General features: G+C 37.1%; 2 protein-coding genes across 3 annotated transcripts; one reads left to right on the top strand and one right to left on the bottom strand.

Annotated features, from left to right (window-relative positions):
• Positions 1–17,072: 17,072 nt before the first annotated feature.
• Positions 17,073–46,673, bottom strand: plppr4a (phospholipid phosphatase related 4a). Its single transcript, XM_060888120.1, has 7 exons — positions 46,260–46,673; positions 36,439–36,624; positions 29,955–30,084; positions 29,238–29,433; positions 25,806–25,863; positions 23,036–23,209; positions 17,073–22,287 (listed from the first exon to the last, which is right to left on the bottom strand). The coding sequence occupies exons 1-7, from the start codon at positions 46,335–46,337 to the stop codon at positions 20,824–20,826; spliced, it is 2,286 nt and encodes a 761-aa protein (XP_060744103.1). The 5' UTR covers positions 46,338–46,673; the 3' UTR covers positions 17,073–20,823.
• Positions 46,674–51,636: 4,963 nt separating this feature from the next.
• Positions 51,637–79,690, top strand: plppr5a (phospholipid phosphatase related 5a). Of its 2 annotated transcripts, none has more exons than XM_060888217.1 (6): positions 51,637–52,128; positions 61,477–61,609; positions 63,928–64,178; positions 70,116–70,313; positions 74,118–74,240; positions 78,974–79,690. In XM_060888217.1, exons 1-6 carry the CDS (start codon positions 51,925–51,927, stop codon positions 79,001–79,003), a joined length of 939 nt encoding a protein of 312 aa, XP_060744200.1. In that variant the 5' UTR covers positions 51,637–51,924; the 3' UTR covers positions 79,004–79,690. The 2 variants fall into 2 exon arrangements, with proteins under 2 accessions (XP_060744200.1, XP_060744201.1); XM_060888218.1 differs by having other exon boundaries at positions 51,640–52,128; positions 70,137–70,313; positions 78,974–79,686.
• The last annotated feature ends 44,842 nt before the right edge of the window (positions 79,691–124,532 follow it).

Below are 124,532 nucleotides of genomic sequence, written 5' to 3' on the forward strand. Positions count from 1 at the left end.
AGAGGCCCAAAGCAGACTCTAGGAATAGACAGCAGGCCACCTGGACCCTCCCTACACCACTGAGACACTGACAACAGACAACAGGTGACATCATCAACATGACTTTATTTCCTGCACAAAATCGAACAAGCACAACTCAGTGCTACAGTATCAACAGTGACGCCTGTAGCACGTATAAGTCTCTTTCTTCTTTTTACTGATTTGTATACCAGAAATTACTTTAAAATTCACTCAAAATAGGAAATAAGCTTTCGAATAACAGATATTTCAGATATTGGACTTCGCTGTGACCTTGAACCTGTTGGAATCAATTGAAAAATCGAAACAGTTCATCTACTAGTAAAAAGTAGATGTGGTCTCATAAGAGGAACTCAGATGGACAGACAGATGGATTAACAAACTAAAAGCATATTACCTCCACCACCTTGAACTTCGCTTCATTATTGTCAGTTGTAGTCTGACATGTATATTACAAAATAAGGACTGATACCAATAAGGAACACAATGTGACTCCACATATCTGGTCCAGTTTCCTAGTCACAGCTATTTGCTGTGTGGAGGAAGTTTCCTCTAATCTGCATTAATCTGATCAACAGTGACTTAAGCACCAAATCTCTTTTGGCATCTGCTGCAGTATAACAACTGCAGAAACATACAGCTATTATTACAGTAATACACACAAGCATGGCTATAAACTCTAAAAATTACTGCCAGTGTTTTAGCACATACTCGTTGCTCTGATGTAATTAAAAAACACCAGTCATACGGTCTATTCATGCAAATTGGTGCAATAAAAACGGCCACACAACAATTAGGAGGAATTTCTACGTGTCTGTCCTTGCTGTAATTGTTAATATACTTTAATGCTGCAAATGCTAGTAGCAAAAAAAGTGTTTTAAAAAGTCTGAGAACCATTTAAATGATCTGCAAAACTTTAGTATCGTGCTTGGGATAATAGCAGGCAGAGAATAGGTCATAGTGTGTTGTGCACGGTTTCATAATTCATTACACAGTTAGACATTTTAAAACTAGAGTGAGAATGACTCTCACTTCAACACACGCATGTCATTCAATCCATCAGAACAGCTTCCAGGAACTTGCTGTGCACACTTTGTGGCATTAACAGATTAGTTAACACCCAGCAGTTAAACATGCAGGAAAAAAAAATCTCTGACCCCTTGCACAAAGGCTACCACATATTTGAACTCCTTCACTCCAGAAGATGCTTGAGAGAAATGTGTGCTACAACCAACAGACACCACAAAGGCTTCTTTCCACATGCTGATGTATGAACTCTCAACGGGAAACTGAACAAAGATAATATCCGATTAACCATGTTTTGTATACATGATGCAATCATTTTTACGTGCAATATTCTATCTGTGTAATATTCTCATCTCTGATTCTCTCTCTATCTTTGCATGATATTCACTTCCCAGTTATGTCTACATCCCTGTTTTGTGATCTCACTGTAATGTTTCCCTTCATGTCTTAATAAATGAATCAAATTCCTCATGAACTCTATTCGATTCAGTAAACAGTGAATCATTTTGAGATCACTTTCATACAGAAATTACATTTCTTGGTACTTTATACTAAATCATGATATTAATTCATGGATATGAAGCATGCACAGATTTATGTCATACAGTACACACGGTTACATCTTATAATGTAATGCAATGTCTATAACTACAACAATAGTTCATCAAAATCAAATACAGCATAATTTGATTAATTGTAGTTACTATTGAAGTATAATACTTTTGCTAGAAATGACAATCTGTGGTACTTTAGAGTAATAAATTAATAATTAAGATGCATGCATAGAATTAATTCTGACACACTTTAATTATCAGTGTTAATTAATTGAGTTAATAAACAATGATACTACTAATATAATGCTAAAAAATGTACGTATTAATGCTCAACTATATTTATGCGAAAATAATATAATAAATGAAATTTCGATTATACAAGAATTTTAACTCTGTAACAGAAAAAGCACACACACACACACACACACACACTCACACACACACACACACGGACACACACACAGACACACACACTTACCAGGTCTCCAAAAGGGGAAATTCTCAGAGGGTCACTACTGCTACTTTAACTGCGCGCGCGTGCTGTGGGCGGGGGAAATGCCGATGATTGACATCGCGCTGCACTAATCAGAGGAGAGCGTTTAATTATTCATCTTAACTATGTACATGCTACAATAATGCATCTATCATTTATAAGAGGAACTTTAAACAGGTTTAGTGTTAAAATCTTTCAGCAAAATGTCGAATTTAAATTTAAACTGCACAAACTTAAATATATATATATATATATATTAGATGTTAGATGTGATTACATGTGTTTAATTAATTAAACCTTATCAATTACACCAAATGACTAGAGTACATGGACAGAAATATGATTTCACACCGATTAATCTATGCTCTTGATGTTAGAGTAGCAATTGCACGGCGAAAGTTATGAATTTTAAGAATATTCAGACGTCCTTTAGAACAAAAGGCCTTCCTTTGATTCCATATTTGCTTTCTCTTCAGACCTGAGATATGATGTCATCAGGGACAATGTCCACGTTGTACTCTAAAATGAGATCATGCAGTCTTCATGTGCTTCAGTGGGGGAATAAACCCGTGTCACAGATCATCCTGACAGGTGGCAGCTCGCACACTCTGGTCAGGTGTCAGCCATTCCTGTAGTTATATTTACGGGGCCTATGAAAAACGAGTGTGCGTCAGAATGTTACATTCCTGCTGCAGTCTCTAATGAAAGAAGAGACGTAGCCTAGAAATTGGGCGGCGTTCGAAATTTCTCAGACATTTTAAAGGGCCAAAGTCAATAGGAACAGAGTTGAATGACAAAGTAGGTGGATGTTGTAGATCATCTTAAATAATTAAGATCATTGCACAAAGGGTGAACCATTCTACAGCACCTCTGGAGAAAAGATAGTTAAAGACTTTGACATTGAAAGCTTGGCGGTGATTGGATTTGAATTTACAACCATTCAATAAGTAGCCCAGAGCCTGAGCTGATTAGCTACGAATCCCAACTGGCTTGGTTTCCTGGAGTCTAAATACTTAATGAATATTCATGCTTCAGTCACACTAGAAACTTACAGTATCTGGTATAACATGTGTTTTATATATAACACAAGTGTAGCCAACATAGCAGTTAAAACAAAAAAAAAACTTATTTATCTACAGTATAATAAGCCTCTAATTGACCTTTTACCATTCACCTTCTTTGTAATATATTTAATAGTCAAGATGGGAACAATGATATTCTTAATATCTCTCATGCCTGCAGATGACTATAATGAGTGCTTTCACATGTTTGTATCAATTACACTGAAACACACACCATCAATGGTCAACACAAACTTGTTGACAATACAAGTTTACTAGACTGGAATTTGACACAGTGTTTAACTCACAGTATGTATACAAGTCACAAATACGTATACGTATCACAAATCATGGATTCAATTGCTCAAAAAGTACAGTATAATGAATGTAATTTTTACTGGTTTACTGGTAAAATATTGTTATTGATTCTACAGGAAAAAAAGTAATTGCAATTTTTTCTCATGATTGTTATTCTGACATTGCACTCCCTGAAGGTTATTTGTGGACACACACACACACACACACACACACACACACACACACACACACACACACACACACACACACACACACACACAACTGCTGTTAAAATAAGATTCTCTTTATGTACACCTGAACTTGCTGCCCTTTCAGGCCCAACTGTCACACATCCTGTTCTTTCTCATCAACCACATACATGGTGGTGATACAAGGGCCATAACATGATGCAAGGCCATATACAGTGATGGCTAAGGTCAGGGTAGGTATATTAAACAAACAGAATCATTTAAGATAACCTTGCTGACCAGCACCAGGCTAAACCAAATGCTTGTCTTGCTACTCAGGCTGTTGTGTTTATTTATGAGATTTAAGAGCATTAGGGCACATTTATGAATCAGTGTGATTTCAGAGAGAGAGCAAGAGAGAGAGAGAGAGAGAGAGAGAGAGAGAGAGAGAGAGAGAGAGAGAGAGGTTCAACACAGCAGTGTAATATTGACTGGATATATGATTCAGTGAGTGTTCTGCTATTTCTGTTAGCATGGCTTTATCATAGATCAGAGTTATTTTGTTAGTATCTATTATTGCTCTTGAATTATTTTTTTTTATTAGAATTCAATCCACACTTCTCCATTGCCAGGAATTATTGACTCTTCATAAAAAGTGTGATGTAGTCTTTTTCAAGCTAAAGTCTATAAGCAGTTCTTAGTTTTTCTCTCTGCCTTTCACTCTCTCACTGTAAAACATACGTCTGATTATACAAGCATATCTACTGTATCTATCTAAGGCAGATTTTATGGCTTCTTCTTTTGCCAGTAAGTGTGTTTGAGTTCTTTCGCAAATAATAAAGGACAATGAGCCCTAAACTGTTTATCTATTATCACAAATGGAAGCCATTAGAGAAAGAGATGAGGTTATTTGTCTATGCCTTTGCCTCATTATTATTCACTGAAAATCTTTTTGAATTTGTTCTTGCTCTTCATGGAGAGATAAAAGGATAGAATTAACCATGGATGTAGCAGGCTTCCGATTTTACAGATTTGTTTGTTATAAATACAGTATGTGAAGCAACTTTAGTATTTGTTCTTCTACGTGTACACAAGGACAGCTTTGCTTTTCAAGCTTGTTCATCAAATTTTTCAGATACCACAGTGCTGGACATGGTGACACATTCACAATGTGAGAAGTGACCTGGTGCCATCATGTGATCCCAAAGCATTATGATTTTGCTTACCGCATCTTCACACATTTAAACACAGACTGAAGCAACACAACTCCAAGGTAATGCTGTGCCCATGAGCCATACGATCTACTTCTGCAAATTCTGTGAGTCCATTTATCTAACAAAACCTCATAACATCTCACAAATGCTGACAGAATCCTGAAAGGCCTGAAGACAGGGTCATATATATTATGCTTTTTAAATAATTTTTAATTTTTTTATTTTTTTTACACAGTCGATTCTGCTGCTTAACTGCAGCTCTGTGTTGATGCAATGAGCATGGACACGGTGAGCTAGCAGCTTGTCATTAACTTGTCTCTGACTGACAGATTAATTGTGGCAGATGAATTTGAGGCCATGTGCACAAGCATCTCTGAGTGAGACTGTGAGACTGTGATTTTGTTTTGTTCATTATTTTGCTGCTGAACAGTTTGTAATAATGGAAATGTTCAATTTTAGTTTCAGGATGAAAGTACAGATGCATATATACCGTTACCGTTATGTACCGTTAAATATGAACAATATCATATGTCTTTTAAGGTAGTTTAGGCCTGTCTTAGCTTGCTATAAGGATTACTTTGTAGTTGTAAAGGTTTTGGGTTCTTTTATAGCACATATATAAATGGTTAAACGATAACCACCAGGACATGAGCTCTTGTTGATCTAGTTTAGTTAAAATGTACACAATAGAAAAGTTTAGATACAAATGTTCTTGATGTGTATTGAATGCGAGGCTGTGGAGATGTGTGATGTATCACTGACGTCAGAGGCACTGATTTCAGTCCAGGAGGCCTGGGGCCCATTCAGCGTTCCAGTTAATCAGTAAGCTTGTGTAGGCCACTAAAGGGAAATTGAAGGGAACTCACAACTGTGGGTGTGATGGTCAGGTGTCCACAAACATCTGGTCTTCTCTAATTATCAACTCGTTCTAGTGCTCCTTGTCACCTGGTTCTTTGTTATAAAAATTTCCTGTTTCTTATTAATTGATATTAATTTGGTTTTGCCTGTGAACTTCTCCCACTTTTGTTTTATTATATACTGTATATATGTACATACAGCTACCTTTATCTGACACTGTTCAACATTTCCTGTCTATTACATTTTAATTTCTCTTGGTGCCCCATATGAAACAGAAGAAACAAGAAACACATCTTAATGAATGAGGTTAAGTAATAATTAAGTAATGTTTCACCAAACATATTCTCTATATCTGAAACTGCTGCCGGAACACTGAGCTAAGTGTTTGCATTTAAGGATGCATGCAAACCGGGTGACAATGTGCAACCGGTAGCATTTTTGCTTCACTAATTCCCTGTTTTAATCCTGAACTTCTGTGTCTGATGTGTTAGGTCACTTGTGTAGTCTCTTTACATGCTCCCCTTGTGCTCTCCGGTTTCCTTTTTCATTGAAAAACATGCCAATATGTTGATCTGAATATAAAATGTTTAGGAGTGAGTGTGTGTGTGTGTGTGTGTGTGTGTGTGTGTGTGCAGTTACTAATGATGAGCATACCAGCTCTCAGATCGTAATGGGACTGTAATTAATGCTATATTATTTGTGGGGGAAAGTGGTTAGGCCTTAGATAATATGTGTTGTAATCTATGGACTATGTTTTGCCTAATTATATATTACCTACAATAAAATGTCAATTATTTCTCAATTGACTTACACCAATAAATTAACTATAAAAAAAAATTATAATTGTCAATGCAAGGTGTAACACAAAAAAATATAAATTAAATAATGTAAGAAAAAAAATCACAGAAAAAGGGGAAAAAAAAACACATAATAAAACCAAAATCAATCCAAAACAAAGAAAGAAACAACAACAAATTTGTATTCAACGCCAGAAGATGGCACTGCACCTCACCATGGCTGATGTAAAATCATTGTAGGGAGTGTAGACGAGCATTTCACCCATAAAGCACTCTGCCAACGTACTAAAGGACAATGAGCCCTAAATTGATTTCCTGTTTTAAAAAAATAGGAGCCATTAAAGATGGATGTTATTTGTCTCATGCTTTTTTCATGTGACGTTATTTGTCTCATGCTTTTGGCTCATCATTTAGAGGAGAAGTTACTGAAAATGTCTTTCTGAATGTTTTTGTTCCTCATGGTGAGAAAAAAGATCCATGCTTCACGTAGTGGGATGATCTGTTAGGATTGTTGTTTAGAATTGTGGCTCCAGATTTAGTGTTAATTACAAATGCCTTTGATTTAGCAGACATCCAGTCTATTTTGCTGTCATATGCAGTGAAGTTATTTCAACAAAACACCTACACATACTGTACATAAAAACACACATGTCTACTGATGCACAAACATGTACATGACATAACTGAGAAATAGTCATGCAGTCATCCATACACACACACACAAACACACACACACACACACACACACACACACACACACACACACACGCTGGAGTGAATGTGTTTAAGACATTAATCTAAAAGCATTAAATAATACCCAGATTAATATATGTGTGTTTAAAGCTCGATCTGCAGTAGACAAATCTGCAGTGCGCTCCGAGCCGTGCTGAGAATCGACTGAATGGTGCGATGCTTCAGTTGCTGCGGTGGCATGGTTGCCATGGTGAATTTCCATGTGCCCTCCTCAGTGTGTCAAGCAGCTAACTATGTACATGCTCGATGAAAAAGAAAGAAAAAAAAATAGCCACAAATGCTAGGGGGAAAAGGCTGATGGTAGAGGGCCATTCTTTTGTGCTTTTTATAAAAGCTTTCTCTTTCCACTCTCTAGCTGTTCCTACTGTATAAGCATTACAGAAAGCTTTGAGAGATTGGAAATAAATCATTGCTGAAATACAGGCATGAAATTGATTTCGAAGCAGATTTGGCCAGATTCAGCTCTATGCTGAAGAAAGAATAGCTCAGAGGTGTATGCATTAGTGTATGAAGTATCATATCAGAAATAAAGAAATTTTTTTTGTGTACTTTTCTTGAAGATCTCATCTATTGTTTGAATTCATTTTGAATTCATTGTCTTACTGATTATACATGAATATTGGTCTGTGACCTTTTGATGAGAACTAAACCCCCATAACCCCCATGGCCCAATAGTGGTTGAGGGAAAGAAACTGTAAGTTTGAAGCTCTTTTATTTATTTATTTATTTATTTGTTTGTTTGTTTATTTATTTATTTTCAGTTATCTAAACTTAGACTTTCATCTGACAAATAGAAAAATTTAATCAGTCTGTTTTTGCTGCCCAGCTGTCATATTCTCAGAAATGCCTATATTAAAACATATTGATTAATAAAAACCCATCTGGAGCACTTACATGGATCAGTGTGTTACTCTCATTTCCACAGTTGGGGTTTTTGAAGATTAATAGGCTCAGAAAATGTCTCCAGATTACTTGGAAAGGCAAAGAAATTAGTTCAATATTCAAAATCATTGATGATGTCATTATTTTAGTACTTAATTGAATTAAAATAGTTTTCTAACTACCTTATGGGGAGAATAGATCTTACTTTTCTTTAGCTGCTTGCATTAGTTAGCTAATGTTATCTGACTCTAACATTAACACTAATTACTTTCATTAGTTAGCTCATTTTATCTGGCTCTAACATGACAACTAGCGGTTTCCAATAGTTTGCTAACATTAGCTCAAGTCATGTCAAGTCAAGCAGCTTTAACTGTCATTTCAACCATATATAGCTGACGCTGTACATAGTGAAATGAACCAACGCTTCTCCAGGACCCTGGTGCTACATAAAACAACACATAGATATGTACACAACACATACCTGTACACATCTGGCCTTTACATTAACTTTAGATGTATGCTATAGCTATCTTATACCTGGGATCATAATAAACTTTAGTTGTTTTTTCCACTAGTAAGCTAACTTTTTTGGTTTTGATACCATTAGCTGCAATGACCTAGCAACAATACTGTATAAGCTGTTTCCATAAGATAACTAACTTTAAGTGCCCTTAACCGTACTTGTAGCTTTTGCCATTTGTTAACATTACCTAGATTGTGGTTAGCATTACTAAGGTTAGTGTCATCTGTCCCTGTGGCTCTACGAGTTTTGCAACGTTTTTCATAAACTTCTTTTTGCACATCCATTCTTTACATTCTCTGCAAATGTCACATTTGAAGTACGACAGCACATTTCCGATCACTGAAATTCACTGAGTCACTGGTTATTAATTTTATACACACACACACACACATACACACACACACACACACACACACACACACACACACACACACACTCCTCTGCTACTGTTAGGCTTTTCCTCATGGCTGTCACCCATGGGTGACTTAGCGCTGATTCAGAAGTGCAGTATTACATTCTCAGCAGTTACAATCCCACACATCTCAGTAGTCATTACTTTTGCCTTTCTGTTACACAACAACTGGTTGAGTATAGAACAGATAAATATCATACTACTAAAAAACCTTACATATAAACTATTAAGCCGTCTAGATTACACAAATGATCCTATCCTACAGATTACAGAGGCACTAGATCATTTTGTCAATTTCTGTACATTTAGATTAAATTTTTACCTGTTTTAGTGCAATGATGCCTGCTAACAGTTTTATTCCACAGCATTCATATTGGGGGTTGTGCATGATTGTACTGTTTTTCCAGTGTACAGATATGCTTGGTATTTGTTACTGAATGAGTATGTAGTGTGACATAATATGAAACCATTTTAATACTTTATTAAATCCGTTATTAGCAATGGGATGTATTTTGTAATAGTGTGGTCTTAATACTGCTTTATTTGCAATGCTTAACTTTCCAGTATGGACACTGCAATGTTTTCTGACATTTATATAAAAACTATTCATTTTCTTAAATAGCTTAATGTACAGCAGCATTGATGCACCATTTCTTTGGCACTACTTATTTCTCAGGTGTATCTATCAGTATAACTTACAGTACATACTGTATATTTTGTAACCTTGCCTAAATAATCAGCACAGCTCATTCTCTTTATTGAGTATATTCTATTTTATTTTTATTCTCTTATTTTTTGCCATTGTGCTGGTTTTCTTAATTCATTTGGAAGCTGTGACTTTTTAATGGCCGGCATCCAACATATACTAGCTTCAAATTGTGGCATTTGGCCCTGAGCTTTTTTTATATTGTAAGCAGATACATTTGTTTAAATTCAGTAGTCATATGGAACAGCATAACATTTTAAGAAGCATTATAAAAAGTTCCATGTCGTGCTGTGGCTATTCCCTGTTGACCAGCCTGTCACTTCTTCTGTGGTAGTGTTTTCAAGAACATATCACACTCTCCACAACACCTCGGCCACTTCACACAATCTCTTAAAGCATCACGCCAATCTCTGTCCCCCAGGAAAGCCACATGTGAGTGAATGTCCTCAGTCTAAGGAAGCAGCTTTTACTGTGAGAAATTTCCACAGATCTTCTTCCACATTGACATGGGACTTATATGCCATAGAAAGATAGCATCAATATTTCTCCTGCATAGAAACATGCCATAGTATAAAAACAAGGCGTTTATGCCATGTTGTAAGGCTGCTCTTTAGTGCATCATCACTTTCAAGGACAGCAATTTATCACATATAATAAAATGTAGAGAATAGGACTAGGAATGATAATAGATAATAATGATAATGAGAATAGGAATGATTTGATCATTATATGCAGAGCAAGATGAATAAAGAATATAATGATAATGAAAGCAAATGTCTGGGTAGCTGTTTAATTTTAAAATCATAATGACTGGGTAGCATCTACACTACATGGCCTAAGCTTTTTGGGCACCTAACATCACACCTATATGTTCCATTGCAGATTTAGTCCCCTTTACTGTTATAATAATGTCCAGTTTTTAAGGGAAGCTTCCCGCCAGATATTTTGGCATGGCTGTAGAGATTTGTGTTCATTCAGCCACAAGAGCATTAGTGGCAAGGAGGCCATGGGGTGCAGTCAATGTTCCAATTCATCCCAAAGATGTTCAGTAAAATTGAGGTCAGGATTCTGTGCAGGACAATAGAGTACTTCCACAACAACCTTCATGCATTACTGAATTGCATGACCATGCATTAAAATTTGTGTACAGGTTTGGGGATAGGTTTGGTCTTCTTGGTTCTAATAAAGGGAAATCTTAATACTATACTATACAAAGACTTTAGGGCACAAATAATTTGAAGAAGAGTCACATATGATTGTGATGGACAGGAGTCTTTTAGTCATTAAACAGATATATTGTACATTTCAAATACTGTAACCAAAATGACATAATTCCTCTACCTTACGCCAGCGTTAATTGTTTAGCCAAAGCATGTTTGTTGTCTAAGTTTAACTTACCAGCTTACAAGTCTACCTAAAAACTACCTTTGGACCTATTGACAAGATTGATAAAGTTAAGTACAAGTTCATTAGGGCATAAAAGTAAAGGCAAAATAAATGAAATAAACAAAACATATAACACTTTGCACTCATACTGCAGGGTGAGGTTGTATCTAGACAGAGATGAGGTCACTTGAACACCAGAAGGCATTAATTTTCTGTCTGAGCTAGAAAAACAACTAGACAAAATGAGTTGAATGAAGCTGAGTGATGATGACGGTCACTGCAGAACTGTTCTGTCTGTCCCTGAATGACAGAAGCAGATGCAGAGACTTCCTCCTGCCAGTCGCTATGGCATGTGGCGCCATAACTGGTGCCACATGCTGTAATAAAATCATACAGAACATTACAGAGACACTGCAAATATTATCTGAGCAGCATGTAGTGAACACATGAAGATGTCTGATCTATATAGCATCCTATTTCTTTGCGAATTTCTGCCAAACTATGACTATTTTGTTTTACAGCCATATACTACCACTACACTACATATACAACCACTATTAGTTAGCAAAAGTGAAGCTACATGGCATCTAATGTAGCAAAAAAAAAACACTTTGCATTTTGCATTGTACTAATCTCATGCACATAACATGTAGAGATTAAGAAGTCCTAGCACTAAGGGGTGAACTGTGGTGATGTCGATGGTATGATTTGATATCTTTTTTGGATGCCTGTGATTCATTTGATAAATCTTTTCCTTTTATGGTAAAAATTGTTTCCATGATCATTTTAAATTAAACGTTTATTATAGTACCACCTTGTGGTTGAATGACACAGCGTTTAGTTTGATTTCCTGTTAGCCGTGGTTACCGCCATATGTGTTTTAAAATATTCTGAAACCCATGCTCAATATCATATGATTCAATTTTGATCATTTTTCAATACATTTTCTTTCCATAGACAATTTTGAAGAATGATTTTCAGATTTGTTAAGCTTTATCATGATATTAACATTAAAAATCTTAAGTTCTATCACAGTATGAATGTGACGGTTTAGGGACTAACCTCCACTAAATCCCCTTTCTGGCTTTTCCAGTCTTTCCGCAACATTATTTTAGGAATAACTGAAAAGGGCCAGGACAGGGTGTTACTCTAAAGAAAGATGAGCTAGCAACATAGAAACTAGGTGACCGCTTAATATAGATGTCAGGTTGTGTTTAGTGTGGGTTCCTTTCAAAGCTATTTTAATGATTTTTCTTTCATTTTCTATGGTTCTGTATTCTTGAATAAGTGCTCAGGCATTAGGAGGACATGGAAACACTGAGTTCCTGAGTAGGGAAAATGAACAGGATCTTCTTTATGCTGTTAAAACTCCTGACACACTATCATTTTCTCACATTCATTAGAGGGCCACTAGCACTTTGCTCTCATCTAATGCTGCATGCTCATCAAACACAGAACATGGTAATTGGTGTAAGCTTGAATCAACAGCAGGAGGCTGCTAAAAGCGACTATGCTTTTTTACTTAGAGATGACAGATTGTCCATATCGTGAAGGACGCTCTTTGGAAATCGACATGTTCCCCTTTATTCGAGATGTTCAGAATTCAGAGGTGGTTCTTTTAAGGGTGCACAATGTGTGTGTGCTTATTGTGTAGTTTCTTCTTGAGAAAAAAAATAAAAAAACAGGAAGAATAGAGAAAAACATGGGTTGGAACCGGTCTCCTTCTAGCCAGAGACAGAGTTGCCATGGCAACCTCTGGCAAACTTACAGTACTTTGCCTCACAGATTTTGTGCCTTGCAGCAGATAAATAGGACGCTGTTTCCTGCAAAAGCTTCAGAATGATTATAAACCATGTTATTGTTCATATTCTGCTTTATTTTCAAGGGGATTGTCGAAATGTATCATTGCAAACATCAAATACAATAAGACAGTCATGACCACCTCTTGGTGTTATTTAATTTTTTCTGAGCATGATTACTGCCATGAGATTTTTCCCAGTACCAAACACTTCATTGTGCATAATGATTAAGTCATATGTTAATACTCCACAAGCAACAGGCCAAATGCTTATCTTTTACTTATCAGGTACTGTGCTGTACTTCTTCATCTTGGATGACTTCCCAGCTGCATTTAAACTAAAGCTTTGCAAAAAACATTATTTACACAATTTTTCCCTTGTGGCAAGTGAATATAGATCAACAAGGTGTTTGATGTTACAGGTTCTTTAATTCTATATTGAAATATTATATTACAATAGCTAATGGAGCTAACAAAAAAACTTAAACCAAAATATTTTGCGTAAACCTCAAATCTTCATACACTTGCATCAGCTTCACTCAATAATCTCAATTTCAAAAAAACTATTTTGTAAAACAGTTTCCATAATATTTATAAGCTATGCAATGAACTTTTGTTTATTTTTATTTTTAGAGTAGCTCACTGATGAACTAGCAAGCTAAGCTAGCAGAACTTCCTGCCTATAACTATAAAGCTTTATAGGACACTACGTGGGGAAAATATGCTGTGTATTAGCTGTTCCAAGCCATAAACCTGGCATGATTTCCTATGTTACATGTGAGCTTTGAACATAGCATGAAATACTAAACTTACTGTAGAATCTTGATTGTAGGCACTAGCATGAATGTGTTGCTGGGATTTAGAGGCTTAGAGAGCCCATCTGTGCTATTGCAGGGGTTTTGTTGAAAGGAGAGGAGTCCTGCTAACAAAGCTCTGAACCAGAACAGGAACTGACTTCTACCTCAGTCCTCCGTGAAAAAAAGACAAATGATAACTTTAAATCTGTAAGGAATGTTAACATCTTTGGCAGCCATTAGACACATCTGTTATTCTGTGACCACAAAAGTACAGTACGGTCACAAATTTCACAACCGAAAGAAACTCTGGAAAGAAAGATTTGGATACAGACTGATGGAGAAATTGAATTAACTCAATAATTATAATTATTGTCTCCACATAGTAATTTAGTGGACACTGAGCAGTTGAACCCCTAGACTGAATAACAATTCATAATTTCGGTGGTGCCAGCTAGTCAAATTCCTGGTAGCAGTATACATTGAAATGAATTTGGCTTAGATAATAATACTAGACTGTAATTTTGAAATCAATGTTAGTTAAATGGAGATGTGGTAGTTTTTAGAGTCTGCACCACTGACCATAAAGTATGGTCTTCAAATCCCAGATCTCTTCTGAGTCTTTTGTGTGTAATAACTTCAGAGAGCCTTTGTTTTAAAACCATCTCAAGCCCTAGCCTACCTGGAAATTAGGTTTGCATTTAATTGCGGAAAAAGTGTGACTGAGGCAGAACAATAAGACTGGTTTCGAAAAAAGGTCCTCAGTTTTTAAATAGTTAACAATTTGGTCCAGGCTTAGGATTTTATCTTAAAGCATACGTATCAAATCTGCTTTTTTCCAGTCTCAAAAGCAATTAAACTTTTCTAGATTTATTTAGCCACAATGAATAAAGTCCTATACCAGATAGACTTGCTATATGCTTGGTATGCTTGTATTGGGAGCTACTGTAATTTGCTATACATAAACAGCAAATATATGTGTTAAAATTGACCTCAATTGACAAACTAAAACTTATTATTCGAATGTAAGCATGCTGGAAAATAAAGAAAATTATTGCTCAGTAGAAATTACAGTGAAATTAATGTTATTTTGCTTGTCTTTCCTCTTTTTTCTTAAACAGTACCAGTTTCTCATTCTAACCGTCTTGTCTCCTTTCCCTTGCGGTATTCTCAATCTGCACACAATCCCTTTGGTCTTAAGGGAAACTGATTGAGCTGCAGCAAAAGAAAGTCCTTTCCTCTGAATTAGGTCGTCTCGCCGACCTACTTAAGACCCGTTGGCAGAATTCAGCAGCTTTAACTAGACCCAATTTCCCTGCACTTTCATGCTGTGCATTTAATCTGTGCGACCATTACAAAGCTCTGTCGTTACACATTCAGAGCACAGAAGCAGGCAAACAAAGACCCAAGTGGGTAAACAGGCATATTAAAGGCTTCATTTGTACCGCTGGCTAAATATGTGTCATTTGTTCTGGGCTTGATGGAGCAGGTCAGAAAGTGAAGGTGAACCTCAAAGTTGTATGGCTTCTCTGACTGTGAGGCATTCTCGTTTCACACTCTCACAGATGGACTGGTGGAAGAGCTGTGGAAGTATCTGGAGGAGTAAGACCAACTGTTCAGCAAATGTTCAGCCTGGGATTAAATGGTTTCCTCAGAATGAAGGCAATTACAGGGCAAATAAAATGCCAAGATGACATAATTCTAACACATTTCAACTCATCCTCAATATTTTGATTGGGAAGGATGAATAGTTTTAGAATGTTAAACATTAAACAAATAAGCTGTTATATTGGTTGACAACCACCATTCAACCAACCACTCTCAACATGTCTTCTCAACATGTGCTGTGGTGTTGCTCATCTCCTGGATTTGGTTTTAGGATGTCAGATTTTGCTTAGATTTAATTAGAAGCATTCTGCAAATCTAGGTACAACAAACCATATTTTCCAGACTCCATATAATTCACTCCTCAATACAAGTTGCACATCATAATCTTGAGGAAAAAGAGGAATAAAAAACTGTATATAGATTTTGTTGTATGAGTCATGTTATACTGCAGTGCTGATAAATTATTGAACCTGACTGCTTATAAGCAGCTCTGATAATAGCTTTAGTTGTAATTCAAATCACAGATTATATTTATGTGCTAGTTTCATGGCTTTAGTAACAGCGCATTCACATGGTTGTGGATAATAATCAGATGGAAGGAGTCTCTAGTGCCAATGTATTGTAAAAAGTCAATGACAAGACAGAGGACTTATTATTATTCTTATTATTCTTCTTCTTCTTCTTCTTCTTCTTCTTATTATTATTATTATTAATGTTGTTATTATTATTTAAATTAACACCCAAAATGCTAGCTGTTTAGGAGTGACTGTTAATAGCTGTTAATAGTGACTGTTAAAAGTATTAATACCCACTGAAGTTTTCCACATTTTGTCACGTTACAACCAACAAAAATTTATTTTATTGGTATTTTATGTTATAGACCAACACAAAGTGGCACATGATTGTGAAGTGGAAGGAAAATGATAAATGATGTGCAACATGTTTTATACTGCATATGGGACTTCTTATAACTTACTTTCAACAATGGCTTTCTTCTTGCCACTCTTCCATAAAGGCCAGATTTATGTATTGCATGACAAATAATTGTGCTGTGTAGAGATTCTCCCACCTGAGCTCTGGATCTCTGCAAGGTCTGCAGAGTTACCATAGGCCTCCTTCTCTGATTAATGTTCTCATTGCCTGTTAGAATGTTCATTTATGTTCTGATGAAAATTTGAGTACAAATCTTATTGTATCAGTTGCAGTTCAAAGCCATCTTTATGCTTATATTCAAGGCATTTTTATTTTTATTGTTATTCAAGGCATGTTTATTTTATTTTAATACTGACCATAAAATTGTACTTCGGAGATCCCTATTTTCTCCCCAATATTGTTAGTCTTTATTTCAATCTTGCTTTCATTATTTAGTAATGTTTCATTCTAAATCTTTAAAGTTTTTGCTTGTCTGAAAGTGTTGTAACACCTGTGGTGTTCTGATATTGTTGGTACCAACTAACATATTCCATATTCCTTCCGCATTAATAATTGTAACCGTTAGTCCATTACAATAGGCAGAAACTGTAACATAAAGGTCATTTTGCTATGTAAGTCATAGCACCTGATAAAACAACAACAGATCTAACAGTCTGGAAAATATGATCAATAAACTATCTTGCAAATTGTATTAAATGAAATCAATTCAACTTAACCTTGATACCAAACATTTATTTTAATATGTATAAGATATATCATCCCCAAATCAAAACACACTGCAAAGTTCAATTATCTGTCAGAAAAAAAAAAAACATTTCTCACACGTTTAACATTGTTATGTAAAAGAAAAAAATTAATTAATAAAAGAAATGTTTCTTTATGGCACAAAAATGTCCACCCTGTGATCTTTCTTTAAACAGATACTCATATGAAAGGTTAACACTTTGCAAATGAAACGTCTCTCTTCTAATTTACATCACCACATGAGCTCCCTCGAAGTTACAAATATCTATTTACAGAGGTACAAAGATCTAGTGGTTACTCAGCTGATTGAATAAAATGCATGGCAGAGCATAAAGGTACTGACCACCACCATTAAAAGGCATCATGTACAAAACCAGAACAAAAAACTGAAGTTACAGTACATACTGTATCAAATGACCATGCAGTTAAAAGATCCGGTTAAAGCCTTAGAATAGGGTACATTTAGACTGTACAGTAATGTATAAAATTTTAAAATTTATTAGCTCACTTCTGATTTTTATAATGTACACTCCACTGAAAAATTTGTATACTGTACACATATCCGTTATGTCTAATTCTGAATGAAAAAGCAAACAGCAACCAAAAAAATAAAATAAAATCCTAAGTTATATAAATTATCCTGTACATTAAATAAATCCATCTCTGCTGACCATGTTGCAGATACCAGGGATATTAATACATTGTTGTGTTTTTTCCTTCTTTTGTTCATTTTATAAATGTGTATATGGCAATGTTCAGGATTAGAAATATAGAAATGTAGAAATGCACAGTTTTAGAAGATTCTTCACAGATCAGGAACTCTTTCATTGTGCGATCTCACTGTGTCAGTCTCACCGTGACGTGCTTCTTAGTGATGCCTTCACTCTCCAATACTCCAACCAATTATGTGCACGTTAACTACACCCTATTGTCTGGATAGTAAATCTCCTCAAAATCAAAAGACACATGCTGCTAAATTCGATCTGGTTTAAAAAAGTCACTTTAATCAGGATGTATCTTGATTTTGACTTTCTCTATATAATAATGTAAAGGAAACTGTAAGGAATAAAACATGACAGGGTGACATGACATGACCTAAAGTGGACTAATTTTCTATAACAGCACATCCTGAAGTCTTTATTCTTCTTAAAGTACGACAATCTGCCAAATGTTACAATATTATTAATACAATATTTATTAATAGACTGCATGCTTTCTAACCATTTGAAGTTTTAAGCAATTGCTGTTGTTCTTTTCATCACTTATATTATAACAGCTATGAAGTCATTCTCTCACCAGCCTCTGCTTTCTGTAATGCATCTTGTCATGTTTTTATTTGTTAACATTTAAAAATCTGTTCATTATTAAGATTATATTTTGTGAGGAAGTACGGCCATGTCTGTGTCACGATTCCTTTATATTAGCTGTTACTATAGAAACAATAAAATATAAGAACGAGCATTAAAGAAATATCGCACGAGCAAGAATTCTGGTTGTATGTGTGAGGCACGGTCATGCTAAAATTCAGCACAATCTCACAATTGCGAGTGTGATATTGCTTTTACACAACAATTCTCTAAACAAGATTAATATTAACTGCTATTTCATACACAATATGACTAATGTAAATATTTCCTAAAATAGCCACAGCTAGATAGAGTGCAATGGGTTGCCATGCAACGCAAAGACTGACTGACAGCCCATAATAAGCATTTGTTTTAATGTAACAAACTAAATTTGGAATTTTTCCATAGCAAAAATAGACAGTGAGACAAACAGCAAGACAAAGAGATACGAAAAGCAAAATGTACCAGAGATGTTATTCTAAATATCAGCACACTTAGATATCATTTCTGTATAATCTGTTCATCAGATCAGTGGAGCGGACCAACTGTAGTATACCGCAAAGCTACAGTATATGATATGAATTATAAACGCAGCTACTTGTCAGAGCTGTGCTGTTATAGAAAATTAGCCACAGTTTCAGATTCAAGAATTCAACTGTGCTGTGGTATAAATTCAAATATAATATTTACTTACAAACAACACAGATGTTATAGGTAAAGTCTTAAGCTTTTAGTGATGCAGCTTTGTATGTTAAACTAAAGCATTTGCAACAATTTTGCCTTATCCCTCGTCTTAGACACAGAAAGAATCTGAAAGAGTTTTTGTTTGTCTGATCAGAGTTGATATTATCATGCTGATTTCAACTAGCAAAGATATGTTTTGTTCTTTTTTTCTCATTTTTCTCAAAATGCACTCGCTTGCATTTTTTTATGTGCTAAAGACTCTAGACGATAGGTAATATGATAGCGACAATCATATAGTTGAAAACTACCCTATCTACTGTAAAAGACTAACAAATGGCTAATGTTAAAGAAAATTTCAGAGAATATGGTAATTTCTCTGATAAAACACCATGTTTTAAACCAAAATCAGACCCGAAAAAAAACAAAACAAATCAAAATTTAATCCATTTAAAGGAGAATGTCTAAATGTGTCTAGGATGTCTGCTCATTATGCACCATATTGAGGAAACGTTGCACAATTATTGGAAAGTTACAATAATCACCATAAAAAAATCAATAACTTACTCTAAATTTCTCAGAGGCACTCTATGAAGAAAGATTATTAGCAAAATGTTCCTGCAGTGTGGAGAAACAAAAAAATCAGGTGTCAAAATCAACCAAAGAGTTTGAAATCACCAGTGGTTCTTCCAGAGTCTTTGTGAAGGTTGTTTGGAGTTTTATAAACACCCGTAGAGAGGCGGAGGAGGAGCAGCTTGGCAGGTGAGAAGCAGGGAAGAGGAAAAGGAATTCACAGGAACATCACTGTAAATATTTAGCCCATTAACCCGAAGCAAGAAAACAAAATTTTACATGTGTGCTCAACCTACAACTGAGTAACAAACCAAAATGAGGAACATAGAAAAAAAAATCAAACATTTAAATATGAATTGTATATAGTTACTGTGACTGAAAATTGAAAGTTAAAGTAAATAGTTGAGTATAATGTCATAGTGAGACATAGTCAGAACCTCATCTTTAGCACTTCAACAATTGTCTTAAGGCAAAACCTTCCTCAGTGCAGTCGAAATGCATTTACTGTATCTAGTCACTAAGTGAAAACAGAATGGCTAATACAGTGTGTATGATAGAATGAACCAACCCTCCATCATGCCATGTCCTAAAATTTGGCAAAAACACTATTGCCATGACTCAGTCACATATCAACTGGCCTAAAAGCAACGTGTAGGATAATTATTAGCCATTAGCAGAGATGAAGTAATAATGTGTTTCATTACAAACGATTACACTAGGAACAATATACCAGCACACTGGATAAGGTATGAAACTACATTTCAAAAACCACCCCATGTTGCCCTAAGAGACAACACAAATTATCTGTTACGCATAATCAAAGCTGAAAAACAAAACAAAACAAAAAACACTGGCTAGGTAATGAACATATGTGACAAAACGTTTCCTCACGTATAATAGTATCAGTTATTATAAAATGAAAAGTGGATTTCATTAAACCACAAAACCACCCTTGCGAAAGGGTTAGAAAAAATGAACTTGTGCTTTCTTCAATGTCACAGTACATCAAAAAAATTAAAAATACATAACGCCACCTTACAAAGTTGGAGGGAGCCAGTGCAGGTGAAAAGGAAATACTGTATATCCAGTGTGACTCCCATCTGTCCTTCCAGAGAACTGTGAGTCAGGTAAGAGAGCAAGGCCACTCTGGAACATAAAGAGGGAATGAGCTTGAAGGTTCACTCTTTGAAGGTCACAGTGGGAGGAGGTGTAGGGGATGATTTGAAAAAGTGTGGCAGGTTCCTGGCATTGTCTGGACTTGGGCCTCGGTCAGGCAGAAGGATGACGTTTTTACGGCGCAGGGTGGAGTCATGGCTGGAGGCAAGAGAAAGCGTTTCAGAGGCAGCCTCAGCTTCACTGCTCGATTCTACAGGTGTCACACGGATGGTGGTGATTGCCTGATGGTGTTGGTGTGGATGGTGAAAATGGTGGTGGTGGTGAAAGTGTGGATGATGAGGGTTGCTCATGTCAGGTACAGAGCCATCCTTAAGGGAATCACAGCTCTCTGAGTTGCGGTTGAGATCGTTAAGCTCAAAGCATTGGCGTATGCTGACACGTTCTGGTGGTGCTTTCCACCTCCAGGACCCACCGGCATCTAAATTGGGTTTGTTTTCCGGGTGGGCATCAACATGCACAATGCCTGTGCCAGGGTCCTGCTCTGTCAGTGCCTTGTACCTGATGGATCCTGTGCGGCTGACAGCACTGCCCTCACTCTTGGGGCTTCCGTGAATAATGCCCTGCTGTTTAGACATGGCAATCACTTGCATTATCCGTGGCTGACTGTTAGTCCTGCAGGGGGCGCTCTTCTCAGCCATCTTCATCCATTTTGACCTTGCATTCCCAACCATTCCTCCACCACCGTCACTTATTTCCTCGCCATCTTCCTGCAGAGATGAGCACGCATTTTCTTGTGTCTCCTCTGGAATGTGTACTAATTGTGACGAGCCTGGCCGTGACTGGATGGATACCCTGGCCCCACCACCACCACCGCCACCTCCACCATTGTGGTTAGCCAACGGCACAACACTGGCTGCCATCTTCATATACTGTCCAGGTGGCCCCTCCAGACCCATGGCAGTGGGTTCAGAGCTGCAGCGTACTTCCATGCCCCCCTCATGACCCTCACCTGCCTGCAATGAAAGCTTGCGGTTCTCGTTCTTGGTTTTCCATTGTGAAAGCAATTGCTTGGATCGTGTGGAATCCATTGAAGCATGGATAGCGGCGTGACGACGTGGCACCGGATCTTCTGCACCTATAGAGTGTGAACGAGGAAGAGTGTTGCTAAAGGTTACCATACTATCCTGGTACAGTTGGCTAGCTGCTGTGATACATTCCAGCTCAGTGCTGGCCCTCTTTAGGCTGAAGGAAGAGTCACGGTGAGGTCCTCTAAATAGGATGCTTTCCGAGCGAGCTGAAGTTGGACGCTCCCTTACGCTCAGACTCTTTGGCTGGAGCAGGCGTGGGGGCTCTGTGTTAAGGTTAGGAAGAGGACGCAGTGGCTCACGGAGGGCAGGAGGAGGCATGATCGGCTGAGGCTGGGGGGGAATCTGCATGGGTGGGGGCTGAGGACGTGAATGGGGACGCGGCCGCTGGCGAAGGGACGTGTCCTCACTGGGTTTAAAGTTACCCACTGCATACAGACCCTGAAGGAGAACCAATAAAGCAATATTAGCACTGTATTTGCAGTTCCAGTTCTTGGATCTTAACACATTCTATACTTTTCTATTCTATTTCTAAGTTTGCCTTCTGCACGAAAGTAAAAACTCTCTTTCATGAAAATATAATACGGACACCTATCTATAAATGTGGGACTATTCTTTATAAATTTCATAATTGAATGTCTTCTCTGCCCATATAAAGTCATTGAAGGGCTTGATGGGTCTAATCACAGGGATACTTGTAAGAGGGGTGTTAGGACTTCATGGATTATGTGCTTTTTAGTGAGTCACATCACAACCAATCCTTGCTGCAAAAGCAACAGAGGACAGAGAGCAGCACAGTATGGTCTTTTCATGAAGCATAAATGCATGCTATAAGATCAGCTTTACTCAAATCAGCATGTTGGCGATCACAGAACAGCTAAAGGACCGAAAAATAAGTGGAGGAGTGTGTGGGAGGATAGCAAAGAAGCAGCCACATGGGATTTACTTAGAGTCTATTTATAAGCCCATTAAACACAGCGTTGTTTTATCGCACTGCACCAAGGCTCCCTAGATAGTGAGAACATATGAAGCACCTCGGACCATTATAACACTAATCAAGGGCCTGCATGATAGAAGCTTTCATAGACATGTCCCTAGATTGTCCTTTAGCGTTACCGGAAATGCTATTATAAATAGCCATGGAATATACAGAAGAGTAGAAAAGGACATGTGATCCAGAGACACTCACCAGGTAGACAGCTATACTTCCTCCGATAAGGAAGCCACTGTAGACATCCATGGCATGGTTTTTGAACTGGATGATGCGAGTCAGACCACAGATGACTGCACACATAATGAAGGAAAAGACTAACAGGGGCTTGAGTAGCTTGGAGGAGTCAGTTAAGGTGGCGTTGAAGTACATCTGTGAAGGGGAAGCACATGGGAGATTTTTTGCATTTCAAGGAATAGAAAAAAGGCTCTATAGTGCTCCTAATAATGATATATAGGTCATATGCTTCATATTTTAACATTGTCATCATATATAGAAACAAATAAAATTAGCAGAAGACTGGATTGGATGGAGAAGAATTAGAAGTGGGAGAAAAGATTCTGTCATATGGTTAAAAATGCCAACACCAATAAAAAGCAAAAGCTTAATGTTGCCAATTCCTATGTGAACTACGTAAGTGCAAAGAGTAAGTTTTAATTTGAACTGAGCTAACTGCTATCAGATAGTTATTTAGCGCTCTAACAAACTGCTTTGATAACATCATTAAATGGGAGTTTCATGTTTTATTAAGCTTGCAAATCTTTTTTATGTATTCGCTTTTATTCCTCCTGTTAGCTTGGGGCAGAGGATTTTTTTTCATTTGTATCTTTATTTATAAGAAAAGTATTAATATGTGTTTATGCAGACCTTACATAGTTTAAATAAATGTTTTTATAGTCATCAGTCCTGGGTCAACAAATTGCTGAAAGTTCAACACTAACTATAATTTAAATTGCAATGTCTGCTAGTGCTGTCACAAGTACCATTCTTTAGTACAGAGGCTTTCGGGAGAGTAGACAAAAAAACATTTTTGAGCTAATTAACTGAAAGGACAAACGAGCCTAGAGGCCGTAGGTAGCAAAGTCAGCTTTTAATTTATTTAAATAAAAACAAACATGCCATAGCTGTCTAAAGGTATTCTCCTTATAGATCCAATCCTGACAGCCTTATCGTAGGGAGAAGTATAGCCTTCCCATCTCCTTATTAACGATGATCACTGACGTGTTCTCAAAACCTTTCTTATCTCCTTATGAGGTGTATAATGTGAATGGAAGTTCCAAAAGAACTGTCACTGTTTTGGTAACTCTGGTACTCAGAGTAACCAAAATCCCAGTTATTAATCTATTATGAAGAGCAGCAGTGTCAGACGTGATCATTACAGTATGATCTGTACAGGATGGTTTAAGGATCTGATTGAGATTGTGGAGCTAGGCCCAGATATTCTACAAAAGGACAGAATAAACAATAAACTCAGACCATGAACCATATTGTACTCGATTTAAGGCACTGATAAGGACTATGGCTCACCACACATTGGGACACTGATGACTCAACCTATAAAACAATCACGGTGTATATTTTATATACATTTGTTAGCTTTATCAAAAAAGTTTCAAACAGGATTGTCAGCAAGCTCGTGACTCTTGAAGTTTTATAAATCATTAAAAAAAGTTGTTCTTGTTATAAGTTTTAAGCTACTTACATTTTAGAGAAAGCTGAGAGTTTCCCAAAAAGATTACTGGATGTCGTTTCCAGTAAGGGAACATAGTGAACGTCGATGCTCCCTGGATGTGGGTAGATTTTGCGATTGAGAGAGACTGCACTTCAAATGGTCGACTCCCTGGTACCCTGGATACCTTTACTAGCGAGCTGATTGACATGCAGCCACTTTATTTATAATGTATAATTAACTAAAAAAAGTATAAAGTGAATAAGGTATGCTTTAACCATGCCATCCATCTTTAATCATCTTTACAAAAAAACTAATTTAAATGATAATTTATACAATCATGACTTATATATTTACATATTTGTAGGTGAAATATGCTCAATCCATTTGCATTTTGAGAAATAACACATACAAGAGGACATTAATATGTTGTTATATTTTTTGGTCCTGCCCAATAGAACATAGACTAAATGCAATGTGGTCCATTACATAAACTGAGTATGACACCCCTGATGTGAAGGGAATTGTTGAAATAAATTGGGAGAAAATTTGGTATACAAACAAGACAGTCAGTAGTTTACATAGTTACAGAGCACTGGACACTCATTACTTTCTTCTCGCATTTATTTAGACATTAATTTAAAGTGATTACTCATATTCATTTTCACTTTGTTACTTTTCAATTCTCCAGATGATGAAATGTTTGTGAGAGAGAATCATTACCAAATCTAAGTGTAGTTTGTGGATATAATGCTAGATTTTTTAGAATATTGAAGCTCCTTGCAACTTATAGTATTTATACATGAGATCAGTGTACGAAAGCCTGTCCTAGGAACCAAATATGGAAAATGTTGGTGTTGCGCAATGGCAGATAGCAGTTTATCAGTTCATACCTTCATGATTGTTTTATGCTCTGTGTTGTGCGTTTATGCCTTAATACCACACACACACACACATTCATAAAGCCATCAGATGATTGTTGCAGGTGACAACTCAAAGACTTTAATAAAGGCTACTGTATGAAGAATCTCTCCTCTACTGTCTGATTCTCTAACCGGAATCCTGTTCATATTTGGCCGCCTCAACCAGTTTAATCTAGAGGGATAGCATCACTCCCTCACAATCAGTGTCAGGCCAATACACTTGGGCAGCGAAAATATCCAATAAAGACTAAAATTAAATGAATCAAAACCAAAAAGGGATGTTTTCATAAAATGCATGGCATACAAACCATTTTACAATTTCACACCAGTGTACAATTTCACACGATTCGTCTGCGCAGTCAAGTGGAATACTTACTGAGACGTACACTGCAGCGAAGGCAGCCAAGGTAGCATGTTGCGATGGGAAAGACTTCCTGCAATTAAAAACACAGAGCCTTATATTAACAGATCTACAGGAAAGGATGTACCAGCATCCAGCCAATGCATCTTTTATCTACATACCTTTTATTCATCATTAATTTCATTGGCTAGAGTGAGGACAGTCTGCCTACAAGATGTCTGTACAAAACAAGCATAATTACGCCCAGCAATTGAGTGGAAAGGCTGTCGAGGACTGAATAGCAGAGCAGTGCAAATGGATGTGTGTGGGTGTTTTGGAGCTGGCGCTTCACAAGTGAAACAGGACTGAACTCTGTGTGGGTTTTTGAAGAAACCATGCTGCATGCTGACATTCACTATCTTCTCTCTATATTCCTACAAACAGACTACAGATTGAAGAATCTTTTACTAAATCCAGATCACGCTATGGTGTTATAGGGCAAGAATGCTTAATACATCATTATACATCATACAGTCATATGCAAAGTTTAGGAACCCCTGACAATTTCCATGATTTTCATTTATAAATATTTGGGTGTTTGGATCAGCAATTTCATTTCGATCCAACAAATAACTAAAGGACACAGTAATATTTCAGTAGTGAAATGAGGTTTATTGGATTAACAGAAAATGCGCAATAGGCCTCAGAACAAAATTAGACAGGTGCATAAATTTGGGCACCCCAAAAGAAAAATCACATCAATGTTTAGTAGAGCCTCCTTTATCAGAAATAACAGCCTCTAAATGCTTCCTATAACCTGTAATGAGTGTCTGGATTCTGGATGAATGTATTTTGGACCATTCCTCCAAAAAAAAATCTCCAGTTCAGTTAGGTTTGATGGTTGCCGAGCATGGACAGCCTGCTTCAAATCACCCCACAGATGTTTAATTATATTCAGGACTGTACTTGTTCCTTTGCATAAATGCCCAAGTAGATATTGAGCAGTGTTTTGGGTCTTTGTCTTGTTGAAATATCCAGCCCTGGCGTAACTTCAACTTTGTGACTGATTCCTCAAAATTATTCTCAAGAATCTGCTGATATTGAGTGGAATCCATGTGACCCTCAACTTTAACCAGATTCCCAGTACCGGCACTGGCCACACAGCCCCACAGCATGATGGAACCTCCACCAAATTTTACTGTGTTTAGAAAGTGTTTTTCTTGGAATGCTGTGTTCTTTTGCCACCATGCATAACGCCCCTTGTTATGACCAAATAACTCAATCTTTGTTTCATCACTCCACAGCACCTTATTTCAAAATGAAGCTGGCTTGTCCAAATGTGTGTTTGCATACCTCAAGCGACTCCGTTTGTGGCGTGTGTGCAGAAAAGCCTTTCTGTACAGCTTCTGATTCTCCCATACAGCTTTACCTAGTGCAAAGTGCGCTGAATTGTTGAACGATGCACAGTGACTCCATCTGCAGCAAGTTGATGTTGTAGGTCTTTGGAGGTGGTCTGTGGGCTGTTTTGGACCGTTCTCACCATCCTTCGCCTTTGCCTCTCCAATATTTTATGTGGCCTGCCACTTCTGGCCTTAACAAGAACTGTGCCTGTGGTCTTCCATTTCCTCACTATGTTCCTCACAGTGGACATTGATAACTTTTATCTCTGCGATAACTTTTTGTAGCCTTCCCCTAAACCATAATGTTGAACAATCTTTGAGAGTTGTTTTGAGGCCTCCATGTTGCCACTCTTCAGAGGAGAGTCAAAGAGAACAACAACTTGCAATTAGCCACCTTAAATACCTTTTCTCATGATTGGACCTGTCTATGAAGATCAAGGCTTAATAATAATAATAATAATATGTTTAATTTATATAGCGCCTTTCCCAAGCTCAAGGACACTTTACAAGGTAACATACATATACGTCGGACATTTGCCCAGGACGAAGGATCATACATATACATACATATACATATTCGTCGGACATTTGCCCAGGACAATGAATGAGCTCACCAAACCAATTGTGTATTCCAATTAATCAGTGCTAAGTAGTTACAGGTATTCAAATCAACAAAATGGCAAGGGTGCCCAAATTTATGCACCTGTCTAATTTTGTTTTGATGCATATTGCTCATTTTCTGTTAATCCAATAACAGAACATTTCACTGTTGAAATATTACTGTGTCCTTCAGATATTTGATAGATCAAAATGAAATTGCTGATCCAAACATCCAAATATTTATAAATGAAAATCATGGAAATTGTCAGGGGTTCCTAAACTTTTGCATACGACTGTATATATCAATTTAATTGATCCATCTTGTTAAAAAAATCACAAGCAATGTGCTTGTGCTATCAGTCACTGCTTTTGGAGTGGTTTTATCAAGCAAATAAAATTTCACACAAATTCTTTACATATGCTACCTAAGCATGTCCTACCTATCGGCAAAACCTGTAACTACGTCAAGTATGTGTGCCAAATACAACTTCAGATCATTTTTAGGTGTCTTGCAAATAGATCATAAATTCAGCTGTCTGTGGTATACACAAATAACACAATATGAATACAGTCTCTTGTCTTTGATTGCTTGATTCCTAATAATCCAGGTTCAACAAATTTTACAAATAGTTAATCACAATAGGCTATGGTATGTTTGTAAGGAGAAGAAGAAGCCTTTATTTGTTACCCATACACATTTCAGTGATTGTTTTTCCCAGCTTAAGAAATTGGGGTCAGTTACGTGGGGTCATATAGACAATGGTAGATTGGCAATACTGGGCCTTGAACCACCAACCTTCTGGTCAACAACCCAGAGAATTAACTGTCTGAGTAACCACTTCCCAGGTCGGCATGAGTGGTGGCCTAAGGGGTGGTCTAAGGGGTGGTTTAAGGGATGGTCAAAAGGTTTCCCATGTCTTGTCATGCTTTTTGCAATCAAATCTTCAGACTTGGCTATAGACTTTTTTATAAACACAATTTATTTATTTATATATTAGGCACATTATTTTAATATGTTCGTTCATTTAATTGTAGATTAGCTATCCTGATCCGAGCAACAATAAATGACCAGCTCACATCCGGAAGGACATGTAGAGTATTGCATGGACACTGCTGCTGGATCAGGCAAACGCAGTAAAGCTAACTGACTAACTAATTTTTTTCTTTGAGCTGATGCTCAGTTACTGTGACAGTCACACTTAAGTACGCAATCATATTATTCTCCAGACACTTCTATAATACTGAGCAGTTGCAAGATGCAAATCCCAAGTCCCAAATCCCAAGTCTGGGACAATCTTGCATTGAGTGTAAATGTTGAGTAAGATTCATTTTATGCTACAATAAAGGTTTTTAAGCAAAAGCTCAAAATAGGGTTACCAGAGAGGGATAATCTTGCTGTATTGGTCATTTTTAACCCTTGAGTTAATTCTCCTTGATTGCCTCAAGGACACTAAGTTGGCTTTCTAACCTGCCACTGTTGATGGCTGCTGAGTCCGAGCCTGAGCAGATGTCCTCCACGATAAAAGAGCCATCATCACAGGTGGTGTTGAGGATGGTGTAGTTGGGCTTACACACTGTCAGGAAGTAGGGAGCATGGTACCCTGTGGACAGCTGTATGATGTCTGTGATGAGGGCTGTGATGCACAGGCCAAAGATGTGAACACCTACACACACAATATATATTTTTAGTATATTCCTAGAGAAGGAAAATTATTAAGGAAGCGTCTGTCTGGAGAGTGTAGAATGGTGGCTGTCTTGAGCAGGATTAAAGCCACAAACTTAATTTTGTTACTTAATCAGTAAAAAATACACACTCCCTCTGGAAAGTGGAATCATTCAGCTTTATATAAACTCAAAGCTACACCCATATTTTCATAAACAGATTGATTTTATATCCATAAATACTTCATAACTGCCCAAAATGTCTGCATAAAAACACATCTACCATCTAAAACTATAAATGTATAAGCTACTGAAAGAATTACGATCCACATTCCGATTAAACCATATGTAAGGAACAGAAAAGCAACGCATGCATGCACCCAATTACACACTCAGCCACTGTAATTAATAACACACTGAGTTAAAATGTGGTAAATATTACATAAACTTTGTTACTTATCCTTGCTATCAGGAATGAATACAAACTGTGGGGTAAGAATGAGCATGAAAAATAAATGCTCACCCACAAATCTCACAGCTCGGCGAATGTAGGAATTAAAGTTACAGCCAGCGGCATTTATGTTGGCTTCGGTTTTTATGTTGATTCTTCTTTTGACCTGGAAGCAGTACAGGATGCCTTCACCGATCATAATCTGTGAAGAGAAATTTAGTCGTGATAAGACATTATATAATAATAATGCGAGTTGGTGTTGGATACGATGTTTGTTATCTGTAGTATTAGATACAGATTTTATGATCATAGAAGCATTTATTTGGTGGTTTTGGTAAATCAAAAAGACGTAAAAGCCCACAGTTGTTTTTGTCAAGTTAATAATTACAGCAATTAAATACTGTTCATAGTCAACAAAACTATTTATTTATTGTATTCTTGTAGAACTTTTGTCAGACAAGGAATATATTTAACTAAAAGATACTCAAAGTTTGCCTAAAGATGTTTAAATTACTTTACCAGATGCTTAAAAATGAAAATTGTGCCTGTTTTTGGAGATGCTCATGTTCAGCATTGAATTTCTTAAAGTCATGTCAAACTCCACTGTAGTGGCTAATGCCCCATATGACTCAACCGTTTTTCATACGGTTTTCTGTTTTTACCTAGCCTACTAATGGAATTTCTAAAAAACCCCCAAAAATGGTTTGTTGTTTCCACACAAATGAAAAATAAATGGTTATATCAAACCAATTTCTAATATCTGAGACTATCCAAAGTGCTTATTCAAGCAGCTAAAATTTGAAGGTCAACCACTAAAATTCTGTGTCAGGTTATCAACAGAGGGAAAAACACACATCACAAACTGAAAGCCAACAGAGTTCTAACTCATTTTAGATCAGACTCTTGACGATACAATAATTTATTTGTTCATACTGTTCCAAATGTCCAATAAGTCAGTTCCCATTCTGGTGGCACTATTGAACATCGGTTTTCTGGTAAAAAGAGTTAAAACCTTCATAGCTATTTCCTCACACAGAGAGCAACCTTTAAACAAGTTCTTGGATAGCGATGGGCTGTAGCAAAACAGCTATGTGTCCATGTGTCAGTGCAGTGCAGACAGGCTAATGACTGACAGGTATAAGAGTATGCTTTAACTCCCATAATAAACTTTATATAAACTTATACTTATATATATATATATATATATATATATATATATATATATATATATATATATATATATATATATATATATATAAGTATATAAGAAATTGCTATGTGAGAAAACCAATTGATGTGTTTTTTTGTTTCTAGCTAACAATCAAAATAAACAGCAAACCATTGACTAAGATTTGCTATTTCTTGCTATTTTTCTTTAATGTTTCGCTTTCTTATTAAATCAATGAATGTTCATGTCCTATTTACATTTGTTTTAAGGCTATCTTTAATAGCATCTGATTGTTGTCAAAAATGTGGTTGTCTAAGGTGGCTGCCCAATAACCTTACAGCATCCAGTTACATGGTGAACTTCTATTTCTAGACCAAAATGGTTCCTAAACCAAATCAGCTCTGTGAGATGTTACTGTGTGAAAAACTGTGTGATTTGAGGCAGCTATTTACAGAAAACGTACTTTAGCCTAGTAGCTCCGGTGCAGAAGTTGAGACTCACAAGCTATACATTACATTTTGTTGAAAATTGTTGGAATTGTGTGTGCTATTCTCTGAAACAACTAAAACAACTATTTATTTTATTTTCATGTGAGTTTAAATCCTGGGATTGTCTGAGAGCCACTGTTGACCCTTTCAACAAGAGATTTAAAGCTGAAAGTCTCAGCTATGTGATTAGATTTGATTCTATCTTATATGTCTTTCTAGTTCGCTTTAGATGAATGTGTATTTAAATAAAGACACAATTGTGTGCTTCTTTTATCTTGATATTTGCTTAAGCAAGGAAAGCATCTGTCGCACTGATCAAAAGAACAAAAGAACCAAGCAGAGCGAATGAGTGAAGACCCAAGAGAAAGATGTAGATGCAGCTCAGTATCAGATTTACACAGCCTGATCTTTTATGTAAAATGGCGAGACAGAGTACAATAGAAAGGAGGAGAGAGAATAGCAGACAGAGAGTCTGGATAGAGAGATGGAAGGAAGTAACATGTCAGTCTTGTGTCTACAGGATCTGTCATGGGTTAACCAGTGCACACACACACACACACACACACACACACACACACACTCGTCATATTCTGACTTTGAAAACAAATAAGACTCTCAATCCAAACCGTAATTCTTACTAAAGTGCTGCAAATGAACCATCTAAACACATTTCCATCGACTGATCAAGTGCATCACAGTTAAGGACACTACAGAAGCTTTAATCTGCTTTGAACTAAATTGGACATGTCTTGCATGAGACTAGAATCAATGAAAGAGAGTTAATGAGGATGATTTAAGCTGCTTGAGCTCTGAACCTCACCAGTTTGAACCCCAGGGTCTGAACATTAGCCAAGCTTCCACTGATTCCATGTGCATAATGTAAACAATCAAATGAAAATGTTTACATCTAGAACTCTTAACTCTTTGATTGTGCCTCTTGGGGATCTCTTAAAGGTTCTTTGTAGAACTCCCTAGAACTACCCTTGTCTATACAAAAACCCCTTGAAGAACCATTAAGAAACCCTCTGTGATAAGCTTTGTGAGATAAATGGTGCTAGTCGAATATTGTAGTTTTATCTCAATTCAGTTGACAGTACTGAACTAATCACTTGTATCTGTCTATTTTCTGTACCACTTCTCCCACTCACAGGAAACCTGGAGTTTATCCCAGAGGATTTGAGGGGGTGTTATCACACACACACACACACACACACACACACTTTAGAGATGCCAGTCAGCCTACAACACATGTATTTGGACGGGGAAGAAACTGGAGTATACAGAGGAAACACAAGAGGAGAACATGCAAACTCCACATGCAGGACGGAGACAGGAATCGAAACCCTAAGGCACGAGACAAATATGCAAACCACTGAACTCCCTGACCTCACCTCTTCTTATTTACCTGAATAATAGAGCAAGCTATTGCTTGAGCAAATTATCACAGCTATCTGATATCACGTCAAGGTCACAATGGATCTAATCAATGATTATGATGCAAAGATGCTGATGAGCTGGAGAAAACGATTTTCAGATTTAACCCCATAAATAATACACGATTATATGTGCAGCTGATAATATCCCTGAACTTCAAATCTCTATTCTATTTGTGTAAAAAAAAAAAAAAACACACACATAAATTTCAGGATAACACAATCCTAATAAAGTTTCAGTATAAATTTGCCAAATAATTTAAAAGCTGACTGGACCACATTCTTTTTATAAAAGAACCTATTCTAAAATAGGCACAGAAAGTACAATTTCTTTGCTCAATCTTGCTGCTCTAAACCCACAATTCTCTCCTGTGTGAACGTCTCAGCCACTAATTAACCCGCTCATTGAGTCAGAGGGGATTTCATGTTGAAGCAATTTATAATGAGCAAAAAACAAGGTGCTACTGTGTATTAGTGCATGATAATAACATCCAAATAGTGACCAAACAGATCCATCTTTCACTCTGTGCATAGCAAATGTGCATCCTGGGTAGGTGGTAGCCAAAATTGCATTGACAGCGGAGTGAGACACAGACACAGAGAGAGAGAGAGAGAGAGAGAGAGAGAGAGAATGTACCTGTCCCCTGAGGAGGAAAGTTTAACTGAAGATCCTGACTCACTGCTTTATGCTAAGGTGGAAGTATATGCTAATTTGACATTGAGATTTGCATATTAAAACAAGCAAACCTTGACACTGTGTGCAACTCTTCAAGAAAGATGACATTTTTTTTTAGCCACAGTTTGCATCACAGTTTGCAATAACTGCATTCCTTTGGCTAAGGTGTGCTACACTTACACGTTGCTTTAAACCCATGTGTCTCAGCCATGGTTTTAGAAACTTAAAGTAGTTTAACATACTTTAGATATATTAATCAGCTGATTAGTTGAATCGATGTAGGGTGGGGCACAGTAAATGTGCACAGTAGGGAGCAGAACAAAAAGCATTGCTTTGTACGAAGTCATATTTTAATAACTGTGCTATTTTATTTTGGAGTATTTATAATCAAGAACTCCTGCATCTTACATCTCATTAAGAAAGCTGGTCTTTTTCATTATCTGGTTATACATGTCGGATAAGCGGTAGAAAATGAGTGAGGACTCATATGAGTCAAGGACACACCTTGAATGGGACACCAATCCGTCTCATTTCAAGAAGCACATGCAATTTAAAACTCTTATTTAACCTACAGTAGGGGCAATTTTTCACACTTGGCCTCTCTTGAACACTTGAAGCCTCACCCAAGACTGAGGGATTATTGTTACTGAATTAATCTGAAGCAAGGCTCAACTGCAAAATCCTATATGTCACATTTGTATCAGCATTTGCAAGATTTTAGGCACTAGGTTAAATCTTTTAATTCAATTCAATTCAATTTTTCAATTCAAGTTTATTTGTATAGCGCTTTTTTACAATTGACATTGTCTGAAAGCAGCTTTACAGAACATAAACATAGAAAATAATATAAAGATTAATAGACTACAAAATTCAAGGTTAATATTAGATAGATTTAGTTCACAATATGTATGTATATATCCCCAATGAGTAAGTCTGAGGTGACTCAGGCAGCAGTGGCAAGGAAAAACTCCCTTAGATGGTAAGGAAGAAACCTTGAGAGGAACCAGACTCAAAGGGGAACCCATCCTCATCCTCATCCTCATCCTCAACACACTTTTACTGTTATTTACAATTACAATTATTTTCCTTTATTACCAACACCCAAATGCTGTAAATGTAACACCCGAACAGTGCTTTTTAGTTTCACAGCATAGAAATTGAGAAGGAATACTTGCAAATGAATAGCCATTCTTATGATTTTTTGCTATGCAGGTTGGCACAAGGTATGAATGTTTCATGATGAGCAGATATTTAACACTTGATGTGAAATATACCACAGTTGATGTGAAATAATGTGGTCTGAACCACAGTTTAGTCGAAGCCATCTCCAGTACACTGTTTTAAGAATGGAACAAGCGTCGGGTTCTCTGGACTGCTCTTGTGTTTGAAAACAGTGTTCACACTTCACCAAACACGCTAAGGACTCTACAAGCTCAAACAACCCCAAGTCTGTAAAAAAACCTCTGAATAGTCAGAGGGTTGAAGAAGTTTTTGGGAGATGGGAGAAAACTTTGGGTTTGTTTGCAAAGTATTTTTTTATTTTATTGTTCAATTTCTTAACAAGTATGGTTTTAAAACTGATATATGGCATCACAGATAAACTCTACTGCCATCATTGTTATCCAATTTGGTTCTGAAAAACATACTACAAAATTTAGAGTGTTGGACCTGAACTCTGGACAGCCCTGATATAGTTATCTGATGTGTAACTATATCAATCTGTCAAACAAAGAACTATTATTATAATAAGGATCTGCTGGAGATTCTAGCAGCTTCAATGCTACAACAGTGAGCTGATGCTATCACCTAGATGCCAGCACCTATCTGTTAAAACCTGCAGTAGAAGATGAAATGTAACTAACAGCGGGGAACTGGTCTCTGTCTGCTAAATCACACACACACTAAATCACTAAAGCCCAATCACACCAACGCTTTTCTAGTCATCTAAAGTTTCCATCCACCTCTCCGAGGCTTGTGCCTCACGTTCTAGATTTAAGATTCAATATTCAAGATGCCTTCATTACCATTTGCACAACAGGGGCATTGGAATTTTCAGTCAGACACACAGATTTAACCGCAAAGCAAAGAAAGCCGTATAAAAGTGCACAAGAAAGAACTGCACGTGGCAGATTGTAATAAATGTTGCACATGAGTGTAGAAACAAAGGGAGATGATAATATTGCACATAAATGCTGCTGTGTTTAAAAGTCCAAGCCATTCCAACGGATATCCAATTACATATTGATTTATTGAAATTTATTAGCTTTGACAATAATGTTGGAATAATGTTGGATGCAATGTTTTGCAATATGCAAAGGTAAAATCTCCCTCAGAACAGAGGAGTTATTTACATGTTCACATTCTATATACTAGAAGTTCATTGAACTCTAATTCACGATGAAGTGATAATTGTGGAGCCTGACATTAAAGAGCACAATGTTTATACAGTCCTGACACTCATCACCACCAACATGTAGAAGCAGTCTCACTGTCTCATTGTCTCACGTCATGTTTTAAAGTGAACTGTAGTGTAAGAAGGACTCACTTTAGGAAATCTATGCAATTGGTTTCTATTCTTCACGTGCAACAAGTCTATAACACACCCCACTACACTCATTACATAATAATGCTCCATTTTATTTCCCTCTTAACCTGGAGCGCTATATAGCATTGGAAGCAGAGCTACGTCTAAAAATGTGGAACTGTGAAGCACTGTACTGTTAGGTGTGTGTTCATATCTAGATCTGACCCATAGCTGTTTTTTTTATGTGTGTGAGATTCAGGGACTGACCGTGGCTGCAGGAATTACAAACGCCAGGCTGAAAAGCATGAGGAACGGTACGACCTCCTTGTTGGGATCGATGTAGGGCATGCTCAGGCTCCGGTCATTGCAGCTGTAGCCTGAGTGCACTGGCTTGAAAATGTCTGTCAGCTCCAAAAAGTACAGACTGACCACTGAGGAGGCCAGGATCGGGAGCTACATGTGGAGAGAAGGATGAGGGTTATTACATACAGTCAACTGCAAATAAAATAAAGATAATAACACTAATAAGATAGTAATGATAGTCATTAAAATGAATTGACTATATTTTATTATGCTATTGTGATATATAATTAATAATCAATAAAATCATGATAGGCATGTCTGAAGGTTTTGTAGATATTTATGTCTGATTCATCAATTTTTTATTCGCTGTCACCAATCCGTCACCAGGTTTTCATCGTCATGGACACAAGTTTATCATTTTTTCCATATCAATATATATTTATAACATTTCTTGGTGCTACAGAAAAGAACCCTGATATGAATCCATGTTGTTTCCTGTACAGCTGTATATACATTTTGAAAAGAAATGACAACTTTACATGTGAAAATCTCTTGAATATAATCAAATGTAGATAGTATTTCTTATTATAAGATTACAACATATATATTAATACATATAGAAGATTATTAATCCTATTTCTAGATCGTTTCATTCTAGATATAAAATCTTAAAATTAACAAAGAAATTGTGGAATTATCTGTCAATAAAACAATACTATTTTTAATCTAGTAAAAGATTTAATCTTATTTTACTTTTAGTGTCATTTTATAACAGGCATTACTAGATACATCTGACTACATTCATGATTTTTCCAGCCGTAACAATGTCACTTTCTGCAGTGTTTACAATTACAGCTGAAATTTGCTGAAGCTCCAAAAGATTGCTTTGTGAAATTCCTGCAAATTTCCACACGAGTCTTGCGGGTGACAAATCAACTCCTGCTGTGATCTTTTTATGTCTGAGAAGAGAGTGAAAGTCTCTTTTGAAACAAAGATATAGATCAGAAGCAATAAAAGTCCTTACAGGCAAAATATTTGAAAGAAAGTAAATCAACCAAGCACCAGGGCTGGACAGACAAACAGCATCTGATTAATATTATATTAAATTTATAAGAGACTCAATCATGACTAGCAAACCCTCATCTATGGATGATGGATAGATAGATAGATAGATAGATAGATAGATAGATAGATAGATAGATAGATAGATAGATAGATAGATAGATAGATTAATTAATACGTATATTGAAGTAAATAAATACAGAAATAAATAGCAATGGCAAAGAGTATGTGCTGTAGTTATAATAATAATAATAATAATAATAATAATAATAATAATAATAATAGTAATAATAATAATAATTATAATAATAATATAGAAATATATAATAATAGAAAACCTTTATTAAGTATATAAATATGTAATGTATGCTAGTCAGAATATAAAACAGTAGGCAGGATACATAAAGATAAATAAACTAGAATATATACTATGCATCTACAATAAAATAGCGCTACAACAGAATATATAGTATTGAATAGAGCTGCCAGATGATTATAGTTGGTATGACATCAGTGGCAGTATATAATAAATAATATGAAGACAACTGATCGGAAAAACCAATATAAATTTAGTAAGGTTTTCAAGACAAATCAATAAGCTTTTATTGTCATTTCAATCATATATAGCTGACGCAGTACATAGTGAAATGAAACAACGTTTCTCCAGGACCATGGTGCTATTGCTTCATAAAACAACAGAGCTAAGGACTAAAAATAAAGTTGTCCTTACTTCCACGTCCATAAAGTACATAGTGTGCAACTTAGTGCAAACAGTGCAGGAAAAGAGACAGTGCAGACAGTCGATACAGAATATTACAGGACATAAAATAGCGCCAATTAATGTGCAGTCTGTAAATGACCAGTGTGCAAATAAGAGGGTGCAAACAATAAGGGGATTCTTGTAAACATACGTAAATATACAGTAGCAACATTTGAAGGCAGTAATTGAACAGTCATGTGAAAAATCAGCATTGAATTGAAGTGAGTGTGCAAAACAGCATGTAAAGTGTTTATCTGAGCAGTGCTGGAAGCATATTGTATATGTTGTATAAGGAATATGATTTTTTTGGGCCACTACAAGCCACAAGAACAGTTTTAGCGTTCCTTGGTATCAGTTCTCAAGTCTCTGAAATTGTACTGGAGTAATAAACACCACAGCTGTTGTTGTGATGGTGCTGGTGATTATGGTGCTGATGAAAGTGGCACTCTTGCTCAAAAATCTATCACAGATGTTTAGTAGTGTATTTGAAGGTCATAGGAAATGATTCACTTTATTTTCATCCTCAGCAAACCATTCTGTGGGCCACAGTAAATTGGAGAGGAGTTGTCCTGCGGGACACAACTCCCATCAGGAAGATAAAGCTGATCAGTCAGAATTAGTTTGCCCGGCACAACTTAACTGAGCCAATTTAACAGTAACTGTAATTTTTAGATGTATGATTAGCTCAGAAAAATGGCTAACTCCATAATCTAGCCTGCCAAATTTGACCAATGACAACTCATTAGAGCTATTCATCTCAGCCAGCTGCCTATTCAACAAAGTATACAGTACATCCATAAATGAATCATTTTTATTTATTTTTAAGCTATTGTAATGTTTTCCCAACAAATTCTATTTGGCAACTGAAGTAGCCAAATATGTCTATGCAGGGGGGGCACGGTGGCTTAGAGGTTAGCATGTTCGCCTCACACCTCCAGGGTTGGGGGTTCGATTCCCTCCTCCACCTAGTGTGTGTGGAGTTTGCATGTTCTCCCCGTGCCTCTGGGGTTTCCTCCGGGTACTCCGGTTTCCTCCCCCGGTCCAAAGACATGCATGGTAGGTTGATTGGCATCTCTGGGAAATTATCCGTAGTGTGTGATTTTGTGAGTGAATGAGAGTGTGTGTGTGCCCTGCAATGGGTTGACACTCCGTCCAGGATGTATCCTGTCTTGATGCCCGATGACGCCTGAGATAGGCACAGGCTCCCCGTGACCCGAGGTAGTTCGGATAAGCGTTAGAAAATGAATGAATGAATGAATATCTAGGCAGAACTTCTCTTGGTTGCTTATTTAAAGAATTAACTGCATATTCCAGAGCAGTGTAAATAAGGACAATCTATAAATTGAAATAAAATTTAGAGCAACTATGAAACATGAACCCCATTTCAAGGTAGTTTCCACAGGTTTTGAAGGTCAGGCCAATCTAATTCTACTCATCATCAAACTCATCTCCTCTCACATTCTCATCTAAACTGTCAACAAGAAGTCTTATTTATAATTTATTTTTTTTTACAGATATCTTGTTTATTTTCTCCATCCGTGTTTTGCTTAGTGGCTCCAAACAGAATAGTTAACGAACTACACTGTGTTAAAAATCACTAGAGATTACCTTGATTTTCACACAATGATTTTGTTATGGTGCTTCACGGTAATCAAATTTCTAACTTTCTTAACTACAATATTATGGTAACTATGGTAACGATCCCTGACAGTTAATGTGGTACTTTGATTAACTATTACGTCAGTAATATTATAAGTAACTGTGAGTATTGTACATTCTAGTCCTCATTTTTATACTAGAATACTTAATGCTAAATACAATTTTGCTAATTTTACAGTATATTCTCCATTTATTATTAGAAAATATTAAATATAAATACATCTATTTCATTAACAAATTGTCTGAATAAACTTGTTAGTTTAAATATTGTTCCCTCATTATTTTAGCCTTTGACTCACATTCCTACTTCTCAATAATCATTACAAACACTAAGGCTGTAGGTGTCACCGATGCGGGGATAAAAACAGACCCAAATGCAGGACAGCAAAAAAATACATAGTTTATTAATAAAATAGACAAAACCAAACCAAACACGGACGAGACAAAACAAAAGACGACAAAAGACAAGGATTCCACGCTGCCCTAGGCAACGTGGCACGGCTAAATAGTAAAGACAATTAGACACATAAGGGGCAGGTGTGCTGAGGTGGGAAGGAATAGACAAGGGTGGGGCATTCACATGAACACAGAGCATAAACAAAAAGCACATGGCCAAAGTATGGTCTAGATCCTGACAGTAGGACTCGAGTCAAGTCTTGAGAGGTTTTCTGTATTCATTTGAATATGTCTCAGACTGACTGGCATTTGTATTTGGACTTCTTTTGGTCTTAGGCTTTGGGGTCCACACAAGTCTTGGTTTTATCAAGCACTGGCTCCCATGTGCCCAATAAAACTACTAGTGGTAACCAAATTATACACCTTTATCTAGTTCCAGACTGATTCTGCCAGAGTCTAGGTAATGATGGTTCCCATGATGATTTACATAGAGTATATGAAATTGGAGTAAAGGTTTGGGCTCAATAGTTTTTGATAGTTTTCGGTCACAATCTTGACTTAATCTTGACTTAATCACAGCCCTATGTTACACATAACCTACCCTACACCCTTCCCCAGGCTTTAATGCACCACATTTTAACCTACCCAAAACATTTACACCTTGCTTATGACCTAGCCCACACTCTACCCCAAGCCTTAATACTCCACATTTTTAACCTAAATACAAACAATCCATCCCTTAACACCTACCACTAAGTGACACCTGTCACATACAGTACAATTAATTCAACAAAAAACAGTTCCATATACTCCACAGTCTAATTTGTTAGATGAACATGAAGGACATAACGTATTGCATTCTGAAAAAGAAGGAGTAGGTGTATATAACATATACTGTGACAGCACTAAATAAATGTCAGAACAAACAGACCAAGTTGTCACCAAGTAACAGCATACAGTACACAAATTAGGACTGGCTGTAGAAGGTAACGTCAAGAAACCTCAGAGAAACTCAATCATAGATGTTATAAGATGAAATAAAATAAGATCACTACAAGAATAGAGGCACCGTTAAATGTTATCAATCACACCTTTAAAACAGAGATTGTGAGAGGGAAGGAAGGAGGAATAAAAATCTGTCACAAATTAATGGTACATTTCATTTCTAGTAGACCACTACTTCATTATGCTTTGCAACCCACTTAGATATATAAAGTGTGAAGAAAATTGAGTGAAGGAAATGGCTTTATATATATTATTGCTTCTAGACTGTGGAATGTTAGAAATTCACTCTATCCTCTCTAACCCTAGTGCTTCAAGAAATGTGTGTGATGAGAGATACACTCTTCTGACTGAGGTGAAGATGACGAACACAAGAAAAAACACTGCTAGACTGCAGGGATATGACATGATCACAACTGAGAGAATCTCGCTGCATCTGCAAAGCTAACAGCATTGTGGATGACCCCACATACACCCCTCACACACACTCTTCACCCTCCTGCCATCTGAAAAAAGGTACTGAAGCATTCGGGCCCTCACGACCAGACAGTTTTTGCTCTTTACACATGCTTTCTTGCACATTCAGTCAATTGGTGTTTTGCACAATTCATTACAATACCTCATATAACTGCTGCTATTATATTAAGTGTTCATTCCCATATTTTTTACTGTAGAATATACGGTACTGTATGTACACTGGTCAGCACTGCTTTTGTGTATGGTCTTGTAGTGTTTTGTATTGTTTGTTTGCACTGTCTTTTGTCTCGCACTGTTTGCACTAGGTTGCACAGATGTACTATATGTGGCTAGGACTAACTTACTTTAAGTCCTTATCTCTGTGTTGTTCTATGTAGCTCTGTTTGTGTTCTCTGTTGCACTCTGGTCCTGGAGAAACCTTTTCTCATTTCACTGTGTACTGTGTCACCTACACATGGTTGAAATAAAAGCTTCTTGAAGCACTTTTTTGGATTGAAGACCTTTAGTCAATGGGTGCAGCAGGTGCTTCATAAACATGGGGACTTAAGTGCAACACGTGCAACCTAGTGCAACAGTGTCAAGACAAAAAACAGTGCAAACAGACAACACGAACTGACACTGGTGTCCATGTACTTTGAAAAGTACAGTAGCGCTAAACACGTAAATAGCACCATTTTGAATCTGGAGGGGCCATTGAATGCTACTGCCATGCCGCCATCTTGGAGAGTTCAGAACTCACAAAATTCCAGTTAATAGTTCAACACAATAACAAGTAGGCTACCACAACCCTTGATGAATGAGGAACTAGACCGTGTATGGTGTCCAAGGTTTCCTTGTCTACTTTGGTACTTAAGCTACTAGGCTATTGTAGCAAAGGTAGATTATAGCTTCCAGGTTAGTGCTGTGTAAACTGCATATCTTAATCTTCAAACAGTCACCTGAAAATGCAACTGGGGAAACCCCAAAGCACACATTAATCAAACCCCCAACCCTGAAAGTGCAAGGCTAATGTGGTAACCACTAAGTATAAAAGTAAAAGATGAGATCTTTGGACTCCAACGGTGCAGTTTATTGACTATATTTAGTCTTAAGAAGGGAACTATACATTTTATTTTTGACTTAACTGTGTGGAAAAAATATAGATAGTTGGTGAAATACATATATTTCACCAACATCTAGCTTTTCAGGTACTGTATATATGCATGTGGCAAAATATAACTTAGAAATATTACATCAGTCAGTCAAGACCTGTGTCCTGTGTCTACCCCCATGCTGCAATAAAACGACCCATAAACCCTCTCATAATCATGATGATCTACCATGATGATCTATCAGACATCAGGCAGTAAATTCCATGTTTTATGATTTATCTTTATATCACTGTCCCATAAATCTCTGTATTTCTCCACTGCTTGCTCATGGCTCATATCCCAATACAGCATTCTCATGTGGCTGGTTCAACACCACTGTTTATAGACATGTATCAGATATGTTCCTGTTCACTGCCTGGATATAACATAAATAAAGCAAATTACATATAGGAACTAATCCTTGGTTGGTGTCTAAATGACTTGTGACCCTTTAGAGGACATTAACCACATAACTGCAGTCCTGTGTTACAGATACTGAGGATATTTCTCATGAGCTTTCTGTCCTACTTTCAGTCTTATGTGAACAAAGGGGGGAAAGACTGTGTAGAAAGAAGCCTTTTTTGCTTTATATAATGACACAAGGCCATGTTATTCCTGTTTAAAGGTTAATGCAAAGTGGTATCAATACATATAAAATTGTACACTTGCAGAATGAGTACAAATTTAGAGCTAATAAGCAAAAATATGGTGATAATTAAGAATAAAAATGCCTGATATTTAAAAACAAACAAACAAAAAAAAATACATACTTTGGGCTATGGTGTTACCGGGAAAATAATCAACAACAGCATTGTTATACAAAGAAGGCTTACTGTCATTACCACAGCATGTCCTGATTTGTTTTATACCTTTTACAACATGGAATTAATAATGAATGACATGCCACACATTATGATATATTTATGGTAATATGAAATATCTATCTAACAATATCTAATATCATAATGTTATGAAATATCTAAAAACTGAGATCTTATTCCTGGTATCACTTATAACAGCTATGAATACTCCTTCTCCCTCCTACCACTATTTTCTCTCTTCTGAAGGATGGCTACTGAGCAACCACAAAGTTTTGCCCTGAAGACTTTCCCAATCTGGGAAACACACTGACTGTTTGCTGACACTGGAGACTCCTTCCAAAAATGTTAGATAATCTTCTCCAATTCTTTCTCATTTTAGAAATAGTGCATTAATTAGACATGTGAATTGATGTACTAATGTCAGAGATGCTCCTTATAGAACATTAATTAACACCTTCTGAATAAAAAGAATGAACAATTTTACAACACTGTGGAATAAATTAAAATAATCCCCCTAGGATTTTGCAATCACAGACATTGAAGCAATCAAGCAAACTCCAGGATATTTGAAGGAGCTTGCAATTTTTCAAATTTACCACAGATTTTCTAAAGATTCGGGAGATGTTTAGTGTTATCATCAAAACACACATTCTGCCAAAGCCCTTTTCGATTTATGTGCATAAAACCTGAGTACAGCTATCATAGAAAGTAATAACATATGTGTCTTCACTAGCAATAGTTTAAAAGTAGAAGCTTGTGCTTAAATTTTCACCTATTTATTAAAAAACACCACAACATTTCTGCAAGTTGAAAAAAAGATGCTGCAAAATCAAGCATTTTTGGCTACGGCAAAAAAATAATCCTGGTGATACTGTATGCACTGTATCCTTCTACATTTTAAAGCAAATTAAACTGAAAAAAGTTTTAATCTGTTACATTAAAGTACGCAGTGGTGACCAGGGTTAATTCGATTTTATTGTATTTGAATTAACACTTACAGTTTTCCATTTCAGTAATAACAGTGTTCAATTTCTCAGGGATGTGGTAGCATAATGGTTAAGACATTGGCCTATTGGTTGGAGAGATGTGAGCTTCAATCTCAGCTCCAAGCTGCCACTGTTGGGCCCTTGAGCAAGGCCCTCAACCCTGGGTTTGAGACCCTCAAATTTGGGTCTGCCAAATGCAGAAATTTAATAATAAATACACTGTAGTTCATTTTCAGTTGGGAATGTACATATACAGTCTTGAAAAACAAAATAGATTTGAAAAATAAGTCTTCCTCTTAAACATCTTAATGGCTAAACGATCTCTTAAGGACCTGAATTGACAATTCAGTGGTTATAATTCCTTGTAGTGTTAAATTCTTTCTTAAAGTGTTAAGCCTATCTTGTAAGACTAGGCATGAAGTGGGGAAACACCCAAATCCCCAGCAGACGCCATGCACACACACATTCACACCTATGGGCAGTTTAGTATGACCAGTAGGTCTAGCTACATATTAACACCTTCAGGTTTGCATTCATATTTCATAGTGTAGACTCAACACCTAGCCTACAAATAAAGTCATGTGATGAGTTATCATATAATGTTGAATAGTTTATTAGAATTCTGAATAAATTCTGAATTGTGTTGAACTAACAGCTACAGGTTTTCCTATAAAATGTTGTCACTCAAAATGTGGAATTAACAGTCAGAGTGCTGGATTAACACAGTTATTGTGGTAATTAGATAATATTTACACACTTAAATAAAATGACATTTCACAATGGTGGATTAATTTCTACAGCAATTCCAATGGATGAAAAATAAATCTTAAAGCTTTAAGATAAATTGTTTAGTATTGAAGGAAACACCAAGAGGATTAAATTACACCTGTTGCTATAAAATAAACATCATTAAGCTGAATAAACACCATTTTCATTCATGTATCTTCTGCAAATTATTTATCCTTCTTGGGTTTGGGGAACATTCTGAGCCAATCCTGGGAACACAGTGTGCTTGGTACAGGAACACTGGATGGGAACTGCCTACATACTGGCTAGGTCTTGGGAGGTACAGTATGTAGAAACCAGGGAGCCCAGTGGAAGCCCACGCTGACACTGGGAGCACATGGCACAAACCAGTGCTCAAGATCGAACCAGGGACCTTGAAGCCCACCAATTAACACCAACTTGAGTTAACTTGAGTTCAACAGTATTACTTGTACATTTATGATTTCAAAATGATGTCTAGAGTAACTCATTTGCATTTAGTGAAGTAAATAAATGTAAACACAGTGATGAATTAAAACTTTATCGGGTTAAAATTAACCTTATGATGTTGAGGCAATACTTACAGTACAGGGTTCTCGTACACCTGACGCTATTGGATTAACACCTACAGCCTGATACACATGAATGCTGTAGGTGTGTTAATTCATCACTGGGTAGTGTAACAGTCCCTGCAGGGTGTAATGTGTCTCTGCTGGAGCTGTCTTACCTCCACAAAGTAGAAGCAGGGCAGCAGAGTGACGCTCTCTTTGCTCATGCTGGCTTTAAGTCTCTCTTTGGTCGACATGATGAAGTGCCGATTGTCTCCTGTGGGTATATTCGTTAATGTTGAAGAATGAAAACTCCCCCTTGGTATGGATCGGTGCGTGTTTAGTCCTTTTACAGTCACCCTTTAGTCCTGATTTAGTTGTCCATGCTCAGGGTGGGAATGAGAGGAAGCAGAGCCACTGCAACGCTGTGAACCCATGCAGCATCCTTTTCTAAGCGCTAACGATGCTCCACTCCGCAGCTCAGCGCACAGACATTGGAGAGACGCAGAGACGCTTCAGACTCCTCCACAGATCAGCGCCGAGTGGAGACGAGAGAAGAAGGTGACGTGCTGGAGTGACGTCAGAGGTGTGCTAAAAACCCACTTTCACGCCGTGTCTCTCTCTGTGTGTGTGTGAGCACGCTTTCCTGTGCCACTTGCGGGTGCCTATACACATGTGTGTGCATCCGTGTCTGATTTTGGATGGTGAATGTTTGCTCGTGCATGTGTGCGGGTGCTCGTTCTTTGGGGTGCTCGCACCCGCGTACCCAGGAGCGCTTGTGGATTGAGGTTGCATGTGTGCATTTTTTTTTTTCCGGGGGGGGGTGTAAGGTGCTTTCGGGCACGCGCATTTGGTTGCGTGCCTGGCTTTTTTAATTAATTACTGCACAAATGTCTCGTCTTCCAAGATAACCTGAGCATCTGTGCCAGTGCCACAGATGAACTTGGCTTTGGCGTCTGTGCCATTGATCAATGAATGCGTGTGAATACTGGCATCTCACGTGACTCTGTGCAAGCCATAAGGAGTTATTAAGCCCTCGTCATATGTGGTGGTGCAACTAGTAGTTGGCACTAAGGCACTGTCGAGTTAGAGACACCACAAAAAAATGAAAATAAAACAAAATAAAAATCACATCTGGCCAGTTGTGTACTGGTCTACACTTTGTGTCACCACCAGAGAAGCTGGTATTAAACTGGTAAAGTTTGCAGTACAAATTCCAAGTTATTGCTATTTACTTTCTTCTTAGTACCAGTCATACATTTTAAATGTAATTCAAGTGTTCTTGTTAATTCATGGTTCTCAGTCTAAAATATTGACATGGTTCTGTGTGGAGTTTTTGGAAAGGTTCCCAAAAACACACGTGGGTGGATTAGCAATGCTTCATTGTCCCTAATACTAAGCCGTAATATATATTTTTTTCCTTCTAGATGTCCTTCTAGATAAAAAATGTAAGCACTGTGCATTATCTGTTTACATGCTGTATACCAAGACACTTCTCTGTGGTAAAGACTTCACTGATTCACCTTCTTAGCCCAGGATGTTACCCCTAGCTGGTCTGTGCACAGCAGTTCATATATAATATGTACATTTAGTCCTAAATTTCTATTGTCCTGTGTGTTGCAGTAATCCTGCAGGTAACATGAAAAGAACATGTGTGTAGACTATAGAGGGCATGTCAGTAAAATGGACTTGACCTAATGTGACTTTATCTTCCCTCAAGTGAAATGTCAAATTCATTGTATCTACTATCTAATCGTTTATGAATGTGCACTGGCATGAATGACTGCAATGAACCGTTCAAAATAAATGTCAAGTTAATGATGAAAACGGTTAAATACACTATACTAAATGCCGAGTGTTCTTTGGATCTTTCCTGTGGATTTCTTTTTTTTTCCCAGATTGACATAGTTTTTACGTGAGCAATTGCGCCATCTTGTGGAAATTTGTCACTGTAACATCAAGAATATTATGCTTGAATCATGTAGCTACATTCATTCATTCATTCATTCATTCATTCATTCATTCATTCATTCATTCATTCATTTTCTACCGCTTATCCGAACTATCTCGGGTCACGGGGAGCCTGTGCCTATCTCAGGCGTCATCGGGCATCAAGGCAGGATACACCCTGGACGGAGTGCCAACCCATCGCAGGGCACACACACACTCATTCATTCACTCACGCAATCACACACTAGGGACAATTTTCCAGAGATGCCAATCAACCTACCATACATGTCTTTGGACCAGGGGAGGAAACCGGAGTACCCGGAGGAAACCCCCGAGGTACGGGGAGAACATGCAAACTCCACACACAAGGTGGAGGCGGGAATCGAACCCCAACCCTGGAGGTGTGAGGCAAACGTGCTAACCACTAAGCCACCGTGCCCCCCCATGTAGCTACAGTATTCAAAATATATTTCTAGAGATACAGATGTCAAAACGTAATGATGATAACACCATGGAATTCAAAGTTCAAGGTATGTATTTTAGATTTTGAGAGTCTGAATGAGAACTAAGAAAGCATGATAATTAATACATTAAAATGAAACATTTATAAATGTATATCCTGAAGTTTGATGCTAGACAAAGAAATGTGAATTAAAAAAAAAAAATATTGAAACCTACACCAATCTAGAACATTGAAAATGGGCATAAGAAGCACACAGCTGGTTGATAATAACACACACTAATATCAACTGTAAGACAAATCTCAGTGTCTCCAGCTTCACCAAGAACTCATTTGAAGTTACAAATATGCTCTTTATGTGGACAATTTTGTCAATAGTAAATAAACAGTAAAGAAAAAGCGTTTGACTAGCAATGTTATGGTACACTGTAATGGCAATACATCAAAACGTTTAGCTATTATTTACATACATTTTGGTTGTTTTTTTACATAACTCTCAGAGCCACAGTCTATATTTACACGTCACTTTACAAGTGTACCTTTAATGAAGACTGTTATTTATGTATTTAACAAGCAAGACAAAATAATTTGTGCCAGCATCTTCTTTGTGACATGGGCCCAGTTTTCATGTCAGCTTCTTTTCCACAGCAAGCGATTGCGTTGTCATTTAGCTGGAACTCAGACCATGACCAGTGACTGTGACTTAACTGGAGTGGCATGCATTAAAAGCTTACTGTTAAATACTGGAGCTGTGTTTCAAATCACAAATAGCTGTATAAAGAGTTTCAATAGTCTTACTTAAAAAAGAACCAAAAGACAAAATAAAAAAGTGATGATTTTGGAGTGATGAGTTTGACAGCACTCCACCACCACCATCCTCATTAAAAATTAGTGTTCATTTCTCTAGTACCATGCAGTGACTTGTACAATCACTGCCAAGGAACACTGAAATTCCTTGTTTGCATAAATAGTTAAAGCTTTGATTTGATTTTCTTGTTTTATTCTAAGCTTAGAATGTTAACATGATAAAAGAAATGGAAAGTGAAACAAATAGCCAGAGACGTTTCCTCTATGATTCTGGTAAATCCAATTGATGCCTGGTGTACAGTTAAAGTGCATTATAAAAATTAAAATGTATTGTTATTGAATCAGTTACCATGAGTCACAATCAGACTATCAGTCATCATCAGACACCATTATATACCATCATTCACCATTAATCAACATCAGTCACCATCAGACCATCAGTAACAATCAAACCAGCAGTCATTAGTCACCATCAGACCACCATGAGCTACCATCAGTAACAATCAGACTATCAATAATAGTCATCATCATTCACCATCAGTCACCAACAGATTATCAATCACCAAAAATTACCATCAGTCATCATCAGACCATCATTCCCTATGACCATCAATCACCAATAGTGGCCATTATTTACCACCCATAACCATCAGACTATTAATCACCAATAGTTACCATCAGTCATCATCAGATATCAGACCATCAGTCACCATCAGACTATCAATCACCAGTAGTCACCATCATTAACCATTAGACCATCAGTCACCATCAAACTATCAATCAACTATAGTCACCATCATTCACCATCAGTCATCATCAGACTATCAGTCACCAATAGTTACCATCATTCACTATCAGACTATCAATCAACTATAGTCACTATCATTCACCATCAGTCATCATCAGACTATCAGTCACCAATAGTTACCATCATTCACTATCAAACTATCAATCACCAATAGTTACCATCATTCACCATCAGACTATCAATCACCAATAGTTACCATCATTCACCATCAGACTATCAATTACCAATAGTCACTATCAGTTACCATGTCATCATCACACTATCATTCACAATCAGAGTATCATTCACCACCCATCACCATCAGCCCATCAGTCATCATTAGTAATTATTAGACCATTGCTGCCACACAAGAAGCAGCTAGTGCTACTTCTCCTACAGCATTTAAATTTTAGCTCTTGATCACCTTTTAGTTTTCCAATGTTCTTTAATCCTCCCCAATCGCTTTGAGGTCTAGGTAGAATGACTATAGGCCACCTAATTATAAACCACTTTTCTACTCCTGTTTGATTTAAAACAAAATTCAACAATGTTGAAAACTGGACGTTTTCACAGCACACTAGAGGGCAGAATATATGTTAATGTGTTCCTTTCCTTTACACAGCACTCATATAAGGCCGTGTTTAAAGGAAAGGAACATGATTCATAGTTAATATCAACACTTCACTGGACATAAGATGTTTTTTGATGAACATATGCTGAGTGCTATGGTTTTTCTGAAAATTTATGGAATGTTTTTAGTAAAACTATTCAGATTAGCAATATGAGATTTGTGACATTTTTATGGTCCAATAATGTTCCTTATTTACGGTTATCAGTTCTTTATTGTGTGTAACCGCAACAGAGTTTGGCCCAAACATTATGGACTTTATTACAATATTAAAGTGTAATGAAATTACATGAAATTACATGAAATTATTTCTATTGTGTACAATTTGGCTATGACCATGTTTTGACACGTAAACGATTTCTGGAGCTGTCCATGGTGCTGAACAACACCATAGTTTGTCCTGAAACTCATCAGTTCTACCGCAATGGCTTATGACCAAATGTAAACTGATTACAAGGTCTTGTGACCTGTACTGACCAAACGCATACAGTAGGATTAAAGGTTCCTTTAACAGAACACTCCTCTAACTTTCTTTAGTTCATGTGGTTGGAAAAAAAATCGAATTGCTCTAGTGTGGGTTAGACTATGCATTGTGGGTAATAAATCAAATGTTGCGAATATTATAGGCTACATTATATGAAACTTTATTGAAGCTCAGACTCGACTGAATGGACAGTTCCCTTTAGAGGGAGTTTATGGACAGTTCCCTTTAGAGGGAGTTTATGGACAGTTCCCTTCAGAGGGAGTTTATGGACAGTTCCCTTCAGAGGGAGTTTATGGACAGTTCCCTTTAGAGGGAGTTTATGGACAGTTCCCTTCAGAGGGAGTTTCTGCTTAAGGTGACACGAAAGTTTAACAGAAACTGAAATTGGACACATGGCCTAAAATCATCACTGTGTTTCTTTAAAGCGGCAGGTGATAAAATAAGAGTAAGAAAATCATCACTGTTGGAAAAAAGGAAAAATGCTGGAAACTTGTGTTTTGTGCACGAGAGCTGTGAGACACGCCTCCCAGCAGCACGCGGATCTGCGCTGTCGAGCTCTCCAGCTCATATCGCTCCAGTGTTTAAGCGAATCTGCACGCGGTTTTTATTAACATACAGACAAACGCGGGATTATATGGGATTTAAGAACGTATCATCGTAAGGAAACAGGCCACGGCTAGATCGGACTGTTTGGACTGATTTGACCTCCACGTCCTCTCTGCTGTACGATGCTTTACTTTCAGCTGGTCATCATGGCAGGGACAGTCATGCTGGCGTATTACTTTGAGTACACGGACACGTTCAACGTACACGTTCAGGGATTTTTCTGCCACGACAGCGCTTACACGAAGCCGTACCTCGGACCGGAAGAGTCGAGCGCGATTCCGCCGTTGCTCCTGTACGCGGTGGTGTCCGGTGTGCCCGCGCTGGTGGTGAGTGACCTGCACGCGCTTCTTCAACAGTTTAATGAACTGTTTAACCCTGTTCACCAAGTCTATCTAAGAACAGATAAGATCTCTCTCTCTCTCTCTCTCTCTCTCTCTCTCTCTCTCTCTCTCTCTCTCTCTATCTATCTATCTATCTGTCTGTCTGTCTGTCTGTCTAAATCACTCAGAACATTTTTGCACCTGATGATAATATCTTTTTTCCTATTGTCATAGTTTTTTTATATTCTTATAACACTTATGTTACTATAAAGTTTGAAATACAATATATATATATATATATATATATATATATATATAATATATTATATATATATATTATATATTTACCAAACATTTGTATACACCTGACCATCACACATATGTGCTTGTTGAACATCACATGCCCGATTTAATCCTGTAGCTCTTTGAGTTGTAATAACTTCCACACTTCTGGGAATGCTTTCCACTGGATTCATGGGTGTGTGGCTGTGAGGATTTGTGCACATACTTCCACACCAACTTTGGCAAAACGATGGCTTTATAACCTTCACTTTGTCATGCTGGATCAGGATTGAACCCCTTAGTTCCAGTGATGGGAAACTAATCCTACAGCATTCAAAGACATCCTATACAACTCTGTGCTTCCAACCTTGTGGCAACTCTGTTGGGATTGTGCTCATTGTGATCATTTTACAGGTGTTTCTGCAGGGTTTTATTGTTTATTATTGTACAGTCCTCTGTGAAATCTCTGTATATATGACATCCTTTATGAAGAAATAAAAGACTACAGAGTGCACTCTGCAAGTTGTAAAATGGAAAAACTAAAGAACAGAGAGTGAAAAAATGACCACGGGAAAAAGATGAATGTCTCTGTTAATGGAAGTCAAGCTCAAATACACAACATTTATTTTGTAAGTGTAAACCGGAACTAAAATGAACAAAATAGCCTAAAGCTATATTTAGCAAATCTATGCTCTATGCTCTTTAAAATATATTACATTCACAGCTTTTGGCAGACACCTTTGTCCAGAGCTACTAAACATTAAGGGTCTTCAGGGTCAAATGCCTTGCTCAAGAACCCAGTGGTGGCAGTTTTATGGTCCTGGGATTTAAATTCATAACCCTACAATCAGTAGGCTAACCTATTAACCACTGAGCTACTACTCTAGCTTTGGAAGTGAAAACTAACACTGAAGTTTATTCTATATGGCTGATACTTTTAAGCACCATAGAGGAGATTCAGTGTTTAGCTTTGGTAGGGAGTAAAGCTTATTCTCAATCTCTTCAGCATGGACTACAGAGCTGACCTTTGTTCTCTCTAAAAGGTCACATGACAACATATGCATACTGTCTATTTAATTCTAAACTCTTGGATACAGTGAGTCATTCAAAATAATGTTTGAATGCCACATGCAATAATTTTTTTTTGCACATTAAACAAACTCTCTAATTCACTACATCATTCTTTTTCTTATTGACTCACTCAATGTTCCTTTAGCCAGCTGTTCTTTTCTTTCTTTTTTTTTTTTTTAAGGCCATATTAACCCTTGCTACTAAGGATTTAGCATTATATCATTATAGTCCGCAATAAGTTACTGTAGTATTGTACGGTGTGATGTGAAACTTTTCATATAAGACCTCATCCTAAAGTGTTTTTACAACATTTCCAAAGATGATACATTTCTATTTATTAATCAATGACCTGTTATTTTATGATTTATAATCACATTTAGTATTGCGGAATATCTGCAAAACAAATGATTTCCTGTTATTGTTTAAGTTCTAGCAGTTATAAAAGAGTTCATCCATCATCAGGTTTTTTCCCCTTAAGATTCTACTTGTCACTGCAACTGTTCTTGTCCTAAAAAATGTCACAGGCAGTAAATTCTGTTTTAATTTATAATTGTTGCAGTGACATAATACTGCATTGTTATAAAGTTTTAATTATAAAAACAATCAAGTTTTAGAACAAGTACATTAATATAATCCTAGAAACATTTGAATTACAACAAGACCTACTGTCACAATTGTTTAATTCACACCTTCAGATTTGAGAATGCTATAGCACTGTGGCTAAAAAGCTATGTATTAAAATGTTAATATTTTTCTAATTAAATAATGTAAATCTAAAATTCATTTTTCCATTTCCAGTTTGTAATTCCTTCCATGTCCTCCACACCGAAGCTGTAGAAAGCAGTGTGGAAGGCTTTCCAGATGCAGTAGGCGGAGGATGCAGGAGACAAATGGAGCTTAACATCTGTCATACTCTGTGTCCTTTTTCTACTACTATTGCCAGTAATGAAAGGTATAATTTTGATAAATGTGTAGGTGTAGGTATAGTCACCTAATACAAACTTGTATAGAGCCTGACATATTTGCTCAGCCTTGTTGAAAATGACTCTGTGTTAATGTGAAGGCCATAGCAGCGAACACTTCAGCGATTGTCACTGTCAGCCATTTGTCAGGTTTTTCCCCATAGACCCAAGTGTGAAAAGCCAAAAGAAGTAAAGAGTCTGATGTGGTGTTTTTGCATGCGCTCTGGTAGACAGGTAAGGTCAGCTATCACTAGCTGTCTCTCTGCTTATTTATACTGCTTGATGGATACAGCATTAATCCTTCGGTGTTGACTCGGCGATGGACCGGCTATGTGGCAAGATTGATGACTTCTTGGGAATTTGCAATGGCGCCCAAATCAATGTCTCATAGTTTCCAATGAGAACAGATGAGTCTGAAAAGTTAGACAATTGCCATCTTTCAGAAGCAAGATTTCTTTTTATTTCTCATTTGGCCACCAGCACACAGTCGATGCCACATTAGCCACTGTTCAATACTACATTAAGTCAGCATGTCCACCATAGGAGCAGTCAGATTCATTAGAACTTAAAGCTGCCAGCAATGGAATTATTGGTGCACTTAATTTCAAACTGAAAATATGACAGAAGCAAATTTTTATTATTTATTAAATTACAGGTTATTAAAAAATATTTTCAAAGCTAGACAACCTTATAAACAAAATTTGCTGAATTATATTTTACTTTTTTAAGATCATCTAGGTGTAAAAAAGCCAAATTCTTTATTCATCAAGACAAAAAAAAAATATGTTTTTAAAGGCACCGTCCATCTAAAATCCAACATGAAGGAAAGTATCCATATACAACATTAGATACAACATAAGTGGAACATTATAGAATACAGAATAAACTTGAACATGACAATTAAACAAATTTAGCTTGTCGTAAAAGACTTATTATTCCATATTGATTCCTGTAACCTCATATTCAAGGCTTTTTACCTCTACATAAGTTCATATTCATAAATAGCATTGTGAAGTCACGTACTAGGTAGAAGAGTAAGGATCAAGCTTAACTCTAACATTTAAGCAATTTGGTCAAACACTGCAAGGGCATCGAAAAAAATCAGCAAAGAAATTGTGACCCAGTGAAGAATTAGCTAAATGGTACCTGGCGAAAACAGGAAAAAACATGTTAATCTCAGATACCTCTGAACATAACAAGACCGCAATGAGAGACGGAAAACCACATGCTTATGTACAGTAAACAAAACAGGAAGTGAACAACTCTGGAGAAGGTGACCTCTGCTGGTGTGTGTGTGTGTGTGTGTGTGTGTGTGTGTGTGTGTGTGTGTGTGTGTGTGTGTGTGTGTGTATGTGGGGGCGGCGGCAGGGGGTTGGGGGTTGGGGGGTGGCGAGGGGTGCACATCTCTTCGGCTGTTATGAAATATCTAAGACCTTGCACTATAACGCACAAATGAAATTGAATTGGGTTGCTCTGCTCTGTATCTGTAATTTTGTTAAATCAGTAAAATTCACACACTATTGTTTAGAAGACCAATGAAGAAAAGGTCAGAGGGATGACTGTATGCTTAGACAGAAATGATTATGTATATCATTTTATTTACTTTATTATTAAAAGCTACAAAATGAATCTTTTTAGCACATGCATAATATGAATATATATATATGAAATACTGACCAATAATAACGTGCAATATTTTATTGTGTTTTATAGGAGATTAATTTAAACCCAAACACACTCTGTGCCCTGTGCTGTCATTATTTAATTTTAACAATAGCATTATAGCTGTAGCCATCTGCGTTAGTTAAAGGTACAAAACATTACATATATTAGAAATGACATGCTGTTATGTTGCTTTAGAGCTACTTTATCTGTGTCCTGAGTCCAAGCTTATTAGAAAAACATCATGTTTACTATATGCTACCTTTGAAAGAGGATATACTGTAAGTGGACCTGACACTGGGGTGTAGATGGATTTGTCCTTTGACTCATACAGGCTGACCTTTTCTACAGCACTTAACTGCTGGTAGCTTATCCAGAACTCCCACAGATTTTATATTAGTCACTTCTGATGTACCTTTCTGACCCTGTGTATCTAAATATGATCTGTGTAACAACACAGTGATGATTAAAAGCACAATTATGTCAGTGTGGGCTTCTTATCATATACCTGTTCTCTATCTGCTCAGGTAGACATATTTTTTTATCTTGCTTATTTAACAAGCAAAATCTATCTATTTTTGTTTATATTAGCTTCACAGTAGGCTTTAGCATTCGTGCTTTGCCTTTAGATATCAGCTTGACTAGCCATAATAATGTTTTTAACTGCTTGGGAAGTTGGCATTTTTTGAATTCAAACTGATATTTAGTGGCATCTAGCTGAGCATTTGAGGGTTAAGGGCCTTTCTCAGGGACCCAGGAGTCTGCAGCTTGGTAGCCGTGGGATTTGAACTCACAACCTTCCAATCAGTAGTCCAACACTGGCTACCACTTTCTTTCACATTTAACATTTAGCACAGCTTTCCAAAGCAGTGTGATGCACAAGAAAGAGTGAAGATTTGGCCTTAGGGTTTTTTCATGAGAGAGAGAGAGAGAGAGAGAGAGAGAGAGAGAGAGAGAGAGAGATTGAAAAAAAATGTTTAATTTAAAGGCAAGAGCAGAGCTGATTTGGGCTCATGCTTGCATTTTCTATATTAAAATAATATTGAGAGCACCAGTTCCTTTTTTTACAATTTCCCCCATTAACTGCAAATGTAGTTGGTCATCCAAGGCATGCTTGAATTTTTAGTTTTGCTAATGAAGCTACCAATTATGTGAAACTTATAGCCTCCAGTTTAGCATAAAAGTCATTTAAAAGTAATATAACCACATAGTTTACTGTAGGCTTTATTCTAGGTTGGAGTGTGGATAGGCTTTTACTATTTTTTACTTTACTATTTAAGAATTTGGAGCGTGAGTTGTGCCAAACTATCAGAACTGTTCAGGGAGTGTGACAGAAACACAATATGAACAATGAACCTGCATGAACATCACATGACAAAATGTTTCTAGAAATAAAATTATCGATTAAAAAAACTTTCTATGGATTTTACAAGTCAAGTCAAGTCATGTCAAGAAGCTTTTATTGTCATTTCAACCATATATAGCTGACACAGTACACAGTGACATGAAACATTCTTGCAGGACAATGGTGTGACATAAAATGACATAAAGTACATAAAACAACACAGACATAAGGACAAGTCCTAGCCGCATTAACTGCAATGTGTGCAACCTAGTGCAAACAGACAATACAAATCACTACAAGACAAATACACAAAATAGTGCTGACCAGTGTGCAGACTGTACATTATAAACTACGTTGTGTAAAACTAGAGAAACTGTAAACAGAGTAAAGGGTTCAAGTAAACATACACATACTTATGTTAAAGCAGCAGTTTGATGAGAGGTTGTCTGGTTGTGAAGGCCTGAATGCCTCGGTACCCTTTTCCAGACAACAGGAGGGTGTGTGAGGGGTGTGTGGGGTCATCTACTGTACAATGCTGTTGGCTTTGCGGATGCAGCGAGTGGTGGAAATGGTCATGATGGATGGAAGAGAGATTCAGGTGATCTTCTCAGCTGTCTTCACTATCTGCTGCAGGGTCTTACCCGGGATGTGGTAGCTCAGTGGTGGGATGTGGTAGCTCAGTGGTTAAGGTGTTCGGCTACTGATCGGAAGGTCGTGGGTTCGAACCCACGACACGACGGTCGTGTTGCTCAGTTGTAAGTCACTCTGGATAAGGGTGTCTGCTAAATGCTGTAAATGTAAATGTATGTAAATGTCTTGCGGTCTGAGAAGGAATGCTCTCGATGGTCCATCTATAAAACATGATCAGGATGGGTGGAGGAAGGTGTGCTTTCCCAGCCTTTGTAGAAAGGAGAGTCGCTGCCGGGCTTTCTTATGGTTAGAGCTAACATTGAGTGACCAGGTGAAGTTCTCCACCAGATGAACACCAAGGAATTTGGTGCTCTTAATGATCTCCTCGGAAGATCCATCTATGTTCTGCGGAAAATTATCACTCTATGATCTCATGAAGTCAGCAACAATCTCTTCAGATACAGGTTGTTGGCTGTTCACCAGGCTGTTAGCTGTTTCACCTCCTCTCTGTGTGCATCAATTGTCTAGTTTTAGTTAGTTTGTGCCCACTATAGCCTCAGATGCTTGCTCTTCAGCTGACAGGAGTGGAACCTGATATGGCCTTTCATAAAATTCATAAAATGTTCATAAAATTACATGTTGTGCCTTCTGAGATGCTTTTCTGCTCACCATGTACTCACGTTGTAAAAAGTGCTTATTAGAGTAATCATGACCTTTCTGTCAGATCAGTCCAGTCTGCCTGTTCACCTTCGCCCTTGCTCAGACTCTTATCAATAAGGTGTTTCCACCTGCAGAACTGATGCTTAAGGATGTTTTTATTTTTTGTTATATTCTGTATTAACTCTAAAGGAAATTGCAGGTGAAAACCAGCCACAATAAACATGTTATATTAAAGGTCACTGAATTCATATTTTTTTTACACCATTTTATTGCTTGATATGAAATTTACCTGAAGCTCTTGATACTGCATGATGGGCTGATTGGTTAATTGCATAAATGAGCATGCGGATAGATTTTCCCAATAAAGTGTAGGGTGATTGTACACATTTGGCACTGCATTTGCAGACAAATAATTACAAATATATGAAATTAAAGCTTTCTATCACAGTGACTGTATTAAACAAAGCAAATTTAACATCATGTTCTAAATGGTGATGAAATGAAACAGTCACCCTCATGAGCCTTATGCAGTTTGACATTTATAGGGCAGGCTGGAACAACTGTTATTATTAGTGAGCAATAAGTAATACGTGTCTGTGCTTACAGCTCATGCTCTACTAACACACGCACACTGTAAGGTGGTACAAAACCTTTCCTTTAATTTTTAATTTTTTCAGTCTACTCAATATAGTATATAATATCAGTCTACATATATATATATATATATATATATATATATATATATATATATATATATATATATATATATATATATATATATATATAAACAAGTTAACTTGGAATGTGACATAAAATTTATATATATATATATATATATATATATATATATATATATATATATATATATATATATATAGAGCTGAATGTACATTTATTATCTTATAATGAAAAATACATTTTTTGTCATGCTATTATACAGTATTATTAAAGGTAAGTAGTGCATTCTTTCAGATACCTTTCAGATACATTTCTATATTTTTCTATAATTACAGTAGCCTTGTAGTTTAGATTACTTTTTTGGATGCTAATGCCAAGAAGTTTTATAACAATAATAATAATAATAATAATAATAATAATAATAATAATAATAATAATAATAATAATAATAATACTAATAATAATACTAATAATAATAATAATAATTCTTATTATTATTATTATTATTATTATTATTATTATTATTATTATTTACTTAGTTTTAGCACTAGTACAGAGTAAATGCACTATTTACCGTTAATACTGTATATTAGCATGGACGGAAATACTTTTTTTTAAACTATGTGGTATTAAATGGAACTGGACTGACATTAGACAAAATATTAGTATGTTAATTGAGATTGGGAGTAGTTTTTGGCTACTAATGATAGCTAAACTAATACTTACATATGATGTACCTCTAGAAGATTTTTATAGCTTGGCATTGATACAATAAATGATGCTAAGCAATGGCCTACCCTACAATGACCGGACATAAAATACATACATGCCTAGCTAGTTTCTTGTTGGAGTTTTTAGGTGAGCTATGTAGATTGGTTAAAGCTATCTATCAAGAGTCAAAAAGAAAGTTAAGAAACTTTATTGTCATTTCAACCATATGTAGCTGATGCAGTACATATGGAATTGAAACAACATTTCTCTAGGACCATGGTGCTACATAAAACAAGACAGAGCTACATAAAACACAGAGCTAAAGACTAAAGGCTAAGTTGTCCTAGCAACATAAGGTGCCTGTTAAATTCTTAGCAAACTAAGTTCACTGATAGGATAATTAGCTAATTATCCATCCTAATTGCCTGTAACTTCAACCGTCTGCGATGCTAACATGCCTTCTGTCTTTACTGAGTCTGATTCTTCACAGTACAACATGTCAATGTAAAAAAATGGATGTGTGCTTGATTTAAAAAAATAAAAAATCACTCAATTCCCCTGCTATTGTTGTCCAAACAGGAGGTGCAGCTGACATCAGAGATAAATGTGTCACTCAGGGATATATATATGTGAACAAATGTTTATTGTGTAAGGATCAGTTTACAGGGAACAAGCAGTTAAATCTATACTCTGGGAGCCAAGAAGAAACAGAAAATTAACTACTAATGGAAAACCAAAGACTTTGAGGTTTGGAACAGAGAGATTAGAAGCACGGAAGGAAAAAAAGACTAGACAAACACTTTTGTAGTTTAGGATAAGAACAGCTGGTTCCTTTTATTTCTTTACTAAGTGAGAGAGTCATTGAATTTTTAAAAACATATTACATAGAATTGTCACTTTGGTAGGTATTATAGATGCACGTTATCCCCTCTCATATCTAACCTTTTCTATCCTAATTAACCCAATTATTTGTTACGGATTGGCTGAAGTCCAGCTAAAAAGCCAACCTCAGCATATTATAATAACTGTTTAAAGACCTTAGCTTCATTATACAGCACAACCTGTGAAAGCCTCATTAGCTTTTCTGAATTAGGAAATGTAAAGCCAAGTCCTGAATGAGAGCTGGCTTCATCAGAGCCCTAATCATCTCCATTGTGCCCAATGAATGCTCGCTGCCACGTTCTCATGTTCAGAATGACAGTTTCTCAGATATTCTCAGATATACTCTAGGCATGTTCTCACCCCTTGTACCAAAGGAAGAGCAAATCCAGATCAGAAGTGTATGACTCATCCCGTACCACATGTTAAAATGCTCTGGCTCAGGTTTTGTTTTGTTCTTTGTTGATTTCTCAGATCACAGGAACCGAGTCTGTGCTCTTCCTGCTGCAGTACATCTCAGAAGATCTGGACAACAGGGAGAAGATCATAGTGATGGGCGACTGCTGTTACCTTAACCCCCTTGTGCGCAGGACATTCCGCTTTCTTGGTAGGTCTCCTTATTAACTGACTGTGCCCTTGGTCTCTCAGAGCTGAAATACAGGCGGCAGGTGAATAGCCAATCTTTTTATTTCACACTCTTAGGAAAAGGCTAGACTTCATATGAGTGATGGCAGACCTGTTATTGTGTGACATGAAGCTATGTACGTCTTCGTGGTTTTAGCCCGAAATCATTCTTATAAAAAATGGACGTGCTATTTTTTTTGGTGCAGTCATGGTTAAAAACATCAGTGGTTACAGAAACATAGCGAACATAATTTGAATAAAGTGCACTAAATGTATGCTCTTAGAAAATACAGGTCCTTCAGTTTGTCCTTCTGTGGGAAAAATGTTGGCGTAAAAAAACAGGACTCAGGAGGTTGTTGAGGATCCATGTGCAGGAACAATAATTTACAAAGCCAAAACAGAATCCAAAAGTTAATGTGGTAAATCTCAATGTGATAATGCTTTTACAAGCAATACATTAAAGTAATGCTTTTAAAAGTAACCTGTTACTGTATGTGTAGTACTGTAATAAATCAATACAATTAAAGTGTCAGTGTGTTAAAGTGTTGTCAGTGTAGTAGAGAACAAAATTACACATATATCATTACTGATTTAAAGTGTGTGCACAGTAGACAGAGTTCTTTGGAAGAGTGCAAGAGAATGTTTTCATATTAGAACATGATTAAAGTAATTTAGGTAAAGCCCATTTAGGTATCTAAGAGCCCTCAGATAACCCTTATTATTATTTTCCTGAAGTGTTCTAGTGTGTATCAGCACTGTGTGGTTCTGTTTTTTTTGCACTTGAAGCCTTTGCTATGGATCAGTCCCTCTGTCCGGTCTTAAAAAAATAATTGCATAGACATCCTTCCTTATAAAGAGGTAATCTTATTAATAATGTTATTACTGAATGAGATTAAATAATCATTTAAACTTTTCCTATAGCAACATAGACAATAGTGTTTCAATTTCTCCACCACCAGCGTTTTCTTATTCATTTACAGCATTTGGCAGACGCCCTTATCCAGAGCGACTTACATTATCTCTTTTTTTTTATACAGCTGAGCAATTGATGGTTAAGGGCCTTGCTCAGGGGCCCAACAGTGGCAGCTTGATAGACCTGGGATCGAACTCACAACCTTCCGATTGGTAGCCCAGAACCTTAACTACTAGTCTACCACATGCCACCACACTCTCAAGAAGCCTAGAAGATAAAAAAGAGCTTGCCATGTTTAAAGTAGTTTAGACTTGCCATGTTTAGACTTTAGAAAGTCTAAAGTGTTTCCAGTGATTATCACCCTGAGAGTTAGTACACAGTATTAGATTATTCTAATGGTGACTTCCATTCTTATAAAAATTCTTATGGCAGCATTTCTTCTTTTTTCTCTTCTTCTTCTTCTTCTTCTTCTTCTTCTTCTTCTTCTTCTTCTTCTTCTTCTTCTTCACTTTTTTTCCAATACCACATTGGTTAAAAAAAGATTTCTTTAGAGCTGAATGAATAGAGACACTAGAGTTGCCTCAGGAGAACGTTGTCAGATCTGTGGCTTGCTAATGCTCAATTTAATCAAATCTGATCCCACACTATAGCCACTAGCTCTGAGCTGCAATGTGACCAAGCCTTGCATTCCTCCTTTTTTCCCTGTATTACACACCATGCAATATTGGACTGTAATGGACTGCGTGTTGTGGGACTTCATAATCAGTGCAAAAATAATATGCGCTGTTGTTAGGAGAAGAGTTTTTTTAATTTGTCAGATGACATATTTAAGTCCTTAACATTTAGTTCTGGTTCAAGTCTCAAGTCTAATAAATTATGCATGCAGGGTAAGTAGTCTACTACTAGAGTTAGTTATTAAGATGTTGTGCTACCAATTGGAAGGTTTTGAGTTTGAATCCCAGGTCTACCAAGCTGCCACTGCTGGGCCCCTGAGCAAGGCCCTTAACCCTCAATTCCTCAGTGGTGTAAAATGAGATTAAAAAATACTAGTTGCTTTGGATAATGTCTCCCAAAATTAAATGCTTTTCAAAAAATAACTGACTGTAAAATTTTGAAAACCCTAATCTATTTTCTTGAATAATTCTTATTAATCTTTTATAATTAATAACAGAGTAACTCATAGAATAACTCATAATTAGTTACTAGTTTAATTATTAGAATCTTAAATTTATATACACACATATATTGTTTTAAATCCATATTAACAAATGGCTATTCATTTTTTTTACAGACATTTTACTTGTTTGTGAAGTGAAAAAAATCACTGTTGTTGTTGTTGTCGTGTATTCAGTATAATCTTATTTGTCATTTTTTCCCCCTTGCAAAAGGTGTGTATGCGTTTGGCCTCTTCGCCACAGATATCTTTGTGAACGCAGGTCAGGTGGTGACAGGGAATCTGTCCCCTTACTTCCTGACTGTGTGTAAACCCAACTACACGGCACTGGGCTGCCAGCAGGGCGTCCGCTTCATCAGCCAACAGGAAGCATGCACGGGAAACGGTGATGACATCCTGCATGCTCGCAAATCGTTTCCTTCCAAAGAGGCTGCTCTCAGTGTCTACGCTGCACTTTACATCGCTGTGAGTACAGCTCAGTTTAGTTTTTAACAAAACACATTTTCCTGAATTTAGGAGTTGAGCGCTAATAAGTAAGTCAAGACATGGGCTTAGAAGCAGAATCCATCCCTTCTGTGCAAGACTGTACGGAAAGAACGGATGTAGGGTCAGCTCTGATCTAGCTTCTCTTAGATATGTGATACAGATACTATTTTATTAACACGTGTCTCTAAGTGTAATGTTTCATAGTAAAATACTAATACTAATATATAATACTAATACTTATACTAACCAGTGATCAATAGAGAAGCAATGCGTTTTCTTTTTTTGTTACTGACTAAAGCCTAAGGAATTCAATGGTGTTTTATTTCCTCCAAAGAATGATAATCCTCCTGAAACAGGAGATTAAAGTGTCTTTTCCATCTCACACTGCAGTGTATAAAAAAACCCAAAGCTAAGCTCAATATTGTGCTACTTTTAAAAATCGATTGTGCCACTGTCAGCACACACGAGGCCTAAAATTTTAGCCTAGTTTATTCAGTCATTCTTTTTAGTAACCGCTTTATGCTGATCAGAGACCCGGATCTGGAGCCAATCCCAGGAACACTAGGCATGAAGCAATACACTGTGGAGTGGATACCAGTCCATCGCAGGACACCACAAGCACACGCACAAACATGTAGGAGTAATTTATCTTATCAACCACTTGGCATGTTTTTGTGAGGTGGAAGAGAAGCAGAGCACCCAACAAAAACTCAGAGAGACTCATGAAGAACATGTACATAATCTCCATACAGTTTAGATTTGAACATTGCACCAAGCAGCATAGAATCGATATGGAAATAAAAACCCACACCTACTGTACCTATTAGTATGTGCAAGGTTCATTATAAACTACCGTTTCTTTTTGTTTTGTTATAGTTGCTTCAGCAGGACCTCGGTTGTCTGTGAACCACCAGCTAACAGAATACATTTAGTATTATACAGTAGTACTACTGGAAAAAGCCTAGAATCCTGTAAACTATAAATGACTTGAACTTGTGTGAAAGTGGAGAAGGAGAACTCAGCAACAAAAAGATTTACAGAATGCTTTGGGAGCTCAGTGCTGTTCCTCATGCATGCTAAACCTGTGTGCATGAGGGAATTGTGTGAGCTGAATTGCATTTTGGTTTGCAGCACATCATCACATCACTGCAGGTGTTTCTCCTGCAGCCTTAATGCAGAAAGGCAAGCTTCTGAAGCTGAAACCTATTCATGTTGCTCTTAGAAGAATAGAATCACTAAGCAAGAAACTAGGACATATAATAAACTTTTACACCACTAAGAAGAAGATTTTGTCAAATTTACAGGTTAGGTAAAATGTTAGCTCTGGTTATACTGGTTTATAGTCCAGTCTGTAGAGTGTCTGTAGGGCATCAGTGCATTCGGTCTTATGTTAGTGACCAATCAAGGGGCTTTTATTAATAACCAATATCATCTTCTGTGAAATGTATAATCCTCCTAAAACTGTTTTTTTTTTTTTTTTACCTCTGCAGCCTATAACATAACAAATGCTGACTCAGTATTGCCCTGATTCTGAAAATCAATATTTCTTCTCGGTCAGTACACATTTGAGCCCTGAAACTTCAAAGTTAGCCAACAAACTGAACGGATTCAAATCAGAGTTCATTAAAGAAACATAGATTTTTACCAAGTTGATATGCAGAATCGGAGGAAATCTTCTTCTTCTTTCGGCTTTTCCCTTCAGGGGTCGCCACAGCGAATCATCTCTCTCCACCTAACCCTATCTTCTGCATCCTCAACACTTGCACCCACTAGCTTCAAATCCTCATTAATTACATCCATATACCTCCTCTTTGGCCTTCCTCTTTGCCTCCTGCCTGGCAGCTCCATGTCCAACATTCTCCTACCAATATACTCACTCTCCCTCCTCTGAACATGTCCAAACCATCTTAATCTCGCCTCCCTAACTTTGTCCCCCAAACGTCCAACATGGGCTGTCCCTCTGATGTACTCGTTCCTAATCCTGTCCAATCTTGTCACACCCAAAGAGAACCTCAACATCTTCAGTTCGGCAGAATCGGAGGAAATAAGAGGGAATAAGTAATAAGGAAAAGGAAATAATGTGGCTTTGCTGAAGTACATTTAAAGAGCAGAGCCACTACTGTATGCTTCTCTTTGCTTTAAAGGATTATGCAAATATATTTCTTCCCTTTATTTCTACTAGCTTTGAGGTGTAGCTACAGGCTGAATAGAAGATCATAATGCAGTGAATACAAATGTGGTCTGAAAACTACTTAAGTGACATGACATTTTTCTATTTATTTTTATTTTATGATATTATTTTTTATGTAAATAAATAAATACATTTGACAAAACTTTATTTTATCTAGGTTTCTTGATGGTACTGTAATTGTAGGAGCCTGTCCCATGTTACACAAGTGCATAAACTCAGCAGAATATCCATAAACAGAGGACATGCAATCTAAACTTCTAAACTAGGCTTAAACATGCACTACTAATGACAAAACTACACAAAGAAATATGCAGTGGTGACTTTTCTCTAGGAAAATATTTCTATCGAAATACTAATGCACTTATACGAGTGACCAACACAAGTGACACATCAAGCTCACTGCCTATTAGCTCAAGTTATACAGTGCAGGGGCAGTGGTGGCCCAAGTGGTTAAGGCTCTGGGCTGTGGATTTGCCAAGCTGCCACTGTTGGGCAATTAAGCATGGCCCTTAACCCTCCCTGCTCCAGGGGCACTGTATCATAGCTGCCCCTGCACTCCGACCCCAGCATCCCCAGTTGGGATTTGCGAAGAAAAGAATTCCACTGTGCTGTAATGTATACGTGGTGGTAATAAAGGCTTCTATGCCCTAATTTCATTTCACTTAGTCATCATGCTGCCCCATGTCTGCTTCTCAGTGGAGCATGATTAGCAGACAGACAGTTAATGGCTGATTTGCATTATTTGGGCTAGTTTAACTGCATGTCAGAGAAGCTCTTCTTACTGTACAGCCTCCGAGATCTTTTTTTTAGCAAATAATCAGAATAAAATGTAATACATTTCTAACACTTCACATTACACAAAAGACTTCATATCACCACTGTTAAGAACATGTGTAAGGCTATCATGATTTTTAATGCCATTTCTACAGTACATGATATTCAATTCAATTCAATTTTATTTGTATAGCAATTTTAACAATGGACTTAGTCCCAAAGCGGCTTTACAGAACAGAAGAAATATAGTACAAAAAGGTCAAGATTAATATTAGACAAAAGTTCAAGATTAATATTAGACTTTACATTTATTTACGTGTTTGTTTTTATCCCCAATGTACAAGCCTGAGGTGACTGAGGAATATTGTCCTTTCTACAGTCATATACAGTCTGACAGTCTCAAAAGCAAGACAAAGTCTCAATGAAGGGCTGTAATCTTCATGACACCGAACACAACTGGAGCTGGCGTAATCTCTAGATGCCTCGGGAAAGGTAGAAAAGAAAAGAGAAGCAAGTGGAGAAGAATTAGTGCATCTGTTGTTCATAATAATAGCAAGCAGTAGATTATAATGTGCATTTGATCAGATCTACTGGAGCACAAGGTTATGGGATGTATTATGTGTATGCCTGGCTGAAGAGATATAACTCTGAACTACACTTAAACTGCGAGAGTGCGTGTGACTCCTGAACACTGTCAGGAAAGCTATTCCAAAGTTTAGAAGCTATATGCAATAAAGCTCTGCCACCTTTAGTAGACTTTGATATTCTGGGAACTGCCAGAGTACGTTTTTTTTACATCAGCTCCTTCTAGTCAGTTTGTTGATAATATACAATATTGAATAAAAAAGTATCTACAATAAAACAATAATGTAATAAAAAAGCATCCACAATAACAAACAGCATATTGCGACCCAGTTTAATCATTAATCACTATATCGATATTACATGATCGTATGGCCCAGCCTTATGTAAGGCTCATAAATATTCCAGTGATCATACTTAAAATTGAATCAAATATTAAAAACGAATCTGGAAATGTTTCAAAGAAAAAAATACCCATAGAGAAGGAGGTCAGACAGACAGAGCATGTTAAGCTTTTAGGAGATAAAATCTATAGCTCCTATAACAGTAATCATGTTAATAATGTCCATGATATCAAACGACAGACTGCTGTTGGGTTTAAGTAAAGAAATGACAGTAGGCTGAAAAGATTGATGAAAAGACTGAGCCTTAAATCCTCTCAACTTTGCTGAATTATCTGCTCTCTTACCTGCTCTCTCTATTACCTGTTAAAGAGATAAAGTGAGGAAAGGAGCTTATGCCTTGGTTCAGTGTTTCTTTTGCTCCAGGCTCTGTGTGTGTGTGTGTGTGTGTGTGGATGGAGATGGAGATATAGAGCACTTCCTGCTCTAGTGCCCTTTTCATCCTTTCTTCAAGGCTGAGATGAAACAGTATGAGCAACAGACAGGACGCTACCAATGACGTAACCAGTTCCATCCAACTAATGCAGTGTCTGTTGTACAAAGTCTCATGAGAGTTTCTGCAGCTGTAGGCGAAGGATGAATGCATACTGATGAATATGTTAAACACAATGCTGCTTTTAATATTTAGATTGTAATAAATACAAAATAGAAGCCTATAGAAGAAGCCTTTATATTTCCCATATACATAACAGCACAGTGAAATTCTTTCTTCACATATCCCAATATTGGGGGCTGGGGTCAGAGGAAAGGCTCAGCCAAGATACAGCACCAGAGAGGGTTAATGGCCTTGCAGAGAGGGTTAAGGGCCTTGCTCAAGGCCCCAACAGGGGCAGCTCAGCACTGCTGGGGCTTAAAATGCTTATCCTCAGATAAACCCAGAGCCTTTACTACTGAGCCAGCACTGTAAAAACCCAATACAAATACAGAAAGGGAACATTCCTGTGATGTAAAAATATAAAACTTGTCCTCTCTGAGTTTGAACTAAATGGTTTTCTGTCTGTTAATGGTTATGTGATGTACTTTATTTAAATATTAATTCATACTAAATCATAAAGAATGTTCCAATGAACTAATACATTTGTACTATACTGTAACGTACCCATTTGAATCAATAGCATCAATAACTTCAGCCCTATGACAGTGACATGGTTTGGGTCCAGGTGACCCTTAGACTGAGGAGTCACTGTAAATCAATACAAAGTTCTCTATCTATCTATCTATCTATCTATCTATCTATCTATCTATCTATCTATCTATCTATCTATCTATCTATCTATCTATCTATCTATCTATCTATCTATCTATCTATCTATCTATCTATCTATCTGTCTGTCTGTCTGTCTGTCTGTCTGTCTGTCTATCTATCTATCTATCTATCTATAGCTCAATTATTTATCATTTAATGGCATCATTTTGGGTGGTTTATTTATAATACCTCAGCAAATACAGTGTAAAAATGCTGTCAGAAGATTTTACACATTCTTACATTTCAGCCCTGTGCTTAATTTTCGAGAGCAGACATGAAAGTGACTCGATCCAGCGATTTTTAAAAAAAAAGTTTGATTCAATATTAAAAAATATATTTTTTGCTGCTTCCTTTACAGTTGTGAAGATGACAAATTAGGAAGAAGATCAGAGCTGAAATATTTTTGCACTACGAAAGTAGTCATCATGTCTTAAGTGCTCTGATCATTAAAAGTTGCCTTACTGAGCAATCCTGAACTTATACATGAGACAAGTGGTCAGAAGGGGTTGTAAAAATTTATTCTGCAAAACTCTGAAATTCAAAAGTTTTTATACTTTAGCATTTAATTATATGGTTATTTTTAATAAGAAATTACGTTAATTAGCTGTTTATCCACTGTGGCTTTTCTTTGACCTCTGCACTTTGTGTGTTATTCATTAACACTGTTTATTGTAATTGAGCTCTTTTTTTCAAACAGTGAGAATGAAGGCTGATTATAGCAGATTGTGTGTCTGTGTGCGCAGATGTACATCACATGCTCAGTGAAGTCCAAAGGCACACGTCTGGCCAAGCCTGTTGTCTCCCTGGGCCTCATGTGCCTGGCTTTACTGACCGGAATAAACCGTGTAGTGGAATATCGGAATCACTGGAGCGACGTGATCGCCGGCTTCATCATTGGAGCGGCCATCGCTATCTTCATGGTAAGATAGGTACCATTGGAAAGTTCCACTTTCACTATGGTTAAATTTATTCATTTGCATTTTTTTGCATTTAGTTTAGTTCTTTCCATAAGGTAATTAGTCTATTTCAGTACCAGAAAGGATTTTTGACTTAATCAGTTACAGATAATAATTTCTTACAAAAGATCAATCGTCACTATTATGTTGCTCTTATAGCAGTCAGATAGGACTCATGACAACTTTAGGGATTGTGTATAATTGGGTATAATTGTGACTTTAACTGTGGTTTTAATAAACATGCATGTATTATTTTTCAGTTTTTAGACCCATTCACAGTAACGGCATGCTGGGTGGAAAAACAATTGAGGCCTTTTTATGAAGCCTTTAATAGGCCTTTAATAAAGCATCATTTGTAAACACAGAAAAATACACTGCAGTATAAAATTCCTTTCCTTCATTATTCAGTCACAGGTGAAAGACAGATTTGTGCCCAGCCCTATTTCCATGGGCCACTGGGTTTTTATTGCCTTCTCACTTTGGGCAAAAGGAAAGAAATCTGTTTAAATCCGAAAATCATTATGAGTCAATTATAAACAGGGAATTTCTTCTGGCATGATGTAACTACAGAAGGATGAGAAATGGAAGAAGAAAATGTATAATTAACACTGGTTTAGTCTCAGCCTCAGACATGCTATGCATTATGTCTGTATTCTTTTGTAATCCAAGACTCCCAGAATATTGATGGTGTAATCTGACTGTATAAAAGTCTGAATATGGTGTGCAGTATATTCTTCTGTGCACAAGTTTCAGGAAGTAAGTTAAACTTCTGATCACTATGACAGCATGAACTTAAAAAAAATAAAATAAAGTTCCCAGAATCCTGTCTTGAAAAAATATTCAGGAGACTTGTATGAAACACATAGCACATGCTTTCTTACAGGCTGTGGGAAAGGTTTTGTGCTTTAGCTGCCTTGTCAGGTAAATTGCTTCTTTCTTTGAAAGTGTTCAATTCTTGTAACAAAATCTATCAGACTCTGAAGCCATTAGAAAAGTATTTTTTCTTTACATTATTTAGCAGACACCTTTATCCGGAGCAACTTACATTTTATCTCATTTTTATATAACTGAGGGTTAAGGGCCTTGGTCAGGGGCCCAGCAGTGGAAGCAGGAATCGAACTCACTAACCACTAGGCTACCACATCCCGTTCTTTCATGTCATGTCTGCCATACAGTATATCCCTGTACATCCTTGATTCGTTTTATAAGATATAATCTTTCTAGGAGGTCTTGGGTCTAGTAAGCATTTAGGAATATTTGGATTGAAATCATGTCCTACTGAAAGGCAAGTGTACTTTAGTGATCCTTTAGAGAGTTTAATGCTCTCGGAAGGGCCAACCTTGGTGAGTGTATCCGATGGGAGAGGTCAGACAAGGAGCAATCCAAATAACATCCATTAAAGGTACAAAAAAAAAGCTTAATTGGACTCACTGCTGGATCCAGCTTGAGCGGTGGTGACTACAACACCAGCATCTGGTGACCGAACCGCCCTTTTAACCCGGTCAGGTTCAGCCCAAAATGCTGACATGGCACCATCTTGTGGACACACAAGCTGTATGCTAAAGACTGATACAGTGGCAGTCAGGCAGCATGAATGTTATTGGCAGTCTTAGATGGACTAGAAACATTAACGTACAGTACGAATAATGCACCATAATGCTGCTTGTGCTTTAAAGTATCCATTATAACAATAAAAACCTCATTATACTGTAAACTGAAGCTCTATACAAAGCAAAGGAAAGTACCACTGCTCTCATTCTTCATGTTTCTTCTCCTTTCACTCTAACTTTTTTCAAGAATTTTTGCTGATTTCAGCTGACCGCGACTTTTTTTTATAATATCTGTGGGATCTTCTTACCATGTGGCTTGGAGAGGTTCAGTTTCATCACCAGTGAGCCAAATCCCAGGGCTTCCCTTGGGCTAAGTTCTTGGGCTACATCTCTCTTATTATATTCTAAATTACTGGCCTCTGGACTTGGTTTACCGCTGCTCTGCTGATGAAACAGAACTTAACAGGGATGTGGTAGCTCACATTCTGAGCTGGTTATTGGAAGATTACAGCATGAGTTCAAATCCCAGGTCTGCCAGAGAACCACTGCTGAGCCCTGGAGCAAGGCACTTAACACTACTGTGTGCTTAGATTAGATTCAGTCTGAAGTTGCTTTTGATAAAAATATCTGCTATATGATTAAACATACTTCCCTTTTCCTTCAGATACCTTTCAGAGTCTACTAGAAATAACACACAGCCTTTACAACATCTTTTTGTATCTTTTGCCTTTGGCACTTTTTGTCATTCTGCCGAGTGAGTCAATATAAATGTTAATGATCAGTATATGCCTAGTGGCTGCTCCTCCTCACCCATATAGAGCATGCAGTTAGCAAGGAGCATCCCCCTTTATTGTGAGAAGAGAACTAGGTCAAGTATCTATAGGTGAATGTATAGGACACCAAATAAAAATGAAATGCTGCAATTAGTTTTTGATGTGTTCTATAAAAAAAGACATCTTGCTTAAATATAGGACAGCTTTGAAAAGGAAAAGTCAGACTCATGGCTTTGACCGTGTTGTTCTCAGCTCTGAGAAAGCACCATGGTGCCAAAACAATCAAAGGTCGATGTGTAAAGTGTTCAGTAGTGTGTGTGTAGTGTGGGAGCTGTTGCTTGGTTGATTCATGCTGAGAGAAAATAACAATGCCATGGTTTTGGGTGAAAATTAAGTGTTTACTCAAGACTGTGACCTGTTTTTCCATGTGGAGATGATAGTTTGGGGAATTGGGAAGAAACCCAACTGTTACAGTATCCTTATATCACATGGTATCAGTTTATGATAAGATATTCGACTAAATCGACTAAAAGAAATTCGACTAAACAACTAAACTAAATGAATCTTGATAAGAGTCACCTTTAAATATTTAATCATTAGTGATCTTCTTCATGACCTAAAGTCTTTCCCCAGTTTCTATCCCAATGAGTTGCCTTCAGCTAAATAATTTACAGTACTGTACCTAAATGCATGTGATAAGATAAACTGTTCCGGATAACCTGTTACAGAAGCCGAGTTAGTTCATTGATTTGCTGAACCACTGCTAGGTTTTTATACGTTTATTGACTCGTACAGTATTTTTTCAACACATGGTTCTATTTGCTTTAAACTTTTTCTGGATTTGTATGCAGACTGTAAGTTGCAGTTGACAGTTAACTATATTTACTGTAAGTAAAATGTACTGTTTATGCATCAGTCAATCACTCTGAATCATACTGAAACAGTTTTAAATCACATTACTGTATACTGGATCACCGGATGCTTTAAATGAGTCCTTTTATTTATTTATTTTTTTACTTTGGTTCCTTGATTTCGTGTTCATTTTCAAATGACAAGTAGATGACTACAGTGACGAACATTGATTGTTTACAGAAATAGCTAGAAGATTTTAACACGTGCATTGAAGAGGATATTCTTCAAATATTGCTGTGAAGTTGACCATAGGGCTTTGTGCTGTGCTCCATTTAAAGTCATCCTCTACTATTTATTTTATCCTGCCTCACTGAAAATGTTGTTTTTTGTCTGGTTAATGGATGATTATGCTGTGGGACACACAGTGCTTCATTTAGGGCAACTATTCATGCAAGATCACCCTGCACAGTTATGTAAACCATTATTAATGACCTTTGCCAAAAGGACCAAACCAGTCCACTCAGTGACCGAGTCTTTCTGGAGGTTTAAAATGCTTGTTTTCTCTGTGTTTTTTCTTGTTGCTTTTGTTGAAGGTGGTTTGTGTGGTGAAGAACTTCAAAGGAAAATCTTTGCTGAATGAGATACCTCCTGAGGAAAATGTATCCAGCACTCCTATGCTTGGAGAACCCAGGATGGAGAAGTACATTGTCTCACAGGTAAAGAAGTGATGGACCACTGGTTTACTCTATAATACTCAGAGCTGTATTCTAGCTCATTTTGATGAAAAATGGCACCATGTTCTTTCAGAACCATTTCAAATTGAGCTGTAATGTAAAGACACCATGATTATTCAAGTATTAATCAGATTTCTTACTGTATTATCATCAGTATGGTAGGGTATGTAGGTATGAGAGTAAATGTATCTCTATGTACTATATAGTTGTTGTTCTTTTTGTTGTTTTGTTGTTTCCACATATTTGATTTGGTGCAGGATTTTCATTGGATGCCTTTTGTGACGCTTCCTATTATCGACAAATTTCCTATTGTCGCTTTCGGCCGGAAACCTCCTATGTCCAAATTTTGTCAATTTCATATTTTTTCACTAACAGTCCCCACGTGAGTCTGTTATTTTTACAAGTTATTAACCAATCTAAAGTCTTGAAAATAAAGCTTGTAAGCTTGTAAATAAATACCCTAATGTATAAAGTCTTAAACCTTTAAAATAGAGTTTAGGAAGATGTATGTAACTACAGTCATTAGCTTTGGTTAACTATTGAAGCCTTGTCTCTTGTCAAAAGGCTCAACGTGACCGCAGACTTTATTGAACACTGCTGGCAGCAGCGTCGTTTGTGTCCGTACCGTTCTTATCAATGACAGCATAATCTCGTATCTCCCTGCTCCCAAGTCATAAAGCTTGTATCTCCGATAAAACGTGACTTTGGGAAAATGTTGTGTTAATGTTGGTACACAACAGTATGATAGCAATATAAGGTATAATAACAACTTTAACAATACAATGTTTAATAACTTGTTTAAAAATACGGCGTTTTTTTAATTTCCTGAAAAATAATGCTTTTGGAGATACGAGGATTCCGCCCGACAGCGACGCTGTGTTGTCTGGGCTTGGGACCCGTACTGAGAGTTATATGTAGTATATAGTACAATGCAAAAATTGTAAAATTGTAATTTTTAAATACTTCTATTTACTGTACTAATGAGAATGTGAGAATATACTGTAGACAGAAAGATGTAGTTGCAAGTAAGAAAGTTTTGATAGCACAATGGCAAAAGATCCAAATTGACAGACAGAATCAATGTCAAAATAACAGTCACAGGTGAGCTGATCAACAAACAGCATGAGAACAGGTTCAGGTGATCAGTAAACAAGTGAGTGTAAACAAGGAAGTAAGAAAATCTGGGAAACAGTGTGTGGCGTGGCAATGTTTGTAGGATGCAATGAATCTTGGGAGTTTGAGTTCAAAATGTATATGTAAATTGAATGCAAATTTAATTAAAATGCTGCTAATTCAGCCATAATATGTCTGAAATGCTATTTTCACAGTTTCTCTAGCACAGTAGAAATAGAAACTGCAAAGGAACCTGCTAAAAGTAGCATTAACCGATGCCTGTAGCTGCAGGCTCCCCTCTGGTTAACGTGACTCCATGCTAGCTTAGTAGGTGTGTAGCAATGTTTATGGTGCTGTCAGAATATTTTATGCTGGTGTTTTACATATAACAGTCTTTTTGTTGAGACTCCCTGAACGTTTCTTGAATCCGAAGCAGTTTAGATGTTTTGACTGAATTCGTACCTTTTCTGTTTGCATCAGATTTTTTTTTGGACCTATGGGAGACTGTTGGACTTATTTTCCTATTCAAATTCTTTTTTTTTTCTCTAGACTAGCCCAAGACCTTTAGAGCAGCTATGCAGATGCCCAGTTTCATGAAACACAAACATGTGATTATTACATAAATGGCTTATTACAGTCATTTGGGGTCATTTTTATACATAATCTGTTCTACTTGCTTGAGTCAGGAGCGTGTTTGTCTGAGCTGTCCCACCAAGTTCCCTTCTACATGGACAAAATTATAGAAATTACAATACAAATGCAATTCTAAGTTGTTCTTGTGGAAGAGAGTTAATTACAACCTGCTACGAGGCATTTTTCTATCTTTATTGTTACAGTTTGGAAAGACATTATAATTATTTGTACTGAAGTGCAGTAATTAGCCTTTATGTACTAAATCTTCACCGTTCTGAACATAATCTGAGCAGGTTTATATCATTCAGCAGAAATATATCCATAATACATATAAAATCCATAAAACAAGATAAGATCTAAAATGAAATGTGTACCATTTGGCAACATAGTGATATACATAGTTGCTTATTTTTAACAACATATTTTGAAGCTAATTCTTATTCTAAAATAACTTAAATTATTTATTTATTAAGAACTGGCACATCATACTTTTTATAATTACATTTAATGGTGTGGAACATCCATGAAACATGTCCTATTATCATGTAGTTATAAACAGTTATTATCTGTCCAGCCTGTTTTGTTCTCTTTTATACAGTAGTTAATAAGGTAAAAATTCACCCGCTTGACATGTTACCCCGAGCTGTGTGTCAGAAAACTTAAGATTATAACTTCTCTGATGGTGACTACTAATGTGCAGACGCTTTCAAATACACTAAATCAATTTCTCACAGGAAAATAACCAGCTGTTTACATGAAGCCTCTGCCAGAAATACTGCCCATGCTGCTGTTAGTGAAAAGTGCTATACATTTTGACAGAAAAAATATACTTTATGTATATATGTACATTTCCCTTTCGATTTATTTCAATCCAGTGTGTTTACTTGTGAAAGAGGTAAAAATGTAGAAATAAGGTAGAAATGTGCGTATCTAGCTTATTTTGATAAACTACTAAAAGTGGTGTTCTTTTTTAAATGCTCTGTCTATTTCCCTAAGAGATTAACATACTACAGCTGTGATGTTATGTACTGTAGCACATAATGATGTTCTCTTTGAAAATGTTAATCTAATCTAATCTAATCTAATCTGGGGTGATATGGTAGCCTAGTGGGTAAGGTGTTAGCTCACTGATTGGAAGTTTGCAAGTTTGAATCCCAGGTCTACCAAGTTGCTTCTGGGTTAACATTCAGTTTTATAAAATGAGCTAAAAATGCCACTGATATATTAAAAATAAATGTTAGCTTTGTTTAGATACGTTTATTATTCGTTAAATATTGCATTTAGTTAATAATCACGTAAATTTTCTTGTACTTACAGGTGATGAATGACAAGATTTAATGCTTGTTTTTGTACTTTAATATGATCATCAGTGTCATTGATGCTTATAATAAGTATAACAAGTAGAACATTATAAACCATAACCACAAACAATGAAATATAAAATAAACACAATTGCACATGAAGTAACCTGACTTCCATAACTGTCTATACTCCCTGATATAATTCCGTTAATTTCAATAAGAGTCATGAGTCAAAACTCATGAAGATTTTATTGTCATTTTTAATCCTATATAGCTGATGCAGTACATAGTGAAATGAAACAGTGTTCCTCTAAGATCCTGGGGGTGCATAAAGACACAGGGCTACATAAGATGACAGACCTAAGGGCACATAAAATGCATGTGTGCAACACTGTGTGCTCTGGGTCTAAAAACAAAGAAGCAAACGAATAATGGACATTTTTTATTAATTTAAGGATTCGATTGGACTTCTACAGTAACTCAGCTCCACTCAAAGTTACATTTTCCCATGATTTTAGCTCAAATATCTTGATTAAATCATTACTGATGAATGTGCAGGGCTTGGCTCATATCAGTGAGACATGTATGTAAATCTCATTCATCCTTTATGACTATAAACGCGCCTTAAATTTCACACAGAAACATTCTTCATAATTTTTAATGTGATGTTAATGTTGAATGTAAGTCCTTCAAGATTGCTGCATAGGACAAGGCTGTTAAAAAACAGATCATGACTATCTTCTAGATCAGTATTGAGCAATCCTCATTTACTCTCATTAACTTAACCTTCAGGAATTCAAAACTCAGAGGTCTCTGGATATTCATAACTCTGAGGGCTTTGTCCTGCATCGTGCATTAGGTTTGTAGAGAAAGCAGAGCTTATTCTGCAGTCATATGATGAATAGATCAACGTGACTTCCTCAGCTTCATTCTGGATTCATATTAGAGTGAGTGAAAGGGCATTTAGGGGAAGCAGCAGACAGTCCATCAAGATTATCCTACTGCCAAAGACAAACTGTGTGTGCCTGCAGTGCATGGCTAGCATTCTCTCTGTAATGGGTTACGTCAAGGCTATGTCGTTTATCTTGAAAATTGTTAAGGCATATTTCGGAGTGTGGGGTGACTCTGTACTATGTATTTGACATAGAAACTGTGATAATGCTTAAAAATTAGACCATTAGTTTAATTAATTCCTTTTTTTCATTCCATCACTGATAAAGTTATCGGTGGTGCATAATCAGAAGGCTGCTTTAATATTAATATAGTGTCTGCTGATCCAAAGTAGTTTATGTGAATAGACTTTTAAATTGGTCCTGAATGCCTTTAGGCCTGTTTCCGGATATAATTTATATCTGGACATAAGACTACTGAGTTGGATTCTAAATCTGTTTTAATGTGCTAGCCTAGTGATTAAGGGGTTTGACTAACAATTGGAAGGTTGGGAGTTTGAAACCCAGGTTCACCAAGCTGCCACTGATGGGCCCCTGAACAAGGCCCTTGATACATAAAATAAGTAAGTCACTCTTGATAAGCCAAATGCCATAAATAATTAAGGGATTAATTACAGTGCTGTCAAATCTGTTTTCAGAAAAATCAGTTGTGATGCAAAATACTACTAATGATAGAAATGTGTGAATAATATTCCTGTTTTGTTTGTCTCACTTTCAGAGTCCCATTACCTATGCCGAGATCACATGACAGCAACAACTCCGGAACGTCCCAAAATTCGAGGAGAACGCTGCAGCTCTTGGTGACAAGCAAGTGCAATGTTATTTCTGAGGGATTTTTTTTTTTTTTTTACCATAAATTGCTGCAGCACTTAGTATAAACCCAGATTTTCCTTGTCTTGTTATTTTACCAAATGTAGAACATATTCCTATTTTTATAACGATATTAAGATGACCAGTTTGTATCAGCATCCTTTAATACAGCATCGAGAATAATGTTGCAAAGCAACAGTATGCGTAGTGCATTTTTGCTGTCTATCTGAAAACATTTGGACGTTAGTCTAGGTGTTAATAGGTTGTGCATTACATTATATCTGTTAATTAGTGTACGATCTATGGATTCATTTTACTGTCCGTGAATAGATGAGTTAATTATTGTTGTACGTAAACAAACCGTTGTCTGAGCAATACTTTTTAATCGGTCCGTTGTGTACTGTTGATATTTGTATTGTTGTTAATGTATGTGATGATTGAAAAATATTTTTTTCTTGTTGATTGTCTTTAAAGAAATGTTACATAAGGAATAAAACATGATGGGGTGTGCTGTTATAGGAAAATAATCAATGCAAGCGGGTATGATGTGGCTCATTGTGAAGTTACTTACTTTAACCCCAATTAAAGTGACTCTTAAAATTATTTCTCTTATACTTACAACGGTTTGCCTTTTTTTTTAATTAATGTATGCCATACTTTTTGATAGTTTATAGTTATATTTAATGTTATGGAATGTCCATGAAACAAGTTATCATTTACGTTATAGCAGCTATAAACATTTGTCCTTTTTTTAACAATCCTTTTTTCCCCTTTCTCTTGAAGTGATTAAAAGATATTAGTGAGAAAGCTCAAAGCTAACCATGCTGAAGACATTGGAAAACATACGGTTAAAGCTTCTTTATAGCTGATTCTACAAAGCACTGGCACTGAAGTCCAAAAATATTAATACATGTATTAATGCATGTTTGTTTCTGTGGAACATCTGTCATATGAATTCCTGTGTAAAGAGTTACTCTGTAAGTGTGTCACTCTAAACCTTTCAGCCAGAATTACTGTCTAGCTGCATTTATAGAAAATGAATCAACACTTACTGATCGATAAGAATTTGGTATGTGGCTGCTTAGTGGTCAAGTTTTTGGACTACAAACCAGAAGGTTGTGAGCTTGAATACCTGGTCCACCAAACTGCCATTGCTGGGACCTTGAGCACGGCCCTCGATTGCTCAGTTGTATATGAGACAGTCGCTCTGGATAAAGGCGTCTGCCAAATGCTGTAAATGTAAATGGAGAAGTTATCAGTGCTGTGATATAAAGACACTGTATGCCATTAGACCTTAAAAGATTTGTGTTTTTTCTGCCATCTGTTGAGCAATGTGTTAAGCGAGTAACGAAGTCAGACAGATTTTTATTCATTATTTCCTGCAGTGTGAGAGAAGTGATAAGCAGAAGCTAAGATTGATTTTGGTGTCACCGTAAGAGACGGCGGCTCAGCCAGCGCCCGCACATTTAATTGACTGGAGATTAAAGAACTCACAAAAGATTAGACGTGCTCAGATTTTGTACACACTGTTCAGTCACTGTGTGTGTGTGTGTGTGTGTGTGTGTGTGTGTGTGTGTGTGTGTGTGTGTGTTAATGTCCTTCATGTGTTCTACATAAACACAGGACGACACCGTTTTATCACTTGAGCCTAGTCAGACTATCTGCAGTTTACCTTTGAATGATATCTTTACCTTAGGGAGAGATCTTGCTGTGACAGGGCTGTTTATTATTATTCTTTATCCCAGATGTGTCACACTCACATCCTGCAAGGCCAGCGCATGGTTTATTGTTTGTCTTAATCTCACACGGCTATGTTTCGTGTTAGACTTAGAGATTAGGCTTGCGTAAAAAATCACCGTCAGAAATCTTTTCAGGAGAAAGAAGCATACAGAATGAACACAAACACAAAGAGGAAACACAGACATTCTGTTTTTATAAACTTAGTACTTAAATATATTTATACCAAAATATTCAGTGTATATTTTAATTACAGTATGCTTCCTTTTTTTTTATATATATATATATTTCATCATGCCTTATATAAGTTTTCCCATTCAGCTCATTTAACATGAATTAACATGAATTTAATCAAGACAGAATCAATTCATTCAGGAATTATGCAAATTATTAAACATAAATCTAACAACTTGAATATATTATATTTAATTACTTTATGCAGGTTCCACAGATTTATATCTTTAATGAATAAAGTATGCATTTGTTTGTATACTGGTGATGAAACCTGACCATATTATTGTGTGAAATTCATTTTTTGTTCTTACTTGAACACTTTTTTAGTAAATGGTGTCATGTTAGAATGCATAAAATAATATGATAATATTTGTTTAGATGTTTCAGTGTACTTAGAGAATTGTCTCACTGACCAAAAAACTGTGTATTGTAACATAGAGCACTGCTTGTTTAGAAATTAGGATTAAATGACCTTTCCTGTGGTGACAGATTTGGCTGTTGGAGTTGATGGAGTGTGGGTGTTACTCTGCATTTCCAATAGAAAGTGACGAATAGCTTGTATCTCTTGCACTCTGTGGATGTGTACTGACTGCTAAATTGTGGTCCATTGTGAGTGAATACAGTGCAAATTTGTTGGACTTACATCTACACGCTCACCAGTGGCACCAATGGGCTCTGCTACTTGCTTCCAAGCTTTCAATGAAAAGTTATAATAAAACCAGTATATGTATATATACATTAAAATTAATTATGAGCTAATTGCATGTAGGAATTAAAGTTGAAATAGGGAAATTAAAATAATATTGTACAAAACCTCTGGTTAGGGGGGCACGGTGGCTTAGTGGTTAGCACGTTCGCCTCACACCTCCATTGCATGTTTGCCTGTTCACCCTGTGCCTCGGGGGTTTCCTCCGGGTACTCCGGTTTCCTCCGTCCAAAGACATGCATGGTAGGTTGATTGGCATCTCTGGAAAATTGTCTGTAGTGTGTGAGTGCGTGAGTGAATGAGAGTGTGTGTGTGCCCTGCGATGGGTTGGCACTCCGCCCAGGGTGTATCCTGTCTTGATGCCCGATGATGCCTGAGATAGGCACAGGCTCCCCGTGACCCGAGGTAGTTCGGATAAGCGGTAGAAGATGAATGAATGAATGAATGAAAACCTCAGGTTGGTCCTAGAAATAGTTTAAGTTGGTCTGTGGTTTAACTCAACAGTTTGCACACCCTTAGAGGTAATAATTCACTGATAGAGAAAGCATTTATTTATGGTGCTTTAAATAAGGGCATCTGCCAAATGCTGTAAATATAAATGTATATTTAAATGTACTAAGTAGGATCCATCAGTCCATCAGAAAAAACTCTGCATAAATAATAAAGACCAGAAATAAGGGAAAACCAATAATCAGAATAAATTCAAAGCATTCTAATTATGCACCTTTAAAGGACTAGAAAAAACACCAGACACAGTCTACAACACATTGTTGCCTAGATTGGATGCTCATACCCCTTTAACATCCTGTTGATTTACCAAACTCTATATCAGATGTGAATTAAAGACAGAAATGTGTGTGTGTGTGTGTGTGTGTGTGTGTGTGTGTGTGTGTTTGTGTGTGTTTGTGTGTGTGTTTGTGTAAGATAGACTCCAGTATGTCAGAAGTGTGTAATCCTGTTTGCTATTACTGTCTTTGTGATTTGATGGCCAACAATGAGATTTTCCTACTGAATTCATAAATAAATTAGATTTCATGTCAGAATATATTTCATGTTTATGCATTTACACCAAATTGTTTTTGTTTTTTTAACCAATAAATAGTTTTTGTGTCTCCTCAGACCTTTGGAGGTTTTTCTAACCTTTACAATAACTCAGCAAGAACAACAAAGCATATTGTTCCATGCACCATTACATCATCGCTGCAATCCTTTTATAGGTCAAGTCTTTCTTTCTTTCTTTCTTTCTTTCTTTCTTTCTTTCTTTCTTTCACCTACAAACATAATTATTTTCCATTTTTACTATTAATTATTTACTATACCCAGTATATACCTATGTTTGAATAATAAGCTAATACGAATACTAATACTAATACTAGTAATAAGCTAATACTAATAAGCTCTTTGAGTGTGTGTGTGTGTGTGTGTGTGTGTGTGTGTGTGTATAACAGGTTTCAGCTGCTTAAATCCAGCAAAGGAAAATTACAGAATATCAGTATATACATTCATTAGCATGTGGGCAGAGTCTGAGACTGTAACATATAGCTAGAGGCATATTATAAGCATTTATGCATGTCTTCTACAAAACAAGGTTATTGGTTAGATCCCTAACTACTATAAAAACACTCCTGACAAAATCTTAAGGGAAAATATTACAAGTATTCACACTTCACACTGGTGGATCGTAACCAGGTTGTAACTTCTTCACAATGCCAAAAGAAGAAACAAGAGCAAGAGACAAAAAATAGAGAGTAGGCAATTTATTGAAAACTGCATTTAAACTTAACAGGCTCATGCTCAAGTTTAAGAGCATAGCCTTTAAAAGTTCAAATCTGTGCAAAAATATTGCTTTAATGGCATTATCGTTCAGACAATCAGACTGTCATGATCTCCTGATAGTAAAAACAAAAAGGGTTTCTGTTTTTGAACGTGGCAGGATTGTTGAGCTGCACAAGCAAGGGTTCTCACAACGTGCCATTGCTCCCAAGGTACAGTAGGATGCAGTAAGACAGTCATTTTAGATTTCTTAAAAGTTCCTGAGAGTTATGGGACAAAAAACATCAAGTGGTAGACTTCACCTGCACTGAGCCGGAGGATCCGACCTACTGTCCATGAAGACACAGGCCGATCCTCATCCCAAATTAAGTCCCTTACTGATGCCCAATAACCATAAGAGGGCATCTGCGAGAGAAGGGCTTAAAAAAACAAAAAACTTATTTGAAAGCCACGTGTCCTCCCACACCACAAACTTGCTCGTTTGGAATTTGCAAGGAAGCACCAAACATGGTACATTGAAAGATGGAAGAAAGTTTTATTCTTGGACAAGAAAAAATTTAACCTTGATGGTCCTGATGGCTTAAAACAATACTGGCATTACAAGAAGAAAACATGTCCCACAGGAGATGTTTTCTACCTGGCACAGTGGAGGAGATATGGTGTGCTTTTTTCCTCAATGGGAAAATGGAGCTTCAGGTTGTGCAAGGGCATCAAATGGCGGCTGGCTATTTGGACATATTGCAGCAGGAATCCCTCTTGACTGATGGTCCTCGTCTGTGTGGTAATGACTGGGTCCTTCAGCAGGACAAAGCTGCAACTCACACCACCTTCCTGATGAAAGACTTCTTCCAGGACAATAACATTGCACTTCTGAACCATCCTGTGTGTTGCCCTGATCTAAATCCCCTTGAGAATGTTTGGGGATGGATGGCAATGGAAGTTTACAGAAACGGATGTCAGTTCCAGACTGTTGATGCCCTTTGTGAAGCCATCTTCACCACATGGAGCAACGTTCCCACCAGCCTCTTGGAAACAGTTGCATCAAGTATGCAGAAAGGAGTGTTTGAAGTTATCAACAAGAACAGTGGGGCTTCTCACTACTGAGTCCTTTTTAGACTCTTTTAGTTCTGTTGTGGGTATTTTTGAGCTATGGGCTCAAACTGTTGATCAGCTGATGATCAGCCTGTTTGAGTTTAAATACAGTTTTCAGTAAATTGCCAATCTCTGTTTTTTTGTCTCTTGCTCCTGTTTCTTCTTTTGGCATTTTGAAGCAGTTTTTACAACCTGGTTATGATCCACCAGCGCAAAATGCAAATACCTGGACTGTTTCTCCCGGTCTTAAGTTTTTGTTCAGGAGTGTATATCATATTTTCATTCTGATTCATTCCACTGTGTGTCACAGATTTGTATATACTTAAGACCATTTCTCACATTGAACCCAAATCTCATGTCGAATTAGTAAATCTTGTCCAAATAACTTCTAATAAGGACTCTAATAATAGTCACATGAGCACTAGTTTTCGAGGATTTCTCAGAAAACAGATGAGTCACATGATAGTTTTATTTTTAGATAAAGAACGGCATTTGAGGCATATTTGAGTTTGTGTAGTGCGACCTGTGAAGTGTGCTGCCAGATCACCTGTGGAACTTATAAGCCTGCTCTTAAATGAATGAATGAAAGAATGAGTGGATAAATGAATAAATAAACGAACAAATGAATGGAATTTTAAGCTTTCTTGGTTGATAAAATGCTTATGACTACAGCTAATGTTGTTCTTAAGCTACTTCACGGTTTTATCTATTCACACTTGCTTGAATGTCAACTTTATTTACCTTCATTTTTTACAGCAAAGATTGCTTTCAGTGTACTTCAAAACATCAAAACTCACTGTGAGACTGCCATGTTCATGCCCTTGTAAGCTTCTGAGAGTCCAACACTGATCAAATATTTATTCTATCCTTAAAAAGGAGCTGCATTTGCACCCAGGATGTAGTTAACAGCATGAAGTTCTAATCTAAAATTGCCATACAGATTAACAAGAGCTCAGTTTGCATGGAGGCTTTTAACAAAATGAGCAATGTGTATAGCACTAAACACTGTTATGGTTGTTCAAGAGCTATGTTCTCTTATCTCCTTACTATAGTTGCCATGGTAACAATGAGGATAAGAGTTTTACAAGCCCAAAATGAACAATGGGATGAGGTCAGATTTAGAGCTATAACCTTGTGTGTGTGTGTGTGTGTGTGCGTGTGTGCGTGCGTGCGTGTGTGTGTGTGTGTGCGTGCGTGCGTGTGTGTGTGTGTTTATAAATTCAGAATTCTGTAGCTCTACATACTTAAGCAAAATTCAATCCCAGCCTGCAGTTGATATTAACATTAAAGGTTTTGCTCAAAGCCCAAAAGTGGCTCTTTGGTCTAATCTCATACAGAATTCATATGAATTTTAACATCTTGAATGTTAAATGTGTCTGGACTTCATTTCAGGTATAAACACTAAACCCACTCTTAACCCACTCTTTACCAATTTTCAATTATAAAACAAATTCATACTGACAGCCCTGACCTTTTATCTCACCGTTTTCTAGTGACAACATTTAACTGCCAAAGTATTTAGAATTTTATAATAAAGAACTTATTTATTATAAAAATTATATCTTTTGGCCAAGCACATTTGCCTGGGAACACAACTGAAGCACAAAATCTACATAAACCACCTAAAATCCATTTCAACCAAGTCTAGATTCTATTCATATGGCAATTAGATAAAAGTAGCAACATTTATAATAATACTGAATTTATGTGAAATGATTTATTTAGGTTTGCATGGATAAGCAGGTAACATATGATGGAATACTATTGTGTAATGTTCATTACTTTGTGTACCTTCACAACAAAGACACAACATGCACCAACAACCACACGTTCAAATTAATATCAATAACAATTATACTAATTTGTGTATAAATCATTCGTTATAAGATCTAAAATTATTTGTTTGTCTGGAGATTATTTGTGATGCTATTTGCTCACCTTACTATCCATAACTTAATCTGTATGAAATACCTGATTATAAGCTTCATGTATGTTTTGCTTAAATAATTCAAGACTCTTCGATGTACACGAGTGTACATGTGGCCTTTAACCTTAAGTGATGTATATTTTAGCATCACAATAATTTGAAGATGATTTTTATAATGAAAATATATAAGATTTCCACACACTCACAGGTTTCATGGTTGGATCCTGAGCTTGGTTACTGTGCAGAGTTTTGCATTTGGCATTTCAGTGTTCGTGTGGGTTTTCTCCAAAGCTCTCCCTGGTTTCCTCCCACCTACCAAAAAGTATGCCAGTTGGGGAACTGGCTTTGTTAAATTGCCAGTAGTTGTGAATGTGTGTTTGCACGATGCCCTCTGATAGACTTTTGTTCCATCTATTGTGTTCCTTTCTCATGCCTAGTGTTCCTCTGCATTCACGCTGACTCTAACCAGTCTAAAGCAGAAATGAAGATAAATAAATGAATAAAAGCAATTATAAAGCAGCTTGATCTTGTTCTATTTGAGTAGAGTTAAGACTATTGTGATAATGAACAATTTTTCCACCATGAACTAAGACACTACTGTAATTCTGTCCGAATGTGACTGAGTATACAGAGCATCTGAGTCTTATGAATATAAGTGGAGTGTATGTAGGGAAGTGTCAGAGTAAAGCTGAATTCTAAAACGAATGTCTTTATCCTTAACTTGTGCATTTCTGTCTCATCAGATAGCTCGGAAAAGCTGGGTTTCATTGAGCTAAAAATAACTCAGGACATTTCTTCAAGCCAAACACTTACGAGAAGAGTTTTACATGCCTTAAAGGGCCAGTCTGCACAAGGAGACGTGTTAAAGTAGATTTTTATCCTGCGGCTGGCTGAGTGGCTGAGTGCTTCTTTCTTTCACACTGTAGCACAGCTGTCTGGGCTCTCCTGTGCATCCAAGCCAGAGAAGGACAGGAAGAGAAAGAGGCAGAGAGAAGAATGAAAGCCTGGTCTAGAGAGGCTGTCCTATCTGTCTGTCCTCCTGAATCACAGGAGGATCTCACTGCTCCAAATGCAGCCTTTCACAATGGATGGACTTCTTTGGAGCTAAATGGAAGGCTCCAGAGGCGAGTTCTTACTTTTGTAGCATTACTTTTTTCACTTATTGATTAAAGCATGGAAGACCTGGTGCCCTGATTATGTTATCTGATGTGGTTTTGGTTCAATGAGGATGAAAGATTTTTTTTTTTATATTAGATGTTGTCCGGATGAAACACCATTACTCGAACATCACCTATAAACATGGCAAATCCTCTCTGTCATTTATTTAATCAGTTTATCTTCAAACTAGAAAGATGAATGGCAGAATTTCACGGCTTATAAACACTGAGAGCCTCAAGATACCGAGCCAAAAATCATCCCACTCCTGGAACGGGTAAGTAAAAGTAAATAATGGGAGATGTTAAAGCAAAAATTGAACGTTATCTATCACTAAATCTAAACAATCACTCAAAACCTTTCAGGGTTTGAAATAGTAAAGGAGCTTTGAGCTTTGAGCATGTAAGGAAATCATTCAGCATTTAGTTTATCAACTTACCTACGTTTCCAGTTCTCTCTTTCTCTCTCTCTCTCTCTCTCTCTCTCTCTCTCTCTCTCTCTCTCTCTCTCTTATATATACAGTATCTCACAGAAGTGAGTACACCACTCACATTTTTGTGTAAATATTTTATTATAACTTTTCATGTGACAACACTGAAGAAATGGCACGTTGCTACAGTGTAAAGTAGTGAGTGTACAGTGAGTGTATTTACACCCCAAACACACCTCTAAGACGACCACTGCCTTGCTAAAGAAGCTGAGGGTAAAGGTGATGGACTGGCCAAGCATGTCTCCAGACCTAAACCCTGTTGAGCATCTGTGGGTCATCCTCAAATGGAAGGTGTAGGAGCGCAAGGTCTCTAACATCCACCAGCTCCGTGATGTCGTCATGGAGGAGAGGAAGAGGACTCCAGTGGCTGCTCTGGTGAACTCCATGCCCAAGAGGGTTAAGGCAGTGCTGGAAAATAATGGTGGCCACACAAAATATTGACACTTTGGGCCCAATTTGGACATTTTCACTTAGGGGTGTACTGACGTTTGTGGCCAGCGGTTTAGACATTAATGGCTGTGTGTTGAGTTATTTTGAGGGGACAGCAAATTTACACTGTTATACAAGCTGTACACTCACTACTTTACACTGTAGCAACGTGTCACACAAAAAGTGTGCGTATGTGAGATTCTGTGAGATACTGTATATGTACTTTCTGTTACAGTAAGTAAAATAAAAATAAATCAGTTCATGTACCTGGATTATTATTATCATGCATATATTCTCAAAATGCAGCTTGCTAAAGGTATAGTGTAATTCATCACATTCAATAGTCACAAGATTGATGGTTGTATGTTGTACTAAATTTGCCATAGGTCTGGATTTTTTCTTGCACCTTATAATTAAGCTGTTAATCTTTTATTATGCCATTTTATAAGGTCAATTTATAAGGCTCAGAAGTCCACAGTGCGTCTGCATTTGGATTTCAAGATCATGCTGCTGAGACATGTTCTAGTGTATTTCACATGGCAAGCATCACATGGATTTCATCTGTAATTTACACACTTGTTAAATCTTAACAGGTAGAAAACACTCAGCAATTATGAGCTATAACACAAGGAGCGTATAGATGCATTTTTATTAAAACCAGCATTAACTCACCACCAAATGATGCACTTCATAAATAACTGTACTGTAGGGAAATGCAGGGAACATATGATGCTGCCGCTGTGGCAGGATAATAAAAGCTATGCACAATGTTCTTTACAGCAGTGAAGCAGTGTACAAGAAAAAGTTTGCCTTCCAGAGTTTTATAATCTTTCTCAAACAACATTTCTAATAGCATTTTTAAGAGTGTTGTCTGACATTAAAACCTAAAGCATCATCCAGTAACTGTTCAACCTGTTGCAATCAGGTAAGTGTTTCTGTAGTCTGATGGTTAAAACTGAGAGTCTCAGAAGGAGTTTCTTTTCTCAGGCCACCAGATTCCTCAGTAATGATATGATTACTATATATAAGATCCCTTATGACTCTGTAAAGAGTGTAAACTCCACTGACACGCTGCTCACTGCCCTTCTTACTGTTACTACATGTACCACAACTGCACATTTTGTACAACGCTTTCTGTACATTCTGTACTATAATTACATGAAACACAATTTCATATTTTGTACAATATATTATCTTTGAAAACAAACAAACAAAACAATATCTGATTTTTTTTAATATTCATATCATATATATCTTATTTTTCATGTAAACCTTCTAAGGAAAAATAGCTATGTTTTTATTTCTCTACATGTTGTATCCTGTATATAGTTGTGTAATGAAATATAAAATAAAACCTTTAATCTTGAAATCTTGAATTGGAAACGTAACAAAGAAAACTAAAAAAACAAAACAAATAAAACTCTTGGGGTGATGGTGGTATGATGCGTTATCACACTGAAAAGGTTTTTTTTTCCCTAGCAGCACATCCTGAAGTGGTTTAATCCTCACATACTGTACAGTACATACTGTCCAACAATGAGATTTTTCATTTATTAACTATTTCCAGTTCCATTTAATTGTGGAAAAGGGAATGAGATGAGATTCCTTGATCTGTGATTCAACTTTTTTTTTTACATGATAATATGATTATATGACAATATTTGTTTCTTATTTAGATTAGGTAGAGCATAAATTTCCTAAAGAGCTTAATGCAGAGTAAATATTAAAATTTTTATTTTAGACTTACTCAATATGACCTCTCCTTGGCGGAAACAACAAGAAAAACAACAACTAAAGACTCTTTACTCTTTCCTCAGCCTGGCATTTAATTACCTTCACTGTCACTTTTAAATCCTTGACATTTGCTTACTGGCTCCAGAATGAATCGTCAGGTCCATTTCTTAACCTTACTGTTTATTGTGTAAGTTGTAAATGCAGATGTTGTAATTCAATGGTTGTAATTCAATGCAATTCAATTCAAGTTTATTTGTATAGCGCTTTTTACAATTGACATTGTCACAAAGCAGCTTTACAGAACATAAACATAGAACAAAAGGTTATTATAACGAATAATATAAAGATTAATATAATACAAAATTCAAGATCAATATTAGATATATTTGAATGTGTTTGTATTTATCCCCAATGAGCAAGTCTGGGGGGGCACGGTGGCTTAGTGGTTAGCACGTTCGCCTCGTACCTCCAGGGTCGGGGTTTGATTCCTGCCTCCACCTTGTGTGTGTGGAGTTTGCATGTTCTCCCCGTGCCTCGGGGGTTTCCTCCGGGTACTCCGGTTTCCTCCCCCGGTCCAAAGACATGCATGGTAGGTTGATTGGCATCTCTGGAAAATTGTCTGTAGTGTGTGATTGTGTGAGTGAATGAGTGTGTGTGTGTGCCCTGCGATGGGTTGGCACTCCGTCCAGGGTGTATCCTGCCTTGATGCCCAATGACGCCTGAGATCTCCCTGTGACCCGAGGTAGTTCGAATAAGCGGTAGAAGATGAATGAATGAATGAATGAATGAATGAATGAATGAGCAAGTCTGAGGTGACTCAGGCAGCAGTGGCAAGAAAAAACTCCCTTAGATGGAAGGAAGAAACCTTGAGAGGAACCAGACTCAAAGGGGAACCCATCTTCATATGGGTGACACAGAGGGTGTGATTATAAATATACAGTCTGATAAATGTTGTATTGATGTAAAAGACCAAATGATGTAAAAGACCAAATGGAGTTTACGTCTCCTCTTTAGTATCACAGAGTCATACAGGAGCTGGTAGATCTCTAGATGCCTCAGGATCTCAGAGAGTCGGCCTCATCTCAGCGGAGGTCCAAAATCTTCATCGCACGGAAGACAAAATGTTGTAAATAAGTTAAGCTGCATATTTAAAAGACCAAATGAGTGCTGAGTACTGTGTTAATGTAAAACAAACAGACTTGATTAAAGCTTTTACACAAAGAATTAATCAAAGCTTTAATCAAACATCATTTTATGCTGCATCTCATACATTTTTAACGTTAAAAGCATCTCTCCCGTGAAGACTCGAAACATCAGCAGATGTACTACATAAATTATCTTCCGTGATGTGTCACTCAAGCTGAGCTTCGAGATGTCAAAAAGACAGAAAGTAGAATAACAGAACTATAATAACATCATACAGTAAGTGAAAGATCACTTTTAGGCATATAAATGGATGGTCTTAATATAAGGGAAGCACATGGAGAATCACAGAGACGCCGTTCACTCACTAATCACATCTCATCAACTTTAAACTGTTAACACACTGATACCAGCTCGTGTTTAGTGTTCACCATCGGCCAGTTCACATCAGTGAGATTTAAGTTACACAAACAGCTTCTGTAGACAAAGAACTTAATATGTGAGAGATGCTAGCAAGCAATCTGCAAGATCAGTCTAGTCACAATAGCAAGACAAACTCTAGCGTTGAGGTGATGGTAGACAGATTTTGTCATAAACCCTGTGCAAGAAAGAACATATAATATAAAATAATATAATATAATATAATATACGGGGGGCACGGTGGCTTAGTGGTTAGCACATTCGCCTCACACCTCCAGAGTTGGGGGTTCGATTCCCGCCTCCGCCTTGTGTGTGTGGAGTTTGCATGTTCTCCCCGTGCCTCGGGGGTTTCCTCCGGGTACTCCGGTTTCCTCCCCCGGTCCAAAGACATGCATGATAGGTTGATTGGCATCTCTAGAAAATTGTCTGTAGTGTGTGATTGCGTGAGTGAATGAGAGTGTGTGTGTGTGCCCTGTGATGGGTTGGCACTCCGTCCAGGGTGTATCCTGCCTTGATGCCCAATGACGCCTGAGATGCCGTGACCCGAGGTAGTTCGGATAAGCGGTAGAAAATGAATGAATGAATAATATAATATAATATAATATAATATAATATAATATAATATAATATAATATAATATAATATAATATAATATAATATAGTAATCCAATAACAAATGTTTGCTCAAAAAAAAAAAGATATTATTTAAAAATTTCCCCAAAAGAAGTTTGAATGAAAAACATTTGTGTGTAACAGTTGCAGAGCAATGCAAAATCTATTTTTATTACATTTTTGTAAATAGCTTTGCCTGCCTCAAAGCTCCAGGGTTGCCAGATTGATCTTCAGTTCAGGTTAGAATTTTGCATGAGCTTTCCAGGTCTGTGTGGGTGTCATCAGATTCTTAGTTTTCCCTGTACCGTGACCCCAACAAGGATAAAGCACTTCTCTTGAGCATTTAGAGTGTTGCCTACATTTGTTATCTAAAAACTGCACGCATGCTAAATCCTTTCCTTTGAGCTCTTACTAAATCATATCCATAATCATTACTATGCAAGCGATCTGTCGTGCAGCGGCATGTTTCATGCAGTCTCATCTGTGTAGCCGTGCTTGGGCTTTAGCGAGGAGCTGGAGAGCAGAGCAACAGCTGATGGATTCATCAGGGGGCAAAATCCAGATGGCAGATAAGAATAAAGATCTGCTCTCCTCCAGCCTTTAATGATCTACCACCCACTTTTACTTACATTCAAAGCTTTTAACACCCAGATCTGCACTAAAAAGCTTATGATGTGGAAGCAGTGGACCTGATAGAGTTTTTTATTTTTTTTATTTTTATAAATAAATTGTAGAAGAAAACTGCAACAACTTCGGCAAACAAAAGTGCTTCAATTCTCCAATACTGTCTAGACAACAGCCAGAAGAAGTACATATGAGGTAGGATCACAGCAAGGTGAAATTCTTTCTTATGTTACAACAACTACTGTACAATAATAATAATAATAATAATAATAATAATAATTTTACTACTAACAATTTGAGACACCTCTGAAGCACTCTTATATTACTTTTTGTACATTGTTCTTTTTCCTAAAGCCTACATATAGGTAAATTTCCTGATATGTGAACATTTTTTGCCACTTAAGACCACAATTTCACTTTTCACAAAGAGCAGCTTCGAGGTATCTATTTTTTGTACTACTTTTCCAACACAGATTCACAGGGAACCTGAGGCATATCCAAGGGATTTCACACAGACTCACATACCCATTTATATGCCAATCAGTCTACAACACGTCTTCATACTGTGTGAAACCCCTGAAGCGCAAGGAGAACATAAAAATTCCATGCAATGGAACAGAAAATCAGCTGCAAGTCCAGTTTCTCCACCCTACTGTATCAAATTCCAAACTCTCTATGCTCTAACTCTAAACTGTGCAATTTGTCAGTAAATCTCCAGAGATATCAAGAAGAAACCTTTAGGCAAAGATGTTGTAATCTGGACGATATTCCACTGATGATCCAGAATCTCTGTTGGATCTGAATGGCAAAACAACACCCTCAGTGCTGCACAAATACATTTAAAACACACTAGCTTATTGCTGAAAGCTTTGGAATGAGGAGTAGATTTATTCATGGTGATAGCAAACTAGAAAAGCACACACTGCCAAGGTAATGCTAGCTACAGTATGTGAGGTGATGTAGCATTTCTTGACATTCAAAATAACCCTTTACACATTAATGTGTCCTCCTGCTTCCATCTCGAACAGGAGCTAGAATGGACATAGAACATTTGTCATGAGCTGGCATCTGAGTCGACATCCTCCTGATCTGATCTACAGTTCATCGAGCTGAGCGACATAGGAAAGATCACAGCACATTTAACTCCTGCAGTTAGACCACTCAGGATAATGGACTGGGCTCGATGATGGACTCTCTCTTTATTTCTCTTACACACACACACACACACACACACACACACACACACACAGATACAGATACAGATGCACACACTGCTGTGTGCAGGACCCTGGAATCAGTGCTAATTACCACACATTAGCAGGACTTCACACAGCTGTTAGGAAGGCTGTTAGGACACACTCACACACTCACACACACACACACACACACACACACACACACACACACACACACACACACACACAAGCATACACAAACAAACACAAAGTGCACTAGCGGTAATGGCATGCATTGTCTGTAATCCTAAAATCCTACATCACAATCAATTACACACCAGCTGTCTGTTCAATACTGAGCAAACTTTTAAAACAAAACAAAACAAAAAAAATAATTCTATTAAAAATAATGATATTCTATTTAATTGAATTGTTAAGCTAAATAAAATGAAATTTAATATTTCCCTAATTCTAGCAAACTTGGTGTCCAAAATGAGGTACTGCATTTTATTTTTAGAATTAAAGCCCTAAGGTAACTAACCGGTATGAGTTTATTAAATGGATACAAATAGATTTTTTGGTATGAACAGATATAAATACAGATAGAACTAAAACATTCTCAGAGGTTTGTGACAGTAAATTGACCAAAACACTGCCTGAATGGGATCCAAAACAGAATACAGCATTTCTGTACAAACTAGTTTGCAAAATTCATTAATGTATATATATATAGCACGTTTCCCTCACACCTTTAGAGTTGAGGGTTTGATTCTCCCTCTGTGTGTGTGGTGTTTACATTTTCTGCCCTCTTCAGATGTTTTCCTCTGGGTAGTCTGGTTTCTTCTCCCAGTCCAAAGACATTGGTGTCTCCAAATTGTCCAAAGTGTCTGATTAAATGTGTGTGAGTGTGATTATGTCCTGTGATAGGTTGGCACCCTGTCCAGGATGTCCCCCACCTTCTGCCCCGTGTCCTCTAGGGGAAGACTACAGATTTCCTGCTACCCTGTGTAGGATACTGTAAGTGCTACAGAATATGTATAGATGTTTTTACTGTTAACTCACTATTGAAATGAAAAAATCATCTGAAATGTTATGCAACCATTAAAGCGAAGTGCCTCTTAAAGGGCTCCATTTTGAACGCTCCATTAACACACATCACACTTTTCTGATCTTTTTTTTTGGGGGGGAATTTAAGAAACCCAAAAACGTAAGTGAATGTGATAAAACATTATAACTTGTAGACTGTTAAATGTAAGTATAAGTAACAGTTTTCAGATTTTGGAAAGGCTTGTTGTAGTTTATGAACATTGTACCTTATCAATGATAAGCACTTCCCAGGAACCTTGATGGAGCGTCTGGTGGAGAACTGTTCTAAACTTCACAGGGAGGTGAAGACAGATGCATTAGAAACAAAAAAATCTAAGGCTATAAGACTAAGGCAAACAAGGCTACAAACAAACGTTTAACATAAACAAAAAATTGACCATGATACACTGAATCTCAGGAACTCAGGGTGAAACAGGACATAGGTGAGGGTGATTGAGACATTGCTGGGGATGATGGGAACTGTAAGTTAAGCCTGAGTTCAGCATAATCATGAAACACAGCAAAGGATTGTGTCCAGAGTCTGGAAGAAAGCAGAGGTAGAAGAGGATTGTGTTTGCTGATGGTAATAATGTGCAACATGTTGTTATCTAACCTGAGAATGTTTTCTTTGCATCTAACCTGAGAATGTTTTCTTTCCTAACTAGTTAACATTAGTTAGGTATTGGGCATTAGGGGGCATTGTTGGGCATAGGGGGCACAGTAGTTAAGATGTTGAACTAGAGGGTTGTTATTTCAAATCCCAGGGGACCACCAGGCTGATACCATTTAACTACGCAAGTTTATAATTGAGATAAATGCAAGATGCTCTCTATAAGAGTGACTGCAAAACACTGTACATGTCCCTTGCTACTACTGTCTCTGTTTAAATAAAGTCAAAAATAACATGCCAATGCGATCAGCTGGATTTGAGGTTTGACTTTATTTTTATGACATGAAAATTACTCCTCAAAGTCAAATTTTTGTCCTGTCTGTGAGCGATACCTTCTTTATACACATCTACTTATAACGCAGTTTGCTTTCCCAAAGAGCTAATTATTCTGTCTCGTCTTTCCTGAAGCCACCCACACAGTGTATTTATTCTATTGTGCCGCACTCATTTGTGCACTTTTTTCCTTACTGGTGTGAACAGAAGCCCTGCATTGTCTTGTATATTTCATTGTGATCACAGAAAACCAATAGTTCCTGTAAATCTGTATGAATGGAATCGCCATAAAATACAAACTTGTTTATCCTTTTGAGCTGTCAGTAGCACTAATAGACTTATAGCACAGCACTGTACTGGCCATAAATGAGGACTTATTTATTACAAAGTGTGTGCACAAAATCTGACATCTGGTGGAGATAATGCGATCTCTATTGATCTCAACACTGGATTCACCCGTCCTTTAGGTCCAGCTGATTGCGCAACACTTCTCAATGGCTTGTTTTGAACATACAGCGAAGTGACAGAAAGAGACACTGTCACTTTATCTCACTTTCTAGACAGCTCAGACACTCCTGATTCATTTACTACAAGCCTACAGGGGAAATGGATGAGTTCTGTGTAAATGTGAAATAAGGTTTGTAGTTAAGACAGAATTGGACAATTTTCTGGAGGAAACAATGGACTGTTATGGACATTAAATCTAACAAACCAACAGAGAAACAATGGTTAGGGGTAGCTAGCTAAAACACGCAATGATACGAACCACTTAATTATTTACCTACACCTTTTTTGTAGCATGTGAGGAGCTACGCAATTTTCAGCATAAGGAAGCTTTTCTAGTAACTAGTTACTTTTTCATCAAGTGGCTTAGTGTGAGTCTGAATAGTGTACAGCATGCAAAAGTTTGTGCACCTCAGCTTTCATGGACCTGTGTGAAGAACAACAGGAACTATTTTAGCTACTGCTAGGCATTCTTTTAGTGATGAATATAAAAACTGTTAAACAACCATAGCCAAAAAGATTCATGCTATTGAGTGTGAAATAGTCATTTAATGACAGATACAGGTGTATCTCTAACTTATAAAAACCAAAAATAAAAATCCAAAAGGATGTAAGCATAGATTTAAAGGCACACATCAAGGTGGGAAGTTTATTTATTTATTTATTGTTAAATATTAAAATACTAAGCTAGTTCATCAAAGTATTTCTATTCATTCATTCATTCATTCATTCATTCATTCATTCATTCATCTTCTACCGCTTATCCGAACTACCTCGGGTCACGGGGAGCCTGTGCCTCTCAGGCGTCATCGGGTATCAAGGCAGGATACACCCTGGACGGAGTGCCAACCCATCGCAGGGCACACACACTCTCTTTCACTCAGGCAATCACACACTACGGACAATTTTCCAGAGATGCCAATCAGCCTTTGGGCCAGGGGAGGAAACCGGAGTACCCAGAGGAAACCCCCGAGGCACGGGGAGAACATGCAAACTCCACACACACAAGGCGGAGGCGGGAATCGAACCCCCAACCCTGGAGGTGTGAGGTGAACGTGCTAACCACTAAGCCAATTTGATGAAACTATGAATCAAAAAGTTAAAGGTTTGACACAGTAGGACAGAGTTATTACTTATAATGGAGCAAACACACAAACATGGCTATTTCATTCAATATTATATACATTAATGCTCATGTTCATGAACCTTAAGTTACAAAAGATTTCTAAAGAAACAAATGGATTGAGACAAGAGCAGGTGTGACGTCCACAGTTGATGACTCTCTAACTCGTATGCATTCAGTACCTCTCATCTCCGGTGAATCGTTACAGCAAGACTGAGGGTTTTGTTTTGTTTGATTTTTTTTCAGTGAGTGATTATTGGTTTATTAATAATAACTACTGTTATCTAAATCTCACTAAGAATAGTTAGGATACCAAATAGGATAGCAAATGTTCTTTATTACACTGTTTTATATTCGTTTTACTCGAATAACTCATTCTCAAAGTACTGTATAGATGATTCCTTTACCAAAGGCTTAGGGTTTAGGGTTTAAGGTTTAGGGTTTAGGGTATTGTGGCTGTAGATATTTTTTAATTAACTTGTATCTAGAGAAGTTAGTGTTGCAAAGGAACTTCCCCAACACTGTAAATAGGAAAATAGATAGATAGAATGTCTATTAGCAGCAAATACATTTACAGCATTTAGCAGACACCCTTATCCAGAGTGACTTACAACTGAGCATTAAGGGCCTTGCTCAGGGGCCCAGCAGTGGCAGCTTGGTGGACCTTGGGTTCGAACCCATGACCTTCCGATCAGTAGCCCAGCACCTTAACCACTGAGCTACCACATCCCCAAATAGACAAGTAAGTACAGATAAAAATTATATACAGATGATAAACTCTCTCCTCAGTTTGTGTGCTTCCACCCTGCCATACCTGAGAATTGTTGTAGAGTCTAATAGTCTAAGAGTTTCTCAGTGTAGTAGTGAGGCATGACTGAGACTGCCCCCTGAACACACTGCCTGGTGAGTATGCTGAATGTTGAGCAGTCAATCAAGGGTCCATCCTTCTGCTACGGTCACTAGTTTACACACCAGTTTACAAATTACACACCAGGAATATACACAAAGCCACCATCTTGTCTTTCTGTCTGTCTGTCTGTCTGTCTGTCTGTCTATTTGTCTTTGTGTTGATCAGCTATAGCTGGAGATCTTTTTCTTAATTCTCATGTGTCTGAGCTTCTGGTGAAGTACATTCTTCAAAGTGTTTGCTGCCAAGAGCTTGAGGATCCTCAACAGTTGCATCTTCATGACCTCAGGTAATGAAGAGATCCTCCATATGAATCCACTTCTACATCATGGTTTGGGGACTGACTAATAATACAGCCTCTTATAAGTGTGCACTTCAAACAAGGGGACAAACATTAAGGGCCCTTGTTTATGAGTCATGTGGTTTATTAGTATGCTTGTCTTAGCATGCAGGGATGAGTGTGCATTGATTAGATTAGATTAGATTAGATTAGATGTGCAGTATGTGTGTGTGTTTTTGTTTGTTTGTTGTTGTTTTTTTTTTTTTTACAAGAAAAAGACAGGAATCTATTAATGAATCTAATTTAGGAATCAATTAGTAAAATGGAAATCGCTCATGATATAAACTCAAACCTTTGGAACTGACAGCATATACCTACACATAATTAGACATTTTATTAGGAACAACTGCTAAACTGTTCATTCATGCAATTAATTAATCAACCAATCATGTTTCAGCAGCTCACGTAGCTCAAGCGCTTCAGTTAGTATTCACATCCAACATTAAAATATGATCTCTGTGATTTAGTTCCAGATGGGCTGATCTGAGTATTTAAAAAATACTGTTCTCTTGTCTTCAGAGTTTATACAGAATGACACAAAATACATTGTTGATGGAGAGGTCAAAAGAGAATGTACAGACTGGTTCAATATGACAAGGAGGCTACGGTTACTAGACTTAACCAGTCGAGCAGGTCCACATCACTCTGAGGCTTCAGACTCACCAAAACTGGAAGGTTTGTTACTCTTGATTTGCTACTTGGTTAAATCAATGGAAGCATAGTAAGTATAGAAAGGTGTGTGTGTGTGTGTGTGTGTGTGTGTGTGTGTGTGTGAACAATAAACTTACTGTGCCACACTTCCTCTGGCTATATTTTTCTCCTTCACTGAGCACAGCTGAGGCAGGGCTGCTAATTGGTTTCCTTTCTAATTTCATAAGCATTTTCATGTTTTGCCTTTTTTGTGCTATAACTGAAAGAGACAGAGTTGTGATTTTTTTTCTATGTACCACAGCTTTGTAAGGAATAATTTAAAGCATAAAATCAAAATATACCCCATTTTCACTGGAGCTACAAAGTGAATCCATTTAATAAACACACAAACAAACAATAATAATAATAATAATAATAATAATAATAATAATAATAATAATAATAATAATAATAATAACAATAATAATAATAATAATAATAATAATAATAATAACCGTAATAATAAAAATCGAAAAGTCTTTCTCCACAATATAATCTTTAGTTTTGTTACGTATAAATATCTGAGTTGTTCAGTGATACACACAGTATTGGTGATTAAAGATACAGAACAAACCTTTCCCATGTAATGCTGTTAGATATCATTTCACCTGATAATTCACAAGAGGAGAGTTATATGGATAAAAGCGTAGATACACTCTGAACATGTTGATTCATTTATCTTCACTTAGTGTTTTATCCTTGTCAAGGTTGCTGTGAATCCGGAGCCTAGACGGGGCACAAGGATTGAACGCCTGTCTATAGCAACAAAGATTTAATCCCAGCATGCTGTATGTGTGGGGCATCAATACGACCTGCTACACCACAGTGATGCTACAAACACTGGAGATTGTGGACATCAGCTCAGTCATGACTCAGCACAGTGTGACACATAAAGCCTCTACAGAATAGCAGAATTATGAGGAGTGTGAATGAAGGGCTGGTTCAGCTTCTCATCTCTCCTTACTCATATTACTTTACTGATATATGATGATTTTAAATTCTAATTCAATGTGTATCGATCGCATACAATTCAGTTCAATTCAATTCAATCCAATTTACTTCTATAGCAATTTTAACAATTCACAATGTCTCAAAGCAGCATTAGAGACGTATAGAAACAGATTTAAAAAAATATCATCACCATCACAACATGCAGTGAAATGTCTGAATTATAAACAAATAGAATTAAATAGAACCGGGTCAAAAGAGTGGGATTTCAACAAAAACACAATACAAAACAAAGCAAAACAAAACAAACAAGAAACATTTTAAAAATAATAGAAATAAAATTCAATTAAAAATAAGTAAAATAAGAAAATAAATAAATAAATAAATAAATAAAATAAAATGGAAAAAGCTGTGCAAAGTAAAGTAGGAGATGAAATAATAGCTGTAAAAAAGTGAAATAAATAAATAGATAAAATATAAAAATAAAAAATAAATAAAAATAAAAGCAGCATATGAAACGGTAGGGGGGCATGGTGGCTTAGTGGCTTAGTGGTTAGCACGTTCGCCTCACACCTCCAGGGTCGGGGTTCGATTCCCGCCTCCACCTTGTGTGTGTGGAGTTTGCATGTTCTCCCCGTGCCTCGGGGGTTTCCTCCGGGTACTCCGGTTTCCTCCCCCGGTCCAAAGACATGCATGGTAGGTTGATTGGCATCTCTGGAAAAATTGTCCCTAGTGTGTGATTGCGTGAGTGAATGAGTGTGTGTGTGTGTGCCCTGCAATGGGTTGGCACTCCGTCCAGGGTGTATCCTGCCTTGATGCCCAATGATGCCTGAGATAGGCACAGGCTCCCCGTGACCCGAGGTAGTTCGGATAAGCGGTAGAAGATGAATGAATGAATGAATGAATGAATGAATATGGAACGGTACAGTGAGAATGTTCTCTTGTTGCATCTTTGCCTCCATCTGTTGGACATAAAGTATATAACTTGCTGATGTGTCACCTCAAATACAGCATGGTTTTGTGTATAAAAACACAGATGCACATTTTTGATGGAATCGTGTTTCAGTAAATTACACTCCAATATCTGTCTGTAATTCACCAGTTATTCAATAATTCTACAATATTTTTATTTAACCACAAAGTAAATGCTCAGTATCTAAGTCTAAATATAAGTAAATATGTGACACTGACCATGTTAAACTCTTTGTATAAAATGGATTATAAGGATTTACACAAGATTTGTAGCTCAAGTGCACACTGTCATTACTGTAAAGCAAAAAGAGGAAAAAATAAATATTTGGAAATATTTCTGAGATTGCTTCTCAGTCAGGTTGTTGCCAATAGTATAATTTGTAATGAAACTTCTTTCCTCGTGTCTGTCACTCGCCTCTGTTTTTGCAATTAATTTCAGTCTAAATGTTTTTTGGACACTAATATAAAAGAAGAAGACAGACAGACATAAAAACACACATCAGCCATTTATTGTCAGGATACCTGAGTAACAGATCAGCAAGGCAAATATTTTATTTTGTTTTTGCAATACACTGAAAAGATTCGGGTTTTATATGTATTATGATACAGGAGCATACAGTATACAATAAATGACCTTGCTGTACCTTAAGGAAGTGCATATATTATATGGTCCATTTCTTATAACTCACAAATGTTACTGTGCATATATTTATTTATATCAGTATCTGAAATCATTATGTGTTTCTATTCATGTCTATAGCAGTTTTAATACAATTACTGTTTGACACAAAGCCTCATGCCTTAAACTAAACTGGCACTGGGAGAGATACACATTCCCTGTTTCACCCAGACTGACTTTATCATTTAAGGCTGTGGCTACATGCTGTCTAAATAAACAGAAATGATAAATATTATGTACTGTAAAAACAGCTTCATAATTAATTCAAAATGCAATTTTCCCCCCAAAATGTTGCACTTTTTCTGTTCATTTTAATACCATGTCAAGCTTGAATCAAGTGGAAGATTTGTGTCAATTTTTGAATTATGAGGCTTTATAACTGTTAAATAGTGAAGGATATTGACCTGCTCTAGGCTGAAAAACAGTCTGTTGAATGATCATAGCATAGCCTAAATCTCAATACTAAAAAAGTCTCAGATGTTTTGTTAAACGTCTTAAAAAAAAAATGGACAAATGCAGTTTATAATAAACCATCTGTTTAATATTTATGTGACCATTCATCATTTACTATGAAGAGATAATAATTAAAAACAAGGCTTAGGTATCATTGAGCGAACCATTGAATTATTTGTCTGTATGCATGGAGCTTTTTCTTTGTACTCCAAAGACAGACTCACTCAGACCAAACAGTTTGCCCTTTACATAGACCTACAGTATAAAATTCCACTTACTTTCATTTACCTGGCTCTGACTACTGTTAGTGTGGAATGAATAGTACAAGCCAAGGTTGTCTATTGAAATCAAAGCAACATAGCCACAATGTTATGTCAATGGGAACAACCCAAAGTACTGAAGCATGTCTAAGTCATGATAATTTGCTTTTTACGTGTTTTATTTTAATCTGATATTTTGTCCTGTGATCATCCTTCAAGTCTAAAGAAAAGTGATGTGAAAGGGATTGTGCCCTTAATGCCATGATAAGCAGCCTTTCAAAAGCCTTTTCAGCTCTAATAAGAATGACACTTATGCCAAAAATAAATAGCACTTTTCCCCACAGAACATGTATTTATTTCAAGAGCACAAGAGGAGCACACTCCTTTAAGGTTTATTATTATTATTATTATTATTATTATTATTATTATTATTATTATTATTATTATTATTATTATTATTCATTCATTCATTCATCTTCTACCGCTTATCCGAACTACCTCGGGTCACGGGGAGCCTGTGCCTATCTGAGGCGTCATTGGGCATCAAGGCAGGATACACCCTGGACGGAGTGCCAACCCATCGCAGGGCACACACACACTCATTCACTCACGCAATCACACACTAGGGACAATTTATTATTATTATTATTATTATTATTATTATTATTATTATTATTATTATTATTATTATTATTATTTAATTTTTTTTAGTGATCAGTAACCAATAGAATCTAATCTAATATAGTTCCATTAATGCTCAGGATAAAATGTCAGTGTTATTTGTGTTGAATGGTGTGTACTGGCATTTTATAAATAGCTTTATAGTAACTATGGATAGTACTGGAATATTAAACGATAGAATCCCATCTTTTCTCTAATAGACTGCCTGGCAAAAGTATCCCCACAACATGATCATGATGCTACCAACACCATGCTGGTGTTATCAGGGTGATGGGCAGTGTCTGCATTTATAAGTTCATTTTCATATGAATACTGAGGACTTTATTTATATATTTAAGGTTTTTACAATACAGACAGTTTTCTTCTCACAACTTTTCATACATTCATGTGTCCAAATTATAGTTGTCTAGTGAAAAAACAGAGAAAAAATTAGAGCTGTTGATCTATTTCCCTGGGGGGCACGGTGGCTTAGTGGTTAGCACATTCGCCTCACACCTCCAGGGTTTGGAGTTCGATTCCCGCCTCCACCTTGTGTGTGTGGAGTTTGCATGTTCTCCCCGTGCCTCGGGGGTTTCCTCTGGGTACTCCGGTTTCCTCCCCCGGTCCAAAGACATGCATGGTAGGTTGATTGGCATCTCTCGAATATTGTCTGTAGTGTGTGATTGTGTGAGTGAATGAGAGTGTGTGTGTGCCCTGCGATTGGTTGGCACTCCGTCCAGGGTGTATCCTGCCTTGATGCCCGATGATGTCTGAGGGCACAGGCTCCCCGTGACCCGAGGTAGTTCGGATAAGCGGTAGAAAATGAATGAATGAATGAATCTATTTCCCTATTCCTATTGTATTTTGTCAAATTTAATCTGAAATCGACAGGGCAATTATAAGGAACTACCCCTTACCAAAGTTTTAGCCAGAAAAAACTTCTTTAAAAGGAAGACACAATTTTTTTTTATTTTTCACAAAAGGTGAATCCATTTAGCCAATAAGTGCCTGTAATGAGTCTGAAATGGGACAGGCTTTTGTCAGACGGATAGAAAGATGCTTTTTAAATTTCACACTGTCACTCAGTCGCCTGTAACTAGCATTTTTTTAAAAACCTGACACAAAAAGTGCTCCACTTAAAGGCCTGTTCTTTTTAAAAGCCCTCATTTTAATCTTATGCATGCAGAAGAAAATGACCTCTACATAGAGTACTCTAAAAATATGCTTATAACTGCTGTGAAGATATTACCTCAGCATTAAATATATAGTACTAATGGCACAATGTAAGCTACATTTCAGAGATTATATTATATTATATATTATATTATGTTATATTATATTATAGTCAAATTCAAAAGCTAAATTCAAACTAACTCATCTCACACTCATGTCTTTATTACCTGAAAGAATTAGATATGCTCATGCATGACACATCAAGGCTTGACTCATGACATATCTTTACAGAACATGTGTGTGTTCACGTTGTGTGTGTCTGTTCACTGCTGTGTGTGTGCACTTTGGATGGGTTAAATGCAGAGAACCAATTCTGAGTATGGGTCACCATACTTAGCTGTATGTCACATCACTTAGAACATTCAGATGATTTTGCTTTATTTTATTTGAGGATTTTTACAGCCAGGATTTCAATCACAAACAACAGCAAATCAAATTTGATTTCATTGATTTCATACTAATTTTTTAGTAACTGATGAACTTGCATTTGCCATTTTCTTGTTTGTATTATTGTTAGCATTTTGGCCAGGAGATGTCAGTATTGACTGCTCTAATAGTTCATGTGCACCATGGACAGGCCTCAGGAAGACTTCACATGGAGGAACGTTCATTACAATTCAGTTTAATTCAATTGAAATAAAATAAAAAAAACTGCAAGAAAGTGCCATGAGAGGGGTTGTAAGAGTATTGTCACTGCTGAGAGGACAAAATGCAGCTCATGAAATAATCTGAGCATCATTGTCAATAATGTTAGACCAAAATATGTTTAAAGTTTGAAGCATGTTTCAGGGGATTTTGTAAAGACTGAGAGACTGATTGAAAGCTTGATCATAGATTCATGGATAATAATTTACTAGATAGTTGCCTCTACGAGGAGTTGAGGACTTCAACGTGGATGCACACAGAAATGGTTCCAGGAACAAACTCAATGATTTGCATTTCACTCTATTGTATTCAACTGTAAAATATCTGTGTTAGGACTTGAAGAGGGAACTCCCTATTAACATAATGGAGCTTGAAATGTTGCAGACATATGATTCATACAAGCTTCTCCAACCTTATTAAACAATACAGAAGGAGCCTCTGTGCTGTTATTCTCTCCAGTAGAGGCTGTCGTCAAATAATAATTGCAGGGGTGCTGATCATTTTGAAAGCAGCTTTGTGTGGAAAACAACTGCACTACTTCCGGTATTGTTTAATGATTGAACAAATATTTTATTAGAATAAAACTGCATTGTGTCTGTCATATGTTTGAGTTCAAAAATATGAACCATTGCATGAGCTCATTTCCATGACGGGTGCCAAAATTTTTAGACTTGAGGCAGAGGTGGTAATAGTTTCATTAAGTACACCATAAAAATCAGCGGTTGCATGTATTTCACTTGCAATAGACTAAAACAGTGTATAGTTTAACGATCACTATGTACTGTATGTGAGTGGGTGTGAGGAACTTAGCAGCTCTGACATAAAAACATTATCTATATTTCACGCCAAATTTTGTTCTCTTCCCACAAACACATTGACTTTGTGCCCAGTTTAAGGCCAGTTTAATAATGTGTCTGGTTTCTTTTGAAATATGTCTTATTAAATGAATAACTGTTCTCCATGTCCAATGTTTGCTTCATAATAAATGTTTATTTAAATGTCAACCATGATTTAAAGGGAAAAAAATGTTCAACTCTTTTTAAACACACACACAAAAAAAAATGCATATGCAAACCGGATACCAGTAACATCTTCACATGGAAACCTTTATTGATTGGGTGATACTGATAGAGAATGTAACAAATCTTTCTTGTAATAAAAGAGAAGGAGGAGGAAGAGGAGGAACGAGTGTGGGAACAGAGCGAGAGACAGAGATGCATTGCACAGTTCGCTTGCATTTGCAGCCTAATGTAACTTTCTCTTGAAGCAGCAAATACGTCTTTTTTTCAAAATCATCCAATTGTATTCCAATTTATTGTTTGAATTTCTTGATAATATTGAAGACAGAATGAAAGCAAAGACCTTATTTGATCAGAGCACAATAAAATCCCCCAAACACCCTCAAAACTGGTTTCCACACAAACTCGCCATTGCGTGACTTTGACTCAATACAAAAGAACAATAGAACGCATCACCTATATTAAGTAAAGTGCACCAAGTTTCCAAAGAAACAGGACATTTCTGGAAAAAATGTTCTTCAACAGCTGTGCAAACAAAGTGTTTGCGAGACGACAGAATGCCATACTAGTAGTTATTGGAAATGGTGAAGATGTAATAGCTGTTTTCAGGACATGATGTTCATTCCATGTATCCACCTGAGCACCAGTGCATCCATGCAGTTATTCAATCAGCCAATCAATCAAAATGGTGAAAAGTTGACTTTGGTTGGGGGATGGTTGTTGGTGCCAGGAAGGCTGATTTGAGTATTTCAAAATTGTTGATTTACTGTATACTGTAGTCTGTAGTGTTTGCAGGGATTGGTGAGAAAACAAACAAACAAAGAACATCCAGGGAGCAGCAGATATGCCTTGTTGTTTGGAGAGATCGAAGAATAATAGCCAGCCTGGATTGAGCTGACAGCAAGGCTAGGGGAACTCAAATATCCACTCTTTACAACCATTGTAAGCAGAAAAGCATCTTACATTGCAAACATGTCAAACCTTGTCAAACCTTGAACATGGCAAATCTTGATGAGGCAGATGGGCTACCCCAGCAGAAAATCACATCAGGTTTCACTCCCGTCAGCCAGGAACAGAAATCTGAGGCCACAGTGGCCAGAGAAAACTAGATATTGGACAATTGAGAATTGGAAAATCATCACCTGGTCTTTTTCCAATCTTTAACTGTCCAGTGGTGATAGTTCTACTGACCACAAAATTGAGTTCAATTCCCAGCACGGTCACTGTTTGTTCTAAGAGAAAGCCACTTAAATTTGGGGTTAGTGATTTTTACGTCACTGGGTTTGGGTCTTCCTGACATTCTACCAGACCTTCTATCAGAAAAATGTCTGGTTAAAGAAAATCTCTAGCTTTTATGGTAATAACAGTCTCTGTAAATGGAATACTAACAAATACCAAGACTAGAACAAGAAGATGTTTCCAATCCAATCATTTTCCATTGCCAGACTTTGTATTCCAGTTCTTGTATTGGATTAGCATTCAGAAGGATTGTATTAGTTAGAATTAGTTGTTCTTAGGGGGGCACGGTGGCTTATTGGTTAGCACGTTCTCCTCACACCTCCAGGGTTGGGGGTTCGATTCCCGCCTCCGCCTTGTGTGTGTGGAGTTTGCATGTTCTCCCTGTGCCTCGGGGGTTTCCTCCGGGTACCCCGGTTTCCTCCCCGGTCCAAAGACATGCATGGTAGGTTGATTGGCATCTCTGGAAAATTGTCCGTAGTGTGTGATTGCGTGAGTGAATGAGAGTGTGTGTGTGCCCTGCGATGGGTTGGCACTCCGTCCAGGGTGTATCCTGCCTTGATGCCCGATGACGCCTGATATAGGCACAGGCTCCCCGTGACCCGAGGTAGTTCGGATAAGCGGTAGAAAATGAGTGAGTGAGAGAGATGGTCTTAACTTGCTTCAGCTACTGTAGAACCGCTGAGTATTTTTACCCATCAACAGATCTGCTTGATGAGTAAAGTGCTTTAATGCACTTTAGATAAAAGTGTCAAGGCACCAAAAGAATTAAAAACTGGTGTTCCTGTAGGCTTTATCAATTTCTTGATGTACAGTATCATGAATCTTGTTGCAGATGGTGGCCTGTTACTCCACTCCAGCTGTACTTGGAAAACACTACAGACCAACTGTAATCTTTTTAGTGCTTCCGCACAATTAGACGCGTTCTGATCATATTACTTTTAACCACTTTATTGTTTCAAGATTTACTCATTGTCTGAACTAAATGGCCTTACGTTCCCTCTACATTTGATTGGTGAGTCTTGGTGTGGCTCCACAGAGATCATATCTAAAACTAGTTAGGCCATGCTGGATGAAAGAGAGCACTAGAAAGGTCATCATAAACCAATCATGTCGTCTAACACACTTTGAATAGATTTTTTCTTTGGAATTGATTTAACCTGCTTTTGTTCTGCTTGACAATTGATGCATATGTGTAGTTGTAATGAATAAATAAATCGGAGACAAGTGAATGTACTCGCATATGAAATTCCCAATCCCGTTGTGACCTCTAATCGAATTGATCCGAGATGCTATCCAGAAATATATTGTAGCATTTTGTAGGGCAACAAACCTGAAGGAGCCTAATGCATTTACAATGAATGGAAGACGTCCTGTCGAACGAGTCGGGGACACGAAGCTCCGAGGAGAAAAATATTAAGACTAATGTTCCCCGGGTCGCCGTCTTGCACATGCCAATAGTGGGAAGCAGAGCCATGCATCGTGGGCCCAATTGAGCCCGTTGGCGTTTTCCCAGCTCCGGCGTGAGTCAGACCTCAATGCTAGGCCCTGCTCCATCACTGCCAGTGTGTAATTAGATCAACACTAACCTCCCCCTCAACAGCAGCTCCCATACATCAGGCCCTTTCACATGGCATTTCCGTCCATTTGGTCCATTAGCGTGGCCAGAGCGGACTGTCTTGCCTTGCCCGGCCACACTGCAGTGGACGGATGCATTAGACACTATTACGCCTGCTGGATTGGAGGCCACAATTATAGAGGATTTGCAGGAATGACCGATTATTGGGAGTGAAGTGCTTTTCATCTATATTATGGCTCACTCGGGTTTGAGCGTAAAAAGCAATGGCTTTAAAGATGTAGCTTGTCTTACGTATTTGCATCAATCCCAAAAAAAGTGTTTACATGACGTTTGGTTGAACATCTCCATTTACATTGCACATAATCCAAGATAAATATATGCAAAGCAATGAGCATTATAATAATGTCAGTTAGTATAAAAACAACAGTTCTCTCAGTGTGCCAAGTGTTTAATACAAAATGTAAAATCTCAAATAATGCCAGGCTCAGCAAAACATCTTCCAAATGTTACTCAACAGGAGGCAAGACGTGTTTGAATCTTGCAGAGTAAGATAAATGCTGTGAAAACACTCACCCATATTTCATCTAGCCTTTTTTTAATTTCACAGGCCCATTTATTTAGTCACTATGTTGCTAGTGCATTTATAAGCTTACACAGTAATCATTCTAATTAAGCAGTTATTAAGCAATCCATTGGTAAGATAGACATTCTGTCCTTGCTGGTTTACTCTAGTCGTATAGTAGAGGGTTTCTACAGGGAGTGCAGAATTATTAGGGAAGTTGTATTTTTGAGGATTAATTTTATTATTGAACAACAACCATGTTCTCAATGAACCCAAAAAACTCATTAATAGCAAAGCTGAATATTTTTGGAAGTAGTTTTTAGTTTGTTTGTAGTTTTAGCTATTTTAGGAGGATATCTGTGTGTGCAGGTGACTATTACTGTGCATAATTATTAGGCAACTTAACAAAAAACAAATATATACCCATTTCAATTATTTATTTTCACCAGTGAAACCAATATTACATCTCAACATTCACAAATATACATTTCTGACATTCAAAAACAAAACAAAAACAAATCAGTGACCAATATAGCCACCTTTCTTTGCAAGGACACTCAAAAGCCTGCCATCCATGGATTTTGTCAGTGTTTTGATCTGTTCACCGTCAACATTGCGTGCAGCAGCAACCACAGCCTCCCAGACACTCTTCAGAGAGGTGTATTGTTTTCCCTCCTTGTAAATCTCACATTTGATGATGGACCACAGGTTCTCTATGGGGTTCAGATCAGGTGAACAAGGAGGCCATGTCATTAGTTTTTCTTCTTTTAGACCCTTTCTTGCCAGCCACGCTGTGGAGTACTTGGACGCGTGTGATGGAGCATTGTCCTGCATGAAAATCATGTTTTTCTTGAAGGATGCAGACTTCTTCCTGTACCACTGCTTGAAGAAGGTGTCTTCCAGAAACTGGCAGTAGGACTGGGAGTTGAGCTTGACCCCATCCTCAACCCGAAAAGGCCCCACAAGCTCATCTTTGATGATACCAGCCCAAACCAGTACTCCACCTCCACCTTGCTGGCGTCTCAGTCGGACTGGAGCTCTCTGCCCTTTACCGATCCAGCCACGAGCCCATCCATCTGGCCCATCAAGACTCACTCTCATTTCATCAGTCCATAAAACCTTAGAAAAATCAGTCTTCATGATATTTCTTGGCCCAGTCTTGACGTTTCAGCTTGTGTGTCTTGTTCAGTGGTGGTCGTTTTTCAGCCTTTCTTACCTTGGCCATGTCTCTGAGTATTGCACACCTTGAGCTTTTGGGCACTCCAGTGATGTTGCAGCTCTGAAATATGGCAAAACTGGTGGCAAGTGGCATCTTGGCAGCTGCACGCTTGACTTTTCTCAGTTCATGGGCAGTTATTTTGCGCCTTGGTTTTTCCACACGCTTCTTGCGACCCTGTTGACTATTTTGAATGAAACGCTTGATTGTTCGATGATCACGCTTCAGAAGCTTGGCAATTTTAAGAGTGCTGCATCCCTCTGCAAGATATCTCACTATTTTTGACTTTTCGGAGCCTGTCAAGTCCTTCTTTTGACCCATTTTGCCAAAGGAAAGGAAGTTGCCTAATAATTATGCACACCTGATATAGGGTGTAGATGTCATTAGACCACACCCCTTCTCATTACAGAGATGCACATCACCTAATATGCTTAATTGGTTGTAGGCTTTCGAGCCTATACAGCTTGGAGTAAGACAACATGCATAAAGAGGATGATGTGGTCAAAATACTCATTTGCCTAATAATTCTGCACTCCCTGTATTAACAGATTATTTGGCTGCATGTAAATGTAGCTCATTCTAATGTTGTTTTTAACTCATCACATGTTAATGAATAATGTTAAGTATGAGACATGATGAAAAGCTCAGCAGTGTGGCATTTTTTTTTAACAAATAGCATGATGTGTTTATTTATATTTCATTCAGTTTCCTGACAATTAATTAAGTTCTATAAACTTGAAGTAAAATCTGTATCCTTTCCGTACCTAATGAATCATTATGGAGTTTGCATGTTCTATCCATGCATCAGTTGTTTTCCCGCTCAGTCTATAGACATTTAATGCAGGCTGATTGGCATCTAAATTGTCTGTAATGTGTAAACGAGTGTGAGTGTGTGTGTATTTAAGAGCATGCCCTGTGATGGGTTGGCAACCTGTCCAGGGTGTCCTCCATCCAAATCTCCTGGGATCCCTGCAACCCTGTGTACTGTAGGATAAGGGGCTCAGAAAATGGATGAATGAATATATGGAGTCTATATCACACAAAAATGTCCTCAATATCATGTTGAAAACTGCATACATATTAAATTCTGTGCATTTAACTTAAAATTTAATTTACATTTTTTTAAATTCAAATTTCATTGGCCACATGCATAACCATTTCAGCTTTATGTGGCGGAAAAATGTTAGTGTTGACTCCATCCACTAGAAAAGTGTAAGTGAACAGAAGTTAAAAGTGAACAGCTACTGACATGACTTCATAATCCTTTATTGGCATGCACCTACAAGTATATGGATCTTTGAAAGAAATGTAAGGAGAACTATATGGAAAACAGTTTTTCTACTGACTCTCTTGCTGTTTCTAAATGTCTTGCTCTTTTAAAGCTGCCGTGTATTGATCAACTAGCCCACAGGGAGAAAAGAGTGAAGCTTTTAAAAAAAAAAGTTAAATTAAAAAAAGTTACATTTCATTTTAATAAATTGATGCATTACTATAAAAATTCGCATCCATGCTAAACACTAAAACTACAACAACTAAGTTGAAGAGATCATTTTTCACTGGTGATGTTGCTAAATTATAAGCATTAACACCTTCTTAAAGCTGCTACAGATAATGAACAGAAATATCATGTTTTGACAGTTTTGTTGTTTATGCGGTCGCAGAGCCAGAGGCGGTGTTTAGAATGAGGCAGTGCTCAGTATCACGTACAGTATACAAATTCACACATGACTGTCTTACGCTGCAGTAACCTTAATTAGAAAGGGCAACCCATTTAAAATGCAATAGCAAAAATGTAATTTAATTCTACTATTTCACTGGGTGACTAAAAATGTTTTGAGATGGATTATTTAAAAACTGTAGTTTTTATTATGAGAAGAATCCACATACACTATATTAAAAATATCTATTTTTCAACCTCTTACAGCCATCTGTTGACTTGACAGAGTAGACTCCTATTGAAAGGTGCTGATTAGTAATACTAATACAGCAATACTATTATTATTTTTTTAATTGACATTACAGTTTTACCAAAGACACAGACAGAGTCAATCACACAAAACATTTTTTTAGTTTTGAACTAGAGATACATTAGAAGTCCATTTTGAGCATTTCCTTATTGCAGTTTGGTATCTTTTTTTGTAAAACAACCACGCACGTGTTTGTCAACACAAATAACCCTAGGAACCAGTATAGCCAAATAACCAGTACGATCTTACACCGCTACTATTTTGACTGAAGCAAGTATATGAAGATTTTGTTTGAAACGATCTTCTATTCCATTTTATTCCAACTTAATAAGCAGAAACAATTCTAAAGAATGATATATTTTTTCTGCTGAACTCTTTAAAAATGTTAGTTAAATTGACAAATGTTAGTTAACTTAACATTATTCATTAACATGTAACATTATTCATTAAACTTATATAATTTAATTTTAATTAAAAAACCCTCACACATTGCTCAATGTGATGGATGCAGCTGAGGTAGGAAAGCCTTAAAATATCTAATCAGCAAATCTAAAATAGGTTTGCATCATATCAGCTCTAGCTCTTCCTGGGCCACTCCTGCTGATCAGCATTCTTATATATATTTATTTTCATGTTTGGACTGACTTAAGTAATGTTACAACTGAGAAATGAAGCTTTAAGCTTGCCAGAAAAACACAGAAAAAAAATGAAACTCAAATACATTTAGTTCCTGGACCACTTCTGCTGTCCATCAAGTATATTTATTCAGGCCATTGCTTTTTCTGTATTCATTCATTCATTCATTCATTCATTCATTCATCTTCTACCGCTTATCCGAACTACCTCGGGTCACGGGGAGCCTGTGCCTATCTCAGGCGTCATCGGGCATCAAGGCAGGTTACACCCTGGACGGAGTGCCAACCCATCGCAGGGCACACACACACTCTCATTCACTCACACACTATGGACAATTTTCCAGAGATGCCAATCAACCTACCATGCATGTCTTTGGACCGGGGGAGGAAACCGGAGTACCCAGAGGAAACCCCCGAGGCACAGGGAGAACATGCAAACTCCACACACACAAGGCGGAGGCGGGACTCAAACCCCCAACCCTGGCGGTGTGAGGCGAACGTGCTAACCACTAAGCCACCGTGCCCCCCCTTTTCTGTATTAATACTTCTTAATTATTATCTTCATAATGTGTTAAATTCACTGAGCTGTAATTTGAAATCGTACTCTTTTTGTGTCTTTATATCTTGTATTATCTGTTCAACGGATATTTCTCACAAATCTCTGTAAACCTTGTGTTCGACCTGTACATACTGAATGCATGCAGATTTTTTGATGATCTCAAAAAGCTTCACACCTGTATTCTAGGATCAACTAAATCTAGGCTTTATGCTGTTATATCCACCAAAGTAAGTACTCCCTATTAATGTAATACACACTAAGTGTTTAGAACCAATTTTGATTATCTTACAAACACACATTTAATAAATAACAACATTTTATTTGAAAACCCAGACTACTATCGCCACAGTATTCTTTCCATCTACCCAGTGTGTTTTCTGCTCTGTTAAATCCATGACTGCTTTTCTCTTCCCTCTCCTGCTCCTCATGATCTGCGATCCCTTACTTCATTTCCTCTGAACACATCCTCCTAATCCTCAGCTCCCTCTATCAGACGCTTCAGCTGAGACGCTCTCGCTCCAACGCCTCGCTCACATACACAAACTGACCAGCTTGTAGTTACCACGGCGACAGGCTCTCATTGCCTCACAGTGGCTCAGCTCTCCTGGGACGGGATTCAGAGTCGGCAGCTTAAGTCAAAAGTTACATCAATATTTACACCGGGATATTTCTGGCCATTAAGAGTCGGCATATATAGAAGTTTATGTATGGTGTTTTTTCAGTTTTGTCTAGACTACAGACTTTGAAGACAAACAGTTTCCTTTAAGCCTGAAAAAAGAAAGAAAGACACCAGAGATTGAAAAAGGTCTCACATTATTCATTTCATCAATAGAAATTTCTCAGTATAACATATACAGTAGCATATGATACAGCACATCCTATTTTACTCACACAACTTTTTTCAGCCTGGTTTGATAGATAGATAGATAGATAGATAGATAGATAGATAGATAGATAGATAAAATTTTATTGTAATTACATAATACAGGTACAAGGTGTAACAGAATGTAAAGGGAGGAGAAGAAATGCAATGTGATTACAGATTCTGGTGCAAATGGTCCTCCTTGAGCGGTACAAATGAAAATGATTTCTCTTCTAATCAAGAGGACCAGGAGATAAAGGCAAGAACGAAAAGCGATTAGACATAAAAATAATTATTCTTTAAATAGTATTGGACACATGTGACACACATGATAGGAACATATTTAGGAACTTTTCCTCTCTGCTTTCATTCTGCTGTTTTGTGTATTACAATTTATAAATTGTAAATACAAAAGATCTGATTGGAGTGTATGGCCAAACAAAGATTGTTAGCTAAGATTTAGAGTATGCTATCTACAAAGAAGCTGAACAAATATTTTCTCAAAATAAAACAACAACAACAAAAATAAGTATTGTTTGAACAAACATTTTCCAGTACAGCTAGGAGACTATGCAGACTTGACAATAAGTTAGTCAGAAAACACTAGCCAGCTAATGTTAATAGAAAAGTCCTCCATTAAAGCTAGTAGACCAAGCAGGTTTTGCAACATGTTAATTAGAAAATGAAACCTAGGTAATGTTTGAAGAAACATTGTCCACTACAGCTAGGGGGCTATGCAGGTTTAAAAAAAAAGGTTATTTAAAAAACAAGCTAGCTAGCTAATGTTAATAGAAAGGTCTTCCATTAAAGCTAAGAGACTTTGTAGGTTTGGCAATATGTTAGTTAGAAAAAGCTAGCTTGCTAATGTTGACAGAAAAGTCCTCCAGCAAGGCTAAGAAGCTATGCAGGTTTGGCAACATGTTAATTGGAAAACGCTAGTTAGCTAATATTTGAAAAAACATTCTCCAGGCCAGCTAGGAGACTATGTAAGATTTACAATAAGTTAGTTAGAAAAAAGCTAGTTAGCCAATGTTTCAAAGAACTCCCTCAGAGACTATGCAAGTTTGACAGTATGCTAGCTAGAAAAAAAAGGCAGCTACAGTAGTTCAGATTACAGAACATGCTAAAACCAAACTAACTTGCTAGTGTTTGGGGAGGGGAGTAGTGGCATTATAACCTGTGTTCACCTCCCACACACCAGGAGTTAAAATCATGTTCTTCATGTCTGTTTATCTCTTCTGCTTCTCCATATTCCAAGCGTTTACAAACTTGTCTCTCTTTTCATCATACGGCTGCTTTGCCTCCCCCGTGTACAGGATAATTGGAGATAAATTTGCTTGGAGTTAAATTTAGATGCATATGCTGTCTCAGTTCCCAGGAACAGTCTTATCAAATTAGTTATGACAGCTGAATTAAACATCTTTCTTTTCCATTTTTTTGCTGCCAGAACAATAACAGATAATTTAGTGCAAAAAAAATCTTCAAGAATGTGCTTTAGATTCGAATTTAAGTCTTTTTATTCCTTATAAATAGGTTTTATATAACCATATATCTTATCCGGTAGCTCCTTATGCACATATACTGTCACATTGTACTGTACTGTTTTTATTACCCTAATTTTAATTAAAAGCAACAAGACATTTAGTGCAATTGGTTTCAGAGATGTTGAATTAAATGAAAGAAATGTTCACTAGTGGATGTTAAGCTACAGATAGTGACATCTTGAATCTCAGTCACTACAGGTGATATAAATATTTATCAAACATATCTGCCCACCATTGGCTTTTATTACTGTCTCTTATCTCTATATCTTTCATCTACATAAAGCAGCTTTTGGATAATCACTGTTCTGCCAATGCCAGTTTCTAACATAAAACGTTTAATGTAAAATTGCTGTAGATGGTAATTTAGTTATAGTTTAGGTAAGAATATCATGTTAAAAAATAGGATTACAGGGCATGGCTTCATAATGGAAGTAAAATGTATCTTCTCTTCAATATATTTTGATTTTCAAGCATAAATTTGTTAAAATGTCAAATCTACTAAACTATTTATAGTGATATTCATTCATTCATCTTCTACCGCTTATCCGAACTACCTCGGGTCATGGGGAGCCTGTGCCTATCTCAGGCATCATTGGGCATCAAGGCAGGATACACCCTGGACGGCGTGCCAACCCATCGCAGGGCACACACACACTCATTCACTCACGCAATCACACACTAGGGACAATTTTCCAGCTCTAGGTAGGTTTCAACCTACCATGCATGTCTTTGGACCGTGGGAGGAAACCGGAGTACCCGGAGGAAACCCCCGAGGTACGGGGAGAACATGCAAACTCCACACACACAAGGTGGAGGCGGGAATCGAACCCCGACCCTGGAGGTGTGAGGCGAACGTGCTAACCATTAAGCCACCGTGCCCCCCTTTTATAGTGATATATTTTAGATTTTCATATTTTAGGCTCCTGCAATTTAGCTATAATAAAGAATTTTCATTTTTATATTTATAGACTGTTTTAGTGAGATAAAACTATAACAAATTACTGCACGTGTTCATTCCAAGTATTTCCAGTTTTTAAATGTAAAGCATTATTAATCTCTGGAGAAGCAAACAAATAAAAATAAACAGAAATGAATGCTACATTTCTGAATCCTTTCAATAAGAATATGAGAAAAAAAGCTTTTATTTTTCTGCTAAATTAATACTTGTACCTTAAATGACTTATTACCTTTCTGATACATTCATAAATCTTTTTCTAGAGCTTATCTCAGGGGACTCGGGGCTCATGGCAGGGGACACACTGGCAGGGGCAGCGGAGACACATTACTACAGACAATTTAGAGACGCCAGTTTATCTACACTACTTTGGACTCTGAGAGGAAACCAGAGTACCGAGAGGAAACCAAAGCATTCTGAGTTCAATCTCCACCCAAGACCCAACCCAGGAGGTGTGAGGCACATATGCTAACCACTAAGCCACGATACTCTCCTTGTTAATAAAGATTGTGTTTAAACAAGAGAAATAATATTGTTGAAATGTTTGTGACTAATGTCTAAGAAGAAAGGTGTGGTATTTATTGTATTTATTGCATTATACTATAATGCAGATGGACATCTGGTTTCTGTCTTGTACAGTTGGAACAAGTCAAAGAATCTACACTGTGTGATTCTAGCAGTTTTTCACGATTAGCGCATGTCACACTCAGTGAGATAATCTCAATAAGGCTACTATGACACATTACACATGAAGCTTCTCAAGAAAATGACTATGTTCTGCTATACTGGTTGCACAGCGAAGGAGCTCTTCAACTAGAAAGCATGAAATAGCTTCATGTTGTCATAATAGTAAATAAACTTGATAAGCAGTGAGTTTCTATGCTATATTAGCTGGCTGCACACCTGGAAGCTGTAATTCATCGTCTGTTTCTCCCCATGCTGCCTGTCATGATATAACTGTGATGAGACATTACAGAGTTTCGCTTTTGTTGCTGCAGTTGAACACACTGCTCTTCTTTTAAGAAGAATGAACGCAGTGCACAGTGTAGTATTCACCCATTTAGGATAGAACATGCTGTTCACATTGGCCTCAAGGTGTTAAATCTCTGTAATTATCAGCTCAGTTGAGGTTTGAAGTAATGGTGCTGCAATCCTTGTGTCTGTGGAACAGAATGGAAGCTGAAATGCCTCGTTAGTGACCTGGTGGAACAGCAGACAACAGAACAACACGCTCCTGATTTTAACTTCCTTTCCCATCCTGTCCTTAAATCATCCAACCAGACATGGGAATTTTCATTCCTAATTGGTTACTTGCTATTGCTTTCTGAATGTTGTTTACACCCAACAGGATATCAAGATATATCTTAGCAACAGCGATGTCACTTCCTGTGCTCATGAATATTCATTTTAAATGGTCAATACATTCTACAAGTCAGAATTTAATTCTAATGTATTTCCTGCTGTTAAATCACTCACTGGTCACTTTAATATGAATGGCCAAGCAGAAACCTGACCAAGAGCTTCAGCTAATATTACCAACAATCTCAGTAACTATGAGCATGACATTTCAGACACTGCTGATTTTTTTTAAGGATTTTTCACACAAAACAGTCTCTAGACTTTACACGAATTGGTACATGAAATGTCAAAAAAGTCAATGTCAGTATCAATGAGTCAAAAAAGTCCCACAAATGAAAATGCCAGACTGGATTGAGCTGAAAGGAAGGTTACAGTAACTTTTCTTTACAATTGTGATGGGCAGAAAAGCATCTGACAATACGCACCATGTTAGAGGATGAGTATATATATATATATATATACTAAATAAAAATTACTGTTTTACTGTAACATTAGTGTTATATGTCTGATATGATTGAAATGCTATTATGGCTCTTTGCCCTGTGTAAAGCAGCAGCAGTGTTAATGAGTGTACACTGATGACCTCACACAAAGATAAACACACACACACACACATACTTCACACGCCTCTGAATGAGCTGATTAAAAAAACAGTGACAGAAGGAGAGGAAGGATAGAATGAAAAAGGGAAAAAGATGGGTTAGTGAGCAAGTGTTTTTTGAGAGAGAGAGAGAGAGAGAGAGATACTGAGAAAAAGATGGAAATGAGAGACAGAAAATAATGAAAAGACAAAGTTTAAGGGTTTACTGAGAGAGAGAGAGAGAGAGAGAGAGAGAGAGAGAGAGAGAGAGAGAGAAAAGAAAGGCTAAGAAAGAGAAAAAAATGAGGTCATCAGGAAGTGAGAGATTAAATAGAACAAAGATCTAAAAGACACAAAGAGAGTGAAATACTTTAGAGATACAGAGAAAGGAGGATAACTAGATAGATAATCAACAAATAGAAATAGTTAGAGATGAGGTACAGGGTGAGAGAGAGAGAAAGACTCAAACAGGGATATAAAGAGGCCGACAGATGGACAGTGAGAGAAGAGAGACAGATGGAAAAGTAAGAGAAAGGATTTGGGTATATAAAGAGACAGAACTTAAAGGGAGAGCGACAGACAGAAAGTTAGGTATAGAGAGTATAGAGAGAGTATAGAGAGAGGTATAGAGAGAGAGAGAGAGAGAGAGAGAGAGAGAGAGAGAGAGAGAGAGAAAGGCAAACAGACAGACAGACAGACAGACAGACCATGCTAGTCATTTTAGATTTAACGCATCTAGCTTCACCATTTCACCCTTGCATCCTCCCACCATTATTTTTTGACCCTTATCCAAATGGGACGTTCTGCTCTCCACATTTCCACACCTCTGTATTTCATTATGTGCTCTTGTTGCTCTGTGTGTTTTATAGAAATGCGACAGCGTTCTTTATATGGACTGTGGGCACAGTGGCGTATAAAGGCACCAGGAATCTGTGTGCATGAGTTAATGTGTAATGAGAAAGAAAGGAGCGGCAAAAGCTTTTCCTCTAACTTTATAGGAGCCAGTGTGAGAGAGCAGCAGTTAGAAACATTTCATAGCCTCATCTTTTCTGAGTTATCGATTTTAACTCGGCTTGTGATTAGCACACACAATGAGTGTACACACACTGTCAGTATGCATGAGTTAATTTAATGTGATAAACCTTCGACCCTTCCCTCATCATAATTTTTCATAACTTATGCACGATGGTGATATTGGAGTGGAGACAGATTCCATTAAGACACTATAAAGGCTTATTACACACACACACACACACACACACACACACACACACACACACACACACACACAGAGTTCAGAGCCAATCATTCATTAATCTCTGACCATCACTTCACTGCATGTATCATATCTTAGATTTATTCAGTTGATTCAGTTCGAATAATTTAGTAATGTAATCTTAATAATAATAAAAGTGTTGATATTTAACAGAAGAAAAAGCTGATGGTTTTCTGTCAGTGTGTCAGTGCTTTGTGACAGTAGGGACTTTCTCTGCTTTTTGTGATTTCTGGTTTCAACATTTTATCTTTTATTAATTTAAGTGGCTGGTGATTAACAGATGTTTGTAGCTGCTACAGCATACAACTAATTTGTTGGTTACTCTTTACAGTAAAAGTAAATGAATAAGAGAAATAATGCAGAATACAAATAATGTGATAAATCAAACATCCCCTAAGTGTGAAATATTTACGCAAAAATAAATGTTTGAAAAAAAAAGACTCAATCTGAAAACAAATTGTTCATGTGAAAAAAAATGTGAAGACAATTGAACATTGTGTTAAAATACTACATGTCACCAAAATATTAATGTGGAAATAAAAGAATAATGCAAAATAATGGAAAAAACGTGTTAAAAATAAATTGTGAAAAATGAATAATGTGAAAAATCTATGAAGGGTCTAAAAACCTCATGTGCTTAACAGATATAACGGATACTGAAATGAGAATAAAGCAGATGATATCTAATGATATTTAATGGTTCTTGATGGTGTCTGATGGACAGGGCGTTGAGGGGCTCAGTGACCTGGCACAGAATCAGACAGCCTACGGATAATATCATAAAAACTCAATCACTAAAACTCTTTGCTTGTAAGACTGCGGGTTTTTTATTTTCTTTTGTTGCTAATATAATATCTGTCTTCTTTTTTTTTCCCCTTCGTTTTTTTCTTCCTTCTTTTGGCAGGCATATAAAAAATACTCAGCCATGCTCTTGTCAAATCACACAGGCCCTAAACAGCCATCATCGTGTTGATGCTGTCGCTGTGCTGGGAAAAGTAACAAAGAGAACAAGCAGCAGCAGTGCACATGAGAGCCGTGGGATCGGGACTAGCGCTTTGTCTGTCTTTGATTCACCATGCTCCTACAAACACTCTCGTCTGTCAGAGAAGGAACGAGCGAGTCACCTGCTCTTTCTCAGCTCTGCTACCTGCATGTTTCTAGATGTGGAGCATGTGTGAGCAAAGTAAACATATAAATCAATAAACACAGTCGAGACTCCAGACGAGCCGCAGAAACGTGACAGAACAGCTGTGGACCAGGTTCCTCCTGAATGCCTCGCTCTGCTAATAAAATACACCAAATAAATATTTCATTTCACAAAGCTTGGGAGAAAAAAGTTTCTTTATTTATTTGATTTGAAATCCATACCAAATAAATCCATCCTGAGGTCTCTGGCTGCGGGGCTGAGAAACGAGAGACTGATTTGTGAAGAGCTCTATATCGCTAAAAGGACTGGGGTTTTTTTTCGTTTTATTTCAGCCTTTTTGAAAATCATAGTCAAAATCCATAGCAGAGGTTACAGAGTACACATAACCAGGGTCAGTACAGGCAAGTCAATATCTGCAGGAGGTAAGAGGCCAACACAACACAACAGAAAACACTACAAGAATAAAAACTAATAACGAAATGTGTAGAGTTATGTATGAGGTATGATGTTTTATGCGACTGTAGAACTCGTGCTGCAGGTTTATAAAATATCCACTACTGAATGATGGACTCGGGATTCCACATGACTATTAACTTTTAATGGGCTAAATAATAAAATAGCAGCCGAAGAGCAGGACAGGACCGTAAAGGAGTAAGTAGAGTGCATGAGAGACGCAGTCACACTGTTCAGTCTCTACATCAGTTTAGAGGTGATACACAAGTCAAAGGTTTTATCAGATAAATATCAGAAATCAAAATACAAAATAAAGTTCTATTAAAAATACTGTATGGCTCACAACAGCAATACTATAGAAACATATGACGACATATTACGGGGTGTAACACAATGCCTTTTTTTCATGATCTCGGCTACATCACCCTTATAATTAGCCTCAACCAGGGATGAAACTCCATCAGACGACAGAAAAATGGAGTCTGATGGAGTTTCATCCCTGGTTTAATTGACTGCAGACTTGTTTTAACATATTTAGCTGGTACTATTGACCACGATATAAACAATCGTAAATTAGTAGCTTAAATCAAAATACAGTGACCCTGACCAGGCAGTTACTTGGGATTCCATTAAAGCTTGGTGTTGTGCGTGTGTGTGTGTGTTCGTGGTCGTCGTTCTTTCTCGCTTGAGCTGCATATCTGACTGTTCAATTGACTACATGATGGAACCCAAAACAAATAGTGTACCTTCTATTCACGTCTGTACCTATTTTAAACACATTATCTATTTGCTCTGAATAATGTGTTTGAAATTGGTGAATTTACTATTACCATATAACCGCCGACCTTGCAAAACAGCAGGGGTATGAAACATCATTATTAGCCTGGAGTACTAGTAGTACAGTATGGAGGTGAAATTATTTTAGTAGCGAATATAAATATTTAGGAGACACAAAGTCAGATATGCGCTGATGTGCTGTGTAGCATTTTGTGCGTCAAATGTAGAGGCAGACCAACTTACAGCACGATATGCCACAAAAACACGATGAAAATGGTGTAAATAATATCTGACTTCCAGAAACCTTCCCCTACTAGGAGCAAAGATCACTACGGTTAATGTAGTAGAAAGCACCAATAATAAAACAGTGATTTTAATAATATTCTAGACAATAATTCATATTAAATGCTTAAATGTATTTTTAAGCCATGCCATATTTGTCTAAGCATGTGAATATGATTTTGGGTTTCCAGAACCTTCTGCAACATAACAATAAACTTATTTATACTGTAAATGACAATTTTAATAAGTTACTGAGAAATATCATATATCATGTCTAACGCTTTCAAATCATGAGGAATCATGTCTTGAGACAGTTCAGGAAACCATTATAGCCTTTATAGAAACCATAGTTTGTTCTTCAGTCATTACCTGGTTTGTCTCCACCACCAGTCTACAGTGGTGAATCATCTCACCAGATTTGCTACAGATTCCTTCCATCTCAGACAGCAGTTATTTCTTAGGAACCCCTTCCAGAAAATGCTTCAAAGCACTCAAAACCAAAACCAACAGGCGCTTGTACATTTTCTTTCCCAAAGCCAGATCACTGCTGCAGGAGAATCATTCCTCACTCCAGCTGAAAAACAGTGTAATTATAGCCCATGTGCCTCTCACAGCCTGCTCTACCAGTCTACTGAAATGTCTCCAGTACAGTACATGCTGCACCACACATTTCTCAACTCACATTTTTACACATACATGCATACAGTGTTAAATGTTTCATGCACTTTATGCTAATTTGACTGAAATATTTTTACTGTATATATT

The sequence above is a fragment of the Tachysurus vachellii genome, chromosome 15 (assembly GCF_030014155.1).
Source record: "Tachysurus vachellii isolate PV-2020 chromosome 15, HZAU_Pvac_v1, whole genome shotgun sequence".
NCBI classification, from domain to species: domain Eukaryota; kingdom Metazoa; phylum Chordata; class Actinopteri; order Siluriformes; family Bagridae; genus Tachysurus; species Tachysurus vachellii.

Excerpts from the sequence above, each read along its gene's own strand:
- plppr5a (XM_060888217.1), top strand. The coding sequence starts at position 51,925 with ATGCTTTACTTTCAGCTGGTCATCATGGCAGGGACAGTCATGCTGGCG. Across the intron at positions 61,610-63,927 it reads CAGGACATTCCGCTTTCTTG|GTGTGTATGCGTTTGGCCTC; the intron begins GTAGGTCTCCTT and ends CCCTTGCAAAAG. Across the intron at positions 74,241-78,973 it reads AGAAGTACATTGTCTCACAG|AGTCCCATTACCTATGCCGA; the intron begins GTAAAGAAGTGA and ends TCTCACTTTCAG.
- plppr4a (XM_060888120.1), bottom strand. The coding sequence starts at position 46,337 with ATGTCGACCAAAGAGAGACTTAAAGCCAGCATGAGCAAAGAGAGCGTC. Across the intron at positions 36,625-46,259 it reads CCTGCTTCTACTTTGTGGAG|CTCCCGATCCTGGCCTCCTC; the intron begins GTAAGACAGCTC and ends CTCCACATGTAG. Across the intron at positions 29,434-29,954 it reads CCGAGCTGTGAGATTTGTGG|GTGTTCACATCTTTGGCCTG; the intron begins GTGAGCATTTAT and ends TTGTGTGTGTAG.